Source organism: Oncorhynchus tshawytscha, linkage group LG25, assembly GCF_018296145.1.
Source record: "Oncorhynchus tshawytscha isolate Ot180627B linkage group LG25, Otsh_v2.0, whole genome shotgun sequence".
NCBI lineage: Eukaryota > Metazoa > Chordata > Actinopteri > Salmoniformes > Salmonidae > Oncorhynchus > Oncorhynchus tshawytscha.
The window spans coordinates 4613326-4725266 of NC_056453.1; the positions used below are offsets into that span (position 1 = coordinate 4613326).

A 111941-nucleotide genomic window follows, 5' to 3' on the forward strand; every position below is an offset into this window, starting at 1 on the left:
CAACATTTCCCTGCTAACAGAGAATTCAAATCAAATAAAGAATTCGGGGAGGCAATTTTGACTTGGCACAATCACAAAACCAGAATCAAAAGCTCAATACACCAGCGTATCGATGTTAGCGTTCTGTCAGCATAATTGCACTAACCAGACTATTTGAGTGTGGATATTGTTAAACGGGGTACATAAAGTCGCTCAGGCTATTTTGTTCGGATTTCAAAGCACTAGTTTGGGTGTACCAGAGTGCAGAATAACTGATGAATTTCCGAATGCTCAAAGCTGGGTTGAATATGGCCGATGTCAGTAAATGTCAGGGAAATAACGTAATTTGAATTATTGCCAGCAGCACTGTTAGTCACCAACGTTTTTAACAAACAAGTAAAGAGCCTAACCAGCTCTGCGAGGTGAGTAGAATGGAGAGTGAAGATGTATTCTCTTGTTTATATCTAGAAGTAGCATTAGCTAAATTAGCTAGCCAACTTTAGCGCTTTACTGCCTTGTGGAAAAAAAGTATTAGGCATTATGATTCAAAAAGTTTGGATCAACCCTGTTCATTAGCGGATTTTGGGGTTGAAAAATTGTTTTGAGAATCAAGGACAGTGGATATTAGGTAACATCAAAATTGGCAGTATATATGGGTGAGAGCACGAAATATGCTTACGAATAGTCAAACTTTGTATCATGCCGCATTCAAACTGTAATGGTTTTGACTTGAGGTTATTATTTATAGGGGTGCCAGGTAGGTTGTGCCTACCAGAGAAAATATTGGTTTCTCATTTTGGTTTGGGAGGGAATGAGTCCCATCTGGTCTGTCAAGTCTACACCAATACAAAGGACTTATGTAAAAGTCAGGCTGGAAATAAACTTTTCATAAACCCTTAAAACATTGGAAAGAACTTCAAAAACAACTACATTATTTTGCGTAAATGATCACACACATATAATAATATAACACAATGAGTTCTGGTTCCTCCAGAAATGTCCTGTACCTCGGGCCTAAAAAGAGTCCAACCCAGTAAAGGAGTTCAGGGAACTCAAGTGACCTTTGTCACGCAATGTTTGTCCGTTCATTCAAGTGTAGCATAAACCCAGTATTAATCATACAATCAATAACAATTATTTTACCACACAACTTTAAAGCGTATCAACTCTTACTAAGTCCTCAACTACAACTAACTACATAAATCATCACAGTATACATCAAAACAACTGAAATACCGTATACAAAAAGGTTGTAGTCAGACAATCCAATCCGCAAACTGAGAAAGGCCACGAAGAACGGAGAGGTGTCCTCCAAGGACGCAAAGAGTGGATCCGATCCTGGGTAACCTCTAACGTTTAACGGCAACAAAGCAAACGGAACGGAGAGTTGAACACATCCTCATTCACGTCTCCATCACAACCCCACTTTTGCACAGCTGTTGCTGGCTATTTAATTGGGAATTAAAGGGAAAGCGCCCTATTGGAAGGAGAAGCACTGATACGGTTCAGAAAAATTCAGGGCCTTCACAAAACAATCTCTAAAGATGTGTAGATTTGAAGATGTGTAGATTTGAGGGTTCTGTGTTGATACAATATGTAAGGTAGTAAAAAGATGAAGAAACTCGTATGCCAAACATCGCATCATTAGTAAACTATGTGGTAGAGCAGGGTCACAAGGAACTTTAGCTATGGTAAAGTACAACCTGCGAAACAAGAGAACATATTTGGGGATTTCGAGAACCATGCAACTCAAGAAGAAGACCCTAGTAGTTTTGAACTCATGAGACTTTATTTTGTTTTATTCAAAAATAGATTTATTGAACTGATGAAAGGGAGGAAGAGAAAGAGTCATTAAAGTGGCCTCCCTGTGAAAAGTAGAAGTTTTGTGTGTTTTGACTATAATTGAAATTGTAAAAAAATTACCTGGTAACACAGAGAGAGGGAGAGAGGTCATGGGCAGATGAGCTCCCACATTTTTCAGCATGTTTAAAAAAAATAGATTTAGAGTTAAATTTTTTGGGAGGGACATATTCAGGATGCTACCCTAAACAACAGCCTTCCTTCCACATAGAAACTCCAAACCTACAACCTGATTTTTGGATGGAATTTACTTGGAATGCTTCCTACACTCAAGGATTATTATTCCCAAACTATACAGCAAATGCTCTGGCAAACAAGCAGAGACCTGAAACACCATCCATCCTGGAGCTGAGTGAGTAATGCTTAGTTGGAAGCAATTTTTTTAACTTTCAAAAGCCAATTACAATGATATATTTTACTTTATTAAGACTGAATGCTCAGGCTACCAAGCTTTGCTGGGACTAAGAGTTACAACTTCAATTAGCACTGATGTGTGAAGTGATAGGTGTCGAAGCCTTTGAGCCCAACAAATGGCAGGCTACCCCACCCAGATCCAGAGGCCTTGAAGCCGCCTCCTGCTCTTCAAAGACCATCCACTGGCATTTTCTACAAGAAATCTGCCTCCAGAAATAAAAGCTTCTCCCAAGTGAGTGACACCTGTTTTGGAGGCATTTCTGAACATGGCGCCAATGTAAACTGAGGCTTTTGGATATAAATAGGAACTTGATCAAACAAAACATACATGTATTGTGTAACTTTGAGTCCTCGGAGTGTCATCTGATGAAGAAGGCGGTTTGGTTTAAATAATGCAAAAACAAAGTGTTGGAGAAGAAAGTAGAAGTGCAATATGTGCCATGCAAGAAAGCTAACGTTTAAGTTCCTTGCTCAGAACATGAGAACATATGAAAGCTGGTGGTTCCTTTTATGAGTCTTCAATATTGAGTCTTCAATATTCCCAGGTAAGAAGTTTTAGGTTGTAGTTATTATAGGAATTATATAACTATTTCTCTCTCTACCATTTGTATTTCATTAACCTTTGCTAGCACTCATTAGCATTTTCCATTTCTGTTCCCCGAGCAAGTGACCCCCCCTAGGTCACTACACCCACATAACCCCTGACAATGGGTTATTGTTATATTTTCTTACTCCATGTTTCCCTTTTTTGTGGTTGGTTGATAGTTAGATTAATAATGTTACCATTCGGAATAACTGGGGCTCCCTCGACTGCTTTGTGGTGACACTGTTTAAAATGTTTCTAAAGAATCTTCCTCTTTGCTAGCTTTTTTTTGTGTATAGCTGTAGCTATGGAGCTTGCTAGCTAGTAAGATTCTAAAACAATGCGAAAACAACACACCTACATAAAACTGATGGCTTTCAATGATTTCATCCCTTCCTGCTTCCTTACCTTCCTTACCCCATCCCCCTGTTCCCCCTTTTTCTATTTTGGGTTTCCCCCTTTCTGTCTTTCTCAGCAGTGCAGTCTAGTCTGCAGTTTTGTGTTCCCCGTTCCCCTATCATATCTCACATGCCATCTTTGCCTTCTGTACCAGATTGATATTTACACACTTCCAAATGCTTACCTGCTACCATGGCAATGCAGCTGTCATCTGTCAGTTTCACCATAGGATGGCAGGAATAGAATAGAACTCTGGCAGAGAGAGTTGGGGAAAATGGGTGGGCAAGTACACTATGGTGCCCCCCTCTCAAGGAACAGTTAGCGGAAAACCCTTCGGTATTCGGTGTTTGTGACATATTACATTTTGTACATGGTAGTGAATGGGGTTTAATTGGATGGGAGTGACACACAGCTTCATTTGTATAGTGTCATGGCCTGATCACCTGTCTCTGTTTCACCTGTCTTTGTGCTTGTCTCAACCCCCTTCCAGGTGTCGCCCATCTTTCCCATTGTCCTGTGTACCTATACCTGTGTTTTCTCTGTCTGTTGCCATTCTGTCTTGTTTGTCAAGCTATCAGTCTTCATTCTGTCAGCTCCTCTTTTTCCCTGCCTCTCTTTTTCTCGTCCCCCTGGTTTTTGACCCTTGCCTTGTACCCACCCGCCTGACCACTCTGCCCATCCCGGACCCTGAGCCTGCCTGCCGTCCGGTACCTTTGTCCCACCTCTGGATTACTGACCTCTGCCTACACTGACCCTGAGCCTGCCTGCCGTCCGGTACCTTTGCTCCACCCCTGGGTTACTGAACTCTGCCTACACTGACCCTGAGCCTGCCTGCCGTCCGGTACCTTTGTCCCACCTCTGGGATACTGAACTCTGCCTACACTGACCCTGAGCCTGCCTGCCGTCCTGTACCTTTGTCCCACCTCTGGATGTTGAACTCTGCCTACACTGACCCTGAGCCTGCCTGCCGTCCTGTACCTTTGTCCCATCTCTGGATTACTGAACTCTGCCTACACTGACCCTGAGCCTGCCTGCCGTCCGGTACCTTTGTCCCACCTCTGGATTTTGACCTCTGCCTACACTGACCCTGAGCCTGCCTGCTGTCCGGTCCCTTTGCTCCACCTCTGGGTTACTGAACTCTGCCTACACTGACCCTGAGCCTGCCTGCTGTCCGGTACCTTTGCTCCACCTCTGGATTTTGAACTCTGCCTACACTGACCCTGAGCCTGCCTGCTGTCGGGTACCTTTGCTCCACCTTTGGATTTTGAACTCTGCCTACACTGACCCTGAGCCTGCCTGCTGTCCGGTACCTTTGCTCCACCTCTGGATTACTGAACTCTGCCTGACCCTGCCTGCCTTGACCTGCCTGCCCCTTTTGTTACAATAAACTTTGTTACTTCACACGGTCTGCACTTGGGTCTTAACTTGATTCCTGATATACAATTGTATGCAGAAGTGTATTGGTAATTTTGGTTAGATTTGGTGAGGCAAGGCCTGTTGAGTACACTCATTGTTTTTGAGGATCAAGTTAGGCCTCCTCATTAGATCTTAAAAAGTCACTGACCATGCCGATTGGTGAGTTTTTCTGTTGCTCATTCGAAAAATTTGATTTCAGTCTTAGAGGTGTGTTGCCTGCCCAATTGTGTGTTTGGTTAAAACCTGTTAAGGAGGCTGCGAATTTTCGCAGCTTTTTGTTAAAAATCACGCAACATTTCAGCATCCTGCTACTCATGCCAGGAATATAGTATATGCATATGATAAGTGTGTGTGTATAGAAAACACTCTGAAGTCTCTAAAACTGGTTAAATCGTGTCTGTGGCTATAAAATCAGAAACGTGTTGAGGCTGAGGAAAATACATAGAGATCCCCTGTAAACGCCTACAGCTTCCACACGATGTCGCCAATACTGTCATTTTGGGGCTGCTTTATCCTTGGTTTTGTGACGTGTAAGCACTTCCTTTCATCGAGTACACCACAGGATGTTATGAAAGTGAAAACATGGAGTATGATTTCAAGACTTGCTGCTATCGAATACAGATCGCCCCGTGATCAATTTGATAGATTATTAACGTTTATTAATACCTAAAGTTGGTTTAGATAAGTAGTTTGAAGTGTTTTGTAAAAGTTTATAGGCAACTTTTGTAATTTTAAAAAGTGACGTTGCGTCTTGTAAAGGGGCATTTTTCTGGATCAGACCGGTCTTCAGCAAATCACATTTTGGGTATACAATGACGGATTTAATCGGGAATAAGACCCAATTGTGATGTTTATGTGACATATAGGAGTGCCAAGAAAGAAGCTCGTCAAAGGTAATGAATGTTTTATATTTTATTTCTGTGTTTTGGGTAGCGCCGGCTACCGCGAAATCTGTTTCGTTGACGGTCTGGTATTTTGGGGGGTGCATGCTATCAGATAATAGCTTCTCATGCTTTCGCCGAAAAGCATTTTACAAATCTGACTTGGTGGCTAGATTCACAACGAGTGTAGCTTTAAATCAGTACCTTGTATGTGTGTTTTAATGAAAGTTTGAGTTTTTCGAAAACTATTAGGTGGCGCTCTAAAATTTCCGCTGATTTGATCCCGCCACAGGGACCTAAGTCCATAACAAGTTTTAATGATGATTGTCCCCCATGAAACACTGGAAGCCTATTTCACTTCCTCAAAACTCCCAGAATGAATCAAAGATAACTCAAGAAATCTGTAATTGGTTTTGATGTTTTAGTTGCGCAATGTTACATTTAACTAAGGTGCAGTATTTGTCATGTAAAAAAATGTGCGACGTGTTATCTTATGTAAATAGTTGGAGCTGCTGAGCAGGTCTGTCTCACTGTTTATGCCATTGGATAGAGAGCAATCACAGCAGCTGTTCACCCAATGTTAGTGGGCAATTGGACATCATCAAATCCAAACCCAATCTTAATTTACCCGTTGTGATGCATGGATGTTCCAAACTCCGTTTTTAGACGAGACTGACTTTATGACCAAAATTATTCTATTTCAACTTTGTAGTTAATTTTGACACAAGAATATCTGTTTCTGACTCAAATTGATGCCACATTGGCAGTTTTCAATGGGATTCTTTGCTTTTTAATGCCATCGACTGTAGCTGTTGATTTGTTACTTACCAGAGTTTCTTCTGGTTTGTATTGCCACTGTCAGCTGTTCATAGACAAGCAAGGACGATTTGCTCAACAGCTATGTAGTACAAGCCAGTATGTGCCTCTTGCTGTTATGGTCACAGTTTGCCTTTTTTCATTTAGTAAAGAGATAATCGTTTAGGTCAGGATATATAAGCCTAACTTATCTGTGGATCAACTGCACAACAGGCTACAGAAAGGACTACACAAAGAAGTATGACTCCTACTGGCCCAAATACAAGGTTCTACTTAGAAATGAGAGCTCCTATTGGTCATCATTGTAATGGGTGCGTGTTGGTGGCAGGGAAGTTAGGCGCAGGAGAATGAACTCTGTATAAACGGAGTCGTTTAATAAGTGCTCACAAAACTCCAAAAACCGAAATATGCTAAATAATAAACGTGGGTACAAAACCCGTCGCACACCAACACATAACTTGCACATCACACACAATCAAAAATCTCCGACAATGACATGAGGGGAAACAGAGGGTTAAATACACAACATGTAATTGATGGGATTGGAACCAGGTGTGAAGGAAGACAAGACAAAACCAATGGAAAATGAAAAATGGATCAGCGATGGCCAGAAGGTCGGTGACGTCGACCGCTGAACACCGCCCGAACAAGGAGAGGGACCGACTTCGGCGGAAGTCGTGACAATCATATCTATACAAGAAGGCCCTCTACAAGTCCTGATGTGGGCCCCTTGTCCCTTATGAAGTTTTTCCTGATCTAATTATTTATTGATTATTTTAAAACGTTCTGATCTTCATCCCTAGTTCTGAATACCAATCATAAGCTTACTATGAAGATGTAGTCTCCATCTTCTTGTCCCTAGATCTAATAATACTCTACCTTTACTCTTTTACATAAACGTATCATTATTACATGGCAAATCTTTCATACAGACTCTTCTTACATCCCTAATCTCCTCTCCTTACCCTCATCTCCTCTTTTCTCCTCGTACCTTTCTCACAGAATGGGGGACCAGGACAGAATGAGCCAAGCCTCAAGTGTGGTCACGACCTCTTTTCCTGTTAGAAGCAAGGTTTGTCTCTCCTGTCCTGAACCACCTCTCCCTTTGCTTAGTCTCTGTTTAACAAGCTCAATGCTCATTGACGCTACCAAACATCATGAACATCAACATTTACTGTGGTTATGTTGTCAGCATCATAATCAATGATCCTATCTCAATCTCTTACAGGACGGTGATGACAGGGTACAAACGTTCAGAAAGAGATATAGGGAGGCTGAGAGACCCCAACTGCCCCGTAAGGTACTGTTCAGTAGGCATAACGTCCTATATTATGTTTTGATCACTGCGAGGTAGCATTAAACAGGCTTTGTACTGAATGTGGATGTAGGATTTCCAGAAACACTTTTGAATAGCCTTTTATAGATGTGTGTAAATGTTTATTAATGCTTATAACTGCTTCTTACATGATTATCCATGTCATAAATGCTCATGAATTGTAATGCTTATAATTCTTATAAATGCTTTGTCCGATGTAGTTCAGCTCTGGGCTGAAACTGTGGAAAAGAAGATGGTTTGTCCTGCCTAACTACTGTCTGTTCTACTACAAAGGCAAGCAAATAATATAGTATCATGTCATTGTGTGTGTACCTTACATAAATAGTGCAGTTTTCTCTAGCCTCTCATCTCTTTTTCTCTCTCCTCCTTCTCTTCTAGATAGTAGAGAAGAATCTGTTTTGGCTAGCATCTCATTACCTAGCTACAACATTCTATTTTGCACATTGCGAGAATGCAAGAACAGAAAAAATACTTTCAAAGTAAGGAACATATAGTGGAAAGTGGAATGTAAACATTATGTTTAGTACATGTATATGTGTCTTTGTATACTGTAAAATAATATATGAATATTATACAAGGTGGTGCACAAGGGAATCCTACTTCTTCAATGCAGACACTAAGGAGGACATGCTGGGCTGGGTCAGAGCACTCAGTCAGTCTGCCTGTATGGAAGCAGACAACTCCATCACTATTTTCCTCCACTTCATCTTTTCATTTCCCTCAGTAACACCTTTATATAATAATAATACTAGTAATATTAAGATGAATAATAATAATGAACATAGTTTGATTTATTTTGTTATGAAGAGGGTTCAATCCAGTCATATTGCTACCATTATCTCAATTGTTGTATTTTCCTCCCTTTTTTTGATCCTCTCAGGCGTTGCTCGAGTTATCAGAACTTCATGCAGACAGGTGGCAGCAGTGAGTCTATTGATCTCCGACAAGGTCTCTCACAAAATGCGGCAAACACCAACCGATCACAGAGAGAACCAAATCAGGTCACTGGGGGGAGAATAGGGATGCCCACATTGAGAGGGAGGCGGCGCATGCAACAAAGGTAGCAGGCAGCATCAAATCAAGATCAAATCAAGGTTTTTGTCACATGCTCCGAATACAGCAGGTACTGCTTACTTACGAGCCCTTAACCAACAATGCAACAATGCATTAAAAAACCTTTAAAAAAAAACAAGAAATAAAAGTAACAAATAATTAAAGAGCAGCAGTAAAATAACAATAGTGAGCCTATATACAGTACAGAGTCAATGTGCGGTGGCACCGGTTAGTCGAGGTAATATGTACATGCAGGTAGAGTTATTGAAGTGACTATGCATAGGTAATAACAGAGAGTAGCAGCAGCATAAAAAAGAGGGGAGGGGGGCAATGCAAATAGATGTTCAGGAGTCTTATGGCTTGGGGATAGAAGCTGTTTAGAAGCATCTTGGACCCAAACCTGGCGCTTCGGTACCGCTTACCGTGCGGTAGCAGAGAAAACAGTCTATGACATCAGTGTCTAGACATCTGCCACCTGTCACTGTCTCTGTCACCAAGCACATTTAGAAAGTCACACGGTTATTTTGGGTGAATTGTCTAAGGGGGGTGATGACTTTGGCATTCTGTGCTATTTTCTCTCTTGTGTATTCAGTCCATCGTCCAAAACATCCAGCCCAATAGAGTTTAGCAGCAGAATGAGGGACCAGACAGACAAGGATTCCCTCCCCTTCCATTCTGATCCTAACACACCACCCAAGCCCACAAAATGTTTTGGGAAAAGGTCAATTGGGGTCACGACCCCACACACCAGTGTGCTGGGTTGACTTTTGACTCCAGGATGATCCCCCCGTCATGCCACAGACCGATTACGCCCCTGCGTCTCCCAAGCTGGAGTTTAAGTCCGCTCCCCACACTCCAGGAACTGAGAGATGGCAAACAATCACCAGTGTGAGGAGGAAACAATTATTTGTAGTGTTATTCTACCACAATACTTATAAATGTGTAGATGCTGGGTAAAGACTTAGATAATAGAAGGATTCATGAGTTTGTGGTGTGTCATTGTGTCTCATTGTGACAAGGTAAAACTAAAACATAGACAGCAAAATATAATTAAAGAGGAAGTTAATTAAGGTTGGGTTTTTAATTCTTTAATGATCTCAATCTTTACGTTGCTTTTCATCCCTAGCCCACGCCTGTATATTCCTCCCCCCACCATATTTCAAGTGGACAAAAAGCTTTAGGAAAGGTACAGTACCCTGTGAATATACATAGAATGTGCACAACAGAACTTGATCTACATATACACTATTTAGTATACATGAACAATGAACATACACTGTGTACACAGAAAGTTAATACATACCGACAGTGGATTCAGAAAGTATTCACACGTATTTCCAAATATTTTTGTCTTACAGCCAGAATCTAACTTGGATTGAATTGAGATTTTGTGTCACTGGCCTAAACACAATACCCTATAATGTCAGAGGAATTATGTTTTTAGAATTGTTTACAATTTAATAAAAAATGAACAGCTTAAATGGCTTGAGTCAATAAGTATTCAAACACTTTGTTATAGCAAGCCTACAGTTCAGGAGTAAAAATGTGCTAAAAAAAAAGTCCCATAATAAGATTCATGGACTCACTCTGTGTGCAATAATAGTGTTTAACATGACTTTTCAATGACTACCTAATCGCTGTACCCCTCACATACAATTATATGTAAGATCTCTCAATCAAGCAGTGAAGTAGTTCAAACACAGATTCAACCACAAAGGGAGGTTTTCCAATGCCTCGCGAAGAAGGGCACCTGTTGGTAAATGGGTTAAAAAAAAGCAGACATTGAATATCCCTTTCAGCATGGTAAAGTTATTAATTACACTTTGGATGGTGTATCAATACACCCAGTCACTACAAAGATACAAGCGTCTTTCCTAACTCAGTTGCTGGAGAGGAAGGAAACCACTTAGGGATTTCATTCATGGTGACTTTAAAACAGTTACATAGTTTAATGGCTGTGATAGGAGAAAACCTTCTCCAGATCCTTCAGGTTTTGGGGCTGTCACTGGGCAATATGGACTTTCAGCTCCCTCCAAAGATTTTCTATTGGGTTCAGGTCTGGAGACTGGCTAGGCCACTCCAGGACCTTGAGATGCTTCTTACGGAGCCACTCCTTAGTTGCCCTTGCTGTGTGTTTCGGGTCGTTGTCATGCTGGAAGACCCAGCCACGACCCATCTTCAATGCTCTTACTGAGGGAAGGAGGTTGTTGGCCAAGATCTCACGATACATGGCCCCATCCATCCTCCCCGCAATACGGTACAGTCGTCCTGTCCCCTTTGCAGAAAAGCATCCCCAAAGAATGATGTTTCCACCTCCATGCTTCACGGTTGGGATGGTGTTCTTGGGGTTGTACTCATCCTTCTTCTTCCTCCAAACAAGGCAAGTGGATTTTAGACCAAAAAGCTCTATTTTTGTCTCATCAGACCACATGACCTTCTTCCATTCCTCCTCTGGATCATCCAGATGGTCATTAGTAAACTTCAGACGGGCCTGGACATGCGCTGGCTTGAGCAGGGGGACCTTACGTGCACTGCAGGATTCTAATCCATGACAGAGTAGTGTGTTACTAATGGTTTTCTTTGAGACTGTGGTCCCTGCTCTCTTCAGGTCATTGACCAGGTCCTGCTGTGTAGTTCTGGGCTGATCCCTCACCTTCCTCATGATCATTGATGCCCCACGAGGTGAGATCTTGCATGGAGCCCCAGACCGAGGGTGATTGACCGTCATCTTGAACTTCTTCCATTTTCTAATAATTGTGCCAACAGTTGTTGCCTTCTCACCAAGCTGCTTGCCTATTATCCTGTAGCCCATCCCAGCCTTGTGCAGGTCTACAATGTTATCCCTGATGTCCTTACACAGCTCCCTGGTCTTGGCCATTGTGGAGAGGTTGGAGTCTGTTTGAGTGTGTGGACAGGTGTCTTTTATACAGGTAACGAGTTCAAACAGGTGCAGTTAATACAGGTAATGAGTGAAGAACAGGAGGGCTTCTTAAATAAAACCTAACAGGTCTGTTAGAGCCGGGATTCTTACTGGTTGGTAGGTGATCAAATACTTATGTCATGCAATAAAATGCAAATTAATTACTTAATGTGATTTTCTGGATTTTGTTTTAGATTCAGTCTCTCACAGTTGAAATGTACCTATGATAAAAATGACAGACCTCTACATGCTTTGTAAGTAAGAAACACTGACGATTTTGCAGGTTATCAAATACTTGTTCTCCCCACTGTATATCTATCCTACCCTGCCTTTCTAAGGTCTTCGAAAGCCAAGTCAACAAACAGATTACCAACCATTTCGAATCCCACCATACCTTCTCCGCTATGCGATCTGGTTTCAGAGCTGGTCATGGGTGCACCTCAGCCATGCTCAAGGTCCTAAACGATATCTTAACCGCCATCGATAAGAAACAATACTGTGCAGCTGTATTCATTGACCTGAGGCTTTCGACTCTGTCAATCACCACATCCTCATCGGCAGACTCGATAGCCTTGTTTTCTCAAATGATTGCCTCGCCTGGTTCACCAACTATGTCTCTGATTGAGTTCAGTGTGTCAAATCGGAGGGTCTGTTGTCCGGGCCTCAGTCAGTCTCTTAGCGGGTGCCACAGGGTTCAATTCTTGGACCGACTCTCTTCTCTGTATACATCAATGATGTCGCTCTTTCTGCTGGTGAGTCTCTAATCCAACTCTACGCAAATGACACCATTCTGTATACTTCTAGCCCTTCTTTGGACACTGTGTTAACCTCTTGAGCTTATGGCTGAATACTGCCCCCTTTGGAGGAAGTGCGTGCCCATAGTAAACTGAAAATATTTTTCTCCAAAATTGCTAATATATGCATATACCAATAATTATTGAATAGAAAACACTCTAAAGTTTCTAAAACCGTTTAAATTATGTCTGTATGTAAAGCAGAACTCTCAGGGCAGCCTTTCTCCCAAACTCTCTCTTGTCAAGAGAAAAGTTGGGTCAACTTTGACGTCATCGCCCCCACCCTTCCCAGGCAGCTACCGATCTGGGAACAGTATGTATTTGTTCAGCGGGATGTCTGCTTTCAATTGGCACGTTCATTGTTTGAATTTCGCGCTCCCTCATCCTTTGGCGGGCGAAAATGCCCGGGTCACTCTCACATACATGCACTCTATTGCGCGCAGCCGATTTGAGGAACGTTCTTTTCCAATAGACACCAGTTGAAGCCGGTTCGTTTGTTCGCGATTATCATTGTTTTACATGATAAAAACATCATTTTGCTCGATTCTGCACTTAGTTTGACCAGTTTAGTCGACATATAATATGTAATTTTGAAGTTTTGATGCGCAAGAGTGCGGGACCAGAAGGAGCAGAAGTTATTTTGGGTGCATTTCAGCTGAAGCTGTTAGCATATGCTAATACAAAGAAGCACAACTTGAAACCAAACGATGTATTGGGTAAGTATGACTCCTTCTACGTCTTCTGATCGAAGAACATCAAAGGTAAGGGAATATTTATGTGGTTATTTTGGGTTTCTGTGGACTCCAAACGTAGAGGAGACACTGCTAATATCTGAGCGCCGACTCATAGCATAGACTAGTGAACGAATTCTGTAACGTTAAAAATAAATGTAACACAGCGGTTGTATTAAGAAGAAGTGTATCTTTGTAACTATATGTAGAACATGTATATTTAGTCATGTTTATTGCTTGTTATCTGTCGGAGCTATCATAATTTCTCCGGACATTTTGAGTAGCATTTTTTGAAATGTCGTCATTGTAAACAGAGATTTATGGATATTAATGGCATATTATTGAAAGAAAAAAAATGTACTGTGTAACATGTAATATTACTGTCATCTGATGAAGATTTTCAAAAGGTTAGTGAATTATTTATTTTTTAATCCTACTTTTAAATTTTATATTTTCTGGAACAAAATGGCCGCCGCTTGCCTTTTGTTTCGGTGGTGGTCTAATATAAATGTGTGCTATGTTTTCGGCGTAAAACATTTTAGAAATCTGACTTGCTGGGTAGATGAACAAGGTGTTTATCTTTCATTTGAGCTATTGGACTTGTGTAGGTGTGGAGGTTAAATATTTCTAAGAATATTTTTTCGCATTTTGCGTTATGCTAATGAGCTTGAGCCGTAGTCACGATCCCGGATCCGGGATGGGTAACAACCCTCCAGGCGAGCTTCAATGCCATACAACTCTCCTTCCATGGCCTCCAATTGCTCTTGAATACAAGTAAAACATGCTTCAACCGATCGCTACCTGCACCTGCCCGCCTGTCCAACATCACTACTCTGGATGGCTCTGACTTAGAATATGTGGACAACTACAAATACCTAGGTGTCTGGTTAGACTGTAAACTCTCCTTCCAGACGCACATCAAACATCTCCAATCCAAAGTTAAATCTAGAATTGGCTTCCTATTTTGCAACAAAGCATCCTTCACTCATGCTGCCAAACATACCCTTGTAAAACTGACCATCCTACCAATCCTCGACTTCGGCGATGTCATTTACAAAATAGCCTCCAATACCCTGCTCAATAAATTGGATGCAGTCTATCACAGTGCCATCCGTTATGTCACCAAAGCCCCATATACTACCCACCACTGCGACCTGTACTCTCTCGTTGGCTGGCCCTCGCCTCATACTCGTCGTTAAACCCACTGGCCCCAGGTCATCTACAAGACCCTGCTAGGAAAAGTCCCCCCTTATCTCAGCTCGCTGGTCACCATAGCAGCACTCACCTGTAGCACGCGCTCCAGCAGGTATATCTCTCTGGTCACCACCACAAATCAATTCTTCCATTGGCCGCCTTTCCTTCCAGTTCTCTGCTGCCAATGACTGGAACGAACTACAAAAATCTCTGAAACTGGAAACACTTATCTCCCTCACTAGCTTTAAGCACCAGCTGTCAGAGCAGCTCACAGATTACTGCACCTGTACATAGCCCATCTATAATTTAGCCCAAACAACTACCTCTTTCCCTACTGTATTTATTTATTTATTTTGCTCCTTTGCACCCCATTATTTATATCTCTACTTTGCACATTCTTCTACTGCAAATCAACCATTCCAGTGTTTTACTTGCTATATTGTATTTACTTTGCCACCATGGCCTTTTTTTGCCTTTACCTCCCTTCTCACCTCACATTGTATATAGACTTATTTTTCTACTGTATTATTGACTGTATGTTTGTTTTACTCCATGTGTAACTCTGTGTTGTTGTATGTGTCAAATTGCTTTGCAATTGTAAATGAGAACTTGTTCTCAACTTGCCTACCTGGTTACATAAAGGTGAAATAAATCAAATTAAAATAAATTGTTCAGGGACACGTTATTCCATTTCTGTTAGTCACATGTGTAACGCCTGGGGTGTAGTGGGTGAGAAGTCAGGGCAGGATGCAGAGAGTTCAGGGTAGTGCTAACTTTTAATGCACAACAACGGTGAACATACGCCACCCAAAACAAATGCCCCAAACACGGGGGACTTAAACAGTGCAGCAAAAAACCCAAGCACATGGGAAAACTGTGACACACAGATGTGTACACACATACATCGAACAATCCCGTACAACTAGCAGGCGGGCCTGCTGGTAAATAAAGCCTGACCAATCAGCCTAAAAAGAACACAGGTGAATCCAATAAACAAAAGGGGGAAAAGGGATCAGTGGCAGCTAGTAGGCCGGTGACGACGACCGCCACCTGAACAGGAAGGGGAGCCAACTTTGGTAGGAGTTGTGACAGTACCATGTCTAGTGGAACCGTGGCCTCCCTGACCAACCCTGACCCTAATGGCCGGCTATCTAGGGAGTGCACGGGGAAGGGAGAATCTGTCGGCACTAGCGAAACACCCAGTTTGATGGCGAGCCCGCGATCCATAAAGTGCCCAGCTGCGCCTGAATCGACTAGCGCCTTATGCTGGAAAGAGGGGGAAAAAAATCAAGAAACAAAATCAAGACAAACTTGTGACCAACAGGGGGTTCTGGGTGACTTTGGTGCCGACTCATCTGTGGTGACCGAGAAGTGTTCCGCCTGCCCTCTCAACTCCCAGACGGCCCACCCCCACTCCCCGATTGGCCGTGTGTCCTCTCCGAACACAACTGTTGCAGGGGAAGCCTCCTCCTCCGGTACCCCTCGGCACAGCACCCCCTAACTCCATAGAAATGGGAACGGGAGTGCTAGGTGGTGGAACGAACAGGACCCTCTCCGAACGCCCGCAAGCAGCCACTAGATTGTCCAGCCGGATAGACATGTCTATGAGTTCACCAAGGGAGAGAGCGGAGTCCCGACACGCTAGCTTCCTTCGGACGTCCTCCCGGAGACTACACCGGTAGTGGTCTATCAGGGCCCTGTCGTTCCACCCAGCCCCAGCGGCCAAGGTCCGGAACTCCAACGCGTAATCCTGTGCGCTCCTCTTCTCCTGCCTAAGATGGAACAGTTGCTTACCCGCTGCTTGCTCTCTGGAGGGGGATCAAACACGGCACGAAAGCGGCGGATGAATTCTGGGTAGTGCTTCTTCGCCGGCCATTCCAGACCGCGTTTGCCCAGTCAAGTGCACGACCCGTCGGGCAGGAAACGAGGACACTCACCCTCTCCGCTCCCGAGGGAGTGGGCCTCAAGGTCGCCAGGTACAGTTCAAGTTGGAGCAAGAACCCCTAACACCCAGCCGCCGCTCCATTATAATCCCTCGGGAGCGCAAGACGGAGAACGCCAGAGGAGGAGGGAGGAGAAGGTGGATCCAGAGATGGAGGAACTGAAGGTGCAAAGAGGAGACCACTCCTCTCCCATCAGTCCATTCTCTCCATCATCTGGTCCATCGCCAATCCTATCCAATGGAGGACATGTTGCTCCATCGATGGGAGGGGGTTGGCAGCTGCTCCGGCTGACTCCATATTGGAAGGTGCGGGATTCTGTAACGCCCGGGGTGTAGTGGGTGAGAAGTCAGGCGCAGGAAGCAGAGAGTTCAGGGTAGTGCTAACTTTAAATGCACAACAACGGTGAACATACGGCAACCAAAACAAATGCCCCAAACACGGGGGACTTAAACAGTTCAGCAAAAAAAACAAGCACATGGGAAAACCGTGACACACAGATGTGTACACACGTACATCGAACAATCCCGCACAACCAGCACAGGCAAAATCCAAGAACATGGTTCAGTCTGCATTCCAACAGACACTGGGAAACAAATTCACGTTTAAGCTGGACAACAACCTAAAACACAAGGCCAAAGATACACTTCAGTTTCTTACCAAGATGACATTGAATGTTGCTGAGTGGCCTAGTTACAGTTTTCACTTAAATCGGATTGAAAATCTATTGCTTTCTAGCAATGATCAACAACCAACTTGACAGAGCTTAAATAATTTTTAAATGAATAATGCAAATATTGTACAATCCAGGTGTGTAAAGCTCTTACAGACTTATCCAGAAAGACCCACAGCTATAATTGCTGCCAAAGGTAATTCTAACATGGATTGACTCAGGGATGTGAAAATTTACTGTATGTATAATTAGATATGCTTTTCATTTTCAATTAATTTGCAAATGTCTAAATGTCTTTCATTATGTCATTAGGGGGTATTGTGTGTAGATTGATAAGATAAAAAAAATGTTTTATGCATTTAGAATTCAAGCTGTAACAACAAAATGTGGAAAAAGTGACTAAATATAATATATACACACACACACACGCAAACATTTTAGGCAGGTGTAAAAAATGCTGTGAAGTAAGAACACTTTCAAAAATAGACATGTTAACATATTATATTTATCAATTAAAACCTCTTGCGACTAGTAATCCCGGATCCGGGATCGTAATCATAGCCTCAAACGAATTAGCATAACGCAGCGGACATAAATACCCCTAGAAACTTTTCCTATTCATGAAAATCGCAAATGAAATGAAATAAATATATTCAAACAAAGCTGCAAAGCTGTCATAAAGGAAAAGGGTGGTTACTTTGAAGAATCCAAAAAATAAAATATATTTAGATTTTATTTAACACTTTTTTGGTTACTACATGATTCCATATGTGTTATTTCATAGTTTTGATATCGTCACTATTATTCTACAATGTAGAAAATAGTACAAAAATAAAGAAAAACTCTTGAATGAGTAGGTAGAGAATCAGGACGCAACCATACTGATAATACCACTTTCAATCCTCAACAATGACACAGTAAACATCTCTGCTACATCCATGATCTCTGTTTATGCACAGTATGTGCTCCAGGGCATCTACAGTGGCCCAGTATATCCATTGGACAGAAGAAGAAACAGACAGTCTGATATCCGTGGTGACAGAACACAGAGAGAGACATCAGCTAGCTAGTATGATATGGAGTTTTTGACAATGCCTAACACGATCATGTACATTAACCACCTATGTATCATCGATTTCCAGAGTTGAGCAAATACCGGTATGGTATAACTATAGCAAATGTCTCTTCTGATGGTATTACACTGTACCATATTGTCCTTGTCAGGTGTTCATGTTATCAATTGCTCTTTCTTATACTCTTATTCTCCCTCTATCTCTGTCATCCTCAGAATCTCAGTCTCGCTCTAGATGGTCCACACCAGATCCCACAAAAAAAAGGTACAATTGTCAAATGAATTACAGTCTCCACAATCTGCACCTTGTTAAAATGCAAATCACTTGATGGAATACAAATAACTGACAATTTAAAAAAATATATGTTTTCTTTCAATCAAAGCCCAATTCAAATGTTTTGATTCTCATCTGATTCCTTTCAATTAGGTCAAGTTGCAATATCTCTGACAGTCAACAGAGGGAAACAGAGACACATGGCTCTATGATTCTCGATGTAGTTACACCCAAACCCCTCTCTCGCTTTCTCTCTCTCAATTCAATTCAATTCAAAGGGCTTTACTGGTATGGGAAACATATGGGAAACATATGGGAAACATATGCTCACATCGCCAAATCAAGTGAAATAGGCAATAAATTAAAGTGAAATACGGATTTCAAATATGAATAGTAAACATTAATGTTTACAACAAACTACAACAAAAGTTTCAAAGGAATAGACATGTCAAATGTCATACCATGGCTATGTACAGTGTTGTAACAATTTGCAAATAGTTAAATTGCAAAAGGAAAAATAAATAAACATAAATATGGGTTGTACTTACAATGGTGTTTGTTCTTCACTGGTTGCCCTTTTCTTGTGAGAACAGGTCACAAATCTTGCTGCTGTGATGGCACACTGTGTGGTATGTCACCAAATAGATGTGGTAGTTTATCAAAATTGGATTTGTTTTTTAATTCTTTGTGGGTCTGAATAATCTGAGGGAAATAATGTGTGTCTCTAAGTGTAACCTAACCCCTAAGCCTAAAATAGCGTTTTTCCTGGGGACGAGCAAAATGTTCCTGGTTTTACTATCATTGTGAGAACTTATGGTCCCCACAAGGATAGTAAAACCAAACACACACACACAATATCATAGATTTTCTATTGTCACTATTACTACTTTGGCATTCTCAAGCTTTCCTGCTACCAATCCCTTTTTTCACACACAACATCCATGACTTCCATTCATTCTGTGCATTGGAGTCATACAAGTTGTACTAAAGCATCAACTTTCCTCAAGAAGAGGATGAGCGAAGAGGAGAGGATGAGCGAAGAGGAGAGGATGAGCGAAGAGGAGAGGATGAGCGAAGAGGAGCAGATGGAGTGGATGGAAAAACTAGCCAGCCTGAGGAAACCGCCCATTCCCGGGTCTCACGACCCAAACCCAGGGTCAAAGTTCAGATCCCAAAGAAGAGGTTGGTTCAATTTTTTAAATTTAACTAGGCAAGTCAGTTAAGAACAAATTCTTATTTACAATGACGGCCTACCCCAGCCAAACCTGGAAGACACAGGGCCAATTGTGCGCCGCCCTATGGGACTCCCAATCACGGCCGGATGTGATTAAGCCTAGATTCAAACCAGGGACTGTAGTGGCGCCTCTCGCACTGAGATGCAGTGCCTTAGACCGCTGCGCCACTTGGGAGGATGAGTGTGTAATGGATTTCCAATACGATCCATGTATATATTAATATATGATCCAACATTGTATGGGTATACACATGCTGCATATGCAAACTATGTACAGGTAAGAGCCAAAATAAAGGAAACACCAACATAAAGGGTCTTGATAGGGTGTTGGGCCACCACGAGCCGCCAGAACAGCTTCAATGCACCTTGGCATAGGTTCTACAAGTGTCTGGAACTCTATTGGAGGGATGTGACATCATTCTTCCATGAGAAATTCCATGTTGTTGTGTTGCTGATGGTGGTGGAAAACACTGTCTCTCAGGTGTCACTCCAGAATCTCCCATAAGTGAAGCAGACGCTAAGCTACTGTTTTGCTAGCACAGACTGGAATATGTTCGGGATTCTTCCGATGGCATTGAGGAGTACACCACATCAATCACTGGCTTCATCAATAAGTGCATCGATAACATTGTCCCCACAATGACCGCACGTACATACACCAACCAGAAGCCACGGATTACAGGCAACATCCACACTGAGCTAAAGAGTAGAGCTGCCGCTTTCAAGGAGCGGGACCCTAACCCGGACGCTTAGAAAAAAATCCCGCTATACCATCCGACGATTCATCAAACAGGCAAAGTGTCAATACAGGACTAAGATTGAATCGTACTACCCCAGCTCCGATCCTCGTCGGATATGGAAGGGCTTGCAAACTATTACAGACTACAAAGCGAAGCTCAGCCACGAGCTGCCCAATGACACGAAACTATCAGACGAGCTAAATTACTTCTATGCTCGCTTCGAGGCAAGTAACACTGAAACATGCATGAGAGCACCAGCTGTTCCAGATGACTGTATGATCACGCTCTCCGTAGCCAATGTGAATAAGACCTTTAAACAGGTCAACATTCATAAGGCCGCAGGGCCAGGTGGATTACCGTGACTTGTACTCCGAGCATGCGCTGACTAACTGGCAAGTGTCTTCACTGACATTTTCAAACAGTCCCTGAGTCTAAAAGTCTAAAAAAGTTATTTGTACAAGTATAGTTTCAACCTCTCCCTGTCTGTGTCTGTAATACCAACATGTTTCAAGCAGACCACCATAGTCCCTGTGCCGAAGAACACTAAGGTAACCTACCTAAATGACTACCGACCCGTACCACTCACGTATGTAGCCATGAAGTGCTTTGAAATGCTGGTCATGGCTCACATCAACATGATTATCCCAGAAACCCTAGACTCACTTCAATTTGCCTACCGCAACAACAGATCCACAGATGATGCAATCGTTAATGCACTCCACACTGCCCAACTGAACAAAAGGAACACCTATGTGAGAATGCTATTCATTAACTACAGCTCAGCGTTCAACACCATAGTGCCCTCAAAGCTCATCACTAAGCTAAGGACCCTGGGACTAAACACCTTCTTCTGCAACTGGATCCTGGACTTCCTAATGGGCTGCCCCCAGGTGGTAAGGGTAGGGAACAACACATCCGCCCCGATGATCCTCAACACGGAAGCCCCTCAGGGGTGCGTGCTCAGTCCCTTCCTGTACTTCCCCTCTAAACCCACTATGCTCACTCATGACTGCATGACCAGGCACGACTCCAATAACATCATCAAGTTTGCAGATGACACAACAGTGATAGGCCTGATCCTCGACAATGATGAGACAGCCTTTAGGGAGGAGGTCAGAGTCCTGGCCGTGTGGTGCCAGCACAACAACCTCTCCCTTAACGTGGTCAAGACAAAGGAAAAGCAGGACCGAACACTCTCCCATTCTCATTGATGGGTCTGTAGTGGAACAGGTTGAGAGCTTCAAGTTCCTTGGTGTCCACATCACCAACAAACTAACATGGTACAAGCACACCAAGACAGTCATGAAGAGGGCACGACAAAGCCTATTCCCCATCAGGAGACTGAAAAGATTTGGCATGGGTCCTCAGATCCTCCAAAAGTTCTACAGCTGCACCATCAAGAGCGTCCTGACTGGTTGCATCACTGCCTAGTATGGCAACTGCTTGGCCTCCAACCGCAAGGCACTACAGAGGGTATTGCGTATGGCCCAGTACATCACTGGGGCCAAGCTTCCTGCCACCCAGGACCTCTTTATCAGGCGGTGTCAGGAGAGGCCCTAAAAATTGTCAAAGACTCCAGCCACTCTAGTCATAGACTGTTCTCTTCGCTACTGCACGGCAAGTGGTACCAGAGCGCCAAGTCCATGTCCAAAAAGCTTCTTAACAGCTTCTACCCCCAAGCCATAAGACTCCTGAACAGCTAATCAACGGGCTACCCAGACCCCTTTTTTTACGTTGCTGCTTCTCTCTGTTTATAATCTATGCATAGTCACTTTAACTCTATCTACATGTAAATATTACCTCAATTACCTTGACTAACCAAAATTTGTATGCCAAAATATGGGGCTTAATAAAAAAAATATTCTGTCTCCCGAATCATACAGTTGAACTCGGAAGTTTATATACACTTAGGTTGGAGTCATTAAAACTCATTTTCCAACCACTCCACAAATTTCTTGTTAACAAACTATAGTTTTGACAAGTCGGTTAGGACATCTACTTTGTGTATGACAGAAGTAATTTTTCAAACAATTGTTTACAGACAGATTTTTTTCACTTATAATTCACTGAATCACAATTCCGGTGGGTCAGAAGTTTACATACACTAAGTTGACTGTGCCTTTAAACAGCTTGGAAAATTCCAGAAAACTATGTCATGGCTTTAGAAGTTTCTGATAGGCTAATTGACATAATTTGAGTCATTGGAGGTGTACCTGTGGATGTATTTCAAGGCCTACCTTCAAACTCAGTGCCTCTTTGCTTGACATCATGGGAAAATCATAAGATATCAGCCTAGACCTCAGAAAAAAAAATTGTAGACATCCACAAGTCTGGCTCATCCTTGGGAGCAATTTCCAAACGCCTGAAGGTACCACGGTCATCTGTAAAAACAATAGTACGCAGGGATAAACACCATGGGACCACACAGCTGTCATACCGCTCAGGAAGGAGACCTGTTCTGTCTCCTAGAGATGAACATACTTTGCTGCGAAAAGTGCATATTCAATCTCAGAACAACAGCAAAGGACCTTGTGAAGATGTGAGGAAACAAGTACAAAAGTATCTATATCCACAGTAAATCGAGTCCTATATCGACATAACCTGAAAGGCCGCTCAGCAAGGAAGGAAGCCACTGCAACTGCACATCGGGGACAAAGATCATACTTTTTGGAGAAATGTCCTCTGGTCTGATAAAACAAAAATGGAACTGTTTGGCCATAATTACCTTTATTATGTTTGGGGGGAAAAAGAGGAAGCTTGCAAGCCGAAGAACACCATCCCAAACGTGTGAAGCACGGGGGTGGCAGCATCATGTTGTGGGGGTGCTTTGTTGCAGGAGGGACTGGTGCACTTCACAAAATAGATGGCATCATGAGGTAGGGAAATAATGTGGATATATTGATGCAACATCTCAAGACATCAGTCAGGAAGTTAAGGCTTGGTCGCAAATGGGTCTTCCAAATGGACAATGACCCCAAGCATGCTTCCAAAGTTGTAGCAAAATGGCTTAAGGACAACAAAGTCAAGGTATTGGAGTGGCCATCACAAAGCCCTGACCTCAAAACTATGGAAAATTTGTGGGCAGAACTGAAAAAGTGTGTGCGAGAAAGGAGGCCTACAAACCTGACTCAGTTACACCAGCTCTGTCAGTGGGAATGGGCCAAAATTCACCCAACTTATTGTGGGAAGCTTGTGGAAGGCTACCTGAAATGTTCGACCCAAGTTAAACAATTTAAAGGCAATGCTACCAAATACTAATTGAGTGTATGTAAACTTCTGATCCACTGGGAATGTGATGAAAGAAATAAAAGCTGAAATAAATAATTATTTTTATTATTCAGACCATGCACATTCTTAAATAAAGTGTTGATCCAAACTGACCTAAGACAGGGAATTGTTACTAGGATTAAATGTCAGGATTTGTGAAAAACTGAGTTTAAATGTATTTGGTTAAGGTGTATGTAAACTTCTGACTTCAACTGTACATACATACATACAACTTTAACCCCCCTATCCTCTTTTGAGGCCTCTCTTTCAAAGCCACTGAGCCAAGGTAGCCACAATAATGGTCATTATTAATGGGCATTTTTATTCATGACCCTCAATATGATGGGATGTTAATTGCTTAATTAACTCAGTAACCCACACCTGTGTGAAGCGCATGCTTTCATTATACTTTTTAGCCATCATTTACTCATTTGTTCCCTTTATTTTGGCAGTTACCTGTATTTGCATGTATGCAGACCTTTTCATGTGAATGAGTCATTCAGGGGAAATCTCACTTTTTTTCTTCAGGCCCCCTTTCTGATTGCCCAACCTGTTTCTATGGAGGAGCCTCTTCATGAGCTGGCCACTCCGCTGCCTGAGCAGATTCTTTCAGGGATGAAACACAGATTGACAGAGAAGAGCAAGAAAATACTCCAGAAACCACCAGGGGGTGCTTTGTTATTCGAGACCAGGCATTTATTCGAGACGCCTGATCAAAATTCCAACTGGTCCCAGGCAGAGATAAGGGAGATGAGCCAGGAGCAGCCACCAGCCCAACGGTTGGCTAAGGCTCTACAGGAGATAGCTTCAGAGAGACAGGAACAAAACTCCATTTGGCTCAATGCAACTAGGGCGCAGCAGAGCCACAATGTCACCACCAAGTCCTCCAGAGACGACCCCTGGACAAAGACAGAGACTGCTGCGGAGGCCCTGAAGCCCCATCAGGCGTGTGACTGTGCCGTGGTGGAAAATGGGTGTGTGGCCTCTGTTCCCAGGGTAAGACAGGAGGATGGGAGTCATGACTGTACAAGAAGAGTGTTGGGAGGAGGTCATAAGGAGGAACAGAAGATGAGATGTTGATGTGGACTTGTTGTTCAGTACAGGTCATTTCATCTCATCTCTTAAATCAGTTATAAAACGTGTCATATTCTATTAAAGGCTTTTACAAGCTAATTAGCTACTGATCGCCAATCAACTGTTACACGTTAGGTCTTATCACAGTTTTACCTGGCCTTTTACTCTAGTACAATTAAGCATGCCACATATCTCAAAGTCACAATCTGGTAGATGTCTTTCTATTGAACTGCCTTTCGATTAGTGATATACATCCATTGATTCCAAAAGAATACAACTTATGAATGCCTCAGGAAACACAGACAAAGACTCTTTCATGTTACAGGTTGAGGGACATGCGACCCTCTTAACCTCTGCCCCGGACCCTGACCTTTGCATCACCCCTGAGCAGAAAGGCTAAACTGAGATGTGTGGAGAGGATCAGGGAGAGAGTCATCCTGTGTGTGTGTGTGTGTGTTTCATACAGAAAGTTGGGTCATGATAAATCTCTTCTGTGACAGGTCAATATGTTTCACTATGTAGAGAGACACTTAGAAGGGAAATCAATTAATCTTACTCCCATGTCCATAAACCTGTCTCTGTGTTGCTATATGTTGTTGTCATGTGTTTTTCCTATGCGTTTGCATGCATCTACAAATCTAGCTTTAATCTCAGGGCTTTTCCTCCACCTCCTCTTTCTGCTCTTCCTCCCTATCTCTCGTGCTCTCGCTCACGCTCTTCCTCAGTGCAGTCAGAGAGAGTACCATGGCGACCGGCCATCCACTGACCAGGAGGGAGAAACAGGAGCTCCACAACACCCCTTCTACACAAACCTATGTCAAGGCCAGAAATAGCAGGGAGATGTCAAGTACTCATTTAGCCATAATGCTTAGGTACAAATACTGAATTAGTTATTTTTTTAAATGTATGCTGAAAGTTTGTCCTTTCTGCTACATTACTCTCGTTAATATACAGTCTACACTTTACTACATTCAAAAAAATCACACCAATTCCAGAACTTTCTGTACTTTTCAGTTTCTGAACCTTATGAGGATGTATGTGGAGGCTGGTGCCATAGTAGTTCTATGTAGGTACAGGAGAACCTCCCACCCCTGGAGAGACACTACTTTATGCAGATGAGGGACAGGGACATATGAAAGGCCATGAACGCCATATTAGGAACAAAACACAACACGAAGGTCAGAGTGAAAGAAAAAGGGTATCATGAAACATAAAAAAGAAAAGAAACGGTCCACTTCTTCCAATCAGATATCCTCGATGACTGTATACCAGACCAATGGAGGCCAGCGATTCAAGAGTAGGTGCAGGGAGGAAGAACACGAGGAGGACCAAGAAGAACTCTCAACCAATCATGGGGAAAGCAGTTCTCTGTCCACCAATCGGAAAGCAGAATGGGTCCTCTTAACCAATCAGTGGCGAGTGTTCATACCTTTACGAGACCACGGAATAGAGTCGTTGTGCCATGAGGAAACCATGAATGTGGACAATGATTCAATAGCTCATGATGCAGGAACTGATTCCAATGGCGACACATTTTATGTCAGTGAAAGTTTAGAGAATATGTTGGAAAATCATACCCTCTTCTATAGAATCACAAGTGACATCAATCTATTAGACACAGACATTACAATGACTGATGGACAATCAGTATTCATTCAGGGAGAGAAGATGGAGGGGTAACCAGTGAGATTTCAAGAGCAGATGAAGTGACCTATAGTGTGGTAAGACCAACATATCAACAAATTGAAGGTTGCCACCATTCAGAATCCTCCACAAGTCATGGTACAGCCACAGACGATAGTGGAGACATCGCTACAACCAATGAGCAGCAAGACTCAACATCTATGGACCTGAACGCACAACTAACACTATCTGGTAATCAAACGTCATGTGCATCAACCAAACCAGTACATGACCTATGCATCTATGAAGAGATACCGGACAATGACGCCTTGTCCAAAGCAACTGAGGAACCCAGTCAAGGGAAAATCAAGAAAAGTAAGGAATCAAGGAAACATAATCCCGAATCGTCGGATAATCGTGAATCAGAACAGGCTCCCTCCATGGATACAGGGCAAAAACAGGAGAAGGAAATTGTGGAAGAGTTGAGACAGTAGATATGGAGGTAGAACAGGAGGGATCTTCAGAGTTGAATGTGGGTAATATCAGTTTAGGTGGAGAGGTGGTCCAAAAAAGAGCTAGCCTATCCAAAACCAAATCTTTAGGCCTATATGAGGGTGAAAGCCTCGTTTGGAAGAGGGAGAGTAACAGTACGGCGGACAAGTTTATAGAGACCACAAAAATTGAGGTTGACAAAACATATGTAGTACAAGAGATACTAGAGTCGTGAGCAAGATGGGGGGAAGTATAAAAGTGATAGAGGGAAATAGTTTGAGGAGAAGAGAAGAGAGAAATTGGGGGAATGGGACTGTTGTCAGAATGGGAGAATGATGCAATAGGATCACGTTTCAGGGAGAGATATTGATGGTTACCAATAAAAACAGTTAAACATCTCAAGTTATTTTTTATGTTATATCCTGGAAGAATTGATCAGAAAATAAATCTATGATCAGGATATACTACCAAGTACATACATGGAATTCACCCTAAAATCTGTATATACTATATGTACACATTTTGATCGTTTGTAGTATGAATATAATTTAAGCTACAGTACTAGCTATAAACTAATCTACATGTCAAATGTCTGAGGTTACAGAGTCATTCCACCCAGTTTACATATCTAACACTGAACAAATACACACGTATCACAGTTGGATGGGGGTTTATTATTCACAAATCACGTATTATTATTCTTACTGTTTAACATTAATTGTGCTTGGTATTTGTATCTCAAATGTCTTAATTAATAAACATATTTGCCATTACCATGTGTTGCACTGAAACTATTATTATAAAATTATCAGCATAAATGACATACGTGGGAGTAATGCATGATTTTGCTCTTGTTTCGTCAATAGTGCTTTCTTTCCTTCAACACTGGTCTTCTAGATTCCTACTCCCTCTGGTTAACTCTTCTCTGACCAAGCCTAATGCAGAATTGCACTGTTATTTTTTTAAACGCCCTTGTCACTTTAAATTTTTGCTGCGTCTCAGTCAATGACATCACTGTCTGAGAACACATTACATCACCACTTGCTGGTGGGCTCTCTTGCAGCTTAAAAGCAGCCCTACCTTCTGAATTGACTGTACCAAACTCAATCAGCTTATCTGTTTACCTGAGATATGCTATCAATATCGGTATAGCCTATATGGAAACTACATTTATATCAAACAATGTCTTGTTAGTTTATTTATTTTAAAGAACATTCAATGCAATGGAATTGAATATAGGCTAGTATACGGTATGTACATGGTCTACTACTCACACATCAACATATTCAGAATACAACATGACAACTACATTTACAAACTGCACACTAATGCATGTAATAAACATATAATAATATTATTGTCATATTGTATTGACTATAATGGTCATTACAATACCGTACTCAGCCCGGAATGGATAGTTTAGCCTACTTTTATGTCTTGCATTTCTTAAAAGAAAAAAGACTCCCGCATTATAATAGAGTAACATAAAAGATAAAAGATACAAACAACTATTTACAGATGTAGGATCTTAATTTGATCACTCTTTTGTTGCTGAGAATTTTCCTGCATAGCAGGAAATGCAAACGTGTAGTGTATTTGAGGTTTAAAAAGGCTTCTAAAGTGTCTATTTTTCACTTTTAAATATCAGACTTGATTTGCCCTAACGAAAAATGTTTCAACCCTGACAAAAAATATTCCATTAATTATAATCCACATAATAATTGACATTTTCTGTTGTTGCAGTATTATTTCCCTGCTGATGCAAGCTGGTTGAAATGAATATCCCACATCTGTAGAAATCTGTAGAGACCCATAGCAATCATGTCTGTAGCCATGAAGAGCTTTGAAAGGCTGGTCATGGCTCACATCAACATGATTATCCCAGAAACCTAGACCTACTCCAATTTGTATACCACCCCAACAGATCCACAGATGATGCAATCTCTATTGCACTTCACGCTGCCCTTTCGCACCTGGACAAAAGGAACAACTATGTGAGAATGCTTTTCATTAACTACAGCTCAGCGTTCAACACCATAGTGATGAACTTTAAGGGTACTATGTTAAGGACCCTGGGACTAAACACCTCCCTCTGGACCCTGGACTTCCTAACGGGACGCCCCCAGGTGGTAAGGGTAGGTAACAACACATCAGCCACGCTGATCCTCAACACGGGGGCCTCTCAGGTGTGCATGCTCAGTCCCCTCCTGTAGTCCCTGTTCACTCATGACTGCAGAGCCAGGCACGACTCCAACACCACCATTAAGTTTACAGATGATACAACAGTGGTAGGCCTGATCACAAAAAACAATGAGACAGCCTGTAGGGAGGAGGTCAGAGACCTGGCCGGGTGGTGCCAGGACAACAACATCTCCCTCAACGTGATCAACACTAAGGAGATGATTGAGCACGGCCCCATTCTCATCGATGGGGCTGTAGTAGAGCAGGTTGAGCTTCAAGTTCCTTGGTGTCCACATCACCAACAAACTAACATGGTCCAAGCACACCAAGACAGTCTTGAAGAGGGCACGACAAAATCTATTCCCCCTCAGGAGACTGAAAAGATTTGGCATGGGTCCTCAGATCCTCAAAAGGTTCTACAGCTGCACCATCGAGAGCATCCTGAATGGTTGCATCACCGCCTGGTATGGCAACTTCTCTGCCTCCAACCTCAAGGCACTACAGAGGGTATTGCGTATGGCCCAGTACATCACTGGGGCCAAGCTTACTGCCATCCAGGACCTCTAGACCAGGCGGTGTCAGAAGAAGGCCCTAAAAATTGTCAAAGACTCCAGCCATCCAAGTCATAGACTGTTCTCTCTGCTACCAAAGTCTATGTCCAAGAGGCTTCTAAACAGCTTCTACCCCCAAGCCATAAGACTACTGTACATCTAATCAAATGGCTACCCAGACTATTTGCATCCCCTCCTCCCCCCTCTTTTTCGCTGTTGCTACTCTCTATTATTATCTATGTATAAGTCACTTTAATAATTCTGCTCATATGTGCATATATTACCTTGAATTACTGTGACTAACCGGTGCACCCCTCACATTGACTCTGTACCTGGTGTGGCCACACGCTGCATTAAGTACTGCCGTGCATCTCCTCCTCATGGACTGCACCAGATTTGCCAGTTCTTGCTGTGAGATGTTACCCCACTCTTCCAACAAGGCACCTGCAAGTTCCTGGACATTTCTGGGGGGAATGGCCCTGGACCTCACCCTCCGATCCAACAGGTCCCAGACGTGCTCAATGGGATTGAGATCCGGGCTCTTCACTGGCCATGGCAGAACACTGACATTCCTGTCTTGCAGGAAATCATGCACAGAACGAGCAGCATGGCTGGTGGCATTGTCATGCTGGAGGGTCATGTCAGGATGAGCCTGCAGGAAGGGTACCACATGAGGGATGAGAATGTCTTCCCTGTAATGCACAGCATTGAGATTGCCTGCAATGACAACAAGCTCAGTCCGATGGTGCTGTGACACACCGCCCCAGGCCATGACGGACCCTCCACCTCCAAATCAATCCCCCTCCAGAGTACAGGCCTCCTGGGACACACCGCCCCGGTCTTGTGACCTGCCTACAACAGGCCTACAAGCCCTCAGTCCAGCCTCTCACAGCCTATTGCGGACAGTCTGAGCACTGATGGAGGGATTGTGCGTTCCTGGTGTAACTCTGGCAGTTGTTGTTGCCATCCTGTTTTTATGTACCGATCCTGTGCAGATGTTGTTACACGTGGTCTGCCACTGCGAGGACAATCAGCTGTCCGTCCTGTCTCCCTGTAGCGCTGTCTTAGGCGTCTCACAGTATGGATATTGCAATTTATTGCCCTGTCCACATCTGCAGTCCTCATGCCTCCTTGCAGCATGCCTAAGGCGCGTTCACGCAGATGAGCAGGGACCCTGGGCATCTTTCTTTTGGTGTTTTTCAGAGTCAGTAGGAAGTCCTCTTTAGTGTCCTAAGTTCTCATAACTGTGACCTTAATTGCCTACTGTCTGTAAGCTGTTAGTGTCTTAATGACCGTTCCACAGGTGCATGTTCATTAAATGGTGCATGTTCATTTTATGGTTCATTGAACAAGCATGGAAAACAGTGTTTAAACCCTTTACAATGAAGATCTGTTAAGTTATTTTGATTTTTAGGAATTATACTTGAAAGACAGGGTCCTTAAAAAGGGACGTTTCTTTTTTTGCCGAGTTTATATTCAACCTAGCCTAAAGCACACTATATTCACTTTTCGTTTGTTAGGTTCTTATCATGTTATGCACTGTAAAACATTTCTTGTAAATGTACAGTAACATACTGGCATTCATTTTCCAGTAAGTTACTGTCATTTATTTTACAGTAGAGCTACTGTAAAAGTGTACATTACCACACATATTACTGTAATCTACTTTACATTACCGAGCCAGTTACTGTAATCTAATTTACAGTACCAATTACAATTACAGCATATTACTGTAACGACCCAGTGACATATTACCCAGTGTTCTTTGCAAGTTTATATTTTTACATTTACCTTTACATGTTGGTCATTTAGTGGGCACTCTTGTTCTTAGCAACTTACAGTCGTTGCTTACAATCAAGGTTGTTAAAAAACACACATCAGTCATAGCAAGTAAAACATCATTCTGTAACCATTACTGAAAATGTTGTAGTTAAGCATACACTGGCCTTCAGAATATATTTCTCTGACTATCTCTGGATAGTGCCAATACAGTACTAAGCTATTCACAGTAACTTGATGCCAGCGTCCTGTAAATTACTACAATATCCAAAGCAATTAAAAACAGTACAATACTGTAAAAGTGACTAATAAACTGTATGATAGCAATTTTGACAGTATTTTACAGACATTTCAAGGGATTGGAGCAAGCAGGTGTCACGTTCTGACCATAGGTCTTTTGTGTTTTCCTTGTTTTAGTATTGGTCAGAACGTGAGCTGGGTGGGCATTCTATGCTGTGTGTCTAGTTTGCCTATTTCAATGTTTGGCCTGATATGGTTCTCAATCAGAAGCAGGTGTTAGGCATTGTCTCTGATTGGGAACCATATTTAGGTAGCCTGTTTTGTGTTGGGTTTTGTGGGTGGTTGTTTTCTGTCTTTGTGTTTGCTGCACCAGATAGGGCTGTTTCGGTTTTGCAACGTTTATTGTTTTGTAGTTTGTTCATGTTAAGTGTCTCTTATTAAAGAACCATGAACTTCAACCACACTGCGTTTTGGTCCACCTCTTATTGCAGCCCTAAAGAAGAGCTGGAGGCAGCAAAGGCGGAGAGGCGCTGGTATGAGGAGGCAGCACGGCGGCGTGGATGGAAGCCCGAGAGTCAGCCCCAAAAATGTATTGGAGGAGGCACACAGGAAGTATGGCGACGCCAGGTAGGAGACCTGCGCCAACTTCCTGTGCTTACCGGAGGGCGAGAGAGACCGGGCAGGCACCGTGTTATGCTGTGGAGCGCACGGTGTCCCCGGTGCGGGTGCATAGCCCGGTGTGGTACATACCAGCTCCTCGTATCGGCCGGGTTAGAGTGGGCATCGAGCCAGGTGCCATGAAGCCGGCTCTACGCATCTGGTCTCCAGTGCGTCTCCTTGGGCCGGCGTACATGGCACCAGCCTTGCGCATGGTGTCCCCGGTTTGCCTACACAGCCCAGTGCGGGCTATTCCACCTCGCCGCACTGGCAGGGAGACCGGGACCATTCAACCAGGTAAGGTTGGGCAGGCTCGGTGCTCAAGAGCTCCAGTGCGCCTGCACGGTCCGGTCTATCCAGTGCCACCTACACGCACCAGCCCTCCGGTGGCAGCCCCCCGCACCAGGCTTCATGTGTGTGTCCAGAGCCCAGTACTCCCTGTTTCTTCTCCCCGCACTGGCCCTGAGGTGCGTGTCCTCGGCCCAGTACCACCAGTGCCAGAACCACGCACCAGGCCTACAGTGCGCCTCGCCTCTGTCCAGAGCTGCTAGAGTCTCCCGCCTGTCCAGAGCTGCTAGAGTCTTCCACCTGTCATGAGCAGCCAGTGTGCAGGGAGCCGCAAGTCTGCAGGGAGCCGCCAGTCAGCCAGGATCTTCCAGAGCCGCCAGTCAGCCAGGATCTTCCAGAGCCGCCAGTCAGCCAGGATCTTCCAGAGCCGCCAGTCAGCCAGGATCTTCCAGAGCCGCCATTCAGCCAGGATCCGCCAGAGCCGCCATTCAGCCAAGATCCGCCCGAGCCGCCATTCATCAAGGATCCGCCAGAGTCGTCAGCCAGTCCGGAGCTGCCCTTCAGTCCCGAGCTGCCCTTCAGTCCCGAGCTGCCCCTCAGTACCGACTACATCATACCAACTGATATTTGGTGAGCTGCCCCTCAGTCCCGAGCTGCCCCTCAGTACCGACTTGTACCCGAAATGTTGCAAAATCGAATCCCCAAGCTGACAAGGTAAATGAAAATAAAAAAGTAATCTGTCCTTCTGCCCCTGAACAAGGCAGTTAACCCACTGTTCCTAGGCCATCATTGAAATTAAGAATTTGTTCTTAACTGACTTGCCTAGTTAAATAAAGAATACAGTACTTTATTAATTGTACTGAACAATTATTCATCGACTGCTAATAGTGAATATGTAATTATATATTGCATCATACCAACTGATATTTGGTGTTTTATATCGCTTGCACTTTAGGCCTCAACAAAGGCTTATAAACTGACAAGTAACTACAAGGCAAAACAGAATTAAAAGGACATGACAAGCTACTCAGGTGTTAGACTTGTTGCCACTCTGATCTGTCAACTATAAAAATGTAATTGCTAGGGAACCACTACCACATATCAGTTAAATTCACATACAGTGTTCTCACTAACAGGTACAGCAAATATAGCCTCTTACAAGACACCCCTAAAAATATGTTAATGAGTCAGAAACAACAATACTATGCACCCACTAGTGTACAAAAGGTTTTTGCTGCTCCAAAAATACATTATGGTACTGTATTCTGAACTGCTGTAGATTTTTAGTTTGTATTACTGTATTTTTACTGTATTCTGTGGGGGTACAGCATTCTCACTCATGGGTGCAACAAATATAGACTCTTACAAGGTACACCTCAAAATATGTAAATGTACAAGATTCTTTCCCCGCCCACAACATTGCCCTCAATGCACCATCGTTAATTCTATCAAACTCATTTAAGGTAATTTTACAGTGTTTACTGTTGCAATGACAGAAAAGTAGTCTTACAATGCTCTGCAACACAGTATTACAGTGTTTTACTTTACTTTTGAAATTGCGGAAAAGTCTTATGTGCTGTAAAACACATTTACGGTATTTTACTGTGCATTCTACAGTGTTTTACAGTTGAAATGACAGAAAAGTCTTACAGAGTGCTGTAAAACACATTTACAGTATTTTACTGTGCATTCTACAGTGTTTTACAGTTGAAATGACAGAAAAGTCTTACAGAGTGCTGTAAAACACATTTACGGTATTTTACTGTGCATTCTACAGTGTTTTACAGTTGAAATGACAGAAAAGTCTTACAGAGTGCTGTAAAACACATTTACAGTATTTTACTGTGCATTCTACAGTGTTTTACTGTTGAAATGACAGAAAAGTCTTACAGAGTGCATTATGCATGGTATGATGGTTAAGTATGTCTGTCTGTCAACATGGCCTAGCTGTCTCTCAGAGAAGCTCCTGACCTCAGTGTGCAGTTCGGGGCCGGGCACAATGTGGGCAGAGTCGAACAGATGCACAATCGAGAGCATCCTGGTGGGCTGTATCACCGCCTGGTACGGCAACTGCTCCGCCCACAACCGTAAGGCTCTCCAGAGGGTAGTGAGGTCTGCACAACGCATCACCGGGGGCAAACTACCTGCCCTCCAGGACACCTACACCACCCGATGTTACAGGAAGGCCATAAAGATCATCAAGGACATCAACCACCCGAGCCACTGCCTGTTCACCCCGCTATCATTCAGAAGGCGAGGTCAGTACAGGTGCATCAAAGCTGGGACCGAGAGACTGAAAAACAGCTTCTATCTCAAGGCCATCAGACTGTTAAACAGCCACCACTAACATTGAGTGGCTGCTGCCAACACACTGACACACACTGACTCAACTCCAGCCACTTTAATAATGGGAATTGATGGGAAATGATGTAAATATATCACTAGCCACTTTAAACAATGCTACCTTATATAATGTTACTTACCCTACATTATTCATCTCATATGCATACGTATATACTGTACTCTATATCATCGACTGCATCCTTATGTAATACATGTATCACTAGCCACTTTAACTATGCCACTTTGTTTACATACTCATCTCATATGTATATACTGTACTCGATACCATCTACTGTATCTTGCCTATGCTGCTCTGTACCATCACTCATTCATATATCCTTATGTACATATTCTTTATCCCCTTACACTGTGTATAAGACAGTAGTTTTGGAATTGTTAGTTAGATTACTTGTTGGTTATTACTGCATTGTCAGAACTAGAAGCACAAGCATTTCGCTACACTCGCATTAACATCTGCTAACCATGTGTATGTGACAAATAACATTTGATTTGATTTGGCTCAATGTGGGCGGAGTCAAGCGTGCTTAACACGAACCCATCCCGTCTCCTTCAAGGTCACCCAAGTTGAGGTAAACGTCTAAGGTATCAACGTCAATGAACGCGAATCTTAATCAAACCTAATCTACATGGATAAAAATATAAACCATGGAAGTAAGTGAGACTGTCATTATTCATAATGTACTTTGTAATATTCATGTTATACCAGTGCAGTGGTACATTTTTATATGACCAACTACTGCACCGATGCTAGCATAGCGTTAATTAGCATGCATTTGCACGTGAGCTATCTAATTGCTCACAATGAGGGAATCTTATTTGGACAAATTTGCCTACTTGAGCTGTAAGCCTAGGTTTAAATGTACAGTTATGTAATCAATTTGATCGTTGATTTTCTGTGTTTCTTCAAAGCCTTGTTGTGTTTGGCTCTAAATGTGTATTGCTGATGCCATTCCCTTAGTTACACATAGCGAGTCTTCACAGCCTACATAATATATACAATAATTAAATCACCTGGTCCCAACATACATGGCAAGTCAAGAGAAGTCATTGTAACTTGTCCACACTGCAAACTGAAGGTAATTTAGAAAAACTTCAAAACACATCTACGAAGAAAGCAAACACATTGCTTTGAAACAGTGTCCGAGAAAAGGTTTTTGGCATGTGAGTGCATTGATGTGAGAAATGGTGTGTTTGCAGGCGAAAATACATTTTCTGGTCCAGCAACACCCATACATGTTGTGAAAAATACTTGGGCTAATTCAGTTCCAACTGTGTTCAAAACAGTTACGCACGCTGGAGTATAAAAAGCTGTTGAATTGTACTTTTCCTTTACTTTCACATACACTGTGTTCACAGAAACATTGCTCGGGTTTCACAGAAACATTGCTTGGGTTTCACAGAAACATTGCTTGGGTTTCACAGAAACATTGCTCGGGTTTCACAGAAACATTGCTTGGGTTTCACAGAAACATTGCTCGGGTTTCACAGAAACATTGCTCGGGTTTCACAGAAACATTGCTCGGGTTTCACAGAAACATTGCTCGAAACTTGTCCCCTGGACCTTTGAGGACCTCTGGACCTTTGAGGAATTTTGGTGTGGATGATGTTCAGGTTAGATATTCCTTTAAATTATTCCATTGAACTGTACCATTTGATTGTCATTCCTTTATTGAAGATTGTACCTTGTTCACACCACAGGGCCTAGAAAAGCAAGGTTTGTCAAACATCTGTGGGGTGTTTGTTTTCATGGTAAGATGCTATTCAGTATATTATATTGTCCTCTTTTCTGTTTATAACATAAATCAAATCAAATCAAATTTTATTTGTCACATACACATGGTTAGCAGATGTTAATGCGAGTGTAGCGAAATGCTTGTGCTTCTAGTTCCGACAATGCAGTAATAACAAACAAGTAATCTAACTAACAATTCCAAAACTACTGTCTTATACACAGCGTAAGGGGATAAAGAATATGTACATAAGGATATATGAATGAGTGATGGTACAGAGCAGCATAGGCAAGATACAGTAGATGGTATCGAGTACAGTATATACATATGAGATGAGTATGTAAACAAAGTGGCATAGTTAAAGTGGCTAGTGATACATGTATTACATAAGGATACAGTCAATGATATAGAGTACAGTATATACGTATGCATATGAGATGAATAATGTAGGGTAAGTAACATAGAAGGTAGCATTGTTTAAAGTGGCTAGTGATATATTTACATCATTTCCCATCAATTCCCATTATTAAAGTGGCTGGAGTTGAGTCAGTGTCAGTGTGTTGGCAGCAGCCACTCAATGTTAGTGGTGGCTGTTTAACAGTCTGATGGCCTTGAGATAGAAGCTGTTTTTCAGTCTCTCGGTCCCAGCTTTGATGCACCTGTACTGACCTTGCCTTCTGGATGATAGCGGGGTGAACAGGCAGTGGCTCGGGTGGTTGATGTCCTTGATGATCTTTATGGCCTTCCTGTAACATCGGGTGGTGTAGGTGTCCTGGAGGGCAGGTAGTTTGCCCCCGGTGATGCGTTGTGCAGACCTCACTACCCTCTGGAGAGCCTTACGGTTGAGGGCAGAGCAGTTGCCGTAGCAGGCGGTGATACAGTACGCCAGGATGCATTGTGCATCTGTAGAAGTTTGTGAGTGCTTTTGGTGACAAGCCGAATTTCTTCAGCCTCCTGAGGTTGAAGAGGCGCTGCTGCGCCTTCTTCACGATGCTGTCTGTGTGAGTGGACCAATTCAGTTTGTCTGTGATGTGTATGCCGAGGAACTTAAAACTTGCTACCCTCTCCACTACTGTTCCATCGATGTGGATAGGGGGGTGTTCCCTCTGCTGTTTCCTGAAGTCCACAATCATCTCCTTAGTTTTGTTGACGTTGAGTGTGAGGTTATTTTCCTGACACCACACTCCGAGGGCCCTCACCTCCTCCCTGTAGGCCGTCTCGTCGTTGTTGGTAATCAAGCCTACCACTGTTGCGTCGTCCGCAAACTTGATGATTGAGTTGGAGGCGTGCGTGGCCACGCAGTCGTGGGTGAACAGGGAGTACAGGAGAGGGCTCAGAACGCACCCTTGTGGGGCCCCAGTGTTGAGGATCAGCGGGAAGGAGATGTTGTTGCCTACCCTCACCACCTGGGGGCGGCCCGTCAGGAAGTCCAGTACCCAGTTGCACAGGGCGGGGTCGAGACCCAGGGTCTCGAGCTTGATGACGAGCTTGGAGGGTACTATGGTGTTGAATGCAGAGCTGTAGTCGATGAACAGCATTCTCACATAGGTATTCCTCTTGTCCAGATGGGTTTGGGCAGTGTGCAGTGTGGTTGAGATTGCATCATCTGTGGACCTATTTGGGCGGTAAGCAAATTGGAGTGGGTCTAGGGTGTCAGGTAGGGTGGAGGTGATATGGTCCTTGACTAGTCTCTCAAAGCACTTCATGATGACGGATGTGAGTGCTACGGGGCGTTAGTCGTTTAGCTCAGTTACCTTAGCTTTCTTGGGAACAGGAACAATGGTGGCCCTCTTGAAGCATGTGGGAACAGCAGACTGGTATAGGGATTGATTGAATATGTCCGTAAACACACCGGCCAGCTGGTCTGCGCATGCTCTGAGGGCGCGGCTGGGGATGCCGTCTGGGCCTGCAGCCTTGCTAGGGTTAACACGTTTAAATGTCTTACTCACCTCGGCTGCAGTGAAGGAGAGACCGCATGTTTTCATTGCAGGCCGTGTCAGTGGCACTGTATTGTCCTCAAAGCGGGCAAAAAAGTTATTTAGTCTGCCTGGGAGCAAGACATCCTGGTCCGTGACTGGGCTGGATTTCTTCCTGTAGTCTGTGATTGACTGTAGACCCTGCCACATGCCTCTTGTGTCTGAGCCGTTGAATTGAGATTCTACTTTGTCTCTGTACTGACGCTTAGCTTGTTTGATAGCCTTGCGGAGGGAATAGCTGCACTGTTTGTATTCAGTCATGTTACCAGACACCTTGCCCTGATTAAAAGCAGTGGTTCGCGCTTTCAGTTTCACACGAATGCTGCCATCAATCCACGGTTTCTGGTTAGGGAATGTTTTGCAGAGCACACTGTCGTTATTGATAAAAGTTATTATTATGTATGTGCTTGCAGCATGCAGAGCACACTGTCGTTATTGATAAAAGTTATTATTATTTCTGTGCTTGCAGCATGCAGAGCGCACTGTCGTTATTGATAAAAGTTATTATTATTTCTGTGCTTGCAGCATGCAGAGCACACTGTCGTTATTATTTCTGTGGTGGCAGCATGCAGAGCACACTATCGTTATTAATACAAGTTATTATTATTTCTGTGCTTGCAACATGCAGAGCACACTGTCGTTATTGATAAAATGTATTATTATTTCTGTGCTTGCAGCATGCAGAGCACACTGTCGTTATTGATAAAATGTATTATTATTTCTGTGCTTGCAGCATGCAGAGCACACTGTCGTTATTGATCAAAGTTATTATTATTTCTGTGCTTGCAGCATGCAGAGCACACTGTCGTTATTGATAAAAGTTATTATTATTTCTGTGCTTGCAGCAGGCAGAGCACACTATCGTTATTGATAAAAGTTATTATTATTTCTGTGCTTGCAGCAGGCAGAGCACACTATCGTTATTGATAAAAGTTATTATTATTTCTGTGCTTGCAGCAGGCAGAGCACACTGTCGTTATTGATAAACGTTATTATTATTTCTGTGCTGGCAGCAGGCAGAGCACACTATCGTTATTGATAAAAGTTATTATTATTTCTGTGCTTGCAGCAGGCAGAGCACACTGTCGTTATTGATTAAAGTTATTATTATTTCTGTGCTTGCAGCAGGCAGAGCACACTGTCGTTATTGATTAAAGTTATTATTATTTCTGTGCTTGCAGCAGGCAGAGCACACTGTCGTTATTGCTCATACTTTCTATTGTTTATTATTCTTGACACTTTTGGAAACCGATTTCTTACAGTTTTTACGCTACATACACAATTCATACATCAAACTCCTGGATGCTGATGTAACATGCTGTACATGATGTAACTTGGGGAGGGGATATCTTCTACATCCTGAAATATATTCCTGGGGATGGGCGTATAATTATTATTATTATTATTATGATTTACTATTATCATTATTGTTGTCGTCATAACTCAAACTTAACAACCTACTATTTCTTAACTTACAGTACGCTCTGTACATTGCAATGGAGGTATGCATAAATTATGAAATTCTCATCACTAGTGGATACAATGTGTTTTTGGATACCCATCCGATTGTGTGATTTTATTTTTCAAAGGAAATCATGCAGCAAATTAGGTGATGGTGGTACCTAATTCTCCTGCAGAACTTTCCCATGCAGTAAGTCTTGAACATCATAAAAACTTTCATTCGCATCCTTAAAATCATTTGTTTCACTGTAGCCAGACTGACCTGAATATTTTTTTCATATTGAATGTATATCATTCATTCACTAAGGTCTGAAGAGGAGGTTGAAACATCAAAAAAGGAAGCAAAAACAAAACACACTACAGGTTGGAGGTGTCATATGATGAGTGGTATAGTCTTAAACCAATGTTTAAAGACTTAACCCCCACTTCCCCCTCTCCAATATATTTCAGGATGATGTAGCAGATGTTCTTCCCAGGGACACCCTAGAGGCAGCAAGGTGGTGTGAACTCCAAACATTTAAAGGCACTGTTCCCCTCCCTAGTGTAATTGGGATGGATGGGGAAGACCGCATTACAACCCTTAAAGAACTACGGTTGTATGATGGCCTGGATGAAGAGGAAAATATTCTCCTCAAGGAACCATTCATGTTACAGAGAGATTATGAGATGTTCTATGTGGTGGCAGATGACAACAAGAAAATAACTGTCTTTGCCCCTTTTGAGGAGCAGGAGTGGAGCCATTTTTGAGGAGAGGTCAAACCTTGTTTTTGTCTGCTGTGTTAATTGCTTCTAGTAAGGATGTAGAAGTCACCGAGTCTCTGATCTCTTTACTGGTGCTGGTATAACTTAATGTACAAAGCACATTGTACACACATTCCCTTACATTACACTAGCTGTCTAGAGCACATCGGACTGTTAGCTTAAGAGGCCCATCGGACAAATTCTTTGGCCACTATACCTATTTTGCCAATTGGCCTGGTTTACCACACGGAGCCCTACTGATCCGTCTGCCGACGTCACAGTACGAGAGGGCCACAACAGACTTTCTTCCGTCGCGACGTCCCTCAATGGGCCGTCTGCTAGCTTGCTAGCCCGGGCCTGCTAGCTGCCTGAAGCCACTCACTGGACTCCTATGATCACTCGGCTACGCATGCTTCTCCCTAACGTCAACATGCCTTGTCCATTGCTGTTTTGGTTAGTAATTATTGCCTTATTTCACTGTAGAGCCTCTAGCCCTGCTCAATACGCCTTAGTTAACACTACCACACATGCGGTGACATCACCTGGTTTAAATGATATTCCTAGAAACAACATCTCTTTCATCGTCACTCTATGCACAGGTTTACCCCCACTGTACCCACATCCTACCATACCTTTGTCTGTATATTATGCCTTGAATCTATTCTACCGTGCCCAGAAATCTGCTCCTTTTACTCTCTGTTCTGAACGTACTAGAGGACCAGTTCTTTTAGCCTTTAGCCTTTAGCCGTACCCTTATCCTACTTCTCCTCTGTTCCTCTGATGATGTGGAGGTTAATCCAGGTCCTGCAGTGCCTAGCTCCACTCCCACTCCCCAGGCGCTCTCATTTGTTGACTTCTGTAACCGTAAAAGCCTTGGTTTCATGCATGTTAACATTAGAAGCCTCCTCACTAAGTTTGTTTTATTCATTTATGTATTATTTATTTTGCTCCTTTGCATCCCAGTACCGCTACTTGCACACCCATCTTCTGCACATCTTTCACCCCAGTGTTTAATTTGCCATACTGTAATAATTTCGCCACAATGGCCTATTTATTGCCTCACCCCCCTTATCCTACCTCATTTGCACACACTATATATAGACTTTCTCTATTGTATAATTTACTGTATGTTTGTTTATTCCATGTGTAACTCTGTGTTGTTGTTTGTGTCGCACTGCTTTTCTTTATCTTGGCCAGGTCGCAGTTGTAAATGAGAACTTGTTCTAAACTAGCCTACCTGGTTAAATAAAGGTGATATATATATATATATATATATATATATATTTTAAATTCAGCTTGTCAGTATGTCTATATGGTATCATCTTTCTCCAAAGTAAATCGCATTATAAATCAGGTATAGTTAGTAACTGTGTGTGTGTGTGTATATATATATATATATGCTCAATAAAATAATTTAATTAAAGTTATAACATTTATCAACACATTTTAACAGTACATGACATACATAACCGCCGCAGTCAGGGGGAATCGCGCGCCGCTGTCAGGGGGAATCGCGCGCCGCTGTCAGGGGGAATCGCGCGCCGCTGTCAGGGGGAATCGCGCGCCGCTGTCAAGGGGAATCGCTCGCAGCAGTCAGGGGGACTTGTAATTAAATCAGGTGTTTGTTTGGCCTCAGTGTGTGTGCTTTGTGTGTGTGTGCGCGCACGCGGAAATCACAGAGAGATGTGGAGAATGCTGAGAGGATGTTTCTTTAAAACCCATTACCTTCCAATCCGACAGAGGGGCAGGCTATGGTAAAGTGGTGTAGCGCCGCTCCCCGCTCCCTTATGCCGTTTACATGTGCAAAGGAGAGAGACAGGGGGAACCATATATCTGGGGATCTGAAAGCAGCACAGGCACGGAGGCATAATCCGCGGAGATGTGTCCGAAAAATATTTAACGTCAGATTTGGACAGTATGAGCATCGCGCGATGACTGTGGTAAGGATGTAACTTCCACCGCCCCTTGCAACCCGTTTTCTTATGGCACGAAACGAGAAGAGTCTAGGAAATGTGTGCGTTTGTGTGTAGCCGATAACCAGTTAGCCTATGTTTATATTGTGTTGTCAGGAAGGGAGGGGGAATATAGGAGGGAGGTAAATAAATACAATAAACGATGCAATAAAATAAACGTGACACCTGTACTGTACTTGACCTACAGGTGCGTTAGCAACACACACCTCGATTTATTTAGGGCGCTCACGAGAGAGAATGTAGCCTACAAATAACGGTATATGTAGCCTATGCTTTGCCAAGTTATTATACGCCTATAATAAACTAATACACTAGCATATAAACTACCGTTATTAAGCAACGATTTCCAAGAATAACCATTATTTTAATGCTTTTATCTCGTTTGTCTCTGGAGTAAATTGTATCCAAAATGCGTGACATGTATTTTGGATCCCGTTCAGTGTATTTCTGACGTGCTGTTCTCCATAAAATGAGTAGCCTATATCCTATGGCATGATGAGAGTTAACCACCCGAGATATCTTCCTGCAAACTGTGGATGTCTTTATGAACATTCAGGAATGTATGTAGTTGTGTGGGGCTGTGTGTGTGTTTTATCAAATGATATTTTTCTTTCCATACATTAAAACATGGAAGTAGACTACAGCTTCCATCTCCAAACGCCTCGTTTTCAGCACTGAAACACTGTTGGGGATGTGATTAAAGGCATGTTTGATTGGCTTTCGTTCCTTTGATTCTGTCTCACTCTGCCCAGCTGCCGACAATCAGTTATTGATTTCAATGATGCGTTTCATGATATGAGATGGATGGAAATAGGCTAACAGGACAAACCGCTGCCGTCTCAGTCATCATTAATGTGTACACATGTGAAATAAATAATTTAATGTGTGCGGAAATGCTGAGTAGCCTATATAAGACAGCATTTATGGTGAACAGATCATGCCCCACTTTCTTCCAATGTTGGTAATAGCGAAAGGCTTGGCCACACTCCCCTCCACGCCCCAATGTCTGTTGAACAGCGCTGTGTAGGCTGCCTTGTTCCTTCCTTCCTCATCAATCTCTCTCTCTCAAACATTTCATATTTTCCTTATTAGACCCCCATTCGTGGATAGCTGCTATTTTAGTAACCTAATACTGTACAAGATTGATGCCTGCTCCTAATTGGCCATATAGAGAGCAACCATGAGATAGCTACTCTGGGCTGGAAAGAACAACCACAACCATGCTAGGAATGTGACAGCTATGGGGTGTTGACAGAGATGATGAGGGTGATGGCAAGTATGATGATAAATAGTATACAGAGATCATTTTGTAGCTGTTCAATGATGCAGTATTAGTCGACATTGCATATTAGTCCGTGTGGAATTGGTATCACAAGCCCAATCATCTTTGACTCTATATAAGAATTTGTTTATAATTTGGAACTTTGCTTGTCTTGAGAGGTTTGTCGCCTTTGTTTCCTCGTGTCAACTGTTTGTATTGTCATTAACATGTTTGAATAGCCTATCCCACAAAGATAATGAAAACACTACTACATTACTATTCGTATTATATTTTGTGGAAAGGCTTGGAACACATCTAGCACTTGTCCTGAAGTGCAGGCACTAAAGAGTCACATTGCCTGGTTGTCCAGTCTGTTTTTGCTTTGATCATATGGCTGTTCTGCATTGCTTTTGAATGTGTTTCTGTAAATATCTCTAGTCCCCTGTACAGGCACACTGGCCATCACTAAGTACCCCTACCTCAGAGCTGAATCAGGTGTGTCAGTGCTGGGCTGGAACAAAAGCCTGCACACCTAGTAGCTCTTCAGGACCAGGGTTGGAGACCACTGCCCGTACCAGTAGAAGGATGGCATGAGAGACAGCCTCGGTGGTCCTCCTTAGCTCTCCTGGATGAGATGGAAGATGCTGGTAGAGCAGCAGGAGTAACCCAGGTGCAGTAGGTGCTGGGTGGGTTACAGTTTGCCAGACATCCTCTTCCTGGCAGGTCATGGAGGGAATGCTATAGTGGTTACCCAGACTGACTCATGGTTCTGATGGCCTGACTTGCCCTATCTACAGCCACCACATCATGTAATAAAATGTAACACCTAGACCAGTGGTATTCCTTACTGGTCCTGACTGGGCACTCACAGGGTGTGCAGGCTTTTCATCTATTACAGCACTAACACACCAGTTTCCAGACCCCGATTTCTTAAATCAAGTATGTGTTAGCAAGGGGCAGGGACAAATGCCTGCACAGCCTGTGGGTGCCCGGGACCAGGCTTGAAGAAAAACACTGATCTTTCCTTAGATCTCCATTTTAGGCCTATCCTCTCTGTTCACAAACTGGACAGGTGTGGGAAACAAGCTTTTTCATCCAGTCACCTTATTGATCTGTGATCATTAGATAAATATAAGGGAAGGAAGGGTTTGTAAAGTATTGGGACACAGGCTGGGAGTTGTAGTCTTCCTGGGCAGCCCTTTGTTGTTACTGTACCACTAGTAGTCTCTCTAGAAAAGACTACAGAGCCACTATGTGCCGGTCTGCTCCCCAATCTGGAGAGGTGAGGGTCTTCAGCATTTAGATTAGGTTACATAGGTCTGTGTGGTCTCAAAAGCATGCACACTCTGTGTCTCACCAGGACCAGGATTGAATCAAATAATGAGCCATTTTTTCCAAACTTGATTAGCTGAATCAGGTGTGTTAGTGCTGGGCTGCAAGAAAAAAAGCTTGCACACGCTTTGTTTGTTAAATCACAGAGAATACACTAATATGTATAACACACGAGATGTGGTCAATATCTGGGTCATGTTCAGTAGGGAGAAAACATATAGAAATGGGGAGGTACTACCAATAAGAACACAGATTGCAAATGTTTAACACTGGAAAACAAAACAAACACGGGCCCTGCTGAACACGGCCCAGGTCCCACACCTATATTTCATTACATATTTTGTATCATTATCTGTCCATGTTTGAGATGCTTGAGATTACTACACTTACAGTACATCAAGTTACAGTACAGGTTTATGTTGTGGAATTGTCTTACAGTAGTTGTAGTCACTGGCCTAGCTTGTCTTTTCCTATGTTGTATACAATACATTAACTGAGGTGGGCCTAGTGTGACGCTTTGTCTATCTTTATTTCTTTCAGCTATCGCTCCGGGTGTTGTGAAGACCCAACCTGTGGATCCAGTCGGAAGGTGGGGCCTTCCACTATCCATTCCTCCCCTCCCTTTCCTCAGCTAATGCTAGACTCCCACCACAGCCCAGTTTCACAAAGATACTTCCTCCTTCGGTCATTCAAGAGCACATAGATCAGGGATTATCAACTAGATTCAACCGCGGGCTGATTTGTTTCTTAAGTGGATGGTCAGGGGGCCGGAACTGACCGTAAGAAGCCCAAACAGATATGACATTTGACTGAAACATAATAATTTCAAACCTTTCTTGCATTTGTATATGATCACATATATCTCTCTATTATGCGTGAGAATACTTTGGAACAGATTTTCAAAATTAAAATCACTTGTAGCTGGTTTGCTGGTGTTTTTACAGTCTTTTATGTCCAAAAAATAAATAAATATTTTCTTTGCTCAACAAACTTTGGGGGCCAAATAATATCACCAGAGGGCCAAATTTGTCCCGGCCCCTCGGGCCTCCAGTTGCGGAACCCTGACATAGATACTTCCTAGTAAACAAAACCCAGGTTGTTGCACAGAAAGAAATAAGCAGCGAGAGAGAAGTGCACTAAGCCTATTTGTTAGTGTTGTTTTGGGGAGAAGTAGTAATGCAATAGATGGCATCAGAAGGAGTGAAATGGAAGCGTCAAACATGATTGAAAGCTATTTTTTTTTACAAAGAAATAAAGGAACAATTTATATGAACAGACTCAAACAGAAGATCTCGTTCAAGTAACAGACATTCTGTCAACGAATCACACGTACACACTCTTTGACCCACCTGCACACAGGGCTTTTGGGTAAACACAAACTCCCAACATAGACGTTTTCTCTCAGAACCCGCCAGACACTCTCCAGTCTCATGATGATGTGCGAAGTGATGCCCACCATTTCGGAGGACGGGCGCGGTGGAGGCCTCTCCTCTCCTGGGGTTGGGGCTGGGGGCCCTGTTGGTGCCATAGGGGAAGGGGACTATGGTGGCCGAGGAGAATCAAGGGGTGGGGGTGATGAGGGAGGCAGCACAGGGAACCTGGAGTCCCTGATGGTCAACATGCTGACCGAGAGGGAGAGGCTGCTGGAGAGCCTGAGGGAGACCCAGGACAGCCTTGGGGCGGCCCAGCTACACCTCAGAGAGCTAGGCCATGAGAAGGACTCCCTCTCGAGACAATTGTCCATCGCCCTGCCACAGGTACAGTAGTGTGTGTGTGCCCGTGCTTGCGTGGGGGGGTACAGTATGTATGAGTGGCGGTACAGTCAATCTATTTTCATGTGAGTGAGTAGGTCGGTGTGATTGGCATGTCTGAGTGTGTATTAGTGTGTTTGTGCGCGCGTGTGTGTGTGGTGCAGGTGTGCGTGTGTGCGACTGCATGTGTGTGAGCGTGTGTTCATGCATGCGTGTGTTCGTCTGTGTATGCGTCAGTTGCAGAGCAAAGCTGTCTCACAATAAATCCCTGCAGTGGCAGATCAGTGTGCTCCCCCATTTAGAGAAAAACTATCAACAGTAGAGCGGGACATCAATTAATTCCACTCTGTCCTCTTTAGAATTACCGGTATTGTACTTACACATGGAGAGGATTTGTGCTTGTGTTCCCTTTTTTCTTTTTGCTCCCTTACTGTCTGCATTTTCTTTGAGCTATTTTTCATCTCAGATTGAGGGAAATATTTGTTTGTTTTTAGCACTGTAATTACCATACAGTCATTGGTAATAGGCGTAATAGCCTATGGATCTGAAAGGACATTATACAGTAGTACTGTGTTCATATTTTTCATTAGATTGACCTTCATGGCCACCGTAGGTGAAGGCTAATCTACTTCAGTGGGTATATATACTAACTTTGTAGACTGAGATTCGCTCTTAAATTGTTCTTAAGTTGTGTGGTCGACAGGAGCAATAATGAGTGAAGGGAAGGATACAGAAAACGTATAATTTCCACAAGGAATGGGAGGAGGATTATTTTTTCGTCATGTCAAACTCAAAATGTGTGTGCCTCATCTGCCATAACAGCATCGCTATCACAAAGAAAGGTAACATAGAACGACATTTCAAAACCACACACAAAACCCAGGAAAGAGATTTTCCAGCAACGACTGAATTACGAAGAAGAGAAGGTACAAGAACTAAAATATCTACTGGAAGCGCAGCAGTCAATTTTCACAGGCCTGTGACATAAGGGAAGGCGGCAACCATAGCATCTTATTATCTTAAACTAAGCAAAAAAAGAAACGCCCTTTTTCAGGGCCCTGTCTTTCAAAGATAATTTGTAAAAATCCAAATAACTTCACAGATCTTAATTGTGAAGAGTTTAAACACTGTTTCCCATGCTTGTTCAATGAACCATAAACAATTAATGAACATGCACCTGTGGAACGGTCGTTAAGACACTAACAGCTTACAAATGGTAGGCAAGGTCACAGTTATGAAAACTTAGGACACTAAAGAGGCCTTTCTACTGACTGAAAAACACCAAAAGAAAGACGCCCTGCTCATCTGTGTGAACATGCCTTAGGAATGCTGCAAGGAGGCATGAGGACTGCATATGTGGCCGGGGCAATAAACTGCAATGTCCGTACTGTGAGACGTCTAAGACAGCACTACAGGGAGACAGGACAGACAGCTAATCGTCCTCACAGTGGCAGACCACGTGTAACAACACCTGTACCGGATCGGTACATCCGAACATCACACCTGCGCGACAGGTACAGAATGGCAACAACAACTGCCCGAGTTACACCAGGAACGCCCAATCCCTCCATCAGTGCTCACACTGTCCGCAATAGGCTGAGAGAGGCTGGACTGAGGGCTTGTAGGCCTGTTGTAAAGGCAGGTCCTCACCAGACATCACCGGCAACAATGTCGCCTATGGGCACAAACCCACCGTCGCTGGACCAGACAGGACTGGCAAAAAGTGCTCTTCACTGATGAGTCGCGGTTTTGTCTCACCAGGGGTGATGGTCGGATTCGTGTTTATCGTTGAAGGAATGAGCGTTACACCGAGGCCTGTACTCTGTAGCGGGAGCGATTTGGAGGTGGAGTGTCCGTCATGGTCTGGGGAGGTGTGTAACAGCATCATCGGACTGAGCCTGTTGTCATTGCAGGAAATCTCAACGCTGAGCGTTACAGGGAAGACATCCTCCTCCCTCATGTGGTACCCTTCCTGCAGGCTCATCCTGACATGACCCTCCAGCATGACAATGCCACCAGCCATACTGCTCGTTCTGTGCGTGATTTCCTGCAAGACAGGAATGTCAGTGTTCTGCCATGGCCAGCGAAGAGCCAGGATCTCAATCCCATTGAGCACGTCTGGGGCCTGTTGGATCGGAGGGTGAGGTCTAGGGTCATTCCCCCCAGAAATGTCCGGGAACTTGCAGGTGCCTTGGTGGAAGAGTGGGGTAACATCTCACAGCAAGAACTGGCAAATCTGGTGCAGTCCATGAGGAGGAGATGCACTGCAGTACTTAATGCAGCTTGTGGCCACACCAGATACTGACTGTTACTTTTGATTTTGACCCCCCTTTGTTCAGGGACACATTATTCCATTTCTGTTATTCACATGTCTGTGGAACTTGTTTATGTCTCAGTTGTTGAATCTTGTTATGTTCATACAAATATGAAAATAAACGCAGTTGACAGTGAGAGGACATTTATTTTTTTGGCTGAGTTTAGTTATCACTGCGTAATTCAGCAGCAAGCTTTGTGTGGGAAGATGTTAAACATGGAAGAGGTGATGGATGTTGCGATGAAGATTGTGTGTTCTATTTGAGCAAGAAGCCTACAGGGAGACTATTTCGTGCTCACTTAGACGAGACTGAAGCGGCGCACACAGACCTGCTGCTGCACATGGATGTGTTGTGGCTGAGCCGAGGAACATTTTTCAGTGAGTTGTTGCCTGAAATCAAGGAGTTTCTCAAGGTCTCGAAACATGCAGAATATGTACACCTAGAGGACACACAGTGGCTCCTGGATGTATCTTTTCTCACTGACCTAACTTACATGCTTAATGAACTGAATGTAGAACTGCAAGGAAAAGGCACACATGTAATTGAAATGATCAGCTCTGTGAACACTATTAAATGCAAACTACAACTGCTCACAAAGAAAGCTGCAACGTAAGGACCTGCACTTCTGTCAACACGATTCATTCAGAACTTGAACGTCAGGGCAAGGATACAGCACAGCTTGACAGTGCACCTTACGCGGAGCAAGTCCAGAGCATCTTATCTGAGTTTGACAGTCGTTTCACTGACTTTGCATCACTTGAGCCTATTGCCACTTATATGTGCTTTCCGTTTGGCACAGACATAAATGTGGAAGTCATTGCCTCCAAAATGGGATGACTTTTGCAGTTGGACACAACTATAGCAGAAACGGAAATTCTCACCCTTCAAAATGACATTCGGCTGAACTCCAATGAGATGAAGGAAGAGTTCTGGGAGCTACTGCTAGAGGAGAAGTATCCCAACATAAGAAGACGTGCTCTCAACGTATCAGCCCTTTTAGGATCAACCTACCTCTGTGAGTCAGCTTTTTCTCACATGAAGTACAGATCTGTTATGACTCACCTTGTGGCCTGCATGAGACCTGCAACAAGCTGCTGCAGCCCAGACTATGAAAAACGACTTGCCTCCACCCTATGCCAAAAGTCACACTAAGGTAGGAAATTAAATGAGTTGTACTTATTTGTGGAAAACATGTTATCAGTCTACATTATATTTGGGTATCAAATAGGTATCATAGCAGCAGGTCCATACTCAGTGGTGTGTTAAGTTTCATACATTTAGATTTAGAGACTGGTAGATCTCATCAGGCTGGCAAATGAAAAAGTAGATCTCATGTCAAAGAATGTTGGGCACACCTGATCTAGCTGATCTAAGGTGTAATCATTAGTCCAGACAGTTGCAAATGAGAGTTTAGGTTGGCTTATTCCCATTTAATTCCGTTAGCTTCCTTTTAAGAAACGTTTTTCAACAGAATTGGTGGAATGACTACACCCCTGATCACCCGAACACCAGTGGAGGCTGCTGAGGGGAGGATGGTTCATAATAATGGCTGGAATGGAGTAAATGGAATGGCATTAAACATCTGGAAAACATTTGATACCATTCCACGAATTCTGCTCCAGCCATTACCATGAGCCCGTTCTCCCCGATTAAGGTGCCACCAATCTCCTGTGACGCACACACAGTTCACTTTCATAGCAGCCACATACAAACAGCATCATCACTTTGCTTGTTGTATAATTCCTTATCGCATCTATGTCTGCTGGGATCTCCGGTGTGGTAGTTTGCTTGTTGCAGGAGGCCAGTGGGCAGAGCTGGGAGGATCGTCAGCTGATGTGGCGCGGGTGGGCTATAAAGGGTGGCCACATCAGCCAACACTCTCTATCTTTCCTGACTGCCAGGCTGGCTTCCATCACCTTTGTTTTTTTGGTCTGTTTTCACCATACAACCTCTCCACTCATCCACACACTGCATACACTACTGATCCTACAGACAGCCACAGTTTATGTTTTGTTTTTATTATTATTTAGTTTAATAAATGTATGCTTGGTTTACGGGGCCTCAACTGCACACACACACAGCTTATTCTGAAAACAAGATTTTTGAACGGTACCCCAGTACCATTCTGTGATTTTAGATTAGAATTAGTAAGTGTGCATACAAGTACACAACAATCACTCTGTACAATACACAAAGCATACGTGAACTGTACAGTATATAGCACACAACTACTAATTGGACCGTGTGATAAAGGGTATGTTTGTATGCTACTCTTTAAATAAGAGTTCTCCAGAATGGAGCCCAAAGTCTCTCCTTGATCATACAGACAGTGAGAATGAGAGAGAGATGGAATAAAAATAAATGACCCGAGATGCCAAGTGAAATTCTGACCCTTATCCAAAACAAGGACCAACCCCAGAAAGCAGAGTGCCAACAGTCCTACTGTGTCACCATCTGTATACTCTCCTTCTCTTATCTCTGACTCCCATCGCTGTCCCATTGCATTTCATGCTGTATGTTTCTGTGTGTCTTAGGCCATGTTGACGACAGAAATTGTTATGGCTTACATTGCAGCATATACATTGTCATTGTAGTCCTCCAGTCTGAAGGTAGTCAAGTGAAAAAACGAAGGTTCTAAGCTTGTGCCTCCAAAATGAACATTATAAAGATGGTGCTGCCAAAACCAAGCTTCATTTGGGGGTTTCCTTTTTCTTCCAAATAATAGGGATAATTTTCACTTTTTTTGGAAGGGTACGGATCATAAGGATGTGTATGTGTGTACTGTACATGCGTGTGTGTTTTCAGAGTTGGTTGCACACCTAGCTGATTACAGTATATATTGATTGAGTATATGTGAGCATGTTACAAGTCGTCCATATTGTTCACGAATGTTATGTTATGTTGCTTGGGGGTTCTGCAGGAGTTTGCTGTGCTGACTAAGGAGCTGAATGTTTGCCGGGAGCAGCTACTGGAGAGGGAAGAGGAGATTTCTGAGCTCAAGGCAGAGAGAAACAACACACGTGTAAGATGTTTATCAGACATTTGACTCCTTAGCACTTTCTCAGCAGTTGTGTTTGTTCTTTCTCACCCATTGTAGTTGTGGTATTGATTCATTCTATTACTCCCTCTTCTCCTCCCTAGTACACACTTTCTCCTACCGTCCGTCCCTCTGCCCTCTCCTTTTTCTCCATGTTTCTCCCCCTTCTCTTTCTGCTATCTTATGCTCTTCCACTCCTGTCTACTCCCTATAAACTCTGTAATTCTGCCATCTTGTCTCTCTCTCTCCCCCTCTCTCCCCTCCTGTGCCTCTCTTACCTTCTGTCCTCCTTTTTCCTTCCTCTCCACCTCCTACTCTGCCTGTCTCTCCTTTCCTTTGCCTCTCTCCATCTCCTTCTGTGCATCTAACTCTTCTGCCTCTCTCTCCCTCTACCTCAATCTCTTTATATGCCTCTTTCTGGCTGTCTCTTTCTCCTACTCTCCCCCCTTCTCTGTCTCTTTCCATCTTTCCCTCTCCCTTTCCATATATAGTTGTTACTAGAGCACCTGGAGTGTCTTGTGTCCCGCCACGAGCGCAGTCTGAGGATGACGGTGGTGAAGAGACAGGCCCAGTCCCCAGCAGGGGTCTCCAGTGAAGTGGAGGTCCTCAAGGCCCTCAAGTCCCTGTTTGAACACCACAAGGCTTTGGATGAGAAGGTGGGAGATCAGGCCACCAGGCTCCCATTTTGGGTCTCCATCCCACTCATAAGCAGCTACTGTAGCTTTCTCTCAACAGTCGCTTTATTGTTTTGATGAAGGGATCCAGACAGACACATTTCTCAGCGTTTCTCTTTAATTTCTCATTTTTGGCCCTAAGGTTCGAGAGCGACTCCGGGTGGCCCTTGAGAGAGTGACTCTTTTGGAGGATCAACTACAAGCAACAGCACAAGAGGTAAAAGCCATACGGATACAGATGTTTTATTAGAGCATGTTATATCTCAATTTCTTGACAATAAGAAAATACAAATGCATTCACTATTTTTTTGTCATTTACCTCTCTTGCAGGTAATCTCTTTAAGAGACCAAATTAAAAGACGGCATAAAGGGCTGGACGGCGGGAAAGATGTAAGGCGGGATTTATGCACGTTGGTTCCAGTATTTATGTTTGTTACCGTCCACAAGTTAATAACAGTACATAGTATATGGGTATTATGATGTGTCTCTTTGATATTCAACATGTGTCTAATTGATCTCCTTTCCCGTCCCTCTCCTTTCTCGAAAACCATCGTTGCCCGTGACATCAGCGCCTACCCAATGGACCGTCTTCTGGATTGGACGGGGAGATCGGCAGACAGAGAGAAACGGAGATAGAGCGCCTAAGAGCTGAGCTCTGCCAGCTGAAAGAGAGACTGGCCCTGATGTGTCGACAGGTGGGTTAGAGAAGGAGAGAATGTAGCCTACCCTACATGTTTTGGTACATGTATGCAATGCCTACACTGTAAGATGTTTCTGTCATTTCAACAGTAAACATGTTTAAAATGCACAGTAAAATACTGTAAATGTGTTTTACAGCACTCTGTAAGACTTTTCTGTCATTTCAACTGTAAAACACTGTAGAATGCACAGTAAAATACTGTAAATGTGTTTTACAGAATGAATTATGGTGCATTGTGGGAAAAATGTTGTGGGCCATGAAAGAGTCTCTGGCTCATTAATGTATTTTAAGACGTGCCTTGTAAGAGGCTATATTTGTTGTATCCGTGAGAGTGCTGTACCCCAACAGAAAACAGTAATATACTGTATTTTAAGGATTTCTACAAACCTTGTCCTGAATATCACTGCTAGTAAATTTCTGTAATTCAGAACACAGTACCATACTTTATTTTTTGAGCGACAAAAACCATTTGAACACTAGTGTCTCATTAATATATTCTGAGGGGTGTCTTGTAAGAGGTTATAGTTGTTGCACCTGTTAGTGAGAATGCTGTACAAATATAGCTAATATGTGGTAGTGGTTCCCTAACAATTAAATGTATGTAGGGAACAGATCAGAGTGCAAGTGATATAAAACACCAAATATCAGTTAGTGTGCTGGAAAGTAAACCCATCTGGTACTGGGTCGGACACCCCTTTGCCTCCAGAACAGCCTGAATTATTTGGTGCATGGAAAACGTTGCTGAATTGGTATTAAGGGACCTAACATGTTTCAGGAGAACATTCCCCACACTATTACCGCTACTAGCCTGTACCGTTGACACCAGGCCGGATGGGGCCATGGACTCAAGCTGCTTACCCCAAATCCTGACTTTGCCATCAGCATGACAAAACAGGACCCCGGATTCGTCAGACCTGGCAATGTTTTTCCACTCCTCAATTATCCAGTGTTGGTGATCTCGTACCCACTCTTTCTGTTTTTAGCTGATAGGAGTGGAACCCGGTGTGGTCTGCTATAATAGCCCATCTGTGTAAAGGACCGACGAGTTGTGCGTTCCGAGATTCTGTTCTACACACCACGGTTGTACTGTGCCATTTGTGGACAAACCTGTTAGCTTGCACAATTCTTGCCATTCTCCTTCGACCTCTCATCAACGAGCTGTTTTCACCCACAGGACTGCCACTGACTGGATGTTTTGCGTTTGTCACACCATTCTCGGTAAACCCTAGACACTGTCGTATGTGAAAAGCCCAGGAGGCCGGCCGTTTCTGAAATACTGGACCACTGGTTAATATGTCACTGGGTAATTACAGTAATATTCTGTAATTGTAATTGGTACTGTAAATTAGATTACAGTCATATTTGTGGTACCGTAAAATGGATTACAGTAGCTGTACTGTAAAATAAATTAAAGTGACTTTACTGGCCAATTGCTGCCAGAATGTTACTGTAAATTTACATTAAAGGTTTTACAGTGTAATTTTTTTAAGTGATAATGCCCGAGAAGCCGGTGTTTGGATGATATATAATGCCCTTCGAGGGCATTATCACTTTTATACAACGGGTTACCAACATACTCAAATAATAATTGACATATTTTCATTAAAAACTTTATTTTGATGAATGTATTCATACTATTTCATCCTTTCACAAGATATAGTCCCGAAACAAATCTAGGGTTGCTACCCAAGCCGGCTGGTCGTTCCTTTTATTGGTTCGGTTGCCAGAGACGTGACCCAGTCTTTCAGTCTTTGTTGTTCTGTATCTATGGATGTGACCCAGTCGTTCAGTCTTTTTGTTCTGTATCTATGGATGTGACCCAGTCGTTCAGTCTTGTTGTTCTGTATCTATGGATGTGACCCAGTCATTCAGTCTTTTTGTTCTGTATCTATGGATGTGACCCAGTCGTTCAGTCTTGTTGTTCTGTATCTATGGATGTGACCCAGTCGTTCAGTCTTGTTGTTCTGTATCTATGGATGTGACCCAGTCATTCAGTCTTTTTGTTCTGTATCTATGGATGTGACCCAGTCGTTCAGTCTTGTTGTTCTGTATCTATGGACGTGACCCAGTCGTTCAGTCTTTTTGATCTGTATCTCTGGACGTGACCCAGTCGTTCAGTCTTTTTGATCTGTATCTATGGACGTGACCCAGTCGTTCAGTCTTTTTGTTCTGTATCTATGGACGTGACCCAGTCGTTCAGTCTTTTTGTTCTGTATCTATGGACATGACCCAGTCATTCAGTCTTTTTGATCTGTATCTATGGACGTGTCCCAGTCGTTCAGTCTTTTTGATCTGTATCTATGGACGTGACCCAGTCGTTCAGTCTTTTTGATCTGTATCTATGGACTTGACCCAGTCATTCAGTCTTTTTGATCTGTATCTATGGACGTGTCCCAGTCGTTCAGTCTTTTTGATCTGTATCTATGGACGTGTCCCAGTCGTTCAGTCTTTTTGTTCTGTATCTATGGACTTGACCCAGTCATTCAGTCTTTTTGATCTGTATCTATGGACATGACCCAGTCGTTCAGTCTTTTTGTTCTGTATCTATGGACGTGACCCAGTCTTTTTGTTCTGTAGTCTTTTTTTTGTTCTGTATCTATGGACGTGACCCAGTCGTTCAGTCTTTTTGTTCTGTATCTATGGACGTGACCCAGTCGTTCAGTCTTTTTGTTCTGTATCTGTATCTCTGGACGTGACCCAGTCGTTCAGTCTTTTTGTTCTGTATCTATGGACGTGACCCAGTCGTTCAGTCTTTTTTGTTCTGTATCTATGGACGTGACCCAGTCGTTCAGTCTTTTTGATCTGTATCTCTGGTATCGTGACCCAGTCGTTCAGTCTTTTTGTTCTGTATCTATGGACGTGACCCAGTCGTTCAGTCTTTTTGATCTGTATCTCTGGACGTGACCCAGTCGTTCAGTCTTTTTGTTCTGTATCTATGGACGTGACCCAGTCGTTCAGTCTTTTTGTATCTGTATCTCTGGGACGTGACCCAGTCGTTCAGTCTTTTTTCTGTTCTGTATCTATGGATCGTGACCCAGTCGTTCAGTCTTTTTGTTCTGTATCTATGGACGTGACCCAGTCGTTCAGTCTTTTGATCTGTATCTCAGTGTTCTGTATCTATGTGACCCAGTCGTTCAGTCTTTTTGTTCTGTATCTCTGGACGTGACCCAGTCGTTCAGTCTTTTTGTTCTGTATCTATGGACGTGACCCAGTCGTTCAGTCTTTTTGTTCTGTATCTATGGACGTGACCCAGTCGTTCAGTCTTTTTGTTCTGTATCTATGGACGTGATCCCAGTCGTTCAGTCTTTTTGTTCTGTATCTATGGACGTGACCCAGTCGTCAGTCTTTTGTTCTGTATCTATGGACGTGACCCAGTCGTTCAGTCTTTTTGTTCTGTATCTATGGACGTGACCCAGTCGTTCAGTCTTTTTTCTGTTCTGTATCTATGGACGTGACCCAGTCGTTCAGTCTTTTTGTTCTGTATCTGGACGTGACCCAGTCGTTCAGTCTGTATCTGTATTCTGGACGTGACCCAGTCGTTCAGTCTTTTTGTTCTGTATCTATGGACGTGACCCAGTCGTTCAGTCTTTTTGTTCTGTATCTATGGACGTGACCCAGTCGTTCAGTCTTTTTGATCTGTATCTATGGACGTGACCCAGTCGTTCAGTCTTTTTGATCTGTATCTATGGACGCGAACCAGTCATTCAGTCTTTTTGTTCTGTATCTATGGACGTGACCCAGTCTTTCAGTCTTTTTGTTCTGTATCTATGGATGTGACCCTGTCGTTCATCCTAAATGTTCCATTACCACACTGACTGGCAACATTATGACTTGCTTGCTAGCTAGCCAACTACGGCTAACTTACAGTCACGTCAAACAGTGCAGACAGAATAACAACAGCAGCTGCATTTGTTGAAGCTGTTTTCTGGTGACATTTATTTGAATACATCCATAACATTGAGCTAATGAGGTGCGATTTCACCTGGCATAGAAAATGTGCTCTCTCGTCAGGACACTGTTGTTCAGAGGAGCTAGCCATCAACACAGCTATCACAATAACTTCAAACTAAAGCTGGAAAGACTACAAGCTAGCTGCACGTCTTTTAGTTTGACCCTTTTTCAATTGACATTTCTTTGTATATATCCATAAATATGCCAGCTGATTCATGATTTCGACTGTCTGAGAAACGCTGCCTGCCTCTCTCATCCTGACTTCCGATCCCTACACGTTCATTACTATGGGACAGCTGAATATTTTAATATTGAAACAGTGTTGCAAATGTCGTAAGGTTTATACAAATCTCTGCTGTTTAAAACAAAATGTTAGTCTAAAAGAAATGTGCGATAATGTATCGATGCTTTTTATAGTGGAGATCAAGTGTGTAACTTCCCTGACTGGGCTGATGAGACAGTGGATTGCGCGGTCAGATGGAACAGAGTAAATAGGCATTTTAACGTCATTCAGCCGATGGTAACTTGTGAAATAGACACCAGCTGGAATGCGTTTTTAACCAATCAGCATTCAGGATTTGACCCACCCGCTAAATAATATGGGCTTAATGCAACCTATACTCTTATGAACCATTCCCAACACTATTGTGTGAGAGTGTGAAAGAGAGAAAAGAGAAGAAATATAAAGAAAAAGAGATTAGGTTGGGGGGGTGTATGAAGAACCAGTTCCCTTCTTCCCTCTTGTGGACAGTCATAACATTTCATCTGTTTGACAAAACCCACACAGCCTGATCATTGAACATTTTCTATACATTTGCCATAAACCATGCCTCTACCCAAACCAGTGCTTCACGGCTTCACACATAAAGGCGCTCTATCCTGTTATAGTCCTTTATTGTCTCTTATCATCTTATTGCTCTTCCTCGTGTCATTTCAGGTTGGGGAAATAGAGGAACAGCTTGCAGCCGCCAGGAGGGAGGTGACAAAGTCGGAGGAGGCCAATCAGAAGCTCCAGAGGGACGTGAAGGAGGTCAGTCAGGCCAATCTGTTCCTGGCCAAGGCCTTTGGTCAGGGGTGTGAAACCTTTTTCGCTCGAGGGCCACATCGGTATTACGAAATTCAACGGAGGGCTGAAGTGATTTTTTTTTACCTATTTGTTTGTCAAAATCAATTTGCGTGACAGAAAAAGGACCGCTATTTCAAAATCATATAGGTCAATTATAATTTCTACATACAGTACTTTCTATCTAGTTTTAGACGCTCAATTAAGGCCTGGGGCATCTATTTTTACGTAAGGCCTGGAGCATTTACACACACAAAAAATAGTAATTAGGCTGCCCACCCCATGCCTTACATTCTATCAGTTCCCGAAGCCTCTCTGTACAAGCTGCTTTTCTATCCCATTATGTGCATCCAATGCAAATATCTCAAAGCACAGAGCATAAGAATGCCTAGTATGAATTACGGGAAAAGATGCATTAATGAGTTATATTCATCATGGATCAGTGGCAATATATCATTTAGCTCCCGAGTGGCTCCTGAATGGCGCAGGAGTCTAAAGCACTGCATCTCAGTGCTAGAGGCGTCACTACAGACCCTGGTTTGATTCCAGGCTGTATCACAAACATCTGTGATTGGGAGTCCCATAGGGCGGTGCACAATTGGCCCAGCATTGTCCGGGTTACGGTTTGGCTAGGGTAGGCCATCATTGTAAATAAGAATTTGTTAACTGACTCGTCTAGTTAAGTAATGGTTACAAATGTAAAAGTCCAAACATGTAGTTAATGATGCATAATTATTTTTTGTTAGTTAAAATTGAGCTTACAGCACCTGGTATTCCAAGGCTGTCTCCCATCCAAGTACCCACCAGGCCCGACCCTGCTTAGTTACCAAGATCAGATATATTCAGGGTGGTATGGCCACAAGCATACTTGGCTCATCGCTGCAACTCCCCAATTGGCTCGTTAGAGGTGAAGGTCGAGTCATGCATCCTCCAAAACATGACCTGCCTTGCCGCGCTACTTCTTATCACTACTACTCTCTTAACCCGGAAGTCAGCTGAACCAATGTGTTTCAGATAAAATTCCAAATATCAACATAAGTAGCAAAAGAGGCCTTTATTATGCGTCATTAATCCTGTGTGGCGCAACAGTCAAAAGAACCGCGACCAGGAGCCTCATAGTACACCGCATAATTGTCCCAACGCCGTACCGGTGTAAGAGAGGGCCTGGCCGGGGGGATTTCCTTGGCTCATCGTGCTCTAACGACAGGTGGCAGAGTTGGGCATCTTCGGGGCTGGGACAATTGTGCGTCATTAATCTTGTGTGGCGCAACAGTCAAAAGAACTGCGACCAGGAGCCTCATAGTACACCACACAATTGTGGAGAGGGCCTGGCCGGGGGGATTTCCTTGGCTCATTGTGCTCTAGCGACGCATAATGAAGTCCTCTTTTGCTAGAAATTACAGTCTATATTTTTTTAATTTAACTAGGCAAATCAGTTAAGAACAAATTGTTATTTACAATGACGGCCTAGGAACAGTAAGTTAACTGCCTTATTCAGGGGGAGAACAACAGATTTCTACCATGTCAGCTCAGGGATTTGATCTGGCAACCTTTCGGTTACTGGCCCAACGCTCTAACCACTAGGCTACCTGCCGCTTGTGATCCCTCTACTAAAGTTTTACCTTTTGGACTCTATTAAGTATTGGTGTACCGTCCACAGGACTGTTGTAAATCATGCAGCGCCTTTTGTCAAGATCGCAGATTTTAGAGAAACAACAAATGTCGGTACATATAAGTATCTTATATCGGCTGAAAGCTTAAATTATTGTTAATATACAGTGCCTTGCGAAAGTATTCGGCCCCCTTGAACTTTGCGACCTTTTGCCACATTTCAGGCTTCAAACATAAAGATATAAAACTGTATTTTTTTGTGAAGAATCAACAACAAGTGGGACACAATCATGAAGTGGAACGACATTTATTGGATATTTCAAACTTTTTTAACAAATCAAAAACTGAAAAATTGGGCGTACAAAATTATTCAGCCCCCTTAAGTTAATACTTTGTAGCGCCACCTTTTGCTGCGATTACAACTGTAAGTCGCTTGGGGTATGTCTCTATCAGTTTTGCACATCGAGAGACTGAAATTTTTTCCCATTCCTCCTTGCAAAACAGCTCGAGCTCAGTGAGGTTGGATGGAGAGCATTTGTGAACAGCAGTTTTCAGTTCTTTCCACAGATTCTCGATTGGATTCAGGTCTGGACTTTGACTTGGCCATTCCAACACCTGGATATGTTTATTTTTGAACCATTCCATTGTAGATTTTGCTTTATGTTTTGGATCATTGTCTTGTTGGAAGACAAATCTCCGTCCCAGTCTCAGGTCTTTTGCAGACTCCATCAGGTTTTCTTCCAGAATGGTCCTGTATTTGGCAATCAATTTTAACCATCTTCCCTATCCCTGCTGAAGAAAAGCAGGCCCAAACCATGATGCTGCCACCACCATGTTTGACAGTGGGGATGGTGTGTTCAGGGTGATGAGCTGTGTTGCTTTTACGCCAAACATAACGTTTTGCATTGTTGCCAAAAAGTTCAATTTTGGTTTCATCTGACCAGAGCACCTTCTTCCACATATTTGGTGTGTCTCCCAGGTGGCTTGTGGCAAACTTTAAACAACACTTTTTATGGATATCTTTAAGAAATGTCTTTCTTCTTGCCACTCTTCCATAAAGGCCAGATTTGTGCAATATACGACTGATTGTTGTCCTATGGACAGAGTCTCCCACCTCAGCTGTAGATCTCTGCAGTTTATCCAGAGTGATCATGGGCCTCTTGGCTGCATCTCTGATCAGTCTTCTCCTTGTATGAGCTGAAAGTTTAGAGGGACGGCCAGGTCTTGGTAGATTTGCAGTGGTCTGATACTCCTTCCATTTCAATTGTATTTATCATCATTAGTCATTTAGGTCAACATTGGATCATTCAGAGATCCTCACTGAACTTCTGGAGAGAGTTTGCTGCACTGAAAGTAAAGGGGCTGAATAATTTTGCACGCCCAATTTTTCAGTTTTTGATTTGTTAAAAAAGCTTAAAATATCCAATAAATGTCGTTCCACTTCATGATTGTGTCCCACTTGTTGTTGATTCTTCACAAAAAAATACAGTTTTATATCTTTATGTTTGAAGCCTGAAATGTGGCAAAAGGTCGCAAAGTTCAAGGGGGCCGAATACTTTCGCAAGGCACTGTAACTGCACTGTCCAATTTACAGTAGCTATTACTGCGAAAAGATGCCATGCTATTGTTTGAGGAGAGCTCCTAACAAGCTCCTAACAAGACTTCACTATATCATTAGGGCTGTAGTATATCCTATAGGACACCATATTTGGTCCGAGATCCACGCCTTCATGACGCGCCGATGACGCGGGCAGTCATCACTTGAACGACTGTATCTTTGTCAAATAAGCACCAATCATCAAACAAAGCTAGCTAGATAGCCAATGAGCTGGGCTTTACGTGAGTATCTGGAAACCATGTATATGTCGTAAAATGTAGCTACTAACGACAGCATGCATTTTCATTTTGGGCAGAAATTATAAGAATATTCGGTTATGAAGTTATGAAAACTGGTTGTTTTGCAAATGTTGAACTTATAATATGGCTACAATTACTTGGAAAGCTAAATCAAAGTCCAAGTTCCAAAAAATGTAAGACGAATGTGAATGTGTCCTTCACGATTTGCCCAAATGAACCTGGGGACTTCACACTAAAAGTCTTGTAATTCACTCATAGTTAAAGTTATCCGTCTGAAACGTTGCATGTGCACTGCCGCCATCTTGTGGACACTATCAGAATTACAACCAGAGTGATGGCTAGAACTGGGACCTTTCTCTTGCATTTCAAAGATGGTGGTAGAAAAAAACTGGCTGTTTTTTTCTTTGTATTTGATCTACCAGATATACACTTCAAAGTGTTTCCTTTCAAACGGTACCAAGAATATGCATATCCTTGCTTCAGAGCCTGAGCTACAGGCAGGTAGATTTGGGTGTGTAATTTAAGCAAAAAATGAAAAAATGGGGGCTATCCCTACAAAGTTTATAATATTATTAAGTATGTAAATTAATATTGAATATGAAAGAAAGAGTAGCTGTAAGACGAGCCCTAGGTGACAAGAAAGACTAGAGGAGCTGTGCACATGTTAAATGACTGAACAAATGTGATAATGAATATTCAATTCATATACAGTGGGGCAAAAAAGTATTTAGTCAGCCAACAATTGTGCAAGTTCTCTCACTTAAAAAGATGAGAGAGGCCTGTAATTTACATCATAGGTACACTTCAACTATGACAGACAAAATGAGAAAAAAACAATCCAGAAAATCACATTGTAGGATTTTTAATGAATTTATTTGCAAATTATGGTGGAAAATAAGTATTTTGCCCCACTGTAAATGTGCACATTTCTCTGTCAAATGTTTAGGTTACCATTTTATACAGTTTGTGATATTCACAATGTGTAATGTGTTTATTTGGATGATTAACGTTGCTTTACTACATTTCTGCATCGTTCAGGCTCTGTGCCAGAGGGAGGATATGGAGGAGAGGATCACTACATTAGAACGCAGGTTATTATTATTATTCATTTCCCATTTTTTACACCGACTACAATGGTGCCAAACTACCAGGTTTTTCCCTCATTATCTGAAAAGCTGTTACCAAGGTGTCACAACACCTTTCATTTTTATCTCAATGCCTGGGTATTTTCAATCGTTACAGCACACTGCAATAGTTGGCTTGTGTCTGCATACTGTACATACAGTGAAGAGTGGATGGGCAATAACTAATGGTCAGGGATGTAGTGGAGCATAAATGCACATAAACTTTGTTAAGAAAATATTTACACTCCTATTGTGCCAAATAAGCTTTGTTTAGCGTTAACATTGACATTACTCGCTGTCGGTCATCGGCCCGACCAACGTTCACCGTTGGTGTTATCCACCTTTGTTACCATCACATCATAATGTGTCCATGTTGTTTGCAGGTACCTTAGTGCTCAGAGGGAAGCAACCTCTCTACATGACATCAAAGATAAGCTGGAGAATGAGCTGGCCAGCAAGGAGTCACTGCACAGACAGGTAATTGTTAACACACGACTACAAGGGTGGCTTACATAGATGTACAATAACCCTGTAAAAATGAGTAGGTTATATCCAGAGTAGCATTGTCTTTTAATACTTAGGGCCAGATTCTTACGGCCAATTTCCTGTACCTACATTGAAGTCATTCTCAATGGAGTATCTCCATTAAAAGTGTGTTAGTCCAAGACTAGGCTTAATCTGAATCCAGAAAACCAGCCCTCGGGCTCAGACCTGGATTGTATAAAAATATTCCTGACTTCATCTGCTTTCTTCCCTCTTTCTCGTCCTGTGTGCTGTCAGAGTGAGGAAAAGAACAGGCAGTTCCAGGAGCGTCTGGAGGACGCCAAGCAGAAGCTCCAGCAGACCCTGCAGCGGGCCGAAACCCTGCCCGAGATTGAGGCCCAGCTCGCCCAGAGAGTGGCTGCCCTCAACAAGGTACTGTACTGAATGTCTAAGTTCATTCGGTTTGCTCTGTTTACTCATGTGGATATTTCTGACTGTCTGTGAAACTGCTTGGTTGTGTCTGTCTGTCTCTTTCCACTTTCTACCGTCCGTCCGTCTGTAAGACCTGAGTTGTCCTCCTATTGGCAAACCAACTATCTGTCCGTGTGTTAGTCTGAGCTTATATTTGATCTCATATATAGACTCTATCTTTTCTATTTAGGCAGAGGAGCGCCATGGAAACTTTGAGGAGCGACTACGACAGATCGAGGGACAACTTGAAGAGAAGAATCAGGAGTTGCAGAGGGTAATAATGGACTATTTGTTTGTACACTGTAAACCCCAATGCGCTGTCATTATTCAAAAATGTTTAGGAAACCTGTTGCACTAAATATATCTGAGTACAGTTACTTAAAGTGATTTTGGAGTCATTACCCAAATCGATAGAGTCGATGTGATCCTGTAGGGTAGGGGTGTCAAACTCATTCCATGGAGGGCCTAGTGTCTGCTGATTTTAGGTTTTTCCTTTCAGGTAAGACCTAGACAACCAGGTGAGGTAGGTTTCTTACTAATCAGTGACCTTAATTCATCAACCAAGTACAGGGGAGGAAGGAAAACCCACAGACACTCGACTCTCCGTGGAATGAGTTTGACACACAGCTTGCCCTTTCGAGTGTATTGCAGAATTACCACTTATTGTTAGTGACAGACATTTTTATTTTATTTAACCATTATTTAACTAGGCTAGTCAGTTAAGAACAAATTCTTATTTACAATGATGGCCTACAGCTGCCAAACCCGGACGACGCTGAGCCAATTGTGCGCCGCCCTATGGGACTCCCCATCACAGCCGGTTGTGATACAGCTTGGATTCAAACCAAGGTGTCTGTAGTGACGCCTCTAGCACTGAGATTCAGTGCCTTAGACCGCTGTGCCACTCGGGAGCCCCTGTTGAATTCGTTCATTTTCAGTCCTGTGGCCTTCACCACGAGAGTTCTTAGGTGAATGTTATAATTCTTTATGAAAATACATATCTCATAAGGCCTAGCTTTACCCTAATACAATAACCTGCTTACCGGCTACATCATGCCTGCAAGTGGGGTTGCAAAACTGGTAACTTTACTAAAATTCCCAGATTTAAAAAAATATATATACTGTTTGAGGGGTTTCCTGGATTCCTCCAACTGGGATTCCTAGAATCTTCCAACTGGGATTCCTGGAAAACCAGGGAAATGTACTAATGATGTTACGTTTGATACCGGAGCTCAGAGGTATGTGTAGCAATCGCTAAGCAGCTAACTTCGAAGCAGTTTGCCGATGCATGTATCACTTTATCAGAAGTACATCATCAATGACATCTGAAGCTTCGATTGATCACGTGCTTTTTCAAACCATGTGTTGCAAAATGTGAGATCCCACTGATTTTGCCTTGGTTCTGGTGCCTTCTTCGATTCCAAGCTACTTTCAAACACAGACCTCCAATGGACACCGTACTTACAAATAAACACAGAACAAAAATATAAGCGCAACATGTAAAGTGTTGGTCTCATGCTTCATGAGCTGAAATAAGCTGAAAGGGGGGCTCCCAAGTGGCGGTCTAAGGCACTGCATCTCAGTGCTAGAGGTGTTACTACAGACCCTGGTTCGATTCCAGGCATTATCACAACCGGCCGTGATTGGGAGTCCCATAGGGCGGAGCACAATTGGCCCAGCGTCGTTCAGGTTAGGGTTTGTCTGGGGTAGGCCATCATTGTAAATAATAATTTGTTCTTCATTAACTGACTTGCCTTGTTAAATAAAGGTTAAATAAAAATTAAAAGATTTAGGCCCATTGTCGTGCCATTCATCCACCGCCATCACCTCATGTTTCAGCATGATAATTCACGGCCCCATGTCGCAAGGATCTGTACCCAATTCCTGGAAGCTAAAAATGTCCCAGTTCTGCCATGGCCTGCATACTTACCAGACAGAGCATGTTTGGGATGCTCTGGATCGATAGCGGGTTCCAGTTCCTGCCATTATCCAGCTACTTTGCAAAGCCATTGATGAGGAATGGGACAACATTCCACAGGCCACAATCAACAGCCTGATCAACTCTATGTGAAGAAGATGTGTCGAGCTGCATGATGCAAATGGTGGTCACAGCAGATACTGACTGGTTTTCTGATCCGCGCTCCTAAAGCCAAAAGTCCTTCATATTAGTGGATTTGTCTATTTCAGCAACACCGATCTCTGACAGGTGTATAACATCGAGTACACAGCCATGCAATCTCCATAGACAAACATTGGCAGTAGAATGGCCCATACTGAAGAGCTCAGTGACATTCAACGTTGCACCGTCATAGGATGCAACCTTTCCAACAAGTCGGGGGGCCTTGTAAGGTTCCAACGGCGAGTGAGTAATCCCCCTCTACCATCAGTCCTATTAGCGAACGTGCAATCATTGAATAACAAAATGGATGAGCTCCTATCAAGGCTATCCTACCAACAGGACATTAAAAATTGTAATATCTTATGTTTCACCGAGTCGTGGCTGAACAACGGCATGGATAACATACAGCTGTCTGGGTTTTCGGTCCATCGGCAAGACAGAACAGCTGCCTCCGGTAAGACATGGGGTGGCGGTCTGTGTCTATTTGTCAATAACAGCTGGTGCACAAAATCTAATATTAAGGAAGTCTCAAGGTTTTTCCTAGCCTAAGGTAGAGTATCTCAAGAGAGTTTTCCTCTGTATTTTTTTGTAGCTGTCTATCTACCACCATAAACTGATACTGGCACTAAGACGGCACTCAAAGTGCTCTATAAGGCCAAAAGCAAACAAGAAAATGTTCATCCAGAGGCGGTGCTCCTAGTGGCCAGGGACTTTAATGCAGGGAAACTTAAATCCGTTTTACCTAATTTCTACCAGCATGTTAAACGTGCAACCAGAGGGGGGGAAAACTCTAGACCACCTTTATTCTACACGCGTACAAAGCTCTTCCTTGCCATCCATTTGGCAAATCTGACCATAACTCTATCCTCCTTGTTCCTGCTAACAAGCAAAAAATAAAGCAGGAAGTACCAGTGGCTGTTTTGCTAGCACAGACTGGAATATGTTCCGGGATTCTTCCAATGCCAGTGAGGAGCACACCACATCAGTCACTGGCTTCATCAATAAGTGCATCGATAACGTCGTCCCTACAGTGACCGTACGTACAAACCCCAACCAGAAGCCATGGATTACAGGCAACATCCGCACTGAGCTGAAGGCATTTTTACACTGCTGCAACTCTCTGTTTATGACACACGCATAGTCACTTTACCTCTATTTATTTTTTTGTTTTTTATTTAACTTGGCAAGGCATTTAAAAACAAATTCTTATTTACAATGATGGCCTAGGAACAGTGGGTTAACTGCCTTGTTCAGAGGCAGCATGACAGATTCTTACCTTGTCAGCTAGGGGATTTAGAACTAGCAACCTTTCGGTTACTGGCCCAATGCTCTAACCACTAGGCTACCTGCCGCCCCTCTACATACATGTACAGTCCCAGTCAAAAGTTTGGACACACTTACTCATTCCAGGGTTTTTCTTAATTTTTACTATTTTCTACATTGTAGAATACCTGAAGACATCAAAACTATGAAATAACACATATGGAATCATGTAGTAACCAAGAAAGTATTTACCAAAATATGTTTAGTATTTGAGATTCTTCAAGGTAGACACCCTCTGCCTTGATGACAACTTTGTACACTCTTGGCATTCTCTCAGACAGCGTCATGAGGTAGTCACCTGGAATGCATTTAAATGAACAGGTGTGCCTTGTTAAAAGTTCATTTGTGAATTTCTTTCCTTCTTAATTAATGCGTTTGAGTGAATCAGTTGTATTGTAACAAAGTAGGGGTGGCATACAGAATATAGCCCTATTTGCTAAAAGACCAATTCCATATAATGGCAAGAACAGCTCAAATAAGCAACGAGAAACGACAGTCCATCACTCCTTTAAGACATGAAGTTCAGTCAATGCAGAACATATCATGAACTTTGACAGTTTCTTCAAGTGCAGTCGCAAAAACCATCAAGCGCTATGATGAAACTGGCTCTCTTGAGGACCGTCAACAGGAAAGGAAGACCCAGAGTTACTTCTGCTGCAGAGGATAAATTCATTAGTTACCAGCCTCAGATTACAGCCCAAATAAATGCTTCACAGAGACATCTCAACATCAACTGTTGAGAGGAGACAACGTGAATCAGGCCTTCATGGTCGAATTGCTGCAAAGAAACTACTAGCAAATAATATGAAGAGACTTTCTTGGGCCAAGAAACACAAGTAATGGACATTGGGCTGCCGGAAAGCTGTCCTTTGGTCTGATGAGTCCAATTTTTTTATTTTTAGTTCTAACCACTGTGTCTGTGAGATGCAGAGTAGGTGAATGGATGATCTCCACCCATGTGGTTCCCACGGTGAAGCATGGAGGAGGAGGTTTGATGGTGTGGGAGTGCTTTGCTGGTGACACTGTCTGTGATTTATTTCGAATTCAAGGCACACTTACCCAGCATGGTTAAGCCACAGCATATCAGAATACCACAGCATTCTGCAGCGATATGTCATCCCATCTGGTTTGCTCTTAATGGGACTATCATTTGTTTTTCAACAGGACAATGACCCAACACACCTCCAGGCCGTGTAAGGGCTATTTGACCAAGAACGAGAGTGATGGAGTGCTGCATCAGATGACCTGGCCTCCATAATCACCCGGTCTCAACCCAATCGAGATGGATTGGGATGAGTTGGACCGCAGAGTGAAGGAAAAGCAGCCAACAAGTGCTCAGCATATGTGGGAACTCCTTCAAGACTGTTGGAAAAGCATTCCAGGGGAAGCTCGTTGAGAGAATGCCAAAAGTGTGCAAAGCTGTCATCAAGGAAAAGGGTGGCTACTTTGAAGAATCTAAAATATATTTTGATTTGTTTAACAATTTTTTGGTTACTACTACTACATATTATTATACAATGTAGAAAATAGTAAAAATAAAGATAAAACCTTGAATGAGTAGGTGTGTCCAAACTTTTGACTGGTACTGTACATATTACCTCAATTACCTCAACTAACCATTGCCCCCGCACATTGACTCTGTACCGGTACCCCCTGTATATAACCATGCTACTGTTATTTTATTGTTGCTCCTTAATTATTTGTTATTTTTCTCTTTTGAATTGTGTTTTTGTATTTTTTACAACAGTTTATTTTAGTAAATACTTAACTTTTTTCCTTAACTGCATTGTTGGTTAAGGTCTTGTAAGTAAAGCTTTTCACAACACCTGTTGTATTCGGCGCATGTAACAAATAACATTTGATTTGATAAGCTCAGAGAACGGGACCTGAAGCGCTTGCGCGTAAAAATCATCTGTCTTCGGTTGCAACACTCACTACTGAGTTCCAAACTGCCTCTGAAATCAATGACAACATAACTGTTCATCGGGAGCTTCATGAAATGGGTTTCTATTGGCCGAGCAGCCCACAAGCATAAGATCACCATGCGCAATACCAAGAGTCGGCTGGAGTGGTGTTAAGCTCGCCACCATTGGCCTCTGGAGCAGTGGAAATTAGTTCTCTGGAGTGATGAATCACGCTTCACCATCTTGCAGTCCAACGGACGAATCTGTATTTGGCGGATACCAGGAGAACGCTACCTACCCGAATGCATAGTGGCAACTGTACAGGCTGTTTTTCATGGTTCGGGCTAGGCCTCTTAGTTCCAGTGAAGGGAAATCTTAACGCTACATCATACAATGATATTGTAGATGATGATTCTGTGCTTCCACTTTATGCTAACAGTTTGAGGAATGTCCTTTCCTGTTTCGGCATGACAATGTCCCTGTGCACAAAGTGAGGTCCATAGAGACATGGTTTGTTGAGATCGGTGTGGAAGAACTTGACTGGCCTGCAAAGAGCCCTGACCTCAACCCAATTGAACACCTTTGGGATGCATTGGAACACCAACTACAAGTCAGGCCTAATTGCCCATCAGTGCCCGGTTCTAACTAATGCTCGTGACTGAAGGGAAGCAAGTCCCCTTCACAGAAGAGTGTAGGCTGGTGTAGCAGCAAATGGGGGGGACCAACTCCATATTAATGCCCATGATTTTGGAATGAGATGTTCAACGAGCAGGTGACCACATACTTTTGGCCATGTCGTGTATCTTGACCAACAGATATATATCTCTATTCCCAGTCATGTGAAATCCATAGGTTAGGGCCTTTATTTCAATTGACTGATTTCCTTATATGAACAGTAACACAGTAAAATCTTCGAAATTGTTGCATTTATATTTTTCTTCAGTGTAGTCACCTGACCGGGAGCTTAGCAGGTAGAGTAGTGAACTATGGAACATTCAGGGATGTGAGGGGTATGAGGCCGAATGAAGTTGAATTTCGCTGCACAAGCATTTTGCTACACCGGCAATAACATCTACTAGACACATGTGACCAATAACATTTGATTTGATTTAGGTGAAACCACAATTTCTCTACTGTAGTTAAAATATTTGTTTTTCTATTTAGTATCGTGTGCATCTGTGTTCAGAATCCTAAATAGTGCCATAGATACAGTTTTTGAAAGATAGTAAACTTGAAGGAAAAACAAGGAACCATTCCAACTGATTATAAGCTATTATAGCCAGCGACTTACCATTGCATCAAGACGCTTAGATGAAAACAGTGGAGAGAAAAACGTCTTTTCTGATAATCACACGCTGCTTTTTATTGCTAACCAGCAGATGTCACTTATGTGCATTGTGAACAGATAATGAAGCTCTGACTAATGAACCCTTTTTTGGCAACATTTGGTGAAAGCCCCGAAGCCTTCCGAAAGCATTAGTTTCCCATCACTACAACACTACCTGCAGGCCACATTATGATGGCTTGCAAAGTGATGTGCAATTCCTATTGGAATTCAGCCAGAGTTAAGATATCAGTTGACAGTTGACATTTTAATTCAGCAGCAACCTGCATTCATAATGACTGCCAGGGTTAGGAACAGTGAGAGGAGATTGCATAAGCCTTTTAAGCTGGAACATACATTTCAGTCAAGGGGGCAAACATTCTAACTAAATGTATGTTGTTTATTTTCTGTGTAGCATAAGATTAATCAATCACTCAATGTACATGCAAAACACAGGTATTAAAAAACATTTTAGAAAATTCCCCTGCAGTAGAACAAGCTGGGAAAAAAAGTTCATTTGTTATCATAACTTAACTTTGAGTTCAACTTACTATAATTATTTGATTAAAAAATGCCTTGGGGTTTACAGTGGTCTATTATAAAGTCTCATACATGCTTATAACAAGTTACAAAGCATTATACCTACTATACTGTACCTGCTAAAGTGGTCATGTGTTACAATGTGTTCCCTACCCTCCATTTTGGCCAATCAATTTTATGAACTTTATGACCTCTTATTCTTACCCAAGAGCTCATGGTTTCTTCAGCTTTTTCTCTTCTCTACCTTGACCCTCACTACGTCATTTCATCTGTTTCAGGCAAGGCAGAGAGAGAAAATGAATGACGAACACAACAAACGCCTCTCGGATACGGTGAACAAGCTACTGTCTGAGTCCAACGAGCGACTGCAGCTTCACCTCAAAGAGAGAATGGCTGCCCTAGAGGAGAAGGTACTATAAAGCATTGTTAACCATATGCTAAATTAAGCTAATATTGCCATCAATAATCCTAAGTATTTTTCTATCAACACAATGAATGGCAAACATGAGTAAACGTGGCATAATCACTCCTCTACTCTTCTAGAATGCACTGTCAGAGGAGTTAGCAAACATGAAGAAAATCCAAGATGATCTTTTAGCGAACAAGGTACATATCTTCCCCTTATTGTATCCAGTTGATCAGATTTCAATATGTACATTGTTGTTGTACTTTACATCTGTCGATACATGGAATGAGGACATCAGCAGTACTTTATACTGATTTAGAACTTTGGACTCGGGTCTTACACATCGGTTGTTTTTAGGGCTATACACGGACTTTTGCAAACCAATTTTGGGATACTAGTGTGGATAATTTAATCTCGCCAGTCTCAATATGCAATTTAATCTATCATCGCAAGGGTTTGTCTGTTTCGCTGCGAGAACTGGAGACCAGTCACACTGCTCTGCACTGATAACAATATGTTGGTTTTGCCAACAGACAAAGACTTCTGTGATCTTGTAGTTTTGTCAGTTCTGTCTGTTCTTTAGTTATTCTTATATGTGTTCTTTGTTTTGTTATTTTAGTATGGAAATAGATGCATGTAAACAAGTAGGCACTTTTCTTTATTGGAATATAATGTTATCCTCTACTGTGCTCCCATCTCTCTCTCCCAGGACCAGCTTATAGCCGAGCTGGAGAGGATTCAGCTGGAGGTGGATCAACTGAGGGGGAGGCCTGGCTCTTCTTATTCCAGGTTAGCCACAATTGAGCTGCAAGGGTATTTATAAATACATTTGATAAAAGCATAAAATAAACACATTTGTTCTCTCGAGGGAAAAGTAATCCACCCCTTGTCAGAGGATCATGTTATGAACACATTACCACTCCTAAATGATAGACTTTCTAAATGTTTTTATCATTTTGCTAAGACGACCAAAGCAAATAGTTTAGAGCAGAGATATTATCAATATGTTTTACCCTCAAAACCAACAAAAATAATGGTTGGTGACAAGTCACTGATTTTAAGGTCCTGAACAGTCAAAATCATGTTTTTCATGAAATTGGATGAAAGCAGATCAAAGTAGGACTACCAAAGTATGAAAAATGACTGTTGCTTCTACATTGATAAAATTGTATCATAAAGTTACTAGTCCCCTCCCCCATGTCAAACACTGGGATTCAGGAGGCTGGATGGAGGCAAGATTATTAAGGGCTTTTTGTGACATCACAAAAATACTAATTTGAATACATCAATGGTAAAATCTTATTCTCTTCCTGAATTTAAATAAGTTAAACCTTGTAACCAACATCGCAGGAGAAAGGTTTGTTGAGGGGCGTGGTTTACATGCAAGCCATTCGGAAAGTATTTGTAATGTTACGGCCTTATTCTAAAATGGATTAAATTAATTATTGTCCTCATCAATACACACACACACACACAATAACCCATAATGACAAAGCAAAAAAACAGTTTTTTAGAAATGTTTCCAAATGTGTAATTTAAAAAAAACAGAAACACCTTATTTACATAAGTATTCGGGACTCTTTGCTATGAGACTCAAAATTGAGCTCAGGTGCATCCTGTTTCCATTGATCATCCTCGAGTTGTTTCTACAACTTGGATTCGGTCTTATGTAGCAAAACGGGAAATGTTTTTTACATTGGATAAAAATAGAGACTCAGAGCTACAAAATGGCATATCATACACTGCATTTGAGGAACAATGGGAAAGTAATTCTTCTTTGAAAGTTGATCAACTTGTAAACTGACTTTTGAGAAAATTGCATTTAAATGTTTTGGTATCTAGTGAAGAGCTTTTCTTTATCTACACCCATTCTGCATCATTCACACCCTCTTAAGCTTTAGCCCCACCCATCTCCTTTCGCTCTCGGAGCGCACACTTGACGTTCTGGCCGATGATTTGTTTGCCTATGGATAACATGAAAACAGCCTAAGCAGCTCTGCTGGCAACATTTTCATTACTCTTTTTTGCAGACGTTTACTGACACCCGCGATATTCAACGGGTGTAGTACACACGTCACGTATCGTTAGGTAATGAGCCAGCCAGCTAACGTTAGCTAGTTTAACGACAATGAACAAAGTCCCAACAATGTCTAACGTTAGGCTCTAACTAGAAAAGCAAACAGCTCTGAGAAACGAATTATAACCTCCACTAAGGAGCCAGCCAGCTAATGGTAGCTAGGTAGCTAACAGTACACTTCAGTTTAAGACATATAGCTAGCAATGTAAACATCATTTAAGATCACACATGTCACGTAATGTTAGCTAACGAGCCAGCTAGCTAGCATTAGCTAGTTAAACAACAATAAACAAAGTTACAACGATGCCACAGTGCCGGGAGCTAACCAACCAGGTTCAATGTTAGGTAGCTAACTCTAGGCTCTAACTAGAAAAGCAAACGGCTCTGGGAAACAAATAATAATATCAGCATATAATAATCTCAGTTAGGGAGCCAGCCAGCTAACATTAGCTAGCTAGTTAACAGTACACTTTAGCTTGAAATAAAACCACTTTCTGTCAAAATTAGAAACGTATAATATGTGAAAATGGAGCTAGCTAACGCTAGACTATCTTACACAGCGTGGTAAGTGTCCATGGTTGTTTATTTAAAAAACATAAACTGAACACTAGGAATACAAAAACAATAAACGTGAAACGAACGAAAACCTAAACAGTACCATGTGGTAAAAAACACAGACACGGAAACAAACACCCACAAACAAACAGTGAAATCCAGGCTACCTAAGTATGATTCTCAATCAGACACAACTAACGACACCTGCCTCTGATTGAGAACCATACTAGGCCGAAACATAGAAATCCCAAAATCATAAAAAACAAACAGACTGCCCAACCCAACTCACACCCTGACCATACTAAATAACGACAAAACAAAGGAAATAAAGGTCAGAATGTGACAGTTATTTCATAGTTTTGATGTCTTCACTATTATTCTACAGTGTAAAAAATAAGAAAAATAAGAAAAACCCTTGAATGAGTGGGTGTGTCCCAAACTTTTGACTGGTACTGTGCTGTAGGTGTTTTCAAAGAATCGCCAGTCAAGGTGAGCTCCCCCCCACCCTAACATCCTACTAGCTCCCGCCCACTCAATCTGTCTTTTCAGACTTCCTGGTAGTTTGACATGAGAGAAAAAAAACATTTTTAGCATTTGTATCCATAAAACATATTGCTTTAGTCACTCAAAAGGCTATTTTACATGGGAATCAGAATGACTGTTCCGGACCATTAAGTTTACATTGTTCTTCTCACTTTTTGTTAGTTGAGGTAGCATTAGATTTCTTTCTAATGTAGTGTGAAAAAATAAAGAATATATTGTGATTGAGAATAAAATGTCACAATTTCACTCAATTTACAAATCTAAAAAAAAAAATCATTAAAACCTCTTAAGGATCCGCCCCTTTTTAAAAATGTTCACCTAAAATAACATACCCAAAACTAACTGCCTGTAGCTCAGGCATTGAAGAAAGGATATGCATATTCGTGATATCATTTGAAAGGAAACACTGAAGTTTGTGGAAATGTGAAATGAATGTAGGAGAATATAACACATTAGATCAGGTAAAAGAAGATACAAAGAAAAAAACAAAAACATTTTTAATGATTTTTTTGTACCATCATCTTTGAAATGCAAGAGAAAGGGCCATAATGTATTATTCCAGCCCAGGCACAATTTAGATTTTGGCTACTAGATGGCAGCAGTGTATATGCAAAGTTTAAGACTGATCCAATGAACCATTGCATTTCTGTTCAAAATGTTGTATCAAGTCTGCCTAAATGTGCCTAATTTGTTTATTCATAACTTTTCAAGTTCAGAACTGTGCACTCTCCTCAAACATTAGCATGGTATTATTTCACTGTAATAGCTACTGTAAATTGTACATTGCAGTTAGATTAACAATAATTTAAGCTTTCTGCCAATATCAAATGTGTCTATGTCCTGGGAAATGTTATGGTTACTTACAACCTCATGCTAATCGCATTAGCCTTTGTTAGCCTATGTAACCGTCACGTGGGGGACCCACCGATGCTGAAGAAATGCAAAACTTTATTTTTCAGGAAATGAGGGAAATACATTCTGAAAGATGTGCTGTAACGAATAAAGTATTTTTATTTTCTCATCTCACAAAATATGACAAACTCTTTTGGGCACTGGTCAACTAACTTTTTTGGTGACCACTGCCCTATGCAGGCTGAGATCTACAACACAGAAGTTTTTTAGAAGTTTTTACATGACTTAAAAAACGTAAGCCTATGCAACACTAATCTATTAAAAACAGTTTTGTATCAATGAGTTTTGTGCAGTATAATATACACCCACTATATTATCACTGCATATTGGCTATGATTGAATTTCCCTGCCAATGTTGTTCCTCTCAAACCATTATCAAATTGTATTTAAAAACTTGATGAATATGATCACACTGGTAATACATCCTTTGTTGTATTACTTGTGAGACACAGCTAAGTGAGCATAAATTTAATCTACATTTTACTGGACTGATGGTGCCTGCATCTGATGGTCAGTCTCAGCGGAGGGATAACATCAGAGGTTCTGCCTCTCATCGTTGGACCGTCCCTCAGCTCTCCCCCCTCCGCTAAGACTGACCAAAAAGGGGAAACCGTCTTCGAGCTGATGGTAAAACTCCAGTCACACCGCATCATTTCTGCCTCATACACAAATTCATGTTGTTACTCCTATGACTAGAGAAAGGGAGATATTCCACGATATTAAAAAACACAGCCGCTAATAATAACTAAGCAAGCCTATCGATACACTTTGCTACTCATTAATTGAAGCTGCAGTACTGTTTGCAGCGCAAGTGGAGCAGCGCCTTTCATGGCTTATAAAGTGTTGAATAAAAAGTATTGACTGTGCTGAATGAAACTTAAACATGAACTCACTCATAAAAAACAGCACTGCTGTATTTGTTGGCAGTCTCTTTCTAGTCATGGTTTTAGATGTTTTGGAATCACAGTATCAACAAGAAAGTCTATAGGTGCACTTGATTTGCTCTCCGAGCATGCCGAGTAGGCAGAGTTTGTACCTTCAGACACATGAAATGGTTCAAAATGGGAATACTTCACCTAACCGGTGTTCAGGGCAGCTGAAACAAATGCACCTACTGCCAACAATGCAATACAGAAAAAAGTAGGAATGCAAGGCTTTATTATAGAAATGTTTCTCCATTAACTAGGAATGTCTTGGAGATCGACCATTCTATTGCGATTGACTGTTTGTGACCAATGCTGTAGGGCGAGCAATGTGAGCTCACTTCCTTCCAATCTATTTTGAAGATCTCTTTCAGGGAGTGCCTCAGAGCTCCGGTACCCCCAGGGTGGTGGCTCCCTCCCAGCCGGCTATGGCAGCTCCTCCTGTGGTGTGGTGGTCCGGAGGGCACACCGTGGCCGATGGGCTTCCCCTAGGGATGAAAGCAACAAGGTGAGGATCTCATAGACTATCTACAGTACTGTAGCTCCCTAGTAGCCTGGTCCCATAACGTATTGGCTATAGCCAACTCCTAGAAAAGAAAGGCTGCGCATTTACAGTGCCTTCGTAAAGTATTCAGACCTTGACTTTTTCCACATTTTGTTACGTTACAGCCTTATTCTAAAATTGATAAAATAAATAACAATTCTCAGCAATCTACACACTATACCCCATAATAACAATTTTTGCTAAATAAAAAAACTGAAACACCTTATTTACATTAGTATTCAGACCCTTTGCTATGAGACTCGAAATTGAGCTCCGGTGCCTCCTGTTTCTGTTGATCATCCTTGAGATGTTTTTACAACTTAATTGGAGTCCATCTGTGGTAAACTCAATTGATTTGACATGATTAGGAAAGGCACACATCTGTCTATATAAGGTCCCACAGTTGACAGTGCATGTCAGAGCAAAAACCAAGCCATAAGGTCGAAGGAACAGTCCGTAGAGCTCCGAGACTAGATTGTGTTGAGGCACAGATCTGGGGAGGGGTACCAAAACATTTCTGCAGCATTGAAGGTACACAAGAACACAGTGTGGCCTCCATCATTCTTGAATGGAAGACATTTGGAACCACCAAGAGTCTTTCTGGAGCTGGCCGCCCTCTGTGGAGATGGGAGAACCTTCCAGAAGGACAACCATCTCTGCAGCACTCCACCAATCAGGCCTTTATGGTAGAGTGGCCAGACAGAAGCCACTTTTCAGTAATAGGCACATGACAGCCCACTTGGAGTTTGCCAACAGGCACCTAAAGGACTCTCAGCCCATGAGAAACAAGATTCTCTGGTCTGATGAAACCAAGATTGAACTCTTTGGCCTGAATGCCAAGTGTCACGTCTGGAAGAGACCTGCCACCATCCCTACAGTGAAGCATGGTAGTGACAGCAACATGCTGTGGGGATGTTTTTCAGGGACTGGGAGACTAGTAAGCATTGAGGAAAAGATGAACGGAGCCAAGTACAGAGAGATCATTCATGAAAACCTGCTCTAAAGTGCTCAGGGCCCCAGTCTGGGTGACGGTTCACCTTCCAACAGGACAACGACCCTAAACACACAGCCAAGACAATGCAGGAGTGGCTTTGGGACAAGACTCTGAATGCCTTGTGTGGCCCAAGCCAGAGCCTGCACTTGAACCTGATCGAACATCTCTGGAGAGAGCGGAAAATAGCTGTGCAGCAGCTGTGATAAAGCTTTAGAGGATTCGCAGAGAAGAATGGAAGAAACTCCCCAAATACAGGTGTACCAAGCTTGTAGCGTCATACCCAAGAAGACTCAATGCTATAATCGCTGCCAAAGGTGATTCAACAAAGTACTGAATAAAGGGTCTGAATACTTGTGTAAAATATATATATATATTTTTTTTAATTATTCATTAGCAACATTTTTTTTAAATATTGGTTTTTGCTTCATCACTATAGGCTATTGTGTGTAGATTGATGAGGGAAAAAAACTATTTAATACATTTCAGAATAAGGTTTTAACTTAAAAAAATTATGGAAAAAGCAAAGGGGTCTGAATACTTTCCGAAGGCACTGTATGTGGTCCAATGCAATTGAATAAATACCAACATTTCAACAGCTTTGCTGCCTTTGTAAGGGTTTCAACTCCTGTCCCACAATGTACAGTCTTAGACCAGTCTAGCTCTCTGGGTGGCGCCCAATTTAGTGTTTTAATGATTGACTGAGTGACCTGTCACTCCTACACATTGGGGCCATTTCGCTTGAGTCTTGATTTGACATGCAGGGATAAAAGTACTCTGTAAGACTTTTCTCTAATTTCAACAGTAAAACACTGTTGAATGCACAGTAAAATACCATAAATGTGTTTTACAGAATTAATTATGGGAACGCTGTACCCCCACAGAATACAGTAATAGACTGTATAAGAAGAATTTCTACAATTATTTTCAGTAACTTACTATTTTCTGCCAGTAATTTACAATAGTTCAGAATACAGTACCATAATGTATTTTTGGAGCTCCAAAAACCTTTTGTACACTAGTGGGTGCATAGTATTGTTGTTTCTGACTCATTAACATATTTTTAGGGGTGTCTTGTAAGAGGCTATATTTGTTGTACCTGTTAGTGAGAATGTTTTTTGAATTTAGCTGATATGTGGAAGTGGGTCCCTAATAATTTAAGTAATATAGGGGACAGATCAGTGTGGCATCTAGTCTCAAACCGTTAATGGTTGATTGGCTAGCCATGTCCTTTTGATCTGTTTTGCCCTGTAGTCACCTGTCAGTTTAGAAGCCTTTGTTGAGGCCTAAAGTGCAAGCGATATGAAACACCAAATATCAGTTATATATAATTACATATTCACTATCAGCAATTTATGAATAGTTTTTCAATACAATTCAACAATAAAGTACTGTTTTGCTGTATATTTGATGTAGCGTAATGTAAATTATGGTGCATTGTGGAAGGGAAATAATCGCTGGCTCATTAACATATTTTAAGGTATGCCTTGAAGTGGCTATATTTGTTGCACCCGTTAGTGAGAGTCCTGTGCCAATTTAAGTGAAACGTTTCACAGCGGTTTTCAAATAACCAACTCATCATCAAGCTTTGTTTGGGAAACCCTGTCTTACTGTACATTTTACAATAAATGTTTTACAGTGTAGCTAACAGCATTCCAAGTCCTCTTCTTTTCTCTTTCTTTCTTTCTTTCTTTCTTTCTTTCTTTCTTTCTTTCTTTCTTTCTTTCTTTCTTTCTTTCTTTCTTTCTTTCTTTCTTTTTCTCTCCTCCTCGGTCTCTCTGCAGTATGGAGAGAGGGACAGTGGCACCATGCTGGGTCCCAGGTTTGAGGGGGGAACTGAGGGGGGCTGCTCAGACGACGAGGAGGACAGGGAGACCCTGTTTGGCTCGGAGCTGCTCTCGCCCAGTGGACAGACGGACGTGCAGACCCTCGCCATCATGCTGCAGGAGCAACTGGAGGCCATCAACAAGGAGATCAAGTAAGTCTTCTGGTACAACGCAAACAGGATTGCTGGGTTTGACTGAATTCCTAACGGACCTAAAATTGCCTCAGAAATACGTCAATAAACTACACTCTTACTATATCCTCTGTCCCATTCAATGGGTGATCCAGAGGTCAAAACAATTTCTAAAAATCGACCTCTCTTTGCTTTTCCACTCTGCTTTGTCTAAACCAGGAGTGAATAACAACACCGCTACCGATGGAAAAACTCACACTCCCTTGCTTTACTCAAGCCAGAGGTTTATTGCACATGCATATTATAAAATAGTGATACCGCAAACATCTCTTTGAGCTATCCTCAGAAGTAATTTTCCTATTTTTCTCCCTTCTCTTTCTTCTCCTCTTTTCTCATTTCCTCACTTCTCCAATGCCCTCCACTTGCCCCTTTCTGTCTCATCACTCTTCCTTTCCTCCCCTTTCTCCTCCACTCTCCTCTCAGGCTGATCCAGGAGGAGAAGGAGAGCACTGAGCTGAGGACGGAGGAGATCGAGAGCCGGGTGAGCAGTGTGGCCATGGACTCCAACCCTCTCCCCCCCTCCTCACTGGGCGGGGGCAGAGAGAGTGTGGGGAGGGGCTACATGACCCCCTCCCTCACTTCCTCCACCTTGGCCTCCCCGTCTCCCCCTAGCTCTGGACATTCCACCCCCCGACTGTCACATTCCCCTGCTCGAGAGTCAGACAGACAGGTACAGTACCGTACTGCTGGTGGCTGTCTGTGTTTGGACACATCTAGCATTTCAATGTGCGCTTCTTGGTTGTTGCTCCCCAACGGGTAAGGCTAGTTGAAATGACATATGTCAGTTTACAATCAGAACTGGTTATAGCCTAGTTGTAACATAATTTCAATAGTTTTACCCGCTGGGTAAAGGAGCCTCTTCTTTATTTCTACACTGTGTTTGTTTGTGTGTTAGGTCTTCTAAATATATTCTCATGTGGCTGCACGAGAAAAACAATTATGCCAATCTGGTATTATTGTTGCTGCAAGTCTCAAGTGTGCTGTGACTTAAATGAGCTGAATTGTTCACAGTACAACAACTAAAAATAGTTTTCTAATGTGATTTAAATGGGTTGAACTGTCTATAGGGTTCCAAATGAATTAAACTAGCACAGTTACTTGAATGAACACATATTCCTACAGCAATTATAATGTATTAGAGTTGTCTACAGTGACTCAATTGAACTGATTCTCTGTCAATACAGAACAGCAAAGAGAGCGACGACTGCCGGGCGCTAGCCCTGATTGACTCTACCCCTCCAGTTCCTCGCGCTCTGCGATTAGACAGAATGACCCACACACACCCAGGTGCGGGGCTGGATGATCACCGTGAATTCTGCAGGTACAGAAATTACTTTAGTGTGGTGTTTGTTAGGAGGCTAGGTAATATAATTCACTTCCCGTTGAAATAAATAAGAAAAAAATATATATATAAAATAGCTAGCCAATAGAATACATATAGAATAGATTATCAACTAGATCAGTGATGTGTCACCAGTGATGTTCTGAGATTAATTTGTCCGTCTGTCTGTTGATGGTGCAACCACCAGTAGTCAGGACTCTCTCCACAAAGCCAGCAAGAAGAAGAGCATCAAGTCCTCCATTGGACGCCTGTTTGGAAAGAAGGAGAAAGGGAGGATTGGAGGACCTGGGAGTCAGTCTGCCTCTCTGGGTAAGTCAATATAGAGTGTTAACCATGTGTGTTATGAGGGTTAGAAACAATGTAAGGTTGCCTGCACACTTATACAGTATACACTATTATTCACAATATAACAGTAATATAATTTACCCTAAAGACATATACAACAAGGTCGGCTACTTTCAGTTTTGAGAAGAAAAACCGATGGCAAAACCGATTTTCCAGTAATCATGCGGAGTATTCCTAGACATGGTCTCCAACCCTGTTCCTGGAGAGCTACAGTCCTGTAGGTTTTCACTCCACCCTAATATAGCACACCTGATTCTAATAATTAGCTGGTTGATAAGCTGAATCAGGTGAGTTACAACTGGGGTTGGAGCGAAAAACCTACAGGAGGGTAGCTCTCCCGGAACAGGGATGGTGAACCCTGTCCTAGACAGAGTTGGTTTAAGCCAGTGTCAAACTCATTCATTCAATTGAGGGCCTAGTGTCTGTAGGTTTTTTCCTTTCAACTAAGCCCTAGACAACCAGGTGTGGGGAGTTCCTTACTAATTAGTGACCTTAATTCATCAATCAAGTACAAGGGAGGAGTGAAAACCCAGACACTCTGCCCTCCGTGGAATGAGTTGACACCTGTGGTTTAAGCAGTGACCTTTGACCTCAGCCTCCACGCCCTCTGATGACCTGGGATCAGCCGACCCCCTGGGCCTTGCCAAGATGGGAACTGGCACCGTGGAGAAAGATCGCCGCAGCAGGAAGAAACAAGACCTGCTAGAACAAGCCTGTCGTCAGGGTCTGCCTTTTGCCTCATGGGATGGCCCCACCGTGGTCACATGGCTTGAGGTACGTTGTCTCATTGGTTAACTATCTGGGAGGAAATCATTAATGATGTGCAGTGTTTTACCTGAAGGTGCTCCATTTAATTATGAGTACAGTACCAGTCAAAAGTTTGGACACACCTTTTCAGTCAAGGGTTCTTCTTTTTTTTTTTACTATTTTCTACATTGTAGATTAATAGTAAAGACATCAAAACTATGAAATAACACATATGGGATCATGTGGTAACCAAAACAGTTAAACAAATCAAAATATATTTTATACTTGAGATTCTTCAAAGTAGCCACCCTTTGCCTTGATGACAGCTTTGAACACTTGGCATTCTCTCAACCAGCTTCATGAGGAATGCGGAACAGTCTTGAAGCAGTTCCCACATATGCTGAGCACTTGTTGGCTGCTTTTCCTTCACTCTGAGGTCCAACACATCCCAAACCATCTCAATTGGGTTGAAGTCAGGTGATTTTGAAGGCAAAGTCATCTGATGCAGCACTCCATCACTCTCCTTCTTGGTCAAATAGCCCTTACACAGCCTGGAGGTGAATTAGGTCATTGTCCTGTTGAAAAACAAATGATAGTCCTACTTAACGCAAACCAGGTGGGATGGCGTATCGCTGCAGAATGCTGTGGTAGCCATGCTGGTTAAGTGTGCCATGAATTCTAAATAAATCACAGACAGTGTCACCCGCAAAGCACACCCACACCATCACACCACCTCCTCCATGCTTCACGGTGGGAACCACACATTCAGAGATCATCCGTTCACCTACTCTGCATCTCACTAAGACATGGCGGTTGGAACCAACAATCTCAAATTTGGACTCATCAGACCAAAGACAGATTAAGAAGTAATCTTCTTATTATTGGTGTCCTTTAGTAGTTTTTTTGTTGTTGCAGCAATTTGACCATTATGGCCTGATTTAAGTCTCCTCTGAACAGTTAATGCCAAATAAAAATAAAATTATATTGGTCACATACACATCGTTAGCAGATGTTAAAAAAAATTTGGGATCAGTGCACCACTGGCTCAAATAAATTCTAATAGTTATTATAGCGGTTAAACATTTAGGTACATAAGTGTCTTATATAGGCTGAAAGCTTAAATTCTTGTTAATCTAACTGCACTGTTCAATATACAGTAGCTATTACAGTGCAAACATGCCATGCGATTGTTTGAGGATGGCACCCCACATTAAAAAAAATCCAGAGATAACATGTAGTGTTGTTTTGTTAGATAAAATAATTTTTTATATCCCAAAAAGTCTGTATAGTTGGCGCCATCAATTTGACTAATCCACTTGTTCAACTTGCAGAGAAAGAAATCCAAAAATCTACCCCTGAACTTAGTTTCAACAAGTCAAAAGACATTTGTATTTACTCCTCATAAACCCTAAAATGAAATCAAACTATAATAAATCTTTCGGAAAGAAGTATGTTCAATAGGAAACCAATTTTAGCAGGTGTGCAATTTCATCATGACACGCAATGACACCGATTTTCAAGACTGTGTCTTCATGGGACTTCCGACGAAATGGCGAAGCTCTAACACGTGTCTGCGTAGCGTCCTTGAACTTTCAAAAAATGAAGGCATTTTGACACGGTTTACCTGTTCGTTAATAGTGAGTTGGAAGTTAAAACATCTACTGTATCGCCAAAGCAAAAGATGCCCAATATGTCAAAGTCTCAGATGAAGCATGGAAAAATGCCTCTCTCTGACAGCCCTTCTTTGGCCTCGGAGGATGCTAGCTTGGAAGAAGCACCAGGTTCAGAATGGAGATGGACAAAGGTAAAACAAAAATCCAAGAGACACTTTCTGAACGCCTCAGCAAAATTGATGTACTGGTCGATAAACTCCACGAAGACCAGAAAGTCACAAAGGGACGAGTGACAAAGTTAGAAAAAGACCATGGAGACCACTAGGCTGCCATCCTGGACGTCCGTTACCAGGTGCTACCAGGAGACAGGCCAGTACATCAGGAGACGTGGAGGAGGCCGTAGGAGGGCAACAACCCAGCAGCAGGACCGCTACCTCCGCCTTTGTGCAAGGAGGAGCAGGAGGAGCACTGCCAGAGCCCTGCAAAATGACCTCCAGCAGGCCACAAATGTGCATGTGTCTGCTCAAACGGTCAGAAACAGACTCCATGAGGGTGGTATGAGGGCCCGACATCCACAGGTGGGGGTTGTGCTTACAGCCCAACACCGTGCAGGACGTTTGGCATTTGCCAGAGAACACCAAGATTGGCAAATTCGCCACTGGCGCCCTGTGCTCTTCACAGATGAAAGCAGGTTCACACTGAGCACATGTGACAGACGTGAGACGCCGCGGAGAATGCCGTGGAGAACGTTCTGCTGCCTGCAACATCCTTCAGCATGACCGGTTTGGCGGTGGGTCAGTCATGGTGTGGGGTGGCATTTCTTTGGGGGGCCGCACAGCCCTCCATGTGCTCGCCAGAGGTAGCCTGACTGCCATTAGGTACCGAGATGAGATCCTCAGACCCCTTGTGAGACCATATGCTGGTGCGGTTGGCCCTGGGTTCCTCCTAATGCAAGACAATGCTAGAACTCATGTAGCTGGAGTGTGTCAGCAGTTCCTGCAAGAGGAAGGCATTGATGCTATGGACTGGTCCGCCCGTTCCCCAAACCTGAATCCAATTGAGCACATCTGGGACATCATGTCTCGCTCCAGTTGCACCACAGACTGTCCAGGAGTTGGCGGATGCTTTAGTCCAGGTCTGGGAGGAGATCCCTCAGGAGACCATCCGCCACCTCATCAGGAGCATGCCTAGGCGTTGTAGGGAGGTCATACAGGCACGTGGAGGCCACACACACTACTGAGTCTCATTTTGACTTGTTTTAAGGACATTACATCAAAGTTGGATCAGCCTGAAGTGTGGTTTTTCACTTGAGTGTGACTCCAAATCCAGACCTCCATGGGTTTATAAATTTGATTTTAAATTTGATATCAATTTCCATTGAAAATGTTTGTGTGATTTTGTTGTCAGCACATTCAACTATGTAAAGAAAAAAGTATTTCATAAGAATATTTCCCTCATTCAGATCTAGCATGTGTTAATTTAGTGTTCCCTTTATTTTTTGAGCAGTGTACTTCTAATTCCATATTCATATAATTTAGAATTAACCTAATTTGAGCGATGCTATACATAGCAGGTACATCTAGCTTAAAGACTAGTGTCTAAGGATATGGGTTCTTTAACTCCCTCAGTTGGGGAGGGGGTTGGGTGGGTTTGTGGTAGGGTCAGGCTATTAGTTCATGAGATGTTTACTACTTTATACTTTCATCATTTCATTTTGTACAAGTTGTATACACTCAATGCAATTGTGTTTCTTTCCTTTTCCCTATTTCTTATTTTCTTTAAAGATGTCGGCACCTAATATCTATACATTTATGCCACTTAACATTATGGGTACTAAATGCCCAGTCAAGCACAAACACATTCTGAATGATTTAAAGCAGCGTAAGGTTGATATAGATCTTCTTCAGGAGACACACCTGACTGACTCTGAGCATGATAAACTGAAGAGAATGGGTGGGTCAAGTGTACTATTCATCTTTCACCTCTCGGGAGGAGGGGTGGTCATAAGCATTGCCCCTTTCAGATACAATCTCAGATTAAAGACCAAGGGGGTAGGTTTGTGACCATTTCAAGGTTTCAGTAACACTGAGCCCATTACCATTCTGAATGTGTATGGGCCTAAATTTTACCAAGACATCTTTTTGAAGTTAACATGCCCATCATCAGAGCATGTTAACCTGGACCCTTCCAGTGATAGATCTTCCTCTAATAATATCAACCTCACACAGGCAGCTAAAATGTTAAAGGCAGAAATGAAACATTTTGGACTTGTAGACATGGTGATTTCACAACTGAAAGGTTCAAGAATACTCATTTTACTCCCCTGTCCATAACATTTACTATAGAATTTACTTATTTATTTTTCCTGCAGCCAAGGGAAGTTTAACTACTGGCTGTAAGTACTTACCAAGATGTATATCAGATCATTCTGCCCTGCTGGCTTCAGTACCAGTCAGTAGAGCACAGCCACCCTCAAGAAGATGGAGTTTTGGCACATACTTACTAAATAATCTCACGTGTAACATTTCTGAACACTCATGTAGACATATTTGTTTTGCACCAATTATACGGGAAGCTCTCCTTGCATATCTGAGGGACAAATCAAATCAAATTTGTCACATACACATGGTTAGCAGATAAAGGAATGAATAAGAATATGTACATAGATATATGAATGAGTGATGACCAAATGGCATAGGCAAGAGTATAGTATATAACAGTATATACATATGAGATGAGTAATGTAGGGTATGTAAACATTATATAAAGTGGCATTGTTTAAAGTGGCTAGTGATACATTTATTACATCCATTTTTAATTATTAAAGTGGCTAGAGATGAGTCAGTATGTTGGCAGCAGCCACTCAAAGTTAGTGATGGCTGTTAAACAGTCTGATGGCCTTTAGATAGAAGCTGTTCTGTCTCTCGGTCCCCGCTTTGATGCACCTGTACTGACCTCGCCTTCTGGATGATAGCGGGATGAACAGGCAGTGGCTCGGGTGGTTGTTGTACTTTATGATCTTTTTGGCCTTCCTGTGACATCGGGTGATGTAGGTGTCCTGGAGGGCAGGTAGTTTGCCCCCAATGATGCGTTGTGCAGACCTCACTACCCTCTGGAGAGCCTTACGGTTGTGGGCGGAGCAGTTGCCGTAACAGGCGGTGATACAGCCCGACAGGATGCTCTTGATTGTGCATCTGTAAAAGTTTGAATGTTTTTGGTGACAAGCCAAATTTCTTCGGCCTGCTGAGGTTGAAGAGGCGCTGCTGCACCTTCTTCATCCCGCTGTCTGTGTGGGTGGACCATTTCAGTTTGTCCGTAATGTGTACGCCTAGGAACTTAAAACTTTCCACCTTCTCCACTACTGTCCCATCGATGTGGATAGGGGGCTGTTCCCTTTGCTGTTTCCTGAAATCCACGATCGTCTTCTTTGTTTTGTTGACATTGAGTGTGAGGTTATTTTCCTGACACTACACTCCGAGGGCCCTCACTTCCTCCCTGTAGGCCGTCTCGTCGTTGTTGGTAATCAAACCTACCACTGTAGTGTTGTCTGCAAACTTGATGATTGAGTTGGAGGCGTGCATGGCCACGCAGTAATGGGTGAACAGGGAGTACAAGAGAGTGCTGAGAACGCACCCTTGTGGGGCCCTAGTGCTGAGGATCAGCGGGGTGGAGATTCCCACGCTCACCACCCGAGGGCGGCCCGTCAGGAAGTCCAGGACCCAGTTTCACAGGGCGGGGTCAAAACCCAGGGTCTCGAGCTTAATGATGAGTTTGGAGGGTACTATGGTGTTCAATGCTGAGCTGTAATCGATGAACAGCATTCTTACATAGGTATTCCTCTTGTCCAGATGGGTTAGGGCAGTGTGCAGTGTTATGGCGATTGCATCGTCATTGGACCTATTGGAGTGGTCTAGGGTATCAGGTAGGGTGGAGGTGATATGCTCCTTGACTAGTCTCTCAAAGCACTTCATGATGACAGAAGTGAGTGCTACGGGGCGATTGTGATTTAGTTCAGTTACCTTAGCTTTCTTGGGAACAGGAACAATGGTGGCCATCTTGAAGCATGTGGGGACAACAGACTGGGATAGAGATTGATTGAGTATGTCCGTAAATGCGCATGCTCTGAGGATGTGGCTAGGGATGCCATCTGCGCTGGCAGCCTTGCCAGGGTTAACCCATTTAAATGTTTTACTCGCGTTGGCCATGGAGAAGGAGAGCCCACAGGCTTTGGTAGCGGCCCATGTCAGTGGCACTGTATTGTCCTCAAAGCGAGCAAAGAAGTTGTTTAATTTGTCTGGGAGCAAGACGTTGATGTCTGCGACGGGGCTGGTTTTCTTTTTGTAATCCGTAATTGGCTGTAGAACCTGCCACATACATCCTGTGATTGAGCCGTTGAACTGCGACTCTTTGTCTCTATACTGACGCTTTGCTTGTTTGATTGCCTTGACGAGGGAATAGCTGCACTGTTTGTATTCGGTCATGTTTCCAGTTGCCTTGCAATGATTAAAAGCGGGGGTTCAAGCTTTCAGTTTTGGGCTAATGCTGCCATCAATCCACGGTTTTTGGTTAGGACATGTTTTAATAGTCACAGTGGGTATGACATCTCTGATGCACTTGCAAATAAACTCACCCACCAAGTCAGCGTATACATCAATGTTGTTGTCTGAGGCTATCCAGAATATACCAGTCCATGTGATCGAAGCAATCCTGAAGCGTGGAATCCGATTGGTCAGACCAGTGTTTGACGGACCTGAGCATGAGCATAGGCTGGGAGCAACAAAGTGGAGTTATGGTCAGATTTGCCGAAGGCAGGGCAGGGGAAGGCTTTCTGTGCATCGCAGAAGTTAGAGTAGCAATGATCCAGAATGCTAGCAGCCCGTGTCTCGCATTCGATATGCTGATAGAATTTAGGAAGTCTCGTTCTCAGGTTAGCTTTGTTAAAATCCCCAGCTACAATAAATGCAGCCTCAAGATGTATGGTTTCAAGTTTACATAGAGTCCAGTGAAGTTCTTTCAGGGCCGACAAGGTTTCTGCTTTGGGGGAGGGGGGTATACACAGCTGTGACTATAATCGAAATCGAAGAGAATTCTCTTGGAAGATAATGCTTGTAAGGTTTAGGTCAGGTGAACAAAATTCCTGTATGTTGTTGTGATTACACCATGAGTCGTTAATCATAAGGCATACACCCCCACCCTTCTTCTTACCAGAGAGATGTTTATTTCTGTCGGCGCGATGCATGAAGAAACCGGGTGACTGTAGCGACTCGAGTGAGCCATATTTCCGTGAAACAGAGAATGTTACAATCTCTGATGTCTCTCTGGAAGGCAACTCGTACCCTAAATTCATCTACCTTGTTATCTAGAGATTGGACATTGCCGAGTAATATGCTCGGGAGCAGTGGATGGTGTGCTCGCCTTCTGAGTCTGACCAGTAGGCCGCTCTGTCTGGCTCTCCTGCGGCGACCTCGTTGTTTTGGGTCAGCTTCTGGGATAAGATCCCATGTCCAGGGTGGAGGTTCTGAACAAAGGATCCGCTTCGGGAAAGACTTTTCCTTATTCCTGGTAATGTTGATAAGTTGTCATCGCTTTTATATCCAATAGTTCTTCCTGGCTGTATGTAATAACACTTGAGATTTCCTGGACTAACAATGTAAGAAAAAATGCATTAAAAAAACTAATATTGCGTAGTTTCCTAAGGACCTGTCAGAGTCTTGTGTATAGGTGGCAGGGAAGTCAGGCGCAGGAGAATCGAACCGAGTGTAATGGAGTTATTTAATAACGATAAACGAAACATACTCCAAACACTAAATGTAAACAACAAACAAGTGGGTACGAGGACCCGCACCAATACAAAAAACAACACTGAATAATAAACCATCTCTGACAAAGACATGAGGGGAAACAGAGGTTTAAATACACAACAGGTAATGAATGGGATTGAAACCAGGTGTGTAGGAAGATAAGACAAAACCAATGGAAAATGAAAAATGGATCAATGATGGCTAGAAGACCGGTGATGTCGACCGTCGAGCACCACCCGAAGAAGGCCTCGGGGACGACCCGGAGGGCGAGGTGCAGGGCGATCCAGATGGAGACGGTGGAATTCTCGCAGCATGGAAGGATCTAATACGTCCTCCACCGGAACCCAGCATCTCTCCTCCGGACCGTCCCCCTCCCAGTACACAAGGTTCTGAAGGCCCCTCGCCCGACGTCTCGAATCCAAGATGGATCGAACGGAGTCTGCCGGGACACCCTCGATGTCCAGAGGGGGCGGAGGAACATCCCGCACTTCAGCCTCCTGGAGCGGGCCAGCCACCACCAGCCTGAGGAGAGACACATGGAACGAGGGGTTAATGCGGTAATTAGTGGGTAGCTGTAACCTATAACATACCTTGTTCACTCTCTTCAGGACTTTAAATGGCCCCACAAACCGCGGACCCAGCTTCCGGCAGGGCAGGCGGAGGGGCAGGTTTCGGGTCGAGAGACAGACCCTGTCCCCTGGTGCGAACACCGGGGCCTCACTGCGGTGATGGTCTGCGCCAACTTTCTGGCGCAGTATGGCGCGCTGAAGGTGGATGTGGGCAACCTCCCAGGTTTCCTCCGCACGCGGAACCAATTGTCCACCGCAGGAGCCTTGGTCTGACTCTGATGCCAAGGAGCCAGAACCGGCTGATACCCTAATACACATTGAAAGGGAGAAAGGTTAGTGGAGGAGTGGCGTGTTCTGGGTCATCTCTGCCCAGGGCACAAACTTCGCCCATTTCTCCGGCCGGTCCTGGCAATAAGACCGCAGAAACCTACCCACATCCTGGTTAACTCTCTCCACCTGCCCATTACCCTTGGGGTGAAAACCTGAGGTAAGGCTGACCGAGACCCCCAGACATTCCATGAACGCCTTCCAGACCCTTGATGTGAACTGGGGACCCCGATCAGACACTATATCCTCAGGCACCCCATAAGGCCGGAAAACGTGTGTAAACAGGACCTCTGCGGTTTGTAAGGCCGTAGGGAGACCGGGCAAAGGGAGGAGATGACAGGACTTAGAAAAACGATCCACAATGACCAGGATCATGGTGTTACCCTGTGAAGGTGGAAGATCGGTTAAAAAATCCACCAACAGGTTCGACCAGGGCCGTTGTGGAACGGGTAAGTGTTGTAACTTACCTCTGGGCAGGTGTCTAGGAGCCTTGCACTGGGCGCACACTGAGAAGGAGGAAACATAAAACCTCACGTCCTTAGCTAAAGTGGGCCACCAGTACCTCCCATCAAGACAGCGCACCGTCTGACCTATCCCTGGATGACAAGAGGAGGGTGACGTGTGGGCCCAATAGATCAGTCGGTCACGGACAGCAGACGGAACGTACAGACGCCCAGCTGGACACTGAGGGGGAGAGGGCACTGCACGTGACGCCCGCTCAATGTCTGCGTCCAGCTCCCACACTACCGGCGCCACCAAACAAGAAGCTGGGAGTATGGGAGTGGGATCCATGGACCGCTCCTCTGTGTCATACAGCCGGGACAATGCGTCTGCCTTAACGTTCTGGGAGCCTGGTCTGTAAGAGAGGGTAAACACAAAACGAGTGAAAAACATGGCCCACCTTGCATCTCGGCTGTACTACAGATTGCGATGGTCAGTCCAGATGAGAAAAGGGTGTTTAGCCCCCTCAAGCCAATGTCTCCACACCTTCAAGGCTTTTATGACAGCCAACAAATCCCGGTCCCCCACATCATAGTTTCGAGCTTCAGTGGCGTACCCGAGCGCTGAGAGAGCACTGCTCCTATCCCAGCTTCGGATGGGTCCACCTCCACTGTGAATGGCAAAGGGGGATCCGGATGAGCCAACACAGGAACCGAGGTAAACAGAGCCTTCAGGTGCCTAAAAGCCCTGTTCACCTCAACCGACCACAGAAAGCGCACCGGGCCCCCCTTTAGCAGTGAGGCAATGGGATAAACCTCCGGTAGTAGTTGGCAAACCCTAAGAATCGCTGCACCTCCTTTACCGTGGTGGGAGTCGGCCAATTACGCACCGTTGCAATGCGGTCTCTCTCCATCTCCACTCCTGACGTGGAAATCTGATGCCCTAGGAAGGAGACGATTGTTGGAAGAACAAGCATTTCTCAGCCTTGACATATACAGTGGGGCAAAAACGTATGTAGTCAGCCACCAATTGTGCAACTTCTCCCACTTAAAAAGATGATAGGCCTGTAATTTTCATCATAGGTACACTTCAACTATGACAGACAAAATGAGAAAAAGAAATCCAGAAAATCACATTGTAGGATTTTTAATTAATTTATTTGCAAATTATGGTGGAAAATATGTTTTTGGTCAATAACAAAAGTTTATCTCAATACTTTGTTACATACCCTTTGTTGGCAATGACAGAGGTCAAACATTTTCTGTAAGTCTTCACAAGGTTTTCATACACACTGTTGCTGGTATTTTAGCCCATTCCTCCATGCAGCTCTCCTCTAGAGCAGTGATGTTTTGGGGCTGTTGCTGGGCAACACAGAGTTTCAACTCCCTCCAAAGATTTTCTATGGGGTTGAGATCTGGAGACTGGCTAGGCCACTCCAGGACCACTAAACCCTGCCCATGCAGGTCTCTGAAAATCTTGTCTACAAAAGATTGGAAGACTGATGGAGCATTGATCAACCCATATGGCATGACGAGGTACTCATAATGACCTGAGGTGGTGCTAAATGCCGCCTTCCACTCGTCTCCCTTCCAAATACGCACCAGATTGTACGCACTCCTGAGATTCAGTTTAGTGAAGAAGCGCGCCCCGTGCATTGACTCAATCGCTGTAGTGATAAGAGGTAGCGGGTAGCTATATCTCACCGTGATTTTATTGAGACCTCGATAATCAATGCACGGGCGCAAACCACCATCCTTCTTCTTCATAAAAAATAAACTTGAGGAGACGGGTGAAATGGAGGGCTGAATGTACCCCTGACGCAGGGATTTGGAGACATTTGTCTCCATAGCCAGTGTCTCCACTTGCGACAGGGGATACACATGACTCCTGGGAAATGCAGCGTCTACCAGGAGATCTATCGCACAATCCCCACGTCGATGGGGTGGTAATTGAGTCGCCTTCTTTTTACAGAAGGCGAGAGCCAAATTTGCATATTCTTGGGGAATGCGCATGGTGGAGACCTGGTCTGGACTTTCCACCATAGTAGCACCAACGGAAACCCCTAAACACCTACCTGAGCACTCTCGCGACCACCCCGTGAGAGCCCTCTGTGGCCAAGAAACAGTGGGGTTATGACAAACTAACCAGGGTAGGCCTAGCACCACAGAATACGCAGGAGAATCAATAAGGAAAATACTAATATTTTCCTTGTGACCCCCCTGCGTTACCATACACAAAGGAGCGGTGGCCTCTCTGATAAACCCTGACCCTAATGGTCGACTATCTAAGGCATGAACGGGGAAAGGCATATCCACAGGAACAATGGGGATCCCTAAACTATGAGCTAAACTTTTATTAATGAAATTCCCAGCCGTGCCTGAATCTACTAGCACCTTATACTGGGAACACGGGGAAAATTCAGGAAAAGTGACAGAGACAAACATATGTGCAACAGAGGGCTCTGGATAAGAATGGTGCCTACTCACCTGGGGTGACGCCAGAGTGCCCTGCCTGCTGCCTTGATTCCCAGAGGAACCAACCCGGCATCGACCAGCAGTGTGACCTCTGCGAACACATATGGTGCTCGAGCGGGAACCCCTCCGGTCTCCCTGCGCACCATCCCTCCCAACTCCATGGGTACAGGAGAGAGGGTGCGGGAGGATGGAACAACCCGACCCCGATCTAGACATCCACGAGTAGCCAGCATGTTGTCCAGCTGATGGACATGTCCACCAGCTGGTCGAAGGTGAGGGTGGTGTCTCTACAGGCCAGCTCCCGACGGACGTCCTCGCGTAGACTACAGCGGTAATTGTCGATCAGGGCCCTGTCGCTCCATCCAGAGCCGGCAGCCAGGGTCCTAAACTCCAGAACAAACTCCTGTGTACTCCTAGTCTCCTGCCTCAGATGGTAGAGGCGCTCACCCACCGCTCTGCCTTCGGGTGGGTGGTCGAATACTGTCCTGAAATGGCGGGTGAACTCCTCAAAATGGTCCAACGCCGCATCCTCTTTTCCACACACAGCGCTGGCCCACTCCAGGGCTTTCCCGGTGAGGCACGAAACGAGGGCGTAACTCTTCTCACGGTCCGATGGAGCTGGGTGGACCGTGGCCAGATACAAGCTTAGTTTGAGGAGAAAACCCTGGCAGCCGGCAGTATCTCCATCGTACCCCTTAGGCAGGAATAAATGGATCCTGATGGGTTCAGGTGGGGAAAGGGAGCTCAGGGGAGACCCCGGTTGTGCTGGTGGTGACGCTGGAAAAACTCCCTGTCTCTCCCAGCGGTCCATATTCTGGACAACACGATCCATGGCAGCACTCAGATTGTCAATCATCTCCATGAGTTCCATGACGCGTTCTTCCACTTCCATGGCCGGGGTACCTTCTCCTGCTGACTTTTTAGGTCAGAGATTCTGTCAGAGTCGTGTGTATAGGTGGCAGGGAAGTCAGGCACAGGAGAATCAAACTGAGTGTAATGGAGTTATTTAATAACGATAAACATAACATACTCCAAACACTAAATGTAAATAATAAACAAAGTGGGTACGAGGACCCGTCGCACACCAATACAAAAAACAACACAACACTGAATAACATGTCCTAAAGTAATGATGGACTGTCGTTTCTCTTTGCTTATTTGAGCAGTTCTTGCCATAATATCTTATCTAATAGGGTTACCTTCTGTATACCACGCCTACCTTGTCACAACACAACTGATTGGCTCAAATGCATTAACCTCTCTGGGATATGTGGGACTAACGTCCCACCTGGCCAAAAGACAGAAAATGCAGAGCGCCAAATTCAAATAAATTACTATGAAAATCAAACTTTCATGAAATCACACATATAAGATACCAAATTAAAGCTACACGTGTTGTGAATCCAGCCAACATGTCAGATTTCAAAAAGGCTTTTCAGCGAAAGCAAACGATGCTATTAGCTGAGGGTAGCACCTCCGTAAACAAAGAGAGAAAACATATTTCAACCCTGCAGGCGCGACACAAAACACAGAAATAAAAATATAAATCATGCCTTACCTTTGACGAGCTTCTTCTGTTGGCACTTCAATATTTCCCACAAACATCACAAATGGTCCTTTTGTTCGATTAATTCCGTCGATATATATCCAAAATGTACATTTATTTTGTTTGATCCAGAAAAACACCGGTTCCAACTTGCGCAACGTGACTACAAAATATCTCAAAAGTTACCTGTAAACTTTGCCAAAACATTTCAAACTACTTTTGAAATACAACTTTAGGTATTTTTTAAAGATATTAATCAATCAAATTGAAGACGCGATGATCTGTGTTCAATACAGGAAGAAAACAAACTGAAGCTACCTTTCTGGTCAAGCGCCTCTAACAAATAGTACACTTGAAGTGACCCTCGTTGTGAACAGGGCTACTTCTTCAATACACAAAGGAAAAACCTCAACCAATTTCTAAAGACTGGTGACATCCAGTGGAAGCGGTAGGAATTGCAAGAAGGTCCCTTAGAAATCTGGATTCCCAATGAAATCCCATTGAAAAGAGTGACCTCAAAAAAAAGAAATCGGAATGGATTTTCCTCTGGGTTTTGCCTTCTACATAAGTTCTGTTATACTCCCAGACATAATTCAAACAGTTTTAGAAACTACAGAGAGTTTTCTATCCAAATCTACTAATAATATATATATATATATACTGCCCCCTGTCACCAAGAAGTTAAGAAGGAAAGAAATTCCACCAATTAACATTTAACAAAGCCCACCTGTTAATTGAAATGCATTCCAGGTGACTACCTCATGAAGCTGGTTGAGAGAATGCCAAGAGTGTGCAAAGCTGTCATCAAGGCAAAGGGTGGCTACTTTGAAGAATCTCAAATATAAAATATATTTTGATATGTCTTTTAGGTTACTACATGATTCCATGTGTTATTTCATAGTTTTGATGTCTTCACTATAATTCTACAGTGTAGAAAATAGTAAAAATAAAGAAAAACCATTGAATGACTAGGTGTCCATTTTTTTACTGTTAATGTACATGATGAACATATTCTTTAATTCAATTCAGCCTTATTGGCAGGTAATGTGTGTAAATATTCCCATATTCCATATTCGGTCTCCCTCATCTTAGTTGTGGGTGGGCATGCCTGCCTGGTATGTGGCTGCGTGTCGTGCCAATGTGAAGAGCGGTGCCATTATGGCCAACCTGTCGGACACAGAGATCCAGCGGGAGATTGGCATCAGTAACCCCCTGCATCGCCTTAAACTACGCCTGGCCATTCAGGAGATGGTGTCCCTCACCAGCCCCTCGGCACCGGCCAGCACACACTCTGTAAGTGAAACAATGCGTAATAACCTGCCCACAAACATTAGCATATGTTCAGTAACATATTTGCCACACATCCAGAAGTTTGAATGTGTCTGAGTGAAAATGTGTTCCAACTGTAATGATTTATTCTTTTCCAATATCAAATTGTCCTCAATGACATCACAGTCGACCAGTAATATCTGGATGACACATGCAGAAATGGAGTCACTGACCGCTGCCATAAAACCAGTAAGCTGTTTCTATTTGCTTTAAGTTCTCCTAGAAAGTATCTTATTTCAAAAGTGATTAAATCTTTGTTCAACAAATTAAAAGACATTTCGTGCAACTCAATTGTCTAACGATAGTGTATTAATTCGAAACTGTATAAGATTGTATGGTACACATTTAATTGGCTTAAAATCGTCAGGCAACTTGAGACTATGCTGAATGAAATGCCATTTATCATTTGTTTTCTTTGTCTTTTTCTCTGATTAGGCATGTATTGCTGCACCTTTCCCCCACTACTCCCCCAATTTCTCTTTGAATGTAGTGTTTCTCCAACTAATTTTCCTTCACCAACAAACTGTTCCTCCTTCTGCCCCTCCTTCCTTATATCTTCTCCTCTCCATAATGCCTCCTGCCATTTACCATTCTGGCAATCGTTCCTTCTCCCTCCATATCTATCCTTTTTTTCCTCTTTCCTTTGCCTCCACTGAAGGAAGTGAAGGAGTTCAGCTGGGACCAGGTGAGTTGTTTTTTGTCATTAATATTATTGTAATGATTGGGAAAACTATATTGATGTCATGTTCGTTATAAAGATCAGACCAAGGCGCAGCGTGAGTAGAGTTCCACATGCTTATAATAAAACCGAAACTCAGCAAAACAAACAAGCACAAAAGAAACGTGCAGCTGTAATGAATAAAGCAGACAGGCAACTAAACATAGAACAAGATCCCACAAACACCAAAGGGAAATGGCTACCTAAATATGATCCCCAATCAGAGACAACGATAAACAGCTGTCTCAATCAGAGACAACAATAAACAGCTGTCTCTGATTGGGAATCATTTTCAGGCCAACATAGAATTACAAAACCCCCTAGACCTACAAAACACTTGACATACAAAAACCCTAGACAATACAAAAACTAGCGTACCCACCCTAGTCACACCCTGACCTAACCAAAATATAAGGAAAACAGAGATATCTCAGGTCAGGGCGTGGCCCGTCGCCGGAGACCCCGGACTGTGGCCCGTCGCCGGAGACCCCGGACTGTGGCCCGTCGCCGGAGACCCCGGACTGTGGCCCGTCGCCGGAGACCCCGGACTGTGGCCCGTCGCCGGAGACCCCGGACTGTGGCCCGTCGCCGGAGACCCCGGACTGTGGCCCGTCGCCAGAGACCCCGGACTGTGGCCCGTCGTTGGAGGTTCCGGACTGTGAAACGTCGCCTGAAGCTCTGGACTGGGAACTGTCGCCGGAAGCTCTGGACTGTGGAGGCACACTGGAGGTCTGATGCGTGGTGCCGGCACTGGTGGTACCGGGCTGGTGACACGCACCTCAGGGCGAGTGCGGGGAGCAGGCACAGGACGTACTGGACTGTGGAGGCACACTGGATATCTGGAGCGTAGAGCTGGCACAATGCGTCCTGGCTGGAAGCTCACTTGAGCTCGGCAAGTGCGGGGCGCCTGCACAGGACGCACTGGCCTGTACAGACGCACCGGAGACACAGTACGCAGAGCCTGCGCAGGATATCCTGGCCCAAGGAGGTGTACTGGAGACCAGGAGCGTGAGCCGGCACCATCCATCCTGGCTGGATGCCCATTCTAGCCCCGCAAATGCGAGGAGCTGGAATTAGAGCGCACCGGGCTATGAATGTGAACTGGAGACACTGTGCGCATCACTGGGTAACCCGGTGTCTGACCAGTCACACGCTCCCCACAATAAGCACGAGGAGTTGGCTCAGGTCTCCAACCTGACTCAGCCAATCTCCCCGTGTGCCCCCTCCAATATTTTGGGGGGTTGCCTCTTGTGCTCACCTCGTTTGTATAACTCCTCGTAATATCACCGCTCCGCTTTCGCTGCCTCGATTTCTTCTTTCGGACGGCGATACTCCCCCGCCTGCGTCCAGGGTCCTGCTCCATCCAGAATCTCTTCCCAGGTCCATTCCTCCTGAACATGCTGCTTGGTCCTTTGTTGGTGGGATCTTCTGCCACGTTCGTTATAAAAATGAGACCAAGGCTCAGCGTGAGTGGAGTTCCACATGTTTATAATAAAATCTAACTCAGCAAAACAAAACAAACAAGCACAAACGAAACGTGCAACTATAATGAAGAGTGCAGACAGGCAACTAAATATAGAACAAGATCCCACAGACACCAAAGGTAAATGGATACCTAAATATGATCCCCAATCAGAGACAACGATAAACAGCTGTCTCTGATTGGGAACCATATCAGGCCAACATAGATTTACAAAAATCCCTAGACCTACGAAACCCTAGACATACAAACTCCCTAGACAAAACAAAACTAGTGTACCCACCCTAGTCACACCCTGACCTAACCAAAATATAAAGAAAACAGAGCTATCTCAGGTCAGGGCGTGACAAGTGATTATATCACATTGCAAACAGACCATACAGTTGAAGTCTGAAGTTTATATACACCTGAGCCAAAAAACATTTAAACTCAGTTTTTCACAATTCCTGACATTTAATCCAAGTAAAAATGCCCTGTTTTAGGTCAGTTAGGATCACCACTTTATTTTAAGAATGTGAAATGTCAGAATAATAGTAGAGAATGATTTATTTCAGCTTTTATTTATTTGATCACATTCCCCGTTGGTCAGAAGTTTACATACACTCAATTAGTATTTGGTAGCATTGCCTTTAAATTATTTAACTTGGGTCAAACGTTTTGGGTAGCCTTCCACAAGCTTCCCACAATAAGTTGGGTGATTTTTGGCCCATTACTTCTGACAGAGCTGGTATAACTGAGTCAGGTTTGTAGGCCTCCTTGCTCGCACATGCTTTTTCAGCTCTGCCCACAATTTTTCTATAGGATTGAGGTCAGGGTTTTGTGATGGCCACTCCAATACCTTGACTTTGTTGTCCTTAAGCCATTTTGCCACAACTTTCGAAATATGCTTGGGGGTCATTATCCATTTAGAAGATCCATTTGCGACCAAGCTTTAACTTCCTGACTGATGTCTTGAGATGTTTGTTCAATATATCCACATAATTTTCCTAGCTCATGATGCCATCTATTTTGTGAAGTGCACCAGTCCCTCCTGCAGTAAAGCACCCCCACAACATGATGCTGCCACCCCGATGCTTCATGGTTGGGATGGTGTTCTTGGGCTTGCAAGCCTACTCCTTTTTCCTCCAAACGTAACGATGGTCATTATGGCCAAACAGATTTATTTTTTGTTTCATCAGACCAGAGGACATTTCTCCAAAAAGTACAATCTTTGTCCCCATGTGCAGTTGCAAACCGTAGTCTGGCTTTTGTTATGGCGGTTTTGGAGCAGTGATTTCTTCCTTGCTGAGCGGCCTTTCAGCTTATGTCGATATAGGACTCGTTTTACTGTGGATGTAGACACTTTTGTACTTGTTTCCTCCAGCATCTTCACCAGATCCTTTGTTGTTGTTCTGGGATTGATTTGCACTTTTTGCACCAAAGTACGTTCATCTCTAGGAGACAGAACGCGTCTCCTTCCTGAACGGTATGATGGCTGCGAGGTCCTATGGTGTTTATACTTGCGTACTATTGTTTGTACAGATGAACGTGGTACCTTCAGGCATTTGGAAATTGCTCCCAAGGATGAACCAGACTTGTGGAGGTCTACAATTTTTTTTTCTGAAGTCCTGGCTGATTTCTTTTGATTTTCCCATAATGTCAAGCAAAGAGATCCCGAGTTTTTTAGGTAGGCTTTGAAATACATCCACAGGTACACCTCCAATTGACTCAAATTATGTCAATTAGCCTATCAGAAGCTTCTAAAGCCATGACATCATTTTTGGAATTTTCCAAGCTGTTTAAAGGCACAGTCAACTGTGTGTATGTAAACTTCTGACCCACTGGAATTGTGATACAGTGAATTATAAATTAAATAAATCTGTCTGTAAACAATTGTTGGGAAAATTACTTGTCATGCACGAAGTAGAGTTGCCAAAACTATAGTTTGTTAACAAGAAATTGGTGGAGTGGTTGAAAAACGAGTTTTAATGACTCCAACCTAAGTGTATGTAAATTTCGACTTCAACTGTATATCCCAAATCCAAATGTTCCTTTAAATTATTTGATCTATTCTCAGAGAAGATTTTGGAAGGAAATTTAGGAAATTGAAATAAATTGTCTCTCAGAGGACATCGATTCTCACTGTCTAGTGCTCTTTCACATACTTTTTCTCTCGTTTTTATATCCCACCTCCCTCTTTCCCCCCTATGTTTTGTATCCCAACACCCCTCCTCTCTCCCTCCCTCTTTCCCCCCTTCCATCTAGATCCTGGCCTACGGGGACATGAATCATGAGTGGGTAGGGAATGAGTGGTTGCCCAGCCTGGGTCTGCCCCAGTACCGTTCCTACTTCATGGAGTCTCTGGTGGATGCTCGCATGCTGGACCACCTCACCAAGAAGGAGCTTAGGGGACAGCTTAAAATGGTGGACAGCTTCCATAGGTTGGATTCAAATAGTTTCAATCAATCTTTGCTGTCATCGAAGGGCATTCCATGTATGGAAGCAGATTCATGCCAAAATCTTGGTATTGATTTGGCACAAATCTGCTTCCTTAATTTATGTGCTGCATGAAAACAAATAAAATACTGATCATCAACAGCAAAGAGGAGTAGTGGGATGGGAATATTAAATGTACAGTACCAAAGGGCATCTTATCTAGTGTCCTCTGCTTAGTTACATATTTCAATGGTTTTTACATGTATTTCTTATCATCATCTCTTTTGTTCCTCTTCTCTAGAGGAGAAGGGGTTGGTTGTCACACGTTTTACTCTTGTGTGTACTTCTTAGCACCAGTATACACTATATATACAAATGTATGTGGACACCCCTTCAAATTAGTGGATTCGGCTACTTCAGCCAAACTTTTTGCTGACAGGTGTATAAAATTGAGCACACTGCCATGCAATCTCCATAGACAAACATTGGCAGTAGAATGGCCTTATTGAAGAGCTCATTGACTTTCAACGTGGCACCGTCATAGGATGCCACCTTTCCAACAAGTCAGTTCGTCAAATTTCTGCTCTGCTAGAACTGCCCCGGTCAACTGTAAGTGCTGGTATTGTGAAGTGGAAACGTCTAGGAGCAACAATGGCTTTGCCGAGAAGTGATAGGCCAGACAAGCTCACAGAACAGGACTGCCCGAGTGCTGAAGTGCGTAACGCGTTTAAATGGTCTGTGCTCGGTTGCAACACTCACTATCGAGTTACTTCCAGAGACAGTTTGGAACGTCGGCACAAGAACTGTTCGTCGGGAGCATCATAAAATGGGTTTTCATGAAAAAGCCTCACCATGCACAATGCCAAGCGTCGGCTGGAGTTGTGTAAAGCGGCTGGAGTTGTTTCGGGCCAGGCACCTAAGTGAAGGGAAATCTTGTCAGCATATAATGACATTGATGATTCTGTGCTGTGCCCAGTGCAGCTATTTTTCATGAAATTATTTGTTGAGATCGGGTGGAAGAACCAGGCACCCCATTTTTGGGATGTTCCAGTGAAGGGAAATCTTAACGCTCCCCGCACAGCATATAATGACATTGTCTAGATGATTCTGTTGGTTTGAAATTTTTATCCTCATCCATCTTTGTGCCCAATTGTGGGATGGATGTCACACAGTATGGGGTTGGTTTTTGCTAGAAGCGTATACCTTTTGCTACAGGAAATAAAGCAATATAGCATACAAAAATTAGCCTTTCTTTGATCGAATGATATTCCTAACAAAATCCAGCATTTTAGGCCATGAGAATAACAAAGTACCTTTTTAGGACATTTGTGAGTGTATGTGTGTGTTTGCACATGTGGGTGTGTGACAGAAACAAATGTGTGAGAGAGGGGCAACAAAGGGAGCTCTTTATAGCACATGCACAGAAGAGAATTTACTATAATGGAGTTGATAGTGACAACCATCCCCAACCACTACCCCCCCCCTCCCCCATGCTAATGAAGATGGTAGTTACTGGATGCATGTCATGTTGACCAGGTGTCTGAGTTCTTTCAAAGAATTCACATATTTTCAACTTAAAAATATTACAGAGTGCCATTTAGATTGGGAGTAATTAGCACTGTGACAACCAACCCTACTCCCCTAATAGTTGTCTTTTCTCCAGTTTCTCAGCATCAGGGTTGTTAATGTGTTTGGTTGTGAGGACATCAACAGTATCTCTCTCTCTCTCTCTCTCTCTCTCTCTCTCTCTCACAGGGTCAGTCTACATTATGGCATCATGTGCTTGAAGCGTTTGAACTATGACAGGAAGGAGCTTGAAAGGAGGAGGGATGAGAACCAACATCAGAACCAAGGTGAGCATACGTACAGGTAACTTGTCTTGCAAGTTGTCTTGTCAACCGGGTAACTTGGGCTATAACGTCGCCATATTCTTTGTCTCTCAAATGCAAATGTTCACTGTATTTGTAACCCCACACGATTGTTATTGTACTACAGTAGCTGCCTCTTTCTGCCCGCTCCCTAGATGTGATGGTATGGTCCAATGATCGAGTGATGTGTTGGGTCCAGGCCATTGGGCTAAAGGAGTTTGCAGATAATCTCACAGAGAGTGGGGTCCATGGGGCCCTCCTAGCCCTGGACGACACGTTTGATTACACCGACCTAGCCCTGCTCCTCCAGATGCCCAATCAGAACACACAGGTACCTTCCCTTCCTGCTACACTCCCAAAAAAGGCTGGGTTAAAAACGACCCAGTTTGCTTTTGAAATAATTTTACTATTCAAATAATATCATGGTATCCGGATAGTCTAAATACATTTGAAACTTCAATGGGGACTTGCTCGTGTGACTCAAGAGGTCTGCCTGTTTCAGCACAGAACGGTGTGGGAGGGACGGAGTGTCTGACATGGAGGGGGAGAGAGAAAGTAGACAGACCAACTCGGTTAGACAACCTATTGCAGCAACAAGTTTATCATCTCATCTGGTCTGTCTTGACTGCATCAAATTGAAGTAAAGAAGCTAGCTAGCTACACTAGCCAGCTAGCTAGCAAGGCTAATTGAGGCTATTTTGCTGCGCTCCCCATCCAACAACTCCATTCATATTAAACAACAGCCTACCTATTGGATGATCATTGTAGCCTACTCTCCCACGTCACTGCTACACATAGAGCCTCTGACAGTAAAGCTGTTTTGATTGACTGATAAACATACTCATAAACTCTGTCATTGAAACTGTCATAAAACTGTTTTATAAACATTTTTAATGTCATGGTCTATCCTTGCATGTACCAATGGCACATAGATAATACAATTTTAGTCAAAGCCTTTTAATACAAAATAAAAAGTATAATACATTTTTGAAAAAAATATATATATATACTCTCACAGGTAATCGAATAATAATGTCTGTTCGGATATTCGGGTAAATATTGGACAGAACACACACAGGGTTATTTTGACCCAGCCAGTTGTGTTGTGTGAATAACCCAATATGTTTGGTTGTCTGGCTTACACAAACATTGGCTAATTTAACCATCATTTAACCATCACTTTCATGCTGGGTTGACTCAGGGGTGAATGACTGCCCCCTCGCATTGAAGCCACGCAAGTTGAAAGCCAACCGCGGTACTGCAGGAATTGTTAGCAGGATCCCTCGTTATAGTGAATGGAAAAATTGCAATCTTCGTGGTAAATGTTTGTGAACACAATCATGATACCAATAATAGCTTCTAATAGACCAGATGTACAGTCACCTGACAGTGTATTAAGTACACCCGTCTGCTTCCGGGTCAGATCACCCTTTGCCTCTAGAATAGCCTGAAATCTTCGGTGCATGGATTCAACAATGTGTTGGAAACATTCGTTGCTCAATTGGTATCAAGGGACATAATGTCTGCCACAGGAATACATTCCCCACACCAGGACACCATGGACTCATGCTGCTTACGCCAAGACATGACTCTGTCATCAACATGACACAACAGAAACTGTCCAATTGTCCAGTGTTGGTGATGGTGTGGCCACTGGAGCCACTTCTTCTTGTTTTTAGCTGGTAGTGGTGAAACCCATTGTGGTCGTCTGCTGCAATAGCTGATCCATAGAAAGGATCGACCAGTTGTGCGTTCTGAGATGTCGTTCTGCCAACCACTGTTGTGTTGCTCATTTATTTGCCTCCCTGTTCGTGGCCCACCTGTTAGCTTGCACAATTCTTGCCATTCTCTTTCAACCTCACTCATCAATGAGCTGTTTTCGCCCACAGGACTGCTGCTGACTGGATGTTTATTTATTTGTTTGTCACACCATTCTCTGTAAACCCTAGACACTGTCGTGGCTGAAAAGCCCAGGAGGCTGTTTCTGAGATACTGGATCCGGCACGCCTGGCACCATCGATCATACCACTCTCAAAGTCGCTTAGGTCACTCATTTTGCCCATTCAATCGAACAGTAACTGAATGCCTCGATGCCTGTCTGCCTGCTTTGTATAGCAAGGCACAGCCACGTGACTCACTGTCTGTAGAAATAATAATTTCCGTGACCGTGGATGGTGTACCTAATAAACTGGCCTGTGAGTATGTTCTGTAACTTGTTATTTATAAATCGCACACAGAAGTAGTTATAAGAATAATTTAGTTGCTAATGGCAGCCTGCAGTACCCCGGTCGGCCTTCAAGTTACTCAGTGAGAGGTGAAGCACTGAGCTAGCCTGCAACATCACTTTCTGGAGAAGCTCAGACTGTGCATGGTATGTCTCCATGAGACGCCATCTTAACCGACTTAATTTGGCTTCAATGCACTATTGAGTTTTCACATAGGACTGAATGGTGTCACGTTATCGATGGCTTTATCCATTCAAATCAAATTGTATTTGTCACAAGCTTCGTAAATAACAGATGTAGACTAACAGTAAAATGCTTACTTACGGCTAAAGATAAAAAAGAGAATTTAAAATAGACTCGAGGAAATACACAGTGAATAATGAGTAAGCTGTTTTTGGTCATAGGAAATGATGGCGGAGACATTATGTACAAAAGAAGTTAAGAACAGTGTAATAAAAACACAATGGCAGAATTGATCAGGTTAGGGGTAAGACTGCTGCTGTTCACATTTTTATTGGTCTTTGCTATCAGGAATCCTTGGGATGTCCCAACACTGACCCCGTCGAAGTTGAAATTTAAAACAGTTAAGGTTAGGGTAGGGGTTAGGGTAGGGTTTAGGGTAGGGACATCCCAAGGATAGCACAAACCTTTTTTTATTCTAATCCATAGGTAATTTGCAGGCGTGACTTTCAGACAGTTATTTTTGTCTACCCGTGAGAGTAAATGTCATTCCTGTTCATCATGTTAAGTTTGTACACTGCAAATTAAAATTTTCCTTGAATATTTTTAATCTTTCCATATTCTAATATGAAATTAATAACAATAGTATTTTTAATATTGTAACAAAGTGGTATCTATCCCAACATTCAGATATGCATAGGCTTTTGACTCATACACTTGCGTAACCCTTATAACAGCTATAAAATCATTAGCGTTCAACCTTCATGTGATAACAATACAACAACAGAACAGATTAACCGGAATGACATTTGCACTTATGGGTGGCCAAAAACTACCTGAAAGCCACGCCCCTACTAAGCCACGCCTACGGTCTATCAGCATCAACAACCCAACCTTGCTCTTTTTAAAGTTAACAACCCAACTAAGTGGCCCAATGCCTGCAACCCAGCAGTTGGATCATCCAAACAACCCAGCATATTTCTGTGTACAGTAGTCCAATCAGAACATGCTCACCACCAGGGATTTTTTCTGCCATGGAAATCCTTGGGCGGGCCGTCTAAGTTTTTTTTCATATTTATTTTATGATGGAAAAATGCTTTCGATGTAAACTTAAATGACTAAAACCAGACATAAAGATAATAACAGACCTATATATATTGTAATAATATAATGTTTGAGAACTAACAGTCTGAAAAATAAAAGCTAAAGATATTTACTTTAAAGCTGCAATATGTAACTTTATGGGTGAACTGACCAAATTCATATGTGGGTTATAGATCTGTCATTCTCATTGAAAGCAAGTCTAGGAAGTGGTAGGTGTGTTCTATGTGCACGTTTTCTATTATTATAATTCTTATGTTTCGTTTTTGTATCTTTTACTCTCGTAATTTGATACTTTTGTACACCAACTTCAAACAAGCTGAAAATACAATATTTTTCGTAAAAATATATTTCACAACGATATACAGTAAATGGTACCATGATTCTCTACTTGTTTCTGTTGCTTGCTTATTTTGTCACACAAATTGAAATTAGGCAAACTATTAAAAAAAAATTTAACCAGGAAATGGCGATGCGATTTCTGCATATCACACCTTTAAAACTGACACAATTTCTTTCAACTCCATTAAGAAACTTGTAGAATTGCAAAAAATGTCCTTAAATTTAAGAAAAAGTCTCTACACCGCCAAGATGGGGTCCTCTAAAAGGTTCTCTAAAATCCAGCCATGCCGACGGGCTGACCACTATCCAATCAGAGGACAGGCATTCCCCATTCTACTATCGTAGTCTAATCAGAACAACCATCATTCACCACAATCACCAACATACTTCATTTACAACTGTTTTGTAATTCAATGTAATCAATAAATTGCCTTGATAATCTTAATTATAATCTTAATACACTCATTCTTTCTCTCCCAGGCGAGGCAGATGCTGGAGAAGGAGTACAATGCTCTCATCTCCATGGGAACTGAGAGAAGACCAGATGAGGTAAAAATAATAATAAAAGAATGCCAATGAAAACAACATCAATAAAGTTATGCTCAATGTTAATGACTCATACAAGCAAGCGTTACAATCTTTATGAAATGGTAGGTGGATAGTTGCCTGCCGTAGGCTATTGATCATGAAGAAAGGCAGTTTGTTCCTACGAACCTTAACATGTATTTTTGCCACATTGTGTTCTATAGTATACCTACAGCTGAAGTCGGAAGTTTACATACACTTAGGTTGGAGTCATTAAAACTCGTTTTTCAACCACTCCACAAATTTCTTGTTAACTATCTATAGTTTTGGCAAGTTGGTTAGGGCATCTACTTTGTGCACGACACAAGTAATTTTTCCAACAGTTGTTTACAGACAGATTATTTCACTTATAATTCCCTGTATCACAATTCCAGTGGGTCAGAAGTTGACATACACTAAGTTGACTGTGCCTTTAAACAGCATAGAAAATTCCAGAAAATTGTCATGGCTTTAGAAGCTTCTGATAGGCTAATTGACATAATGTAAGTCAATTGGAGGTGTTCCTGTGGATGTATTTCAAGGCCTACCTTCAAACTCAGTGCCCCTTTGCTTGACATCAGGTGAAAATCAAAAGAAATCAGCCAAAACCTCAGAAATAAAATTGTAGACCTCCCCAATCTGGTTCATCCTTGGGAGCAATTTCCAAACACCCGAAGGTACCACGTTCATCTGTACAAACAATAGTATGCAAGTATAAACACCATGGGACCACGCAGCTGTCATACCGCTCAGGAAAGAGACGCGTTCTGTCTCCTAGAGATGAACGTACTTTGAACGTTGTCTCCTAGAGATGAACGTACCCAGAACAACAGCAAAGGACCTTGTGAAGATGCAAGCCAAAGAAAACCATCCCAACCGTGAAGCACGGCGGTGGCAGCATCATGTTGTTGGGGTGCTTTGCTGCAGGAGAGCCTAGTGCACTTCACAAAATAGATGGCATCATGAGGATATATTCAAGCAACATCTCAAGACATCATCAGACATCAGTATCGGTTGGTCGCAAATGGGTCTTCCAAATGGACAATGACCCCAAGCATACTTCCAAATTTGTTGCAAAATGCTTAAGGACAACAAAGTCAAGGTATTGGAGTGACCATCACAAAGCCCTGACCTCATTCCCATATAAAATATGTGGGCAGAACTGAAAAAGTGCATGCGAGCAAGAAGGCCTACAAACCTGACTCGGTAACACCAGCTCGATCAGTGTGAATGGGCCAAAATTCACCTAACTTATTGTGGGAAGCTTGTGGAAGGTTACCCAAAACATGTGACCCAAGTTAAACAATTTAAAGACAATGCTACCAAATACTAATTGAGTGTATGTAAACTTCTGACCCACTGGGACTGTGATGAAAGAAATAGAAGCTGAAATAAGTCATTCTCTACTATTATTCTGACATTATTCTGACATTTCACATTCTTAAAATAAAGTGACCTAAAACAGGGAATTTTTACTTGGATTAAATGAGTTAAACATTTTTTGGCTAAGGTGTATGTAAACTTCTGACTTCAACTTTAACTAGCACTTGGTAAACCTTATGAATATCATCATACAATATTGTCTCTTTGATAGGATGGCACTAAGACGTTCACTCGCTCACCTTCGTGGAGAAAGATGTTCAGAGAGAAGGACCTCCGGGGCGTGACCTCTGATTCCTCGGAAACGTTACCCGCCAACTTCCGTGCCTCCGCCATCTCCACGCCCTCCGTCACCCTGAGGAAAGTCCAAAGTGAAGGTGAGGTGGTCGTTTCTTTCATCTCCTTCCCCCTGGGTACCTGCTATTTGAGTCATTGATTCCATGCTGACCAACCATTTCAGTGTTATTGACTGGAAATCTAGTGTCATTGACTGGTGTTTTAAAATCGTAATGCTATCTGTTTCAGTGAACTCCGGGCCCAGGGGTGAGTCAGGGTCAGTGAGAACATATTCCTGCTAGAGATAAGCACACCAGGTGAGAAAAATACTTAATTGCCAAATAATATCATAAAAGTGTACAAAGTTGTAAATAGTTGTGTAAAGTACTGAAGTAAAAAATACTTGAAAGTACTACTTAAGTAGTTTTTTGGTGTATCTGTACCTTACTAATTATATTTTTGACAACTTTTATTTCACTACATTCTTATCGAAAGTATGTACTTTTTACTCAGTACGTTTTCCCTGACACCTGAAAGTACTCGCTACATTTGGAATGCTTATTAGCGGGACAGGAAAATGGTCTAATTCACACACTTATCAAGAGAACATCCCCGGTCATGCCTACTGCCTCTGATCTGGCAGACTCACTAAACATTCAGTACTGTCATCAGAACCCATTTGTCATTTCAGTCATCCAAACACATTTCAGAAAAGAGCCGACCCATACTGAATTGTAGTTATTTTTTGGTTGCTTCATTATATATCAACCCTGTGTTTATTTTAGAGTCCGAAAAAAATCTACCCAGTTTTTAGAACAATAAGATGAAGATCATCAACAAAATGGAGAATAGAACACAAACAACAAGAATTCAACTGGAATCCTTCAAGAAACAAGGACAATGTGAGAGAATGAAAATATGCTAAAATAGAGTGAATGTCCATCTCTCTCTCTTTCTCTGTCTCTGTGTCTCTCTGTCTCTGTGTCTGTCCACAGTTGTGGCATGAAGGTGTTTGATGCTGTAGAAAGTGTCTCTATCGCCCATTGTTAAGTTCATCTTCAGTTATGAGTGTGAAAAGACAACATAATGACTCTTCTTGTTTTTCTTTGAGACGTAAAACTGCATTCCCATTCTGATCAACAGAATGATAACCCAGATTGTTTTGGGCTGTCGAGAGAACATGCATACCCTATCTGTTAAAATCTCAGAACAGGGTATTGAGATTGTGTTTCTCAACCTTTTTGTAACGTGGACAGGCAAGATAAGTTATTTCCTTTACTAAGGACCCACAAGCTATGGTCCGTCTCTCTTGGGGAACCATTTACATTAAAATGAGCACTTGAGACCTGACTAAATCAGGTACAGCTAACCATCTGAGGGACCAGTCAGCATCATCCAAGGAACTGGTCGGTCCATGGACCAGAGGTTGAGGAACACTGTGTTAGGACAGAGGGAGAGGGAGGTTACGAAATCAGTTATAAGGGTTATGAAGGGAGAGTGTGTGAGGAAATGGAATCATGCTCTTAAGCCATAACATACACCATCAGGTGCACAATGAGAAGGACAATGAGTGAAGTGCATTATGACAAAATCCTGTTCCAACAACAAATTTGTTAATATGCATGCCAAAACAAAACCATTTTAGAGTGAGATTAATGATATCAATCATGTAATGACATGAAACCTTGGGTACGGGTAATTTGTAAATTGTGTGTGTTTTATTTGTATCATTTTTTTATGGTGTGTGTGTCTGAACTGTATGTTAATATCATACTTAAGACTGACTGTAATTTTTGTTTAAAAAGTAAATGCATTTTAAATTATGGACATTTAAGATATACTTGTATATGTACATTTTAAAAACAACTTATGATTTATATTAATGAAGAGTAGTGATGATAATTTAAAGTAATATAACAATGATAATGATTGTAAAAGCTGTAATTAAAAAATACCTGTAAAATGGATGGAAACTAAGTGTTTGCAATTTTTTGTTCCACATTATAATTCCTCTTCCAAATAAGGTTATGTAATCCTTCCTATGGAAGGTCAACAGGAACAGTTACTTGATGTGTTCTTGATTTTTCTTTTGATCCTTCCCTCGTATCAGGTTCCCACTGGGCACAAATTGGTTGAATCAACGTAATTGGTCAACACATTGTGATGTGGAATCTACATTGGATTTGAAAAAGCTATCAACGTAAATTGTTTTTTCAATCACAGAATTATGTCATCATTGTAACCAGTTTTCAACATAGACAAACCTTGTATAAAATATGGTGAATTTGTACCTTTTTGAAACGATGTCAAATCTTCAACGTTATATCCACTATCAGAAAAAAAC

General features: G+C 42.9%; 1 protein-coding gene and 1 long non-coding RNA gene across 3 annotated transcripts; both read left to right on the plus strand.

Annotated features, from left to right (window-relative positions):
• Window positions 1-42302: 42302 nt before the first annotated feature.
• On the plus strand, window positions 42303-46126 carry LOC112223959. Its single transcript, XR_002949393.2, has 3 exons — window positions 42303-42673; window positions 44406-44637; window positions 45840-46126. It is a non-coding gene; the product is annotated as an uncharacterized LOC112223959 (long non-coding RNA).
• A 74-nt stretch (window positions 46127-46200) lies between these two features.
• On the plus strand, window positions 46201-111558 carry LOC112224084 (PTPRF interacting protein alpha 3). 2 transcript variants are annotated; one of them, XM_024387381.2, is made up of 30 exons: window positions 46201-47056; window positions 52286-52387; window positions 52894-53058; window positions 53219-53293; window positions 53407-53466; window positions 53646-53771; window positions 58665-58757; window positions 63297-63349; window positions 63766-63859; window positions 64163-64297; window positions 64527-64610; window positions 71825-71956; window positions 72090-72152; window positions 72662-72741; window positions 77326-77470; window positions 80282-80475; window positions 80938-81184; window positions 81699-81835; window positions 82044-82165; window positions 82797-82975; window positions 96812-97012; window positions 97175-97237; window positions 97707-97733; window positions 101491-101666; window positions 103417-103514; window positions 103685-103860; window positions 107858-107926; window positions 109536-109698; window positions 109847-109914; window positions 110383-111558. In XM_024387381.2, the coding sequence occupies exons 1-29, from the start codon at window positions 46730-46732 to the stop codon at window positions 109897-109899; spliced, it is 3639 nt and encodes a 1212-aa protein (XP_024243149.1). In that variant the 5' UTR covers window positions 46201-46729; the 3' UTR covers window positions 109900-109914; window positions 110383-111558. The 2 variants fall into 2 exon arrangements, with proteins under 2 accessions (XP_024243149.1, XP_024243150.1); XM_024387382.2 differs by lacking the exon at window positions 53407-53466.
• Window positions 111559-111941: the final 383 nt, after the last annotated feature.

Excerpts from the sequence above, each read along its gene's own strand:
- LOC112224084 (XM_024387381.2), top strand. The coding sequence starts at position 46,730 with ATGATGATGTGCGAAGTGATGCCCACCATTTCGGAGGACGGGCGCGGT. Across the intron at positions 72,742-77,325 it reads CCTGGCTCTTCTTATTCCAG|ATCTCTTTCAGGGAGTGCCT; the intron begins GTTAGCCACAAT and ends TCTATTTTGAAG. Across the intron at positions 81,836-82,043 it reads GATCACCGTGAATTCTGCAG|TAGTCAGGACTCTCTCCACA; the intron begins GTACAGAAATTA and ends TGCAACCACCAG.